Source organism: Gobius niger, assembly GCF_951799975.1.
Source record: "Gobius niger genome assembly, chromosome: 6".
NCBI classification, from domain to species: Eukaryota; Metazoa; Chordata; class Actinopteri; order Gobiiformes; family Gobiidae; genus Gobius; species Gobius niger.
The window spans coordinates 22913459-23057637 of record NC_136857.1 but is presented as its reverse complement, the minus strand read 5'-3'; the positions used below and the strand labels follow the sequence as shown (position 1 = coordinate 23057637).

The 144179-nt window shown below is 41.6% G+C and overlaps 6 protein-coding genes across 11 annotated transcripts; 1 reads left to right on the top strand and 5 right to left on the bottom strand.

Annotated features, from left to right (window-relative positions):
- Positions 1-50127: 50127 nt before the first annotated feature.
- On the bottom strand, positions 50128-61022 carry LOC306964010 (acylamino-acid-releasing enzyme). 2 transcript variants are annotated; one of them, XM_079557835.1, is made up of 21 exons: positions 60656-61022; positions 59219-59348; positions 58753-58828; positions 58612-58687; positions 58420-58520; positions 58106-58240; positions 57391-57482; positions 56910-56947; positions 56625-56746; positions 56430-56490; positions 56076-56170; positions 55908-55959; positions 54653-54756; positions 54349-54481; positions 54199-54279; positions 53456-53536; positions 51916-52004; positions 51558-51751; positions 51390-51492; positions 50538-50644; positions 50128-50434 (listed from the first exon to the last, which is right to left on the bottom strand). In XM_079557835.1, the coding sequence occupies exons 1-21, from the start codon at positions 60771-60773 to the stop codon at positions 50335-50337; spliced, it is 2088 nt and encodes a 695-aa protein (XP_079413961.1). In that variant the 5' UTR covers positions 60774-61022; the 3' UTR covers positions 50128-50334. The 2 variants fall into 2 exon arrangements, with proteins under 2 accessions (XP_079413961.1, XP_079413962.1); XM_079557836.1 differs by having other exon boundaries at positions 54199-54276.
- Positions 61023-61934: 912 nt separating this feature from the next.
- ifrd2 (interferon-related developmental regulator 2) lies at positions 61935-76148 on the bottom strand. Of its 2 annotated transcripts, XM_079557845.1 has the most exons (13): positions 75662-76148; positions 73234-73275; positions 69404-69520; positions 68361-68445; positions 68161-68285; positions 67815-67972; positions 67242-67295; positions 66979-67157; positions 65494-65602; positions 65270-65404; positions 65068-65196; positions 63238-63330; positions 61935-63149 (listed from the first exon to the last, which is right to left on the bottom strand). In XM_079557845.1, the coding sequence occupies exons 1-13, from the start codon at positions 75702-75704 to the stop codon at positions 63069-63071; spliced, it is 1350 nt and encodes a 449-aa protein (XP_079413971.1). In that variant the 5' UTR covers positions 75705-76148; the 3' UTR covers positions 61935-63068. The 2 variants fall into 2 exon arrangements, with proteins under 2 accessions (XP_079413971.1, XP_079413972.1); XM_079557846.1 differs by lacking the exon at positions 73234-73275.
- A 1879-nt stretch (positions 76149-78027) lies between these two features.
- amt (aminomethyltransferase) lies at positions 78028-82620 on the bottom strand. Its single transcript, XM_079557847.1, has 9 exons — positions 82425-82620; positions 80507-80668; positions 80325-80405; positions 80100-80231; positions 79691-79769; positions 79431-79573; positions 79159-79339; positions 78442-78597; positions 78028-78355 (listed from the first exon to the last, which is right to left on the bottom strand). Exons 1-9 carry the CDS (start codon positions 82521-82523, stop codon positions 78180-78182), a joined length of 1209 nt encoding a protein of 402 aa, XP_079413973.1. The 5' UTR covers positions 82524-82620; the 3' UTR covers positions 78028-78179.
- A 7154-nt stretch (positions 82621-89774) lies between these two features.
- LOC306964837 (uncharacterized protein) lies at positions 89775-92863 on the top strand (the record flags this gene model as incomplete). Its single annotated transcript, XM_079558997.1, has 3 exons — positions 89775-89910; positions 90436-90648; positions 92631-92863. 3 exons carry the CDS (start codon positions 89775-89777, stop codon positions 92765-92767), a joined length of 486 nt encoding a protein of 161 aa, XP_079415123.1. The 3' UTR covers positions 92768-92863.
- Positions 92864-94734: 1871 nt separating this feature from the next.
- Positions 94735-97533, bottom strand: naa80 (N-alpha-acetyltransferase 80, NatH catalytic subunit). 3 transcript variants are annotated; one of them, XM_079557858.1, is made up of 2 exons: positions 97377-97533; positions 94735-95727 (listed from the first exon to the last, which is right to left on the bottom strand). In XM_079557858.1, coding segments are annotated over exons 1-2 (837 nt in total). In that variant the 5' UTR covers positions 97379-97533; the 3' UTR covers positions 94735-94892. The 3 variants fall into 3 exon arrangements, with proteins under 3 accessions (XP_079413984.1, XP_079413982.1, XP_079413983.1); XM_079557856.1 differs by having other exon boundaries at positions 94735-95722; XM_079557857.1 differs by lacking the exon at positions 97377-97533 and adding an exon at positions 96945-97031 and having other exon boundaries at positions 94735-95722.
- Positions 97534-100496: 2963 nt separating this feature from the next.
- On the bottom strand, positions 100497-142935 carry prkar2aa (protein kinase, cAMP-dependent, regulatory, type II, alpha A). Of its 2 annotated transcripts, none has more exons than XM_079557848.1 (11): positions 142276-142935; positions 133532-133806; positions 112636-112671; positions 107579-107715; positions 106598-106704; positions 104429-104570; positions 103912-104013; positions 103762-103836; positions 103621-103686; positions 103178-103316; positions 100497-101281 (listed from the first exon to the last, which is right to left on the bottom strand). In XM_079557848.1, the coding sequence occupies exons 2-11, from the start codon at positions 133767-133769 to the stop codon at positions 101157-101159; spliced, it is 1167 nt and encodes a 388-aa protein (XP_079413974.1). In that variant the 5' UTR covers positions 133770-133806; positions 142276-142935; the 3' UTR covers positions 100497-101156. The 2 variants fall into 2 exon arrangements, with proteins under 2 accessions (XP_079413974.1, XP_079413975.1); XM_079557849.1 differs by having other exon boundaries at positions 133532-133802.
- Positions 142936-144179: the final 1244 nt, after the last annotated feature.

Below are 144179 nucleotides of genomic sequence, written 5' to 3'. Positions count from 1 at the left end.
AAGCTTTGTCAAATTTGCTGAGCTGGCTGGTGTAGGCTTATGTGAGCCATTCAAAAATGACTGCGGCTGGACCTTTTCATGCTTGATACTACATTTTCCAGATAGCAGAACAGCATGCACTGCCCGATTCATTGTAAAAGGTTCAGGGAACATAAGACATCTTTTTCTCACATGGATCGGCCACCACAGAGTCCAAATCTGAAGCTCTTTGAGAATCTTTGGGATGTGCTGGGAAAGGTTTTTGCGCAGTGGTCACATTCTGAAGCCTAGGGGTAAATTCCAACCTGGAAGAAAAATATCAGCGTCACCTCCAGCCATTGATCGAACCTGTGAGAGTCACACCTCCACCTCAGCCTATCAGCGCAGAGCCACACTTTCGTCACTACAATCATCACACTCTGTCCTGCGTTTCAGCCTCCAGCGTTCCAGCTTGTCCGTGTCCCCTGCTGCGACCCACCTCCACCCCTTCTCTGCCACTTCCATCCACGGTTTTACTCTTTACTCTGCTTCATCGGTCTCCTGCACCACCACCAGTGTCCAGGCTCCAGGCGAAGACATCCCTAACACTACCAATCCATACTAACTAAATTATAATCCATATATCGATGTCTACTGCCAGAGTCTGAACTCCAAAAATATATATATGTCAATAAATCCTTCTAATCACTGCTTTTGTCTCTGATTGAGTCTATCCAGGTTGATTGAATGCAACACTAGATCTTTTGACATATTGAAACAATGCAATTGTCATTGTAAACTCAAGACTATATAGGCCCTAACAATCTGAACAACAGTGAAACAGAGCGAGTGTGTTGGAATATAAAGCACTAAAACTTCCGAGCTCAGCATCAAGGCGCTGTCCCATCCCTCTCTTGCAACACGTGTCGGAGCCCGCCTTAAGTGTGTGTGACTAAACCTTGGCCGAGCAATCAGGAATGTAAAGGTCCTGTGCTTTTGTCAGGCTTTTACAACTCCTATGACTGAAAATGATGGATGCGTCACAAAAATACCCTTCAGTTTTAAGACGTGAGAAAATGCAGTTAAGCAACACCCCAGCAAACGGTGCTCTTATTCTTTTTGCGGGGTCCCATAACTACACAATCGGAAAACATTATAATAAATCAAGAGAATTTGACCACGGACAAGATCAGTATAAGTTACATGCGTCACATGGAACTCACTACGTATATCGGAGTTCTATTGGAGGCAACCTTTATAAAGTAAGCAAGTAAGCGGTTTATTTGTCATTGTTTGGAATTGTATCCAGGTGTTAGTCCTGAGCCGCTGGACTGAGCTGCGCTGCCACTGTGGGCCGACGTGACCCGCAGGTTTTTGGAGGTCGGGGAAACCGTAGCACCCAGAAGAAACCTGGCTGGCTGCCTTCAGTCTCCTCTGATCCTCTGAAACGGTGCAGCCTCTCCTGGGTTTGTCCCTGTTTCAGAGCATGGTGTCCTGCACTTCATTCTTCGACTTCCTCCTGCGCAGCTCCCTCCGCTCCACAACAGTCTTTCAACCTCTTCTCCTCATTTGTCCCTTTTTCGTTTCCTGTAGCGCCTCTTGTGTCGCCTCCACTGTGCTGCAGGTGTGGGTACCTCTTCAGTGTTTCAGAAGAAGAAATGTGTTGGTCTCCAATGTCTTTAAGGCGAGACACTGCAGGTGAATAGGGAAAAAATGTATATTTACAGATATCAATTTGAAACTTTTGCTGTAGATCACTGGCATAAATGTAAGAAAAAAATACATTGCAAGTTTTCTGTCATTTTATCTTTTCATATAAGAACAAGGTGTTTTATGCCTAAAAATGCCCCAAATTTCCCATCTTTTCGGCAACGAAATCTGAATAATGGATAGAGCTACATTCAAATTTATTGTTTCATTTTATTGATAAATGAGTTACCAAGACGTTCTCAGAGGGGATTTTGGATATCTGTTTAGTTTTAAAATAAGCTGTTTTTTAGTGTAAAAATGTAATTTTCCCCTTATTTTTTGACATTCAAAACTCAATAAATGGGGCTAGGGATTAAATAATAAAAAATCCTTCTGAAAAAATCTTCCAAATAATGTTCAGTCCAAGGCTGGAAAATTTGAAGTCTTTAGGTCCGACTGACGCGCCACAATGACAGAAAAATGTGTTTTGAGAAAAAGGCCCTTGAAATTGTGTTCTGAAATTGTCTATGGGGGACCATTGAATCAGCGCAATATTTAAACATGTTATTGTGAAGATTAGGCATATTTTCTGTTTCCAGGTGAAAGCTTATTTGTTCAGTGACCAATTTGGCCTAAACCCCAAAACTGAAAATATTGAGTTTTGCCTGTAGTGTCTCCCCTTAATTCATAAGTTGTTTGTTTACCTGCTTTCTTCAGGACCATTATGGACTCTTTGCAGTAAAAAAACATCCAACCCCATAAAAACGGGGCAAAGACGCACAAAAGCATCCAGTTAAACCATGTGGAACAACCGAAACCACAAATGCAGTTCACAGAAAGGGAAATGCAGCTGTACCAAGCTATAATAACAATGGTCATTATCAACAGTGGCACCAGATAAGTCCTTTAAAATCTTTCTCATTCAAATTGTGTACTTTTCAATCAAAACTACATTTTTGCTAACTCTTTACGCGGAGCCGAGCAGATACCTGGTGTCCATTTGTGAGAGCGAATGAAGCACAAAGAAGCTTCAGAGCCCGCAGAGACTGACAGGGATCCGACCGCTGCACAAACAAATCGATATCTGATAAATAAGTAATCAGCGCCAAATTTCAGACGGCACTGCTCGCATAAGCAAGAGTGCGGAGCGGAGCGTATGGGGGGGTTCAATGTCAAACACTGAAAACACCAAGGTAGAGGTTTGGAATTCACAGTCTAAAAAAGGGCAGCTACACAAGGGACAAAAGAACTAACCAGTACGGTGCAGTTTGAACATCTTAACATCTTAACCCCACCTGAAACAAGCAAATTTACTCCAGTTTACCCAAATCTAAAAGCTTCTTGAAAAAAGTGTCCAAAAAGCAAAGTTGTTGATTACCAAGCTGGAGATTTGCTCTATTGCAAATGGAAGTGAGACAATAGAGGCCCTGCCTACAGTATGTACACAGGGAGTTCTCTGTGACTTTAGTGTGTACCCTCTCAGGGCAAACCGCTATGCTCCTGTCTGTTGTCCTTTTAGTCCAAATTCTCCCCTTCTCTCCCCTCTGTAAGCCTTAAAAAAGCTGCAAGCCACTTTGTTCCATCGTCTTTCTTTGGATTTTGGACCCGCCTTTTGCAAACAGACCAGTTCAAGAGTCTCTTTCAACTCTTCAAAAACACTCCCAGCCGCGACAGTGGGTTTCCATCAACTGCACTGAAGGAAAACTGATTTAATGGCGTCTTTGTGGATGAAATGTGTTTTCAGTGAGTGACTTTGTTTCGCAAATGTCAGTGAAATATTACTGACCTTGGAAAAATCTGAAATATTTTCCCCAATAAATATTAATGTCCTGGGTCTGTTTCTTTTCCCAGGTCCTGCTGCCTAGAGATATTGAAGGATTAATTTGTTTTGGCCAATTGAATTCTGTGATTGAAGACAGCCTCGCGTTACAAAATGTGAAAATACTTTCTCATAAATCTCTTTCGATGTTCATAAAATTCTCGTAAGGCCTTCTTTACCGCCTATAGTGTATATGCTTCCAAATATCGATTATTTTCATCTCTTCTTCTGATCTGCCCCCCCCCTTACACTGTAATTATTAATATTTCAAACCTACTCTTTAAAAGACTGTACTTTACACTTCAAAGACTCGGCCGTTCACTTTTACTCCTCTGAGACTGCACTCGAATGCATCACAAGAGCTCAGAAACACAAAATAGCAGAACGCCGCAAAAAACGTATCCACACGATCAATTACTGCATCGTTTTTGATCATTACTAAGATTATTTCACTCATATATTTGATTGTTTATTGATTGTGCCATCGTGAAAATGCCCAGACCAGTGTAACGTCGCATTTGAAAGACCGACAACACTGATCGTGAGTTTTTTGTTATGTTGTCACCGCCTTTTTGTCACATTTTTAAACACTTCTGTAATGTTTTTGTTAGTTTTTGACATTTTTTGTTGCTTTTTTATCGCTTTTTGGATGAATTCTTGGCGTATTTTTGTCTCTTTTTCATGTCTTTGTTCGTCTCTTTGTTCGTCTGTTTTGTCTCTTTTTTGTCTCTTTGTTCGTCTCTGTTTTGACTCTTTTTTATCTTTGTTCATCTCTTTGTTCATCTCTTTGTTCGTCTCTATTTTGTCTCTTTTGTCTCTTTCTCGTCTGTTTTTTGTCTATGTTTTGTTGCTTTTTTTGTCTCTATTTCATCTCTTTTTTGACATCTTTTGTTGCTTTTTTATTGTGTTATTGTCGCTTTTCCAGCACGTTTTTGTTTCCGTATTGACACTTTTTTTCAAGAAGCTTAAAGATTTGGGTAATGTCAAACTAGAGAAAATGTGCTAAACTGATGTACTATACTTGCTCTTTAACCCGACCTTACAGGATTTGCAAGAGAACATGGGGAGATACAAACCTTGGATGTAAAACAGCAAGATGGCATCTGCAATTCACATTTTCTTCTGCTGGATGGACTTCAGAGGACGATGGCTTAGCACAATGGATGTCCTGTCATTTCTTCTTTACTCTTTTAATTTAAGGTGAGGCAATATCCATATATCCAAGTTTTCCATCTCCAGCCAAAAACAAAAGTACACGGTGACCTAAAAATGTGCTCAAGTTATTTTTTTTGCTATGAAGCTTAAGTAATTCTGATCTAAGTAAGCTTATGTAATTCAACCTGGAAGACCTTACCTACAGCACCCCATTCATCGCCTCATCTCCGGCTACACTTCATCATTCATCCAATCATCGCTTCATCTCAAGCCGCACCTCGGTGACAGCCGATCACCGCACCAGCACATTCCTGCCTCAACCTCAATTTCCCAGCGTGCTGCGACCCTCCTCCGCCCCTCCTCCACCTGGCCTCACATCTACTCAGCTCATCGAGGCTCGTCATCCACTGGCCGTCTCGGACCTCATCCTCTGCCCCCACCAGTGATCAGACTCCGGGAGGAAGACTCCCCTGCATTCAATAATCATGTTCATACCGTTAATTCACTGTCTGAGCACTGAACACGATTTACATATATCCAGGAAAACTATTCTAATTTGTTGTTTGTTTCTGTGAGTCTTTTCAGGTTGGTCTTTTTCATTGCTTTTATGTCATTTGTAACTTTTTCATCCTTGTTTTACGCTTGTTTTCGCCACTACTTTGACACTCCTCCACTACTCCTTTTTTCCATAAGCATTAATTTTTGGGTAATGCTGAACTGGAGAAAATGTGCTTGGTTAAGGCGGAGGTTAAAAGAAATGTACTTTGTTATGCATGTAAAATTGTAGCAGTTATCAAGCCTTACAGCCTTATATTGTGGGACGACTAATGTGTCTTGTCTCTATATTGCTGCTTGTGCTAATCCAAATCGTATGGGGGTAATACTTAAAAAGAGAAATAGAATGAATAAATACTAAATACTCCCCCCAACACAATACTTAAGTGATATGATAGAGGGAGTTTAGATTTAGTTTTGGAAATACACTCCCGGGACAAAAAAAATGTCATTACTTGGGATTTGTGTGATCTTTAAGTCGCTGCAGTTTTCTGGCTCAGCAACAAAAGTGGCTGAATTGTCAGGGTAATGGAGGGGAGAGGAGGTTATATTAACTTGTGAGGCAAAGGTGTAGCCGGCTGTTATTTCTACTCAGTTACATTTACGTAATAAAACAGCTTAGTTTTTCATTTTGTACAGAAGCAGCGTGAGAGGGGAGGACAGATTTGGCGCCACAGAAACAAGACACCGATCGCTTTTCTCCGGACTGGACTCCCGCTCAGCTCCGGTTTGGATCCTTCCTGTAATTGAGAAACGTCCTCCTGAAGATAATGACTGTGACTGTGCTACTGTGGGAAGTTGGCAAAAAGAGACAGGTGACAGGGAACTTTGAAGTACTGTCGCTGGAGCTGACACTAAATACTGTTGCTGGGGAAAATAGTAGCAAATCACAGTGTACTCACAATTGTAAAAAAAAAAAAATACTGATTTTGGTCTTGCTTGTTTTGTATTTTTTTAAACGTTGTGTGTGACCTATTTTAATAACTGATTTCCTCAAGGACGATCTCTTTTGAGTGGAGTTTGTCCCCGGACAAAGCCGACCACAGATGACTGCATTTGTTCGCGCGACAAAACTACAAAGACAGTTAGCGTCCGGATGTTAGCTTAGCACAGTGGAGTCTTCCTGTGCTAATCCCCGCTGACCTGAGCTCGCTGACTGGATGTGCAAACTTACTCAAACACAAAAACAGACCACAGCTCCCAGCCCAAATACACCGAGACAACGTGGGAACAAGGGGAGAGAGACGAAGGCCGCTGATAGAGCAGGACAAAGCTGTTTATGGTCAGCAAAAATATCTCCACCAATGAGGTCATTCACTGTCAAGTAATTCACTGTCATGGTTCAAGAAGAGATTTGTGATTTACATTTTATATCGAACATATCTGTCTTGAAAAGACAAAAAACAAGAAATCATTCACATGAAATGTCAACATAAATAGCACAACCCTTCATTAGTTATTGCTTACTATAACACAACTTCCTATGTGGTCTCTACAACAAAACAATTGAATTTGCCACAGAACCAAAATAGTAATATGCTTTTCAAAGAAATCTATTTGAGCACATCCTATATATCAGTAACTCCTTCTTCAGCTTTGTATTTATTCAACACTTTCTTTCTGTAAAGCATTTTAAAGTGATGAATATCTGTACATTCCCTGAGGTCTCCTTTCAAGTTATTCCATAGTTCAACTCCAAACACCGAAACACAAAAGCTTTTTGGTTTCATGAATCTGGGGTTGTTTAAAAATTGCGATTGTAGCCTCCTTCTCTATTACGGAACATTTTTTTGAAGATTAAATGGTAGCAAAAGTGTATGTGCTTCATACATAATGCAGGCAGTTTAAGGATTTACAAGGTCATTAAAATGTAAGTATATTAGATAGCAGGAGTAACACATTTGCAGTTTTGCAACTGTGTCAATACAACACAATAAATATGGAAGAACTAACGGATAATACAATATGTGGAGTGCTGGTTGATCCAATACCTGTTTGTTTATGACAGCAATGCTTCTTGATAATTTATTTTGAACATGATTAATCAAGGTACCTGGATAGACTCAAACAGACAAAAGCAGCGATTAGGAAGATTTATTGACATGTATATTAGTTTTGGCGATCAGACCCCCACGGTAGACATCGATGTATGAAAGTCAGTTTGGATAAACATCTTGTAGTTTGGGATGTCTTCCCCGGAGCCTGGACGCCGGGGGTGGTATGGAAGACCCGTGAAGATGCAGCAGGTAGAAGCTGTGGACGGAAGAGGCGGAGATGGGGCGGAGGTGGGTCGCACCGCAGCTGGGAAGCGAACAAATTATTGCTGGGGCTTAAAAGCGGGACCGAGGGCGATGATTGGCTGCTATGGAGGTGCGGCTCTTACGCTGATGGCTGAGGTGGAGGTGTGGCCCTCACGGAAGTGAGCATTGGCTGGAGTGATGCTGAAATTAGTCTCCCAGGTTGAATTAACGCCTAGGCTTCATTTATTATGCAGCAGGTGTCCACACATGTTACAGTAAAACAAAAACAAAAAGCACAGTAAGACAACAGGACAAAGATCATACAGTCACAGCCATCATCAGTCAGGCTTTGAAGCTGAGAGTCCATCAGCATAAGATCGGACAAAGCCTAAGGTGCTGCAGCTTCACTGAGCAACATAAGATCATTTATCTTAGCAACAGCCTCTGGAATAAAAGAGGCCCTGACCCGACGGGTTCCAGGACAGGGCATTCTTAGCCTGCATCCAGAGGGGAGTAAGTTAAACTCCTTAAAAAGTGGATGGTCCGGAAACTGTAAAGGTCATGCAGCTGAGTCTGCTGTTCACCAATGATTTTACCTACTACTCTGACCAACTTCATCAGACAATTTTTGTTGGTCACAGAAAGAGCCCCAAACCAAGATACACAACAAAATGTTAAAACTGACTCAATAAAAGACTGGTAAAAGATAGTCATGAGGACATTACAAACTCTAAATGAATTCATTTTTCTTTGCTGCACCTTTTTGCAGATGGCGTCAGTGTTGGACTCAAAGCACAAGTCCTTGTCAATAATAGTCCCGAGGTACATGTATTCGGAGACTACTTCAACCAGTTTTCCCTGGATAACAGTGTTGGTGCCACTAGGAGGCGCCTTGTGGAAATCTATCAACATGTCCTTGGTCTTTGACACATTGATAGACAAATGAAACTGTTCACATGAATCAATAAAATCATCAGCAACAGGTCCATGAGTGCTCTTGCTGTTTGTTTAAAGACTCACAATGATTGTGTCATCTGCAAATTTCAGAAGATGCCTACTGACATTCTTGTTCGGGGCCCCTTGGTACCCTCGCTACGCCACTGCTCAGAGACCAGGGGCCATGTTGCGGAGTCAGCTGACTAATCAGCTCTGTCACAAAGTTTCTTCCACCAGTATCCAGGGAGGGAAGTTACGCGTCTTCAAATGTTCTGAGTGCTAAAGCCCAAAAAATAATAAATTTTAGAAAGAAAAAAAAAATTACTCTATGTTTACTCTATGTTGTAACCAAATAAAGAAATATGTGAGTACTTCTGTCTGGATATACGAATTATTGATGTGCTACGCTTTACTTTTTTTTTCTTCCACCAGTGTCCTGCTCCTCCAAGCTCCAATGTACACGCCTCGTTTCTGCTCCAAGCCCCATGGACTTTCCCAAAGATTTTTGTAATAAACTAATTAAACTTTTCCAATTGTCCTGGTCTCCTTGTTCCCTGGTGAGCAGAACATAAAAAAATCCCATAGACATTTTAAATAGTAAATGTAAGAGTTTAAAAGAAAGGTAGATCATCAGCTGTGGTTACTATACTTAATATTTGTGCTATGAAGTGAGCGCATAGCTGAGCACCCTCTGTCGTGGCTTTAAACTTTTGAAATGTGAATATTTGAAACTGTAAAGGAAGCTTACCTCCAGTGGGATTGATGGGTGGGTCTACAGAATGCCTTGTTGTGTGTAGTACTTCGGAGTATTCAGGATTTTATCGGAAGTAGGCACTAAACAAAGGTCGATAAAGTAGCCTAAATATTTACACAAGAAAGACTTATGTTTCTTTAAAATAATTTTACTCAAGACATAAAAAGTAGTGACCCAAATAATGACTCAAGTAAGAGTAAAAATGCTACTTGAGTACCCAGAGAGAAAATCGGCTACAGACCGAGTAACAGTTTGAGTCTAATACTGTAGATGTTTCAGTCGTAACACATTATGAGAGACAAGACATGAAATAATGTGAAACCTATTGCCTATTTATAAAACTCCACACAAACATTAATCAAAGAAGCAAAATACATAAAACACAAACATACTTTATATGGAACATGAAGCTTTTGCCACTTAATTTACTCACAGTGGAACAAATGACTAAAGTACAGCAATAAGCTACAATCCGGAGTTCATTCATGTGCACTGTCCTCAGCAAAGAAACAAATAAATAATAAATAAATCGTTAAATATATAGTTATGAGTACAGTTTTACTACGCCGTACAAAATTTTGAAGGTACCAAATATTTCAGTCACTTTGATACATTGAAGATTGAAATGGACAAATTATAATCTTTATATAATATTATTTTCAGTTGAATCTCATCAATGCAAAAACAAAAATCTGACTTTAATTGGTTCAAACGTATTAGTACATCCAGCAAATATGTTTTCCCTTTTACATTAAGTTATTTGGTGAATCATAATAATAATACTTTTTGCATCTATACTAAAATTGTAATGATGCTACAACTTTAGTACAACTTTCCCCAGCTCTTGGTTCAATCAAATTCTAGTAGAATGTGATCACAACCCAAAGCCAGAAGCCAAATGCGTTGATTCTGAAAGTCTATTACTTCACAATAAAATGATCAAAGTAAATTATCTTTATTTCCTGAATCAGGAAATTTGAGAGGTGATCATGAACAGCAAATGGTTCCCAGCCAAAGACAACACAATTATTATTCGTGCCACCAACCTTGTTACAAAGAAAAACCTTAATACCTTTAGTCTTGTTTCTTACGTGACTCAGGAAAGTGGTATATTGATCGACATGATGGTGGGCAGTTCACTCTCAAACAGTGCATATCATCCTTTTGCAAGAACTTTAACCTGCCTTATTGTCCATATATGAGTGTGTGAAAAAGGCTATGAAGTTCATCAGCGCAGAATTGAAGCCAGTTGTCAGTCAGCCCCAGGGCAATAGCCAGTGTGAGGGGGTGAAGGAATCATGCAATGTTTTGGAAGACTTTTAGCATAAAGTGTTTATATTTCTACTGTAACTAAACACCACTCTTTTCGACACTGACCTCCACGCTATTACTCCCTTTACAAATCCAACTGTTTTTCTTCCTTGTGAGTGGTTACGGCCCTCCTCTGCCTCTGAGTCCTTGGTTACTTAGTTATGTGTCTATCTTCATCTGGTTGCTTCAAGCTGCTGTCTCTTGACACTGTCACTGCTCGCACAAGGACATGATTTAAAAAAAAAAAAAAAAAGAGTAAGCGCCCATTCCAGTGAGAGAAAGTGAGAGCCCATGCCCAGGTTAACTAATAATACTACAACAGAGTGGTATTAGTTAGCCTGGGAGTTGCAGCAACTGTAGTAATTGAAGTAAAGCATTTGAGGAACCAGAAAGAGGAAGTGACCGGTTGCTAGTGAACACTAGTCACAATGAACCACAGAAAAGGTTTATGCGTGTCAGAAGAAGCAGTAATACATGAATAATATTAATATAATGGCAATCACTTGACTATGAAAATGTGGAGCTGGGGTGTGGTGTTTCATGTACATGTCTTAAGGTTAGTCAAAGTAATGGTAAATCCTATGTTAATCTCCACCCCCTCACTCTGCGGCTCTTGCTTGTTCAAGTTTGTCCTTGGTTGTCAAATTATTAAAAAGATAAAATGATTGGATTTCCAAGCAAGTTCATTGCGGCAAAAAGCTGTTAAAATTGAATAAACTAATCTGTAAACTTTGATCTGCTGCTACATTGGTTTGTAGTTGGTTTGTATATTTGCCCCTGCTCCATTTAAGATTTCGCCTGAATACAGTGTGAACGCGACATAAGCATGAACCTTAAGTTTATTCAAAGCATTTTTATTGACTTATTTGCATGCAGTATCAGATCTTAAACACAAACAAAACGAAAAAAAAAAAGCATAAACAATTAACGCTTTTTTAACGTCTGAAACCAAAGACAACAGGAGACAAGGAATCTCAAGTCCCAAATGCTGTTCTGAATTAGAAGAGAAACCTTTTTTTGTAAATGAGTTGTGGTTAATGAAAAACATAAAGATCACTGCTTGATACGGTTATTTCTTTTCTTTTCTTTTCTTTTCTTTTCTTTTCTTTTCTTTTCTTTTCTTTTCTTTTCTTTTCTTTTCTTTTCTTTTCTTTTCTTTTCTTTTCTTTTCTTTTCTTTTCTTTTCTTTTCCTTTTTGACAGAAGTAATCAACAGAGGAGCATAGTTCTGGCCATCGTTGTTGAATTGTGGACCAAAGCATTCAGTGAAGAGCAGATCTGCATTGTTTACATCATCGAAGGAAACCACACTCTTACTGTAATCTACAAAAACACCTACAATCTCAGGGTGAGACTTCAGGGATAGAAGAATAGGAGTGCCTGCACAAGCCTTGATCTGATTATTTTCTAATATCATGTATTTGGTTCCAAAGTGACTGTTCCCTTTCTCTTTACTGACTCTCTGGCCGTTCCTTTCACACGGACTTGGAAGTTGGACCTCCCCGAAGAGAGCTTTTCTTTCCCTAAAACTTAGACGGAGTGGGACAATCTCTGTGGAAGATTTGGATGATTCTTGCTCACATTTCTATTCTGAACCTGTCTGTTGCCACCTGACAAGACATGGTTTGGATGAGCAGAGGCAAGGTCTAGGGTCACATTGACTTCAAACTGCCGAACTCTCCTCAGTTCTGCCACAGAAACCTTCTTACTCTCTTCAAGAAGTGTCTTCTCCAGCTCCAAAACAGCTTCAGACACCAGACCATTGTACGACTGAGAAACACGTATGACCAGTCTGCCAGCAATAGTGCTTGTCTCACTGAGAAGTTTAGTATGATGCTGAAATGGTCCTCAGAGAGCAGCTCCATCAGAACCCCTCTCTGCTGCAGAACACAGATCTTCTGGTGTAATTTCTTGATCAGCTCAGCTGCTCTGTCCTCCACCACCTTCTGATCTCCAGTGATTTTCTCTTTGAACTGATCTAGATTTGTCTGAACTCCCTCCATTAAAGCTGTGAAGACTTTAACACCTTCAGCTATCTCTTAATCTGCGTTCCTGTGATTGACCTTCACTGAGTCCTGGATCTTCTGTCTCCTTTGTTCGATCAGTATCTTCAGCTCCTTCCGGTATCTCTCACTCTCTTCTCTCAGAGGAACGGCAGCATGTCCTTTGTGTTTTGAGTATGTGCACTGGAGGCAGGTGATTGTCTTCTCTCTTTGACAGAGCAGCTCTCGAGGCCTGTCATGTTCATGGCAGGTGCGCTCCTCCAGATTCTTCACGGGGAAGATGAGCTGGTGCCGTTGGAGGCGAGAGGTGCTCACTGCTCAGGAGGGGCTTCAGGTGAGTGGGACTGTAGGAGGCCAGACAGACCAGGCAGGACTTCAAAGCCCTGAGCCTGGGTTGACACACGTCACAGGGAACATGTCCTGGTTCAGCTGGATCAGCACAATCCTCAGGGTCTGAACTGGGAGACCATCTCAGAGAGACAAGTGTTGGTCTTTAACATGAAGCATCATCCCATAGAGTTGTATTGGAACCTGCTGGAACCTGCCCTCCAACTAACGTAAACGCAACTATTCACTGAGTTAGTTTTAGGGCGCACTAATTGCCCATCCGAACCACGGCCAAGTGCTGAAAGCCCCTTTAGTGCAGTGCGTTTGTGTAGTGTGAGCGCAATGAAATCGTGCCCAAGTCCGACTCTGTTCTGGAGTTTGGCCCGCCTGGAGGATGTGGGCCAGTGGTCGGCTCGGTTGCTGGAGTGTGCACATATGCACAGATACAACCAGCTGTCATGTGAATGCATTTGTGGTTGCATTTGTCACGGTAAAACAGTGACAAAAGGCTGTATTTACAACGTGTGTCAGCGCCACTGTGCGACGGTTTACCTCCTGATGAACGAACAGAGCAGCAGCCGCCTCACACTTGTCTCTCCGGCCGTCTACCGCTCATCTCGTCCGTCGGGGCTGACTTCACGGGGAGCGGCCTGTGCTTCTTCCGTGCTGTGTCCGAGTCTCATTTCTCTGCTACTGTACCCTGGCTTGGTAACAGGCTGTTGTTTGACAGATAAGCTAAAAGCTGCGGGTGCATTTAGATCGCTTGTGATTTGGTGCACGTTCTTGTTAAGTCCTTTCCTTTAATGTAGATTTTCAGGAGTTACAAAGCTGTTGACCCAGCGGCCGAAGCAGCGATGAATGACATAGACCGAGTGTCATATGTTCAGTTCTCTTAGCCTTTTTCACTGCTGTATTTTATCCATGAGTTAGCCATCCGTAAACTCCGGTCAATTATAATTTCCCTGTACATCTGCGCTTGATCTCAGTGGCCGCGTTACATCGGTTGACTTTCTACCATTCAGCGAGCAGGGGAGGCGGGTGTTGTAGGTGACGTCAAGCATTTGCACCGATTTGCGGGATACGAAAGTAATGGAAGCTCTTCAATCCGTTCTTCCTCGGCTTCCAAATATCCAAAAAATAAAATTGAAGCCTTGGAATATGCAAGGAATGCTCCCAAGAGTTATGATGGCTGCTTCACTCACTCGGGCGCATTATGTACTATACGTCACGACCTGGAAAAAGTGTCCTCAATTAAGTCGGGGATTAAGGAGTTAAAGTAACAAAAGCACTCTACATACTCTTTACAATACTCAACACTCACCTCTACTGCCTCTCCAAATGCAACCATCTTTCCTCTTTATGCCAAATGGTTATCCCCTCCCTGTCTGTGTATCCTTGGTTCAGTGTAAGTTGTTGTTTGTCTAAATCTCCTCCCTCCCCACCTCTTCACCTGACGCTGTCTGTTCGCCCAAGGACAAGGGATAAGTGGCGAACAAAACAAACAATCAGCTCTGAAAACCTTTTGCGAACACATAAGAAACAGTTGTAGTGTGCCGGGAGCTGTAGCAGTATAGACTATGACTAGCGGTATCGAATTATGGTTGATGCTGTAGATGATTAGGGGTTTGCGTATAGCATTAGTAGAAGTACAAATAATAAAATACTATCAAATCCTACAGTTTCCATCAGGTTCATAAAGACATCTTCCCTGCTCATACGTTCCCCTCTCTTCCACCTCCCGGCTCTCTCCGTTCTGTCTGCTCTCAGTTTGTCCTTGGTGGTTTCCGCTCCCCATTCGTTTCTTCTCCATCACTTTTATCCGGTGTCCCGTCCTTGGCTCCCGCTCTGTCTCAGACTATTATCCTGCAATTTTATCTCTGTCCACACACCCACGGGCGCACGCTCACACACCTACATGACTGGAGAGAGGGAGGGGAGGCGTGCCTGCACTTCACAATCATGGGAAGATGTTCATTGAGATGATTTCTGTGGCTGAAAAGAAGAATTGTAGTAGTATTTTTCACTAATAACAAAAAGGAGGTGATGATAGATTGGAAAAAAGTAGAAAGGATGTTAAAGTGGCAGGATGAAATCTTGCCAAACGTGCAGACATCACAATGTTTACTCTATACAAGGCCCGATGAGAGATTTGGAACAGATAAAGCTTAGATTTATCCAGGAATAAAACAAAGATAAATCAGAGAAAGCCACTTCTATCATCATGGGATATTATGATCATTCTAGTCATATCGTCATTTTATTTTCCTTACTTGTATCTATTATTTCACCCATTTTGAACAGATGATCATAAAAAACATCAGCAATGTTTGAACCCGTATTTAGCAAACATCAAAACAAAAGTATTCCTCCAAATCCAGTTAATTTTAGCGCATAATCTTGATTGTTCCCGTCTAGCACTAGTATGTACAGTACTGTATATGTGGGGGTAGATGAAGCGCCGTCTTTTGTCACAAAGTGAAGCCGAGCCAGAAGACAGGAGGCCTGGAGGAAGATCAGGATTATCCCACTGAGATGGAAGACAGGAGGGACCAATCATGGCGGGACAAAGAAAACACACGCTCACAGCAAACCATGAAACAAAGGCAATAACGGTGTGATGTCTATCTTTCTAAAGCTTCACAGACAAATACTAGATAATGAAAATGAGCAAAACTTTGGACTTCTTAGGATTGTGATCTGCATGGATAAGGGGCGTAGTCCTAAAGGTTCTGTCTTAGCAACGTTTTTAGACCTGATTTACAGTCTAGACCTAGTTTAGTTTGAGTTTAACCCTGGTTTAGTTCTATTTCAGTCCTATTTACTATATTGTGACTCAATTTGTCCCCTATTTCTGTTGTAGTTTTCTGGTTCCTGGTCTTATTTCAGCGATGTCTTAATTCTGAACTGGTCTGTAACTAGTTTCATCTCTAATCCACTCCCTCTTTAGGCTTGTTTTAGTGCTGTCTGTATTTCCCTCTCTGAGAGCATAGTCTTATGTAACTCTGTGCAGAGTCAAAGACACTTAGTTCTGTTTGAGTTCACACAGACGGCTCAGGGACCACTCTGCAGTTTAGAGCAGCATCCTCAGCAGACTGACGTGCCAAGGACAAATCTATTATCATTTATGCATCAATTAAATCATCAGTGTATTTATTTAGTATTTGGGGTGTGTACAGTAAAAAATGTTTTGTTTTGCAAAGGTGGAGTTCAACCCTCAATGTGTTCTTGCACTGAAGGAAGTTTTGAGTTTTGAGTCACTGACCTCGCCTGGGCAGAGCTTTGCTCACAATAACCAATCCATACGATGTGAGTCACCAAAGACATCTCGTTACTATGTAAACTTCAGTTTTTGTATGTATGAAAATTACTGTTTGACATCTTGTGGAAAATCTGTTATTTATAATTTGGCCGCAAGCAGATTGAAATAAGCGAAAGACATTTGATGAAATCCCCCAGTGTTGAGCGCCTCACAGAGACAATTGCATGTGTGTTGCAGACTATCCCTTATGCACATACGTGTAGGTTTGGCATAACACACTCCTGAGTGCTTTTCCAAACAGGACATGTGCTGACAGTTCCCATATAGGATTTGAACGGCAGACTTATGCAACTCCATCCCTGTAATCTTCCCACCTCCTCATGATGACACAGGGATAAAGAGGGTTCTTTTGTTGCTCTGAGCTCATCTCTCTGAACAGTCTGAAGTCATGAGTCCAGCCCGGCTCGGACAAAGACCTCAGTCACACACTGTGGATACTGTACTGAACACAAGGACATGCCGAACCTGTCATTATCTGGAGACACGGTTTCTCTGCTGAAAAATTCTCACTCACATGTTGAGATAAATTTAACAGTAGTTTTATCAAAACATTTTGACTTCTAATTTTCATATTGCACAACATATGGCAGCAACAAAGCCTCTCCATCACCTTCACTTCTGATTTTACTCCCAACTAATTGGTTCAAGCTGTCATGGCCCCCAATAAATGTCATTTCAATTACCAGTATGCAGTTTGGTCCCATTTTAGTGACAAAGTACAGTATTTCTTCACATATCTTTGTTGAACCAAACATTGATTTTAAGTCTGAAGATCAACAACTAATAGTGACCTACGGTTCACAAACCAATTTTGGGTCCCATTCCAACAAAAGAGAAACAATGGCGTACAATATGCCACATAAGTTTTAAAAAATGCTATTGTATTTGCATAGCAACATTTGAGATAATGAGACAAAAAAGATGAAGGCACTTTGTCTTCATCACTCATTTACATCCCAAATGTGGTCCTGCCCCTGTTTTTCTTGGTAAGCCGTGATTTCTGCTCAAGCACTCACAGCTTGAGTATCTTTTAATTTCAAAGCACAGTATGTTTCCCTGATTAACCCTGATTATTACAAAAACTCATTTTCTTCTTCTACTTCTATTTGGGAAATATTTCCAGGCAAAATACAAATGTTTACAAAGGATTTTTTTTATTGTTTACGTTTCAGCTTCCTTTTATATTACTTGAATGAGTACGATGGATACTCCCCGGTCTGCACTACAGTACAGTGTTATACTACAATGACTAAGTCTCCTGCTATTAGACCGTGCCGCCCACTCCACTCTGTGATCCCCTGGGCCTGTTCATGTTTGGTGTTTCGTTCAGGGAACAATGACTCATTCTCACTCTGCTGTTTCCGTTATAGCACGTGCTCATGTTTTCTAACCTCCATAAAACCTTAATTATATCGCACCGTTCAAACGCGTATGAGAACATTTCCAGATGAAAAGTGGCGCTTTGCTCTCCGAGTGACCCAGACACCTTCAGATCGGTTAACTGAGCTGACAGATGTGAAAGAAATTGTTTAACATTTGGAAGCAGTTGGGGTGGGTAATGGGTATGTGTCAAGAAAATGTGCAAAATTGACACATAATCCATTTCAAAGTGTAGCAAAAAAAACGTCCCTTTGTATCACAGGTTAAGGTGTCCGCGGACCCAACGGCATGCTGGTGAATCCATGGCATTTTTGTTTTTGACAATCAAGCAATGTCAAGCTTAAAACAAGTGGATTTTGCACGAGACGTCCCCCTTTTTTGGGGCTTTGTGATGAAAGGGAGGGTTTGTGAGGCCATCATTTGGACCGCTCATGTAAGATGTGGCAGTCAGACGTGTCCAGATTTAGATGGTTTGGACATGAATGTGGACGGTGAGGGTAGATGTGCCTTATTGTACAAATGAAATGTTACTGAAGTGTACGCTTCTCTGCCTTTTGAGCAATCACCAACAATGCAATCTTTTGTTTTGTTCTCAACAAGTGACTGAACATGGGCCAATGGTATATCACTTGTATGGGCTTTGTTCTTTCAGACATAGACTTCCTGTATCCGTGGCCCTCCGTCACATTGTTACCAGGTGAAGAAGTGTGAGCAGAAACCAGACGCATTTGAAATACAGGTTTCCTCTATTAGCTGTAGCTGTGGATTTTGATTTCCAAGCCCACTTTATATTCTTTGTTGTTAATCTTTCCCTTACTGTTCTGGTCTCTAATCCACTCCAGGTGAGGTCCAGAGAGGCTTAGAAGCAAAGACTGGGTTCACAAAATTGTACTTAACATATTATATGAATACTGTTCTGAATGATATTAGCAACAACATTTAACGCAATTCACGCTTTACCTTTAGAGGTCCTACTGTAGCGGAGAGTGTTTTGCTCAAGAACACAACAACAATATGCAATAGAGGGGTTATCAAACCACTGACATTCAGAGAACGGGATAATGCAGCCCCCCCCCACTGAAGGAAAAATGTTGTGTGACGTCCAACAACTTGGAAACTTGGTGTTTTGCAAGTCTGCCCGTTGTCAGTTCTGTCTTCAAACTACATTACCCAGAATCCCCTGGGCCTGTGGTGCGCGGTGAAAATCTCCAGTCAGCAGCCTCCCACTGTCTCCTCTCATTTCAGTCCCGTGTCTGAGGTTTTCCCGTGGTGCTTTGCTGGAAGATCTGCAGAGTCAGCGCTGGGTTCACCGTGTATTCACCTCCGCTCGAACTCAAAACTACTCAGGCGTCAAAGTCACTGCTACTGTTTTAGTAACATTGGGAGGACATGAAATCAGGAGTCTAACACACAACCTGAGACTTACCACTCTGCCACCATAACAAAAGTGCACGGCCCAAAGAGCAACTTTCTTTCCCAATTTGCGTCAATCATGCTAGCTAGTCTGTTAGCGTGACGATTGGCTCTTTTCATGGTATTACTAGAAATACAATACTCTATCAGTTGAAGCGTTATTAATTTCTCTAAGGTTAGTAAAGTTGGCAAAGCATGTTTCAACAAGTATGTAAATGTTTAGAGCGAAGCAAGTCAAAGATTGTCTAAGATCGTTGGCTATATTTAGCCATACATAACAGAAAGAACGACATCAAGAGCTTCTTTTTCCAGTCAACATTACACTTAGATCATGATTATTTCCCATACTGTGGACATAAACAAGTTAAATTCAACACAATGTTAGATGGACTAGAGGAGAGCACATTACCATCAGCCAGTAAAGTCTTTAGCTAGCGTCTTCAAAAGGATTTTAGCAAATAAAAAAAAGAGTTGTGACTGACTCGAAATGTGTCCGAGTTAGGATCAAAAGGTATTGGATGGATAGTTTTAATATGTAATTAAGAATGGCCATAGCGTTCAAAGTGGGCTGAAGCTCGTACGTGCTAGCAATTTGATTGTGTTTTTGGAGCCAGTTCCATTATTTAGAATTGGGTGAAAATAAAATAAATAAATAAAAGAATCAAATGAGGGCGATAATGTTGTTTATGTGAAGACAAACACATGGAGGTCAGAATGACAAACCTGTGGTCAAGAATGATCTGAAGAAGGCAATGCCGAATCTGATTAATAAATATGTCTTTGGACTTTGGTTACTTGAGTGTGCAATGCTGTTTTTTGGGGTTTTTTTTTTTTTAGATGTTCATCTGTGATTCAACTTTTGGTGTGTGTTACTCCTTTTCTCACTACAGGGAAAAGTAGACCACAGTAAGTTCATTCTTATGTTGCGTTTCAGGCAACTGGTAACTGGTAAATTTCCACCTCCCACTTGGAAAAATACCTTAGAACACCACTCGAACAAACTCGGAAACCTCAAGACTGCTACGAGTTCGGATATAAGATGAAGACAGTAATGGCGGCCCCCAGTGGAGGTGCGCTACTAATGTTAATCAATCAATCAATCAAAGTTTATTTATATAGCACCTTACAACGACAAAAGGAAGACCAAAGTGCTTCACAGAAAGATAAAACAACTTTAAAAAATCATTACATACTAGACATAAATCAGTGCGATCTAAGTCTTAACCTCTTAACTCCCGCCTGAACCTAGAGGATCTTTTTCCTCACGTCATCAGATTTTTTTTTTCCATTGTTTTTTTTGTTGGGTATTCAACTCCTTTTTGTAGCTTTTTTGTCATTTTTTGTCACATTTTTGTCATTTTCCCGTCAATTTTTTATCACATTTTTGTAATTTTTTTGTCATTTTTTGTCAATTTTTTTTTATTTTTTTTGCCACATTTTTATCACATTTTTCTAATTTTTTTGTCACATTTTGTCACATTTTGTGTCATTTTTTTGTCATTTTTTTAATCAAATTTTTGTCATTTTTTTGTCAAATTTTTATCACATTTTTGTCATTTGTTGTCATTTTTTCGTCACATTTTTGTCATTTTTTCATCATTTTTTTGTCAATTTCTCGTGACATTTCTGTGACATATTTGCCACTTTTTCATCAATTTTACTTCACTTTTTTGTCAATGTTTTCTCACATTTCCATCATTGTTTTCGTCTCAGTTTTGTTGCTATTTTCACAATTATTTTTTCCAGAAGCTTTTGGACTGGGGTAAAGCCAAACTGGAGAAAATGTGCTCGGTTCAGGTGGGAGTTAAGGGGTGAAAAAGTGCTTTCACAGCTTTCAACAAAACGTATGTTTTTATTATATCTGGTTAGGGAAATCTCATAGAACGTTAGCATCGTACGAGCTAACTGTTGTAGCATTAGCCGGTTTGCTACATACGAGTTTAATCACCTGGAGCGCTCTGAGGCTGTACTAGTTGCCTGGAAAACACCATTAATTTTACAGTTCATGGTTTGGCCCTGTATGTGTTGCCATAGTAACGCCACATAGCAAGCACGAAGGCATCTGTGCATGCACTTCGGTAATGCACTTTGGTAATGGCCCAAATTGGGAAGTGACAGTCCCTCCCCACTTTGTATGCAAACAAATTGAACAAAAAAAAATGACGTAAAAATAGTTTCATCAATGGTAACACTTTGAAGGCCAACTATCTTTTCCAAATGCCAAAGTTCTCAAGTGTGAAATTGAACCTCTATAGAAACACCTCACGTTCTAACCTGGACATCCACAGAGAGAGCAGTGAGAAGCTGAACCGACCGACAGACCTTTCAGCATTACAGTCCAGTGAGGATGGGGAGTAGCCTGTTTAGGGTTAACGTTAGGGTCGCTCCTCCTCAGAGACACAGAGTATGGGACAGTGGACATTACTCACTGTCCAAACCGCGCTGGAGCAGATCTGATCCAGGCCGACGCTCCTGCTGTGTTCTGCTGACTCTGTGACAACTGTGGGCGACGAAACTCAGGAGCTAATGGAGAAAAAAACTATGAATCTCATCCTCTACTGTACGCGAGAGGGCAAGGTGAAGCATCATGGCTTCTTTTTTTGATCGGGTTTGCGAATTGATGCAGAGAGTTTTAATGATCTGCCGTGATTAATTTGAGCATTGAATCGACAATTTAATAAATAGTAGAGTAGCTTCAGAACACACTTCTTACCGTCTGATAACATCCTTTCATATTGCCAAGGTTAAAAATGCATCTATTAATTTTACATGTCATTTCAGATTAAACCAGTCAAACATGTCTGCTCTAGAAACTAATGCAAAGTTGGTGTTAATAATTCATGACCCTGTGCACAGAAGAGAGTCTTCATAAATACAGGAAGTAAAAGTGATTCAGAGGAGGCCAAAGGTCCCGCCACCATCAGAGAATGGCTTCCTACGCGCCTTTATCTGGGGTCGGGGGTCAAATGAAGAGGCTCGGAGGGAAAATGTCCGCCGCTGAAAAGAGCTTTGTGTTTGAACAGAGAGGATTAGAGAAATGATGAATGTTCGGAAAGATATGCTAGAGGTTAAATGAAAGTAGGGATGGGCCAGGACTAGACCTGGACTAGACCAGCGCTGAGTCAGGGCTCGACTGGAGCTGAATCGGGAACAAATAATGACACGTTCATTTTCACAATAAAGGCAGTAAGTGTTAGTAGACTGCTTGTAAATTGACTTAACGTAGCGCTTTTAGGAAATATAAATCTTATAAAGCAATAAACAAGGCCTGCACAAATGAGAAACTAGTTGATAGCCAGTTGATAGTCATTATTTCACTATTTTACTAAAAGGCCTATCTCAGCCGCCTGGTTGGAGACTCGAGGTGCCGCTGGTCACAGAGATGTCTCCGAGACGTCCCTTGGAGATAAGGCTCCAGGTAGTCTCGGTGAAAACAAACATGTTTGATTTCAGCAGAGACTACAGGCTCCATGTGGGCGCGATTTTAAGCAGTTGTGTCGCAAATACCATTTGTTGCCCTCAACCTGTGAGACGTTTCTGTGACGTCCCTGCAATGTCCCCCAGACCGATTAGATGCCACGGAGAACTCAAAGAGGCGTATGGAGCTGCTTGAGACCGCGGAGATCTCTCTTAGCCCTTTTCCACCAAGCTGGTGCCGGTGCTGGTTCTGGGCCAGTTCCAGTTTCAGAACCGGTTCTTTCGTTTTCCACTGAAAAAACGCTGGCTCTTGGTTCTAAAATCTGGTGCCGGTTGGGAACCAGTTAAAAGCTGGACCAAGAAATGAGCACCAGTGATGTCAGCGGCTGGAGGTGTGGCTCTCTCCTCCAACAAACAATCAATATTAGTTAGTTTGTCCTGGAGAAGCCAAAACAGTCTCTGTGGAGGAAACTGTTGTTTTGCTTTATGCTCTTTAGCTAAAACCAGAGTTAGAAAGAAGAAATCAAAATGTTAACGGCTGCTGTGACTGAAACATAAACTTATTTTTCTGTATTTTATAACCAGAAGTGGCTGTAGTAAGATGTTACTATCCATTTTTGATGTTGACTTCCCAAAGCGTTGCCATGACAATGGGCACAGCTCTCATTTTGGTGGAAAACCAAGTCAGTATGGAACCAACCCGGCACCAGAACCAGCTCTGAACCAGCCCAGAACCAACACCTTGGTGGAAAAGCCCTATGTGAGACCATGCTGAGACTCCACTGAAATCGTGTTTTCAGCAAGACTACCTGACTCGCCTTATCTCCAGGGGACGTCTCAGAGACATCTCTGTGACCAGCGGCACCTCGAGTCTCCAATGAGTCTCCAGGTCGGTGAGATAGATCTTTGTATACGCGCAATCAATTCGAGTTGACAGACACATCAACAGCACATTATACGCTCTATGATTCATAAGCAAGTTCCTTTTTTTGTTAGTCTAAATCAGGACCAAAATGAGGCTAAAATGGAAGTAAACTAGACAAAAACCGTCTCTGCATATTTTTATGACAAATTACAATGTGAACAGAAAATGGACAAATATCACTTAGATGTATTCCAGTTCAAAGTTTAGTCTTGGTATCGACCCAGTTCAGTCCTGATCTTGTTCATTGACCTGTTCAAAGGTTGTCAGCTAAATCCATGCGTCAATATGAATTAATAAGTCTATATAAAAAATTCAGTGTTTCATATGTGTTTATCGGTGCACTCAGCTAAAAATAACACGCAAACGCAAGAGTGGGTCTGTGGGGCGGGGGGGTTCTGTCCCATTTTCTGCCGTTTGGGCACAAGATGCTTATTTTAATGTGTCGATCTTGAGTGGGAGGGATCCGTGTGACTTTTGTGCTCTTGTGGAACGTGAACCAAGATTTTTTAAAAAGAACAAAAGCAGCCTACAAATCTTTCTTCGTGCCTCCAACTGATCTAAAGGAAGAGTGAATGAACCACAATGGAGAGCGGAGGATGAGATTCCCGAGTCGGAGTTTGCCCTTTAGCCTTTTGTCTGGGGCGTGGGTGATCGTGATTCAGTCCAAACCCACAAAGTCCAGGAACACAAACGTCACTCCGCACTTTACTGGACTCACCGTGACGCAGCAGATATTTGACATTTAGGGTCTGTCTGCGTGACTACGGTGATCAGAAAAGGACAAAGAGCGTTAGAGGTGTGTCTGTTCATTTGTACAAAGTTTGATGTTGAAATAATGTGCATCATACATATAAATAAATTCAATTGAGGTTAAAGTTGAGGCAATTTGAGTGCTGAAATGAAATCATCAGGTCAAGGTATATGGGTATTGAAACATGTAAAAGCATTTTCTGGAGGAAGAGCGCACCACCTTGTGACATCAGCTGGTGGAAGAGAGTGTTTATAGCTCTTCAGAAGAGACTGATGATGGGAGAAAGGCCTTTCTATAACTGGCGAACATCACATACATGTTTTTTAATGTTGCAACTACTTTTGGACGCTTTTCAGAGGAAACAGAAAATAACCTTAGTTTGTATGTGCTAACGTACAAACTGAGACAGTTTTTGTTTCAGTTTTGTGGATTCTACCAGTAATGACAGAAACTGCCCAAAACTAAGACAAAAAAAAGTCTGCAGTTACCATATACTAACCATCTTTTCCCTGATCATATCCACAAATCACATCTTATGGCTGAATCTGACCAACATGAAGCACATTTTCAATATCGCTCAAATTTGAACCAAGTCCAAAGTTTAACATTACCATAGTTACCACAATAGAATTCTTAGCTACATCCATAGAACCCACAGAAATGCCTTTAGCCGCCTGAGCCTGTTCCTACAAATGTTCTTCTATATTGGTCAACAGCTTCTTGGACCTGTTTAAAATGATCGCTCTATCCCCATACAAATGAATGGAGACGCCTATGTAAAAGTATGGTGAGCTATGGTTTGTCCATTTCAAGGCATTGGCATCATTTCTGTGTTTTCTCTATCATTAACATACACTTTCATATGCTAATGTGTAGCCTCTCTAAAGTAAAATCTTAAAAGATCTGTACATTCATTAATGATCTTTAACAAGGCTTTGATATCACCCAAATGTGGTCGATGGGTCGACAACAGCTGAAAACAGCTGGAGCTTTAGCTAAAGGTTAACAGATAGGCTATAAATACATTGAGCGGGCTAACGGACACTGAAAAGTTTCCCGGACAAGCCGACTTTCTCTGCGTTCGTTATAGGATCAAACGCTGCTTCGCCTTTTTTATTCATATGGCTGCACCAAATCAATTTCAAATTGCGTATCATATCGGCTGTTTTGAAATGTGGCAATGTCATGTGAACCAACCTATAACCCAAAATAAATGTAATTCAATGTGTTTTTCTCTGAGTTCTGTATCCAAGCATCGATCTTTGAACTGTCCATTAAAACAACAAAAAGTTTCAGCAGTTGTTTTTGGATAAGATGCTGACTGGAAATGGTCCTGTCTTCCACTTGAGGATCACAACCCACCACTTGAGAGCCACTGGCATAAAGGCCATTTTAATGAAAAAGCTCCATTTGAACTCAAGGATTTAGAGAAAAAAAAGTCGCCAACAAACACCAAATGAAAAGTTAACGATCCAACTAGAAGCCTCGCCGGTCTCTGCAACAACCAAACCTCTTGAACGACCCCCATTCATCCTCCCTCTCCTCTGTGTGGCCCTGTTATGTTGCAGTATATTGGAGTATTTAGACTGTTTCTTTAGTGACGTTTTGACCCAGAACTCACCTCAATGTTCCTCTTTTCAGCTCGTCACTCCATTCTCTGCTCCCGTTCTGCTCCACGTCACCTCTGAGCCAAACTTTCTCTCCCCTCTTTCAGACCGAGCTGAAAGAGCCGCAAGTTTGTATGAGCCGCGGACAATGGGGTAAATCACAGCAGCTGCACTGTTGGTCTTTATGGACCTATGAAAGGTTAATAAATGGGTTTAGATACAAAAACAAGATAAAACGTCACTTTCACCTGATGTCGCTTCTTTTGAAAGCGGTACCAGAGAGTTTCAGAGAGACATTACACATGTTCCTTTGGGCAGATGATATTACTGACTCTAAGTAAAATGGAACTTCTTAAAGGTGTATTGAAGTTTTGATATAAAAATCAACACAATTTGTTGGTTTAGGCCCCAGACACACTGCACGCATTGGCCGTACCCAAAGTTTAGGTCTGGTATTGTGATCATGTAAATTTCAAAGGTATACCTCTGAGTCACGCTAGTTTCATCTTGCTTCATCTTTGCCCCAGTCTTTTGTACTACAAACACCAGCCCACGCTCCGAAACTCATCATACGGACGCTCCTAATGTTTGCTGCTGTGTTCTTGGGCAACACATTCAACTCCTCTTGCTTTTGTCCTAACTACCATTTTTTGTGCACATATCAACCATCAATACAATATTGGTTCCTAATTCTGGCTATCCCTCTAAAACAGGGGTCCTCAAACTATGGCCCGCGGGCCAAATCCGGCCCGCGAGATGATTTAATCCGCAACTTGTAGAGCACAAATCCCAGAGTATGTCAAAAAAAAAAGTAAGTCTCTAGCCCATTCCTGTGCGGAGTTAGGATATTTTAACTAAATAACCAGTTTACTCATTCCAGCCACTAGTGGGCGATTTGAATAAATAAAAAATAATTCCACAGGTATCCAGCAGAGGGCACCTAAATAAGAGATCAGAATATAAACACATTATAGCCACGTGGTAAATGAAGCTTACCACCACAGAGTGTGGAGAGAATGAATAATGACTACAGTACTTTGAGAAACTTGTGACACAGGCTTGTAAAGCACAATACAAGTGTAAGAAGTTATTACTTTGGTCACATTACATAATGATGTTATATTTGAAAATACAAATAAATGGAAACTAAAACAAAGTGCGAAGACTTGATTACTATTTTTGCAAACCACTACAGTGAACCAAATATGTGCCTGAATCAAGTGTTGACCTTGTGGATATAGTCATGGAGACGACTGTGCCAGGCGAGTCATCTCTACTTCACAATGAGGCATTTTGGTCTGAGTCATACAATTCTATATTATAGCCAACCGGTCCGGCCCCCCATCACAGTCAGGAACAATAATGTGGCCCCCAGAGAAAAAAGTCTGAGGACCCCTGCTCTAAAAGATCTCGTTGTAATACAGTCCTGCCTCCTGTACAGAGGACATTCCTGATGTGCCCGAGCCTGTCTCTGACCTCCACTTCTGACTCATCTCTTCTCCTCCTGTAAACCTTTCATCAACATCACCGACATAAATCTCTCTGCCACAAGTGCCAAACTGGACCTGATTTATTGTTTACCCGTGGCCTTTTAAACAAATCGACTTCAGGAGGAGAAAGGTGTGATCAGGAACGTAGAGGTACAGGGCACGGTTGCATAAAGGCTGTTACGTGTTCACATCCACAGCACAGGTAAAACCATCATTTATGACATACAGTGTATTATCATCATAAAAATACACAACCACAAACCAAAGCATACACTGAAACTGTAAGTAGCAACTCTGTCTTGTATATTAAATAAAGAAGTAAAATCAAGGTCGGTCTCATGATGGCTACTTAATGACTTGATAGACCACTTAACGCTTAATAAAAGTCTGTGATGAATGGTTTATTCATTGGGCTCCCGCACTCTGGAAGACCAGCTGACGCCATTGTCACTTCACTTTAACCCTCAATCATCCACTCCATAAACCCACAAAATAGAGTGCAAGATTCCGTGACAATGGAGTAATGCAGTCGTTAATGTTATTCAGGACTGTTGACTCACATTTCTGTTGTTTTCTCTGGGAAATAAGGGGCATTACCTCGTGATGTTCCAGCCATGTCCTAATGTGTAGAATGAGCCCAGAACTGTTCACCACAACTGCCTCTAAAATCCTGCACTGTCACTCAAAATGTTTTGCTTCGGGTCGAAAGTGCCGTCGTGCACAAGCTTAATATAGAAGGTGCAGTTACATGTATGACCTAAGGTGGCAGAAGTGAGTATAAAATGGCCAACTTGTATCTAGCCCCTTTAAAGCTCGGGTCACACCGTGAGAAATAGGGACATTAGCCTATATAATTCTTAAAAACCAAAGAAAAAAATAAAATGGCTAAAATAAAATGAATCAAATTAAAGGGACTATACAGAGTTTAAAAATGTCAAAATTATGCATGTATTTTCCTCCCCCTACATGTTGCAACAATGTCCTGATGTGTAGAATGAGCTCAGACCTGTTCACCACAACTGCCTCTAAAATCCTGCACTGTCACTCAAAAAGTTGTTACTTTGGGTCTGAATTGCCGTCATGCACAAGCTTAATATAGAAGGTGCAGTTACACGTATGACCTAAGGTGGCAGTAGTGAGTATAACATGGCTAACTTGCATCTAGCCCCTTTAAGAACAAATAATGGCTCTCTGGACACATGCTACAGAGAAATATTATATTGTATGCTAATAAAAAATATATATTTTTCCCCCCCAGGTTGAGAACCACTGAACTAGATACTTTGTGACGGAAAGTTGGAAATGAGAGGGTTGAAAATGAAGAAAACAAAAACTCATGTATTTTTTGTATTTACCATAAAACCTTCCTTGAGTTAAAGCTTTCCTTTTCTTAACTTGTGAGCACATTCTTGTGTCGAAGGACTCACAAAGGAGTTTTTTCCAAAGACTGTTTGCAATGGGATGAAAATCAAAATGACATAAAATTGGTTTAGATCACCAAAAAATACACCCCCTAAAAATTTCACTCAAATTGAATGACAAATGGAGGAGTTATACATAAACTTACTTAATGATGTTTGTATAACTCCGACTTTTTTGTGCCTTTGAAAATCACAAGAAGGTGCTTGGTTGTGATAAAGAGTTCAAATCTTGCCAAAGAGATACAAAATAAAATGTTGGTTTTTGGCCATACTGCCCAGCCCCAAACCGTAACATGAGAAAACATTTCTACCTTCAAGTGCAAGAAATTCATTTGTCTTCATCAACAAACCAAATGCACAAATGACACTCTTAACAATAGGCACTTCAAGTCTAAACCTGACCCTTTAGTTATTTTTAGCCCCGAAGCTGAATCCTTAAGTAAACAGAAGAGCATATACGCAATATCTATGTGATTTATGATCCTCTGGCTGCTGCGGTTTGTTCATATACAGATCAGGTGTCCTTGTAATTGGGCCAAATGTCAATCACCTCTCACATTCTCACTGCGGAGCTTGTGGATTCATAAAGTCGCGGCCGCAGGGAGGAACCTGAGAGGAGAGGGAGATCAGAGAGAGTTAACACAACGGGTAATTTTACACCAAAACCAGGACAAAATGCCAATCAGTGAGAAGGGGTCCAGGGGGAAATGGTTTTACTGAGACACGTGAGAATAAAAGGACAGTAGATGTTTGATTTAAATTATGTCTAATCCTTGGAGTTATGAAGTGAAGATGTTAAACAATTGCCATGTAGTGAGCAATGCATCAGATCAAAATGTATAGGCCATTATGTGCCTTCAAGCCAGTTCACCCTATGGATGTGTCTTTGGGCCAGTTGTCTTTAGCATCATGCAAGGCTTAAATAGGAAGACACATTGTCATGAATGGATCTTACTCCAACGTACTTGGGGCTAGAAAGTAAAAGGTAGAAATCTGGACCTCTCGACCAAAGCAAAGACGTGCAGGTCAACAGGTAGAGGCAGGTGTGGGCACGTCTCTGAGTGGAGGAGAGGTCACACCTGAGCTCAGAGCCTCGGGACAAACGCAACGTGACGCCAACAACACGCTTCTGTATGCACGTATACAGGCGTGAAAGAAGTAGAGAAGCTTTTTTAAAGAGGACAGTGGGCAGAAAATACAGGAGAAGACGAGAAGAGGTACTCAGCAAATGATCAGAGCTGGAAATTACTGGTATAGAGTCAAGTACATAAGCTCAGTCACTGAAGCCATCTTGCAAACTGAAAACCTAAAAGCCCAGGCTTGGATACATTGAGCTGCATCAGGGAGGTATGACGAACAACAGCAGCGCCAACAAAGAGCAGTCTATGTAATGACTGGATATTTGAAGTTCACCAAATTTGTCACATTTTGACAGTTGTCTCTGCTCTTTATGCAATTATGGTCAAATATGTTTGAAACTGTCTTCAGCTCTGTTGTGAAATGCCTTCACCTTCTTTTGTTTGGGTACAGAAGGTCAAATATCAGGGTTGGATGGAGAGGAGGGGCGGAGTAACATGTGCAGAGGTTTCAGCGTAGCTCCAGGCCAAAACATCAGTTTCACATAGTTCAACTTCATACGAAAGAGAGAAGTAGAACGTAATTTTGTGACCAGACATTTTTTCAAAGGCTGGCTTTTAAAAAATGTATTTCCAGATAAACGTTGCATCCGTTCAGACTTTGATGAAAACGAGTCCTAACTGAGCAGTAAAAGCAGAGCTGTGATGTTGGTGAAAACCTAAAGCAGACCCTAACTGATTCATCAATAAGTACAAAGGTGTCAGTGTAATGACTGAACAGTGGCTCAACCAAAGGGAAGCCCTGTCATTAAAATCATTAGGACCCATTTAGTGCTGGAGTAGTGACTGTTTCCCTCAAGGCTAAAGTCAGATCAGGTCAGAGGGAGTGATCGTCTAAAGAAGTCACAGACGAGGGAATGAAGAAACCAAGCTTCATTTTTGAAGTATTTCTGATGATTACGGCAGACCCTCAAAGATTGATGGCTTATCCCAGTGGAGTGTGCATGCTCCCTGTGTCACTGTGGCGGAGTTAGCTGGACAAGTTAGCCAGCGGCATTGATCCAGGGATAGACTTTACGGTTGTATCTTGGCTTGACTATCAGGCCAACTGTTGATCATTCAATTATAGCCGACTCTATTGAAGTAACATCTTGAAGCGCCTCCCTTTGTGTCATCATTCCCCCCTCATATCTTATGTAACACAATCCACGGATAGTTATCTTCCTGTCCCTGGTTTAAAAGCTCTAGTTCCCAAAACAAACAAAGCGTGCATCACCCGCTCCCTCATGAACTTGACACAAGTCGACACATGTCGTACACGCGCTGGTTACTTCCCCAACATGGCTTTATCTACTACATCCCTGTTTGCTTTAGCCTGATCTGGAGAAGAGCCAAAGGAACACATGGGGACGCTGCCAAAAAAGGTTTTACCTCAAGTTCAATTACAAACACGGACAAGACGGCTGTCAATGAGGTGTTTTATAGGTTATCCAAGTTCAGACAAGAGCGGCCGTGTTAATAAGAGGATAATAATACTTCCACTGCTATGAAAACGTTAGAACTATTATTAAATACTTGGCACCTCATACATAATATTTTTTGTACCCATAGGTTTTGCAGTGGTGTAAAATTAGGGCAGTTGCCATAGCAATCAAGAATTCAAAACAAAATCTTAAATCTTTTAAATGGTGTCACTTGTAGAAATAAAAAAGAGAAGATGCGTTTGATTAGCAAGTAAGCTAGTCCAGGAGACTTTTCAGCCTGCTCTATGCATTTTTCCTATAGCCGTTAGCATTAGCCACCTAAACATCTCAAATTATGCCTGACAGATGTTTTCAGCCGTTGTCAACCCATTTAGGTGAGGTTAAAGCCTAGTTAGAAATCACCAATGAATTAAAAGTGTCCTCTGAGCTAAATGCTGAATCAAATTCAAATTTAAGCTTTTTTTGGAGTCGGATGAGTAAAGGGGGGAAACCATTTGAGAAAAATCTAAACTTTCTCTAATTATTCAAAAAGTACTTTAACAAACGCTGAATTATGAATAGAGTTTTCTAAATAGGCTACATAAATAACGGAGAATGCTAACATGATGCTTCAAGTTAGCATCGTGCTAATGCTAACGCTAGCTGCTACTGCCGTTTTTTCACTTCTACAGAACAATCTCCTGTGAATAAACATCCATATGGACCCGATTTAGACTTTACTTTATTTGTATGTGATAAATAAGTTTAAATTTTGCCAGAAAATGGCTAAAAAGAGTGGAAATCTTTTAAAGGAGTGAAAATCCCTTCTATGACACAATGCCATTTGTATAAGAAACCACAGAAATTAGGCTACCGTAAATTCTCTAATACTGGCCTGTATTCCATTAGCGGCCGGGTCTCTAACAGTGGCCGGGTTCGTGGCTGGCGGAGGCAAATTAAAGCCGGTCTCTAAAACAGGCCGGGGCTATTATTAGAAACTAGCCATGTTAGGAATTTGTCTCATACTCGTGTAAATGATAACTCACATGCAGGAAGTAAAAAAATGGGAACCCGGGCCGAGGGGGGACGCTGCGGAGGAGCTGATCAGAGCGTAACTTTGTCACAGATTTAGCCACTTTTCAAACCTCCTGTGACTATGTTTGTTAACAGGGCAAGCAACAAATGTTGTGTGACCCCGGCGTTTTTATAAAGTCACCATTGCGTCTTCAAAGCGCGTCCAGCTGCTCTGTGTGCAGGTCAGTCCCACGCCTCAAAATAACTCCTCCGATCAGCACGAGCGTCTCGTCTTCTCTCGGGTCAGTCTCATGATCGATCACAAACACAAACGCTCCGTCTAAACTCGCCTTTTACACAAGATAGCAACAAATAATCCGGTCAATGTTCCAGCCGCTGGGAGAGGGTTTGAAATGTTAATTAATAAATTAACCTAATATTTTAGGTGCAAATGGACACAAATCTCGTTTTTCTTCATTTTCCTGGTCGTCCGTTTTGCTCAAATAGAAATAAAGGCCTGTCTCTAATTGTGGCCTGGTTCCAATAAAGGCCTGGTCCTAGATGCTCTTGAGTAAATAAAGGCCTGGGCCTATATTAGAGCATTTACGGTATATAAATACCATGAAACGGACAGAACATACCTCCATATACATCATTTGTATGGGGATAGAGCGTTCAATTTAAATCTTGTCTGGGCTAATGTGTGCATTTGTATTTCTGTGATTTCTATGGTGTCACTGACGATGATGGTAGCAGTAACAGACAGGCAGATTTTGCAGATGGTGTGGTAGAGGGTATGGACTTACTTCATACTTATTCTAAACATAATCAAAACAATGTCATGCTATGCTGTGACATAATCTGCATATCTTGCCTATTTGAAATGCCAATTGTTTGTACGGTTTAGCCACTGTGTTGTTGCTCCTCCATCTGCTCTTACAAACTTAACATGTACATTGTTTAAGTCAAAATGATCAGGCCGCACATCACTTTACAAACCTCCACATGTAACCCCTCTGCTTCCTGCCTACACCATGGTCTCTTTTCCCACCAATCCTCCATCCTGCTGCACTTACAAGGGCACTTAGGGCTCATAATGGGGCAAACAGAGGACTATTATGGGATGGAGAGTGAAAAAACCCAAACTCCTAATCCGTTTAATTCAAGCCTGTTATAATAATCAGACAGCCCCTAAGCTGTCCTGAAGTGGATTAATCCCAGCTAAGAACAGTTTTTTGGGAAGATTTCCGGAGCCTGAGTTTGTTCACCCCAAATGCTGGATTCTGGTTGGATCACACCACATTTTGGAGGATGCCGACCTTCATTGCCATTGGCTGATATTTGGACATGCGACCAGATATGAGCGTGTTAACAAACTTACTAGAGATTTACTGACTTTGCAAAAGTTTGCTCAGATAAGCAGTTCATTCTAATCAAATAGAAAGGAAGAAGGGCACGCGTCAGAAAAGATTTGAAATATTTCTTGAGTAGTGGCAAGGTGTGGCAGTCACGCTTTCCTCACTGCAGGACTTTTGTGTGTGAACTGTGTGCTGTTGGAATGTTCTCCATTTGTTCATATCAATCTAAGTAAGCATAGTTAGCAAATTATGTGAAATAGATATAAAATCATACTTTTTTTTTCATTTGATCAGCTTGCCATGCTGTTTTCTTTGGGACAATCTCTTGAATAACACGTGTCATGGTTCTGGATAAATGAGAAAAAATAAAGTTATCGTCGTGGTGCCCTGTGGGGGGTGCTCCGGGAGTATGGGGTCCGGGGCCCTCTGCTAAGGGCTGTCCGTTCCCTGTATGACCGCAGCAGGAGCTTGGTTCGCATTGCCGGTAGTAAGTCAGACCTGTTCCCGGCGCGTGTTGGTCTCCGCCAGGGCTGCCCTTTGTCACCGGTTCTGTTCATTACTTTTATGGACAGAATTTCTAGGCGCAGCCAGGGGCCGGAGGGTGTCCGGTTTGGGAGCCTCAGGATCTCATCTCTGCTGTTTGCGGATGATGTTGTTCTGATGGCTCCAACGAACCAGGACCTTCAGCACGCTCTGGGGCGATTTGCAGCCGAGTGTGTAGCGGCCGGGATGAGGATCAGCACCTCCAAATCCGAGGCCATGGTTCTCCACCGGAAAAAGGTGGCTTCCCCTCTTCAGGTCGGTGGGGAGTCCTTACCTCAAGTGGAGGAGTTCAAGTATCTCGGGGTCTTGTTCACGAGTGAGGGACGGATGGAGCGTGAGATCGACAGACGGATCGGTGCAGCGTCAGCAGTGATGCGGTCGCTGTATCATCTGTCGTGGTGAAGAGGGAGCTGAGTCGGGGGCAAAGCTCTCGATTTACCGATCGATCTACGTTCCCACCCTCACCTATTGTCATGAGATTTGGGTCATGACCGAAAGGACAAGATCGCGAATACAAGCGGCCGAAATGAGTTTCCTTCGCAGGGTGGCTGGGCGCACCCTCCGAGATCGGGTGAGGAGCTCAGTTACCCGGGAGGAGCTCGGAGTAGAGTCGCTGCTCCTTCACGTCGAAAGGAGCCAGCTGAGGTGGCTCGGGCATCTGTTCCGGATGCCTCCTGGTCTCCTCCCGCGGGAGGTGTTCCAGGCATGTCCTAGTGGGACAAGGCCTCGTGGAAGACCCAGGACACGCTGGTGGGACTATGTCTCCGAGCTGGCCTGGTGTCGCCTCGGGGTCCCCCCAGAACAGCTGGAGGAGGTGTGCGTGGATCGGGAAGTCTGGGCATCTCTGCTGGGACTGCTGCCCCCGCGACCCGGCCCCGGATAAAGCGGAAGAAAATGGATGGATGGATGGAAGAAAAAGTCAATTTCTGTTTCCTTTGTGTAAACCAATTAGTAATTATTGAATGACCATCCCGCACATGCTCAGTAGACCCCTGTCCTGTATTTGAATATGAATGTTGATGGTTAAATGATGGATCACAGTCAGAGGAATGTGCAGAAGAAGAAGAAACAGCTGTTTCACTTGTCATCTGCGAAGACACCAGTCCAAAGCGACTGGATGTTCACATGTGACAGATATGAAAATGTGCTGTCTGGAGTTCACATGTGCATCAGGGAGGGATAAACTGATAAAGCAGCACAGGTTCACTGAAATTACTCATAAAGCAAGTGACATTTTGGCGCTTTTTCAAATGTTAATCAGCAGGTTGCACTGATCTAGAACATATACATAAACTGCATTGCTCTCAAAGGCAAACTGCATAACCTTTTGGACGATACAGTAACATGCTCGTAATGACCAGGTTGATACAGAACATGCTATTTTTGCAGAGGGTAATCACAGAATGGACTTGGATGAGGACCTTAAAGGAATAGGCCATCGTTCTTCCATACTGAGATATGTTCTTACCTGAGCTTAGACGCGTTGATATGTACCTGTCTGGTCTTTGTGCGTGCCCGTGGAAGAGTGTAGTCGCTTCTAACTTCACCCCGTTTTGGAGCCTTGGGAATGCATTGGGAGAGGCTAAATCCTAACTACATCTTTGGTCGTTTTGCGTGACTGAGGGCACATACAAAGACCAGACAGGTACGCATCAACTCGTCTAAGCTCAGGTAAGAACATATGTCAGTATGTAAAAACGGTGGCCTATTCCTTTACCCTATTTAAATCACATATTTGGCTGCCTTTAGTCGACATCTCCATGGAGACGAGCTGGAGATGTCCCACTCCCAGTTGAGGAAAGCATGGTTGTTTTTTGTTCATTTAGAAAAATAACTTTATTTATATAGCCCCTTTCACAGACATTCACTCCATACTCTGTGTTCAGTTTCCCCTGGAGGAGACTGAACACGTCTGCGCCAACGGTCCATCTGACCACCACCATGCATTCACGCAGATACATCATTCATCCGGGCCTATTGTACATGTTTTTAGTGGTAGGGAAAACCAGAGGACCCTGAGGAAACCTACGCAGACACGGGGAGAACATGCAAACTCCACATAGAAAGGCCCCATCCAGGTGGAACCCGAACCTTCGAGCTGTGAAGCACGAGTACCGTGCCGCCTGCATATGGAAAGACAGGAATTTAGAAGGTATTTTTCAAGAATATTAATATCTGTAATAAAATAAATGCTGGCATTTTATGCTATACAGTGAAGTGTTACAAGGTGTAGCTTTAACTTGAAGTATCGGGTAGTTTCCATAATGCCTGTTGAGGATTCTTATGTGGGGCAGAACTGTTTTGTAGAAAAAGATATTTTCAGAGATCGGTCTACATTTGAAGAATAAAAAATAATGCAAATGTATTTTTAAAAATCCACTTCTTTGCTGGACTGTATCCATGGGCTAATATCCATCAATTGTGCTACATTCACACTCACAAAAACACTCATCCTGTCGCCGGGGGACTTTATTGCACATGATTTCAGTCAGGGGATCACAGAACTTCACAGGTCGCAAGAAAACACTGTTCAGTTTGTCCATTCCATGAACAGAATGAAGTGCATTGGTTCACCTTTTTGTATACAGCACAACAAGATCCAAAAATGTGTTTCGAGCGACATTTGAACGGATAAACTAGATGCAATAACATTATCATCATTCTTGTGTATTTGTAAGTGCACTGAAAAATAACCGGTCCCATAGCTTTAACCTTGAGCGGGACGCCTCCGCGCAGAAGTATACATTTATATCACTCACATGTCGCTCCCACATCTAACTATGACAAACATATCAGTACTCCGGCTCAGCCCAGACCCCTGCGGGAGGACAGATGTGGGGACATTGTGGTGATGGATGAACAGTGCGAGGGGTTGTTAGGAATAGATTGTAGCTGACGGAGCATCCGCAGTTTGTCCTTGGAATTTCACATTAGGGCGGGAAAAAAAACTGGGATGGATTTCTGTGTCTGCCAGTAATGTGAGAGGAATACCAAGGAAAAACTGTAGTCGGCACACACATTTCATTACAGACAGAAATCATAAGAAACTGGGCTGGTGGAGATATGATCCTCTGCAGTGGGAATGGCACATATGATAAAACAGGAAATACAAGCTTTCACTTTTAACCTCTTAACCCCCACCTGAACGGACCACATTTTCCAACTTGTGGCATAAAAGCGACAAAAATTAGATGAAAACATGGGGGAGAAAAAACAAAGAATAACAGTAAAGTGTCAAAAATGTGACATTTGATGAAAAAAGTGACAAAAATGCTCCAAAAGAGTAACAAAAAAGTGGCAACAAAGTGAAAAAAATGAAAAGAAATGTCAAAAAAGGAACAACGCAACAAAAATGCAAGGGAAAACTTTAAATCAGTTTGGTAGGTCTTAGCTTTCAAATGAGGCGTTACACTGGCCTATAGACCCTTTAATTGTTTGTAAACATTCGGGGCTTAGCTGGAGACAGGAAGTTAGATTCCTATCTATTTCCATTGGAGCTGTTGTCATGGTAACGATAAACAAATGTTTAACTGTTTTTGGAAATATCAGATAAACCTTATTTTATCATCTCAAATGTCATTCTTCTTGGTCTTGCACCTTAAGCCACAACAAGTCCACATTTTTTAGTTGTAGTTTTACACTTATAGTCGCTAGTTTTAGTTTAATCTTATTTCTCTTGATCACTTCCTGCCTCCAGATGATGTCACTCATGATGTCGGCAGTTAAAGGGTCGGGAATGTGACGTCATATCGCTAAGCATTATGGGATTAGCAGCAATTGTAAATTCATGGAGATTTTAAAAGTTAAAATACTGGAGTTATTGTTCACATTAAAACACTTGGAGACCACAGTGTGTTAGATGTATTTACCAGCAGTAACTCTGCAGCTAACGGAGTTGTTCCACGGCTTTTTTCTCCACTTTTTATACTGTTTTTAGCTAATGTTAGTCTATGGAAATGTATGCTAACAGCTGCAAAGATGGCGGATCTCCATGGTAACTGTGGACTTTCCCGAACTCTAAGTTTTCATTTGGGTAAAGCAGGAAATGCACTTGGTTAAGAGGTTAATTCATGGCATGCTGGCAAATCCACAGTGCCGTGAAGAACTCACTTTCATACCCTTATTCATTGATCTTTCTCAACTTTACCCAAAAAAGCTGTATTGAGGAAAGGACTGCTCAGAGCAGGTCCAGAGAGGAATTTCTGGACCGGAACATTTGGGGGACAGATTTGTGTTTCTATCTATTGTGTAACAAAGTCCACGGAATACACAGATTGGAGCGCTTCAGCTGCAGAGGAAAGACCATGGTGTGTTGTGTTGTGTTGGGACTCTTTCTTTGCATCGACTCCAGTGTTGTGAAGAGCTTCCAGCACTTTATCAGAACAAATAAGATTTAAATTAAGCCTAAACCTGAAATTAACCAAGGCTAACACGAGAAGTAAACCAGCACTAAACCCCTTTGGTATTTAACTTCTTTCTGTCCGTGCGTTTTCTCGCCGCTCGCTCTCGTCTCCTGTCGTCTAAACGTCTTTGAGGGAAGGTCTCCGACGGCGTTTTGGAGACAGACAGAGGATTATAAAGCTCTCCAGTTTGCCTTAATCCTGGTTTGAGCGTGTCTCTAATCTGTGTGAGGACTGACAGAGCAGATCCTTCAGAACCAGAGCTGAAATTCTCTCCCTAATGCAAACTGTATGGATTCAGGACTCAAGAGAATGTGGCGCAGGCAAGTTCTCCCCACACCAGTGATGATGGTGGCATTTGACTCAGAATTTCAGATAGAACTATGACTGCTTTATACAGAATGAACCACGTTTTGATGCTCTTTCAAATACTACCATCAGATTTGATCTAAGTCTACAATTCTATAATATCTAAATGCTTTGCTTAATGACTGCAGTACAACAAAAAAGTACACAAAGAATTTCTCTATAACAACAATTTTTACTTGAACCGTTTTGCATTTTGACGGTGGTCCAGGGGCCACACCTGCGGAGTAGACGGCCGTGTTCTGCCGTGGTGGAGGAATATAAAGGAACAGAGGAAAACTCCAGCGGCTGATGGAGAGAGGACAAAGAGCATCTGTCATGAACATCATTATAACGACTCCAACGCAGAAGAGAGTGGAGACAGACACCGAACAGGTCCATGCAAAAATCATTTTAAGTGACCCACTGGGAGAAAAAGTACTGCTACTGAGGGATGTGTTTTGGAATTTAAAGAACTGCATCTACAGGAGCTGATAAAAAAGTTGCACAAAAGCAAGACATTTCCATTTTGAAGGCAATACTTAACCCCTTAACTTCTTAACCGAGCGCATTTTCTCCAGTTCAGCTTTACCCAAATCTAAAAGCTTCTTGACTGGAGTTTACAGCCTATTAGGCCAGTGTAACGCCTCATTTGAAGTCTAAGACCTGCAAACCTGTTTGTGACTTTATTGTTGCATTGTCACATTTGTCACATTTTTTGCGTTTTAGATAACATGGCTAACGCCATGCAGCTGTGTGCGCTCGAATCATTTCGAACTGCACAGCAGCCTGGGGACCATGGCCCAAATTTTCACATGGATTTGGGAACCAATCACAGAGCGAGGAGGGACGAAGACGATGACGAGCTATTCGATATACAGAAGCTTGTAGTTTATTTACGGATTAAAAAAAAGTTTATTTACGGATCAAACATGACAGCAACAGACGCAACACTATTTTTTGATCAAGCTTTAGACCTTGTTCTAAATAGTTTAGCTCGAAAGTTTACAGCGGGTACGTCATACGTAATCGGATACGATGATACGATTGGCTGTGGCTACGTGCAGACACATATGATGGACATTCATAGCGCCCCGTAAACCATACCTCTCCTACGAGAAAATGAATATGTGATCCCCAGACTAAATATCACTTGTGATTCTAGTCCGGCGTTAGCCAGGCTACGTTTTAGACGCTTTTTTGTCAATCTTTTGTCGCTTCTCTGTCACTTTTTTGTGACTCTTTTTTGTGCTTTAAAGGGACTATACGGCGTTTAAAAACGTTACAATTATGTATTTTCCTCCCCCTACATGTTCCAGCAGTGTCCTATGGTGTAGAATGAGCTCAGACCTGTTCACCACAACAGCCTCTAAAATCCTGCACTGTCACTCAAAAAGGTGTTTCTCCAGGTTCAAAGTGCCGTCATGCACGAGTTTAATGTAGAAGCTGCAGTTACACGTATGACCTGAGGTGGCAGTAGTGAGTATAAAATGGCCCACTTGCATATAGCCCCTTTAAAGATGAAGGATCCACACTACTATTAGCTCCGAGCTTTTTAATATAGATCACCAAGTAGTGACGAGCACCAAGCCCTTCTTCAGACAAGGTTTGTCTGAATTGCATTGTATATATATTGTATTGTGCACAATATTAGTGGACGTGCGTTCCTTTACCCACAAACTCTTTTTTTTGCTTTGCCATCAGTTTTTAATCTTGTTTTTGCCACTTGTTTATTGTGTTTCGGTCGCTCTTTTGTTGCTTTTTCCCTTTATTTGTTGTATTTTCATCCTCATTTCAGTTGCTGTTTTGGCACTTTGTTAAAGAGGCTTTTAGATTTGGGTAAAGCTGGAAACTGGAGAAAATGTGCTCAGTTCAGGCGAGGGTTAAGAGGTTTTGTTGCTTTTTTGACACTTTTTTTTTTCCAAGAAGATTTTACATTTGGGTAAAGTCAAACTGGAGAAAATGTGCTTGTTTAAGTCGTGGGTTAAAGGGTTAAACAAACCTACTAGTAACACATGCCAAATCATAATACTGTGCTGTTAACGGTGTAATTATGATCCGTCATGTCAGTGTTTTGGCACGGGGAGGTTGTATAAATATTGTCTGACACAGTGAACAGGTTTCTCTGGCTCACGTTCAGTTTCCGAGCTTTGAAGGTTGGAGCCAAACTCCCGTCAAACTGCCGGGACCTCACTCAGTCCTGATTCATGCCCAAACCACACGTGTTTAGATTTTAAAATACAATTAAAGAATGTGGATCATAAAAGACTCGGGAACGGTCAAATTCCTGTCAATGGGCTTTGTCTGTTCTGCCTTGGGATTAACACGCTCCCGCGGGCCATCATTTTTTCATTTTTCCACCCATCACCTGTTCGTTCCCACCGCGCTCTTATCTCTTATCTGTGTTTGGTGTTGTTCAAAAACCACAGATGCTGCTGCTGCTTCCTGTCAGCAATTGCCCTTGACGTAAAGAGTTTCCGATCGCCGTTCTCACAGTGTTGGCCTCAGATAGCATCAAGGTGAGAGGGAAGTGGCTCCGCCCGCATCCATCCACTATCAGGTGCATACAGCTAAATACACATATCTAGAGTCAGGCACAGAAACCACAGAAATGACTTCATGACAATGTGTTTTGAGGAAAGAAAACAGCTTTGCACTCAAGTAAATCCCTGGATTTTCTTCCCCCCTTTTTTTCATTTTAGAGACAGTCGGGTGTGGAAAGCGGAAGCATTACAGATGATAATGTCTGAGTGGTGGAAAGTAGAACCATGAGGGCGGAAAACAAGCCGTGAACAGTTACACGAAGAGGCTGTGGGTGGCTGCAGGATCAGAAACAGAGTGAGGCAGAAGCTAAGATTCTCAGGGCCAGGTTTGATTCCAGCACCATGAAGTGTGTTCTTCTCTGATTGTACATAATACCTGCTAGTTCCCAGTTTTAGCAGTTCAAGGCTAACCCTGACAGGCCCATGCAGTTTTTCCTGGACAACTTTTACAAACAATTTTCCTTTTCCCAACTGTGGACAATATTCACTAAATGGCTCTAATCGTGCAACATTGACTTGTGTTAAACCTTTACTTGGAGTGTTGTTTTCATTTAGGTATACGTGTACAATTAACCTGCACATTTACTCCATCCTACTCTTACACACTTTAAACATCAGCCCACTGAAGCACACAAGGAAAATAAAAAAAAAGGTGTGCCACCAGGGTTAAGTGACTATAGAGTAGATTTACTCTGTGCCATCTCATTTGTCCACAGTGGATTAATGGTCCTCCTTCAGGACCGGCATCTGACCCACGGCCCTTTATCAACACCATGGAAATGGAAAATGTTAATCCCACTGTTCCCTTTGACCTGGACGAATTGCATTTCTCTGAGTAGAGTATTGCCAAGAGGGTTACAGATACAGAAGGCATCATGTCATACAAGGGGGCGTGGCCTCACCGAGGGGGAAGGAAGTATGTTTTGGGAAGACAATTTTTTTACTCTTTTTAGCCGTTTTATGGTGGACTATTCCGGAGGTTTGCGAGTTGTGCCCGCCCCTTCACTCGTATTAGTTTATATAGGTCTGGAGACGTCACAATAAAGTCAGTTACTACATGAAAACAGATCTGTTTTTAGGCCGCGCAGAGAAATGGTGCAGTGTTGACTTGTTGGTGCAAATTGACATTGGGCATTTTACACAAATCAATCTACTAAACATGAACATGAAAATGAACCAAATCTACTGGAAGTGTCAATACGATCTGTGACAAAAAGAGGCACAAATGGGCGCGGCAGAATAAGGTGAATAAACGTATTTATCACATACAAATAAAGTCAAGTCAAAATTGGGTCCATATGGATGTTTTTCAAAGCAGATTGTCCAGTGGAAGCGAATAACGTTAGCATGTAGCATGATGCTAACATGGAGCATTGTGTTAGCATTGTCCATTTTTAAAGTGCAACTCAACGGGCATGGCAGAGCCTTTCCCCACCCACAAACTAAAGTCAAAAATTGCTGAGAAAGGGGTGGTCTCGGAGGCTTTGGGGGAGACGAGGGGGGTGAGTGTGTGGGCGGGGTCTGCTCTGTTGACAGTCTCAGACCAAGCCCCTAGATCTGACAGGACTGACAGACTGCCGGTGTCACGACTGTGCGCAAGGTTGATTTTTTCGTAGGAGAGTTGGTACATTCTCATGGCTTGTGATTGCTTGATGTAGCAACTAGTGATGCGCGGGTCAGGGTTTTTTTCAACCCGCGGGTCCCACATTTGGAGCAGGTTCTAACCCGACCCAGCCCGCCCCGCAACGTTGTTCTATTTTTACAACCCGCCCCGCCCCGCACCCGCAACCATTAAATATTACTCGTTACAAAAATGATCCGTATGAACAGCACCGGCGTGTCATCGCGCGCTCTCGCTTTCTCTCTCCCTCCGAAGAGCGCTGGGCAAGAGGGAGAGAGGAAGAGAGCAGAGACAGGCCTAACACGAAGTCACACAGTCACACATACGGTGGAAAACAGGAGACATGAGCTCCACAAAAGCGTTCTCTGGATCACAAGCTGCAAAACGCTGCTTGTTTTATGAAAATCCGACGTATATTTACGCCAAAAACCTGCTGTAAAGACGACGGTGGAACCCGAAACCCGCGCATCACTAGTAGCAACTATCCTACGAAAAAAAAAAAAAGATCGCCGCTGGTAGACTCCTCGCTGTCAGTGACTGCGAACAGAGAGAGAGCATCGCACAGTAGCTTTTCTAAGGGATTTATTCCTCTACACCACCTCAGCCGAAGTGTGAGCATCGCAGGGGCGCCATCTACTGGTTTGACTGCGCGACGCGTGTCCTGGTTGCTACGTGACGGAGGCGGAGGCGTGTGTGGGCGGGGCCACAGAGGCACAAAGGCAGAACCAGGGCAGAACTGATGACGTTTTGTGGACGCCGTGGACACACTCTCCTCCAACCGCAAAATATCAAATGTAGTTGCTGCGTGAAACCAGTAGGGGGCGCGAACCATGCGGTTTTAGACACTAAAGTGAGATTTTGAACAAGTTTGCCCCAAATGTCAACATATTGACTGGGACATGTAGCTAACTCTATTCAACAACCATGTAGACCGTTTATCAGCAAAAAAAAGTGGATTTGGTGTTTAGTTACTCTTTAAGTATTAACGGGCTGTGGAGCCGCCATGGGACCTCTTTGTGCCTTTTAGTAGAAAACTACGTATATCCACAATTCAGCATTAGTTAGATGTAGTTTGAGTAATTTAGACTTTTCCTCTTCTTTGCTTCCCCCCTGACTGCATCAAACATAATTCCACAGATGCCGGCAGTATTGCTAATGTTGCCTCATTGTATTTTGTCTATAATATGTCTAGCTTCAAAAATATGGTCCTACAGTGTAATGTCATGATGTGGTATTATAACACTTGTGTGCATGTTTTTAAGCCCATACACCTTAACCAGACTCTTTCAACTTATTTCTGTGATTGAATTGCCTACACCAAACATCAGTGTTTTTAGCAGTAGAGACATAATGTTACAAAGCAACAAGACGCTAACTTCCTCATTTGTAACAACTAGTTCCTGTCTGTGTTTTATTCCTATGAAGAGTTTTGTCAGGTTGAAATAAATATATCTTTAAACAGTAAGTGGCAGAAAACATACAGCGTTTGGATAATTATGGAGGAGACTTTAGTGTTTATAACTGTAGATGGTTAAGCCTTGAAGCTAAAGGCTAGTGTTAATTAATGCTAACAAAGGTTAAAATAGTATCACTATCAAAAATTTTTTTTTATGAAACATGTACTCCCGGCTTGACATTTATTTAAGTTTTTTCTGTAGCCTTATTTTATTTGCAATTTGTGTTAAAATGACGACAGGAAGTGATCTTCAGCCTACACTGGCCAACAGGAAGAACAGGGTAGGGTGACGTCATCACTTATCAAACTATTTCAGTCCTCGGTCAGCCGCAGGACAGAGTTTAGACTTGGTATGCTTCTGATATAGATCTTTAGGTCCTTATTTATTTACGAGAGCAACAAAAATTCCACATTTAAATTGCGGCCACTGCATTTTCTTGTAGGTATCCAGTCCACATAACGTCTCTGTCGCACATCCATCTCCACAGAGGCACATTTACGACCATAAACATCTCAGATTTCACTTAAGAATTCACCTGTAGCTCGGTTTTTCACTGCCTCTCGCCAGATTGGTCAAAATGAATGACTTTGAGCCTCGGGCAGGATACATCTGTCAAATGTCGAACTCATTTGTCTATCATCTGTGTTAAAGAATTGTTGGAAACCACAGCTGGAGCTAGTAAATGTGTCTGAAAATAGAATAAATCATAAAAATATATATGGCTAAATATGACAGGAGGAAGACAGATTGGATTTGTTACAAGACAATTCAGTCCTGAGTCAAATTCCTAACGTGACATGCAACTTACATTCCTCATCTGCAAAGAAAATGATCAGATAGAATGAAGAACGGCAAAGTTTACATATATACAGTAAGAAGCCTGAGTGCTGCATTTGGTCCTCGGGCCATACTTAGGACACCCCTGACCTACAGTGAGCTGGGGGAATCAGGACATGGGACAACTATAAGTCGTACACTACACAAATCTGGCCTTCATGGACAAGTGGAAGAAGAAAGCCATTATTGAAAGGAGGCCATAAGAAATCCTGTTTGAAGTTTGCTAGAAGTCATATGGAGGACACAGCTCCATGTGGACGAAGGAGCTTTGGTCAGATGAAAAATGTAACTTTTGGCCCAAATGCAAAACGTTGTGTATGGAGCAAACCTGACACTGCTCATCGTCCTGAGTGCACCATCCCCAGTGTCAAATATACGGGGGGTAACATCATGATGTGGGGCTGCTTTTCCTCAGCGGGGACTGGGGAGATTGTAAGAATCGTTGGGAACATGGATGGAGCCAAATACAGGGACATTTTGGAGGAAAACCTGCTGGAGTCACAAGAGAACTGAGGCTGGGGCGGAGATTCACCTTCAGCAGGACAATGACCCAAAGCACAAAGCTAAATCTACAATGGAATGGTTTAGAAAAAATAAATAATAATAATAATATATATTATATATAATATAATTATAATTATTATATATATATTCTAACACATATATAATATATATTATATATGTGTTAGAATGGCCCCTCAAAATCCTGACCTAAGTCCTATTGAAAATCTGTGGAAAGATCTGAAAACTGCTGTTCACAAACGCTCTCCTTCTAATGTGACAGAGCTTGAGTTGTTTTTTAAAGAGGAATTGGCTAAAATGTCAGTCTCTACATGTGCAAATCTTGTACAGTCATACCCCCGAAGACTTGCTGCTGTTATTACAGTAAAAGGGGGTCCCACAAAGTATTCATGCATGCTGTATGAATACTTATTCACGCCCCACTTTTCGGTTTTCTATTTTTTTTAAAAAATAGCAGAATCATGTATCATTTTGGTTTCACTTCACAGCTGTCTGTTACTTGTGTGTGAACGTTCAGTAAAAAAATCAAAATAAAATCTTTATGTTTAGGGTTGTAAACATGACAAAATGTGCAAAAGTTGTATGAATACTTTCGAGAGGCACTGTATTTAATGAATTGAAATCAACCTGCATGTTGAATACTGAATACTGTAAAGCTATTATTCAACACAGATGGCTCTGACAGAGAGAGGACTGTGACTTATATGAATGTGGATCTTTCAGTCAGAAATCACAGCAATCGCAAAACTTTAAACTGTCTACCCTCTGTTGACAGGTGAACACTCGACATTCTGTGCCACTTCTTTCCTTGAAGCAAAGGCCTTGTAATATTGGAACGAAGACCACCAAATTGGAAGGTGTTTCAAAAAAGGCGCCAGGTGGTTGAATGGCTTATGACTTGCGAATTGCAGTGTCAGCCTTGATGCTTCTCTCCGGTCAGTATCAATGGTGTGCTGCCTAAGGCCCTTATAGTTCCAGGGCTGGCAGATAAAACAAGTCTTGCTGAAGTTTGTACAAGCCTCACGGTGTTGACAGTAAAACAAAGTACAGCCATCACATGAGAAGACGACATGTTTAGGGTCCTGGGGATATTTGGGCCTGGAATTCCTTCCAAATAAGCTCAAAACAGAAGACACTAGAAATATGTGTATAACATTGACAAATTCAGAAATTACTGTGCCATATTCTGAACCATAATAACCAACCAATGTCCAATCTAATTAATTCTATTTAATTCATAGCACATAGACCACCTTCTCAGTTTGGAAAATCCAAAAACAAAACAAGAAATGCAGATGAGGCTAAAGTGAGGCCTAGTGCAATGGGCACGACTTTGCACTCTTGCTTACAGATGAGTGCAAAGAGAATGGAAACATATTTGAGAGTACAGCTGGAGTGTTTTTGACGGTGCTTTTGTTGGGGAGCACTGGCCCATGTCTGGAGCCTGCAGCTGTAAAGGGTGCTCTTCTCAGAGTGCGATGCTTCATGTTTTGTCTTTAATGTGGCAGCAGAGTATGAGAGATTTCATAAGATAGCACTATAAATAAAATTGAAAGACAAAGCCAGGGCAAGAGGAGATAATAGCCCCTCCAGATATGCCCATACTGGGGAAGCAGATATCTGAGCGAAAGGATGACTCCCAGGCGCAGTGTTTTTTCTTCAATTCGTTTTATTAAGATAAAATGCAATATAAAAGAGGACGAGATGTCACATATGAAACAGACGAGGGAATATTGTGGAGATCACTAGAAGTGCTTGACTCCATTGTGGTCAAACTGAGGCAAACAGGTGTTTAAACTCTGATTCGATGCACCAAGGACACACAGGTGATTGAGCAGAACGCCACAGTACAGTTAATGAGGTAGAAGCTATTACAACAGCTGCTGGCGACAAGACGAGATTGGATTCATGCGAAACAATCAGGGACCGAGCGAGGCAGAAAATATAGCCGTGCACCAGACAGTTACTTACACAGCTATAAATCTCCCCCAACACCTTTTATATGTGCGGTTTCCTTTGCAGGTTTCTCTTGTGTTTGTGCTGTCTACTGGCCCATCTTTACAGGAGTATGAGGTGCAACAAACATTTTCCCCCATTTTCAAGATTAGTGGTAATATAAATAGTATTACATACAAATAGTTGTTGATATGCTTTGGCTTTGAACGCTAATATTTCAGAAAAGTTACATGTTCCATCTCCGAGGCGCAGTCTTTGGCCTGAACTTTGTCCACTCAGCATCAGAGCTCTGTTTTCATCATTGGTCCGGGACGGCCTCCCGCTGAGGAGCGGAGCAGCACGACTCGGAGATGAGGGTAAAAGTTTGTGATGGTCCTTGTTTTGTCCTGACGCAGCGCTTTTACAGTGAGCCCGATCAAAGAGCGGAGAGAGTGATGAGGGCGGAATAAACATGAGCTGAGGCCGTGGATATAATGCACAAACACTCTGCACTGAGAGAGTACAGGATGAATTAAAAAGATGGCCGTTGACAGACATAAAATGGAATTATCCAAAAATGATTCGCACATTTCTCAATTTAGATTTTGCGTTTCGGAAACAAGTAAAAGTCCACATACAAAACCTCACAAATAACTAAAACCTGTTTGTGTATGGTAAGATGAGAGCATGTTTGTCACTATCCCTCTCAAGGACGTACTTACATGCCATCCTACTTTCCACCTTGTCCTTCCGTCTCCCAGTTTGGACGCTCACGTCTAAGGAAATACAGGAACCTGTGTTTCTACAACAGAGCAAACAGAGCACTGCTCTATCACAGTCTGGTGACTTTACAGAACTATGCCCTGAGCCATGGACTTTTTACGAAGACTGTGGTGAAACATCTGGCCAACGACGATCGTTGTGACCACTAGTGATGAGCACTGTAGCCTCACACCAGTGTGTTCCTCCTCTTGTCTGTGACCGTATGCTTTGTGTAGAGTGTTGAGCTGATGTCGATGCTGTGTTTGTTTTTCTGCAGGAACCTGCTGATCAGTTTGTACTGATGTACTGATTTTGTTTTGAATATTTCCTGCTTAATAATTAAAATAAAAAATGAAAGGCCAAGATTCACAACACTTCCCACAATGTACTCGAGATCAAGTGTCAGTGTCCAGTGTTCTGATGTACTTCGAAAGTGGTTTGTTTTGATTGGAGGTAAATCCCTGACCTCACGTGACTGCTCCTCTTCCTGCGCTCTCCCGCTCACTCCTATTGTATGTGTTGTTTCCCTGTACATGTTTAGAAAGACTAATTCACCAGGAAGAGCCCTGATCCTGAGGGTTTAACGGCGTGGACCAGTCGGCGACTCTCGCACAATGACCTATGACTCTGTTCCCAGCTTCAACACTGTCATTTGTGTCCATGCGACTTTTATAGAGTTTACCTGCATTATTCAGTATATTTGCAGGAGTTTATTACCACAGTGCAGAAATAAAACCAGCAAAGTGTGACTTTTGAATGGACATAAACAAACCTGTCAATCACAGTGTGGGTAAATATAAAAATAAACCCAGAAGGAATGTCCACAAATCTTACATTTTAACCCTTTAGATAAGTTTCCTTCATTGTGCGACGTCTCAAGCACAAAACTGGAAGCTAACCAATGTTTAGCCTGCACCGTCTCAGTAAAACACCATTTATGGATTTCAGTTTAGAGTCACCATGCAAGACTTTTAAGTTACCATTTAACGTAAAGAATACTTTTTTTGGGCAAGTTATAAATGTCATGTCCTTATTTCTCCATCACTAAACACCAAAAGACAGGATGTGTTTTCTTCTTCAAAAGAACATCAAACAATAATAGGCAAACTTCAAAGTTTTGGGAAATAATAGTAGCTCCCACTGTTTCCAGATTAATGTAACTGTGTGTGTAAGTAAAATAAGGAATACCTCATACTGTGAAACCTGGCAAAAACCTTCACCGTATTCATTCACCTCTTTAGCGCCCTGACCTTCTACATTTGCGACAAACAGCCAGAGAAGCGCACTCGCTCTTCCTCTCTGTTCCAGATTCTGATCCGTGGGCCGAGGGAAACCCCGCTCTGATCTGAAGCCGCTTTGTGTCTCACTTTGCTCCATTGTCCTCCTCCTACGACCTGCAGTCCACAGTCTGCACTGTCGGCGCTGTCCTGGGTTTAGACTTCATCTGGACTTCCCACACCGGAGACTGGATTTACACTTCCAACACCCATACGTCTCACAGCTTACTCACAACTCTCTCTTGTGAACTGAAGTGAAAATATTAAGATTTTGGAGCTTCCCTGTGCCAGAGAAAATCTACATTGGAATGACCACAATTGGATAAATGAATAAATCAAATAAGTAATAAAATAGGAGTAAAATGTATGTCTGTCACCATGAAAAAAGTGGGAAGTGGATGAAGAGTGCCATCTGCTGGACATTTTGCACAATGCTTAAAGGAGGAAAACCACAGATTACATGTCTATAAACAGATTTGATTTATTATTTTTACAAGTATAACTTTTGTACAAACACAACTCTTTCACGTTCTCTCTAATCAATTTCATGTGTTCAAGTGATCAAGACACATTAAAGTGTGAAAGACTGAGGTGATTCTGCAGAAATTAAGAAACATATTGTGATGGACAAAGTGAACAAAGTGTGCGTGCTGGTGACACAGGCTTACATTGGGAGTAAGGTTACAGTCCAGGTTATGTCCAGTTGACTTGGTCAGAGATGTTCTTGTAGCCAGAGGACGGTGTTGAGGAAACAGTCTGTCTGAGTGTCCACACGAGACAGAGAGTGCCCGTCTTCAGGAAACCACAGCAGCCTGCGCACAGGTACATCTCAGTTTCTGTTTCTATGATGACCATTTCACTGGGAAATCCATAACCTAGACACATTTTGAAGTAGTGTGTTTAAAAGGCAGATACCTGACGTCCCGCCCTCTGCTCTTCAGAGCTCGGTACAGCTCCAGTCCCTGATGAGGAGACACTCTGCGGTCCCGACCTCCCAGCATCAGAAGCAAGGCACACTTAATCTACAAACAAGCGCACACACACACACGTTATGGACACATTCAAATCACTCTGCGTCACAAGAGGCGCAACAGGAAACAAGGAAGGAACAAACCAGGAGGTATCCGGGCAAGACTCTCAGCCTTACCACCTTCTTTCCCTACTACTGTTCTGGCTAATGGACGTTCTCAGGAGAATAAAACAGATTAATTGCAAAGCTCTTGTCAGATGATGGTGAAAGACTTGCGGGGCGAGGGAGCTACGCAGGAGGAAGAGGAAGGAGGAGGTGGAGCTGACCCGTGCAGGACACCACGCTCTGAAACAGGGACAAACCCAGAAGCCGGTGCACCATTTCAGAGGATCAGGGGAGACTGAAGGCAGTACTCTGGTTTCCCCACGTGCTCAGTCACAGCAGCTCAGGTTTAATCACGGCGGAGGAAAGATATGTATGTACAGTAGCCATGGCTGCCCTTTGGGGCTGAGCGACCATCACCATTCATGCACACAGGCCTGAACTTAGCAGTAAAGATAGGGAGTATTTCTAAGACAACATGACTACCTAATATACAATACAGATATGAGAATGTTCATGGCGGATTCTTTGTTTTCCAACTCCGACATTTTGGGATAAATATACAGAATGGGGCCAGTTTGATTCATTTCAAACCAAACAATATGAAATGAAACAGTTTGATATGAATTGACATGAAATAAATGTCAAAACAGTCAATTGTTAATCTACTTGGCCAATATATCAGGAAACCTTACCTTTGGCGCATGTGTGATGGGGGACCGCTCCAACATGGCCGCCAGAGCCTCAGCCGTTGGAATGCGCTCATAGGAGAACTCTAGACCGACGCTGCTGTATCTCCTGGACAGAGGACAATGGTTGCCTCCAGCCAAAAAGAACTGATTAATCCCTTGAGTAAATGTTACCAGTCGATGATGTCGCTGGTCCCCAGGAGCGTGGCCGCGTTCACCACCGGGTTCCTCACCGCAGATGCTCTGTAGACGTCTGGGTACTGGCCAATCAGGTGGCACGACAGAAACCCGCCGTGTGAGCCCCCGAAAACGGCCAACCGCTCGGGGTCAAGGGTGGAGTCGGTCTGGAGGGCAAACTGCACAGCTCTCTGGCGAAAAAACAAACAAAACTAAATAATAAAATACCCACTGATATTATATTACTCAAGAGCAACTACGTGTATTCAGAAATCTAGTGATCTTTATGTCCCACAAAAGTCACTTCAGAATAATTTTTCTACAATACAAGAATTAGCATGACTGCGATCATTACCTGCACATCTTTGACGTCTTGCTGACCGATTTGTCCGATCAGAGACAGGATGCTGTCCTGACCAAAGCCCGTGGAGCCTCTGTAGTTCACTGCAACAATACAAAGATCTTATCTCGCATTCTGATACAAAACCTGAGAACCATGAGCTTAAATACTGTTCAAAACAACATACTCCAAAACATAAAGAAACGACTGATCTTTGAAACCAATGCAAACCTCAAAAATCCTGCCGTCAACTGTTCAAATACCTAAATGTTTCCAGCCACACGCAGCTCTCCTCCTCTCTCATTTACATCTTTGTGTTGTATTTCCCTATGTTCTATGTATATCCCCATATCCTCTTCACTTTTGTAAATATGCACTTATATGTTCTGGGCACTGTAAAAAAAATAAAAAAATTCTATACAAAAAACGTATCTAATGAATTCTATACAAAAATATTTGTCATTTAGAACCATAAAACAGAACAATAATGTTACTATATTCCATAAAAGACTTTTGCTTTTACGTTTGTATCATTTTTTTTTAACTCCAAGTCACATACAATACAACCAAGTCACTTTCTTTAGCGCTGTCCCTGGACCCAACCAGTGTTAGTTTCGACGACTAAAATATTTAGTCTTAATTTTAGTCAAAGTGATATTTTTGACGACAAAAATTGGACTAAAACTAAATTAAAAGTTTCTCATGAGACTAAAACTATGACTAAAATGTCCTGATATTTTAGTCGACTAAAATAAGACTAAATAAAAATGAAAGGGAGAGACTAAAATATCCAAACTCTGAAAGAGCCTCAGATCATTTAAATTCACTGCCAAAGGATCAGCTCTGAGCTTTGTTCATGTGGAGCAGCTCCATGAAGCAGAGGAACCAGATTAAACATGATTATAATGACTATTATCAATGCAAAGTCGACTAAATTCGTCTTAAATTTAGTCGACTAAATTTACTTGCAATTTTAGTCGACTAAAACTAGACTAAAATTGAAGATATTTTTTTGACTAAAACTAGACTAAAATCGAATTACATTTTCGTTAAAAGACTAAAACTAAATTAAAATATGTTGTCTAAATTAACACTGGATCCAACAGGCATTAAACTTATTTTTTTCACTATCTGTTTGATACCTGTAGTACCTTAAGTTTTTCTTCCCTAATAGCGATACCACACTAGTATTGCTGAAAAGTACCCAGTCCTAGTTGTAAACACTGTAAACACAAAATAAACCAGTAGCATTATCCCAGACATAATCTGGAATGGTTTCTGTTTAACCCATTCACAAAGAGGACAAACAAAGAAAAGGCTTAAACCACAGTATAAAGCCTCACAATTGTAAAATATCAAACTATTTCTTCATAGCCATCCTTATGTATTTTGTACACGTGTAATAGCCTGACTGTTAACTTGTAGCGATATTTAGCTTGCTACAAAAGTGTTGCAGTGGGACAAATTGTGGGATCTGCAGAAGATGGACTTTGGATTCTATTTGATGGATAAAAGCAAAATCTAATGTATGTGGTACAAAGTTAATGTGTCTCACCCATCAGGACGGCGAGTCCCAGTTGGACCAGACCAGCTGCTGTGATGTTCCACTCAGAGGGAAACTGTGAGTGAGGGCCTCCTGCACAAAAACCAGGTTCAAAATATTATAAGTGTCAGTTGAGAAATATACAATACAATCATTTAAGTAGGGCGGGGTACCCTTCCATTTTTTTGGATACCAGTACTTTAACGATACTTTGTTTGCGATGCCGATATCTGAATGATACTTTATCCAATACCTATATTAAAATATTTGTTAACTAGATCCAGAAAATAGAACAATAATGTGTGGGAGATCTGCAAATGTACAATATCGGGTTAATCTCCAATGTCAAGCAATGTGTGAAAAATGTGGAATAATTTGGGCAAAAATTGGGAGAAATTGTGGCAAAAATAAGGAAAATTGTGTAAAAAAATTGACTAAAAATGGGGAAAATACAGGGAAAACTGGGGAATAAATCAGGAAAATGGAGAAAACATTAGTAATTAACAAGAAAAGATTGGGGCAAAAATAAGAAAAAGTTGTGTAAATAATTGGGGGAAAAGGGGCAATCACTGGGCAAAAAACTTTAAAAATGAAAAAAAAAAAAAAAGGGGGGGAAACAACCAAGTCACTTCCTTTAATGCCGTCACTGCACCAACACTTGGATCGACAGATATATTTTCGATACAAGTAGTACCGTTTGTTTACGGTACCCAGCCCTACATTCAAGCAATGCACTAAAACAACAATATACTTACCATGTATGAAGACAACAAGAGGTAGTTTGGTTTCGCTTTGAGGAGACGGTTTCAACAAAATGGCACCAAAATCGAGACCTGCTGCACAGACAAACCGTACAGATGATGCTCAAACCGGCAGAACCGAAGAGTGGTCAGTTTATTCAACACTTAAAGACATACTATCCTCCTCGGCTGTGGGTCTGATGTCCATGGCGGTCCAGGAGAAGTCAAAAGTGCTCAGAGGAGCCTGCAGAGTTTGCCATGTTACACTCTGTCTGTCTGAGGGCAGGAATCCCACTCTCTGGAAAAAGACCGGACACAGTAATGGAAAATGAATCTGTTAGTTCAGTTATTACATCTATAGGCCAAATTCAACTTTGTGGGAGTAAATACCTAAAACTGAATAAGACAAACAGTATTCCCCAGCTTTAAGTGTATGGGTAACTTCAATAGTATATGTTAAGTGTAATACCAGAGTGGGGGGCGTGTTGGGGCTGGAGCAGCACGCCACCATCAGGTCTCTGCGAACGGTCAGGAGCTTCCAGGAGCCGAACTCCCTCAGCCCGTCTGACACATCTGGGAATAACAGAAAGTTAAAAAGGATGAGGGTGAGGACCTGACCCACTTAAATCTCATACTTGGCTGCCTTTAGTCACCATCTCCATGGAGACGAGCTAGAGACGTCAGGTCTTAGGAACAGACACGCATCTGTTTGGTCTTTTTTTGTTTTGGTGTTTGATATTGAGAGGAAAACTGGATACGAGCAACTTTTGATGAAAATGTGTACAATTTCGTCCAGAACTGCAGTTGAATGTGTTTTAAACTACTGCTATCATCATTTTCAAGATGGCAGTTGGAATCCAATTTAAAGTGACAGTCTTTAAGCTTAAATGTTATACAAATGTAATAGACTGCGTATAATAGGGTCTGAAATTTTAGGTCAAATAAGTCAATTTAAATAATAATAGTTTTCCAATTTTCTGATTTCAGCAACTCATCAGAAACCACGGGATACCACTTGGACCAGTTAGACGAGCTTTTCCTGTGAAACTGCCTGCCAAACCCAATCAGGAGGGAGGGGGAGGAGCTTGATCGTTTCCATTTGAAAATTCTGTTCCTGAAAATTCTGTTCCTGCTCTCCTCACTTTGCAAACTTATAGACTATCACTTTAATGCTTTGTAATGAAATTCAAGCCCTTAATTTTTAGACCAGTTTTGACTCTCTCTCTGCAACCCTGTTCTAGGCATTAGGCTTTTTAGGCTGATTTGTCAATAGAGCTCAGTGTCTTATAATATCAATGAGCGAGGAAAGCACTTCCCTTCAGTCTTCATGGCGGACACGCTTTAAACACAACTTAACCTGGTAACAAAGACTTTAATTGTTTCTACAAATACAGTTGATTCGCATGACGGCTATGGACTCTCTCTCAAATGGAGTAAATAATGTAACTGGGGAGGAGCGTCAGGGTACAGAACCAGGGTTGTACCTTTACTCAGCACTGGGCCGTGTTCGTGATGAAGATGAGGATGAGGAGGAAGCGGAGGTTCGAGGAAAACAGGACATGACGTCACAGTTATCGGGGGAGAGAGCGGACAGGGAGGGAGAGGGGACGGAGGGGAAGGGAAGAAGGAGTTCGGGGGGAAGGGAAGAGACCCAGGAGACGGCGGAGGAGGGAAGGCCGTGAAGCTGAGGGACGAGGACAGAGGGGCTAAGGGAGGAGGCTTACTATGGGACACACAGGAGACGCTCTGGGTTCGTACGTCCACCGCAAATATGTCCTGGGGGGAAAGAAGACAAAACCTTTGATGGGGCCTTGCAAATTAACAACATGTACACACGTAAGTATAATGATGCGCAATTTGGTTCCAAAATGTGTCCTTAATCTCGCTTGTACCTTCCAGTTCTTGTGGGCGCTGCTGAAGACGACTCTCTGACTGTCCTCAGACCAGCAACAAGAGGGGAGCGGCTCGTACACGCCGGCAAACCCACCTACAAAGCACATATTTATAAGATTCATTAGAGGTTCAACCCCTGTTCATTATTCATCAGCGTTTCCCTCAAATAGTGCATAAGATATAACATAATATAACATAAGATAAGATAAATTGATTATAATATGGTCAAAAATAACTGCTTAAAGATAAATAATGGTAATGGTAATAATGGTAATAATTGAATTTTTTAACCCACAAAAGTAGGATGAAATGATAAATAAATTAAAGTACATGGGACAGAACAGCGTTTTTACCGCTCTGCGCTCTGTGGACGACGTCAACGAGCGTGAAGATTTTGTTGCTCTTCAAGTCCAGCTGTAAATCGAAAGTAATTCAACCATTTACTTAGATCTTCTGCCGATTATTATCTTTTATTAGAAATACATAAATACATATATATATATATATATATATATATATATATATATATATATATACAGGGCAGTAACCATTTGCATCTTGAGGCACTGGGCATGAGGCCCGAAGACTTTTCCCTGAAGAAAAACTAAAGCTGATCCATCTGGACTCAGGCGAGGACTCAGCACAGACACATTCTCTTCTGACACACGCACTGAGGAGGAGACGAAAACAAAGATAAAATTGCAATCAGTTAACGTTTTCTGCAGTTTTTGTTGATCTTTGCTTTTCAGGGTCAGCTCATGACTGCTGTCAATTGGATTTGACCCGTCTTAGCTGGCACAAGTAAGTAAGTTAGTAAGATTAGACGTTCTCACCACAATGTCCTTCCAAATCAAGCTGGAACAACGCAGACCTGGAGATTTAGAAAGAAAAAAAATGTGTATGACTAACAATGATCAGCAGTAAACAGTACGGCATCTTTGGGAACGCCCACAAATGGCCTCAATCCGTTTAGGGGGAAAACCTGCTGCTCCACTGCACTCCACATAAAAGATACATAGACATGGAGGGTCTGGTCACCCTATTTGTCCAAGCAAAGAAAGCTTCTAGTCCACAAAAAAAGCATCTATAATAAGTGAATAAATATGATTCCCAAGTTTCTTCCCCCTCGACTGGGCCACCCCCCAATACGATCCGTTGTCGTCTGTATCTAAAATACTATAATATGATCACAAACAGGTTTATAATTGCTCTACATGCCTAATATAAAGAAGTTTACACGCCGAGTGTGGTAAGAATGTATAGTCCGGTATTGTGGAGGTCAGAGAATGAAAACAAATCCGTGGTGTTGTTTACCTGCGGTTCGTGCAGAACTTGAGGCCCAGTCTGTAGGGCTCGTGATACCAGCCGACGAAGAACACGCTCTCACCGCTCAGAGACCACACAGCCTAGAGGAAATTAATACTAATGATGACTTTCTTTACTTTTGCAACCCATTATAAAAAGTGTTTGCTCGATGCTACTGTCTTTATGCACCTTCGAGAAGGCCTGGGAACCGAGGGTGCTAAGGTACAGCAGCACACCCTGGTGGATGGCTAGCACGTTGCAGGCAATATTCATAAATAGGAAATAAGCACAGAAATAATATTTTTGGGGCAATCTTGTCCCTCAGCACCTGCTAACCAAAACTTGTTCCCACGGCTCTGACCTTGAAGAAACACCTTTATTCTGTAGATGTTAAAAAGCACTAAAGTGTGAAAAAGAAATACCGAGGGACTTTAATATTACATCACAAAGTTAGTGCCTTTTCTGTGTATTTCGTACCGAAGCGCAGGAGACACAACCACTCTAAATTAGCTAAATCCTACAAGGAATGGTATTCACTTGAAGCATCCAAAGTGTGTTTTTCATACAATTGCATTAGCGCTGTTTCAAAGTCTGACTGGGCTAAAACAACGTGTCTCCGTGTTGCTACATCTTTGCGTTGTTTCTGAAGCCTACACAAACTTAACTTGGTTGTTAAGAGTTGAATCCAGATAAGCCTCGATTGCATGTTTCGTGAGAGACGTACCTGTCCAGGGGAGACGTCAGAAGGTACTCCCTGTAGCACAGAGAGGCTGCCGCTCTTCAGGTCCACACAGCACAGAACTGGGACGCTCTTATGGGACAAAGCCTCGCCCCAGTCCTCCCGGTACACACTGCGGTCCTGCAAACATGAAGAAAAAACGTGACATCCTCCAGTTTAATTGCTCATCAACTTAGAAGTTTAATATTACAAGTAAAAGGCAAAAGTGAAGAGATGTTTGTTTTTTTTATTCTCTATTGTGTAATGAAAATATAGATATTGTAAGAACAAAACAAAACACCTAATGCACTGACACTTACCTGGAACTTTGCAGATGACGCTTTTGGCGATTCCGTTTTTCTCTCGGCCACATACAGCAGCTTATTTTCACATTGGGACCAGGACAGACAGCCAAAATGAACTACGAAATATCAAGCAGGTAAACAGATATCTTTCTGTCTGTTCAAGGTATCTGCTTAATCCCAGTATGAATCAATAATACAGTACTTTACCATCATCATAAACACGTCCATGTTTGCCGAGTGCTGTGAGGTTCAGACACTTCCTCAGCCCACGGTCGTCCCAAACCTAAAAAAAATAAGCTTTTTCATTATAAAATCATGTTTCACTGCATACAGTTTGTTGCGTCCAACCTCAAGGAGCTGTGTTCCACTTATTTCCTTGATAACCGCTCTGAAGCCTTGGACCGGTGAGAATGAACTCTGACACCTGAACATAAGAGCATTATTAGGAACACAAGGGGCACGGAGTTTATGGAATGATCCAAAAACATTGTTGTAGAGGTTATCGGATATCGTGAACTGGACTGAGTTGATTGAGTTAAGGACTGGGTAAAACATACAAGCTAGAAGCCAATAAAACCCTCACTCCGCCCTAGGAATTAAGGCATTTCTGAGGCCTTGGTCTGTGATCGGAGAAGCTCACTGTATAGCATTGTATAACCTGTTCAGGGAAGTCCTATGTTCTCCTCTTTTACAGCTCTAAATTCTTATATGGTGATTAGAATTAGCTGGTGAGGTCTGAATGCTTTGTGACTGTGACTTCGAGAGCACCACACCTGCTCTCCCTCCGTGAACCCAAGTACGATGTGAAACTCACTCTGCGTTGAGGGGAAGAGCGGGTCCAGGAGGGAGCACAGACTGGATTCTGTGGGGCTCTTCTGTGAATAAAGTCCATCTCTGGCCAAAACTGACCCTGGAGCCCCGGACCAGGTCAGTCTGAGTCCACTCTGGAGAGGAACACAGGAAAGCTTCACAATGGGACAAACAAGACAAAATACATGTTGTTCTCAGACAGAAAATCAGCTTCCCAGGACGAGCCTTCCATCATTTCAAATGGATATAAATATCTTGGAATTTGAATTGATGATTGTTTATCTTTTAAGCCCCATATTTAAACAAAACTGATTCACAGTTTAAAGCTAAAGCTTGGGTTTTGCTTTCGAATGACTACTTATCATTTGAAGCCCGAAAGAAACTTGTGCTACTTTTATGCCTGTTGTGATGTTATATGAAGGCCTCCACTGATTCTTTGCGGGCTTTGGACACTGTGTATCATGAAGCTTTATTACAAACATGAGGTTGTTGACTCATCACTGCCCACCCGCTTCGTAGATTGAAACATTGACATCTTTTGATTTATAAATGTACTGCTGGACTTATCCCTCCTTATCTGCAGCAGCTTCCGCTTGCTCTCTCAGGACCTTCTCCAGGCCTTTAGGTTTGCTGCACTGCACTCTTGAAAGGAACTACATAGGGCTACAACTAACGATTATTTTGTAATCGATTAATCTATCGATTATTTTTACGATTAATCGATTAATCGCTTCGCTGTGAATGGTGTCGTAAAATTTTATTTTTTCTATTTTTTTTTTATCACATTATAGCTTAAGTCACTGTTTAAGGAAGTGGTGATGGAGTTAACTAAAGGGAAATGTTTTTTGAAGGCTCTATTCATGAAATTTACATCGTACAAACCACTACAGACCCTAAATATGAAATCAAAGTAGGTTTGCATCAAAAATACTACATTTTCTTTTGTCATTTTTGCTCCATTTTAGTCTGTGTGAACCAGAAAACGATTAATCGATTACTAATAGTTGTCGACTATTTCAATAATCGATTAGTCGTCGATTAATCGATTAGTCGTTTCAGCCCTAGAACTACAGGAGTTCCAGTAAAAAAAAAAAACTTGTGTCACCTCATACTTTCAAATCAAACAAAAGTGTGTAGTTGTTCCCCTGCATCTTGGCCAGGACAAATAATCTCAATGAGTTTCATCCTGGATGGTCGAATTAAAAAACTAAAGAGCAATATACCTTCGTGCTTATTTTCAACGTATTTGCTCTAGAATAAAACAATTAGTAAAATAAATAAAGTGCTTCATATCAAACAAACACATGAGGAACTGTGTCTTGCCCATGGGCACAACGACAACTGAGCTACGTATGTCCATAAACTTTTAACCTACGGCAGAGACGGGTACAGGGTTGTATGTTCAAGTCCCGTTAGTTCCAATCAAGGACGTGACTCTCACCGGTGTTGACGTCGTACAGCGTCTGGCCGTTCAGCTTCTGCTCCCTCACGTGCGCTCGAACCGGGACCGCGAGCGCGCAGAGATCCGAGTACAGCCCCGTGATTCTCCCGGGGTCCATGACGCGCTCGGACCTCCAAACACACCGTTATGTTACCAGCAAAGTGCAGCTCGGATTACGACTCCAGCAAGAAACACAGCGGACCGGCCAAATATCCCGCGGTGTTCGCATGGACCTCGTGCTCAGGAACTGTCAGGACTCGGAAATGCAAAGCCTCCATTCACACAAGTCACACGTGGACTTGCAAAGAGGCTTTAAAGTCTTGAAAGTTAGCGAAAGTGTCTCAAGAGTGGCTCACGTCGTCCATGTTGGATGGACTGTACCACTGCAGAAGGGAAACGTGTGTTCTTATCAGAGGCCGCCAGATGGAGCTGTTCTACAAAGAGACTAAGGAAACATCATTGCAACTTTCAAGAGATTTGTAAAGTGGGGTTTTACCAGTGCCAACTTTATTTCCTTTAAAAAAACCCTCTTCACCCCCTTTTTCTCCAAATCTAAAAGCTTCTTGAAAGGTAGCGACGAAAACAAGGGTGAAAATGCAACAAAAATGTGATAAAGGAGCGACAAAAACATGCCAGAAGAGCAACAATGACAAAGTTTAAAAAATGACAAAAAACACAACAAAGAAGTCACAAAAAGACAACAAAAAAGCAATGAAATAAGAGGCGATAAAGACACAACAAAGCCACAAAAGAGTGACAAAAAGTTACAAAAACACAACAAAAAAGTGATGAAAAAAGCAACAAAGAAACACCAAAAGAGGGTCAAAAACGTGCCAGGAAAACAACACATAAAAAAGTGATAAGTGACAAAAACACAACGAAAAAAAAATGTAAAAAAAAAAGTGTCATAAAAGGAAAAGAAAATGTGACAAAAACAAGGACGACGCAACAAAAAAAAAGTTACAATTGTTGGCCTTAGCTTTCAAATGAGACATTACACTGCTGAGAAACGGTTAGATTTTTCATAATTTCTCCTCTGCACATTGTTGTTCTTGCAGTTACAATCTATAGTTAAAAAATGCTCTTTTTTTCTAATTTTTTCTTTTTCCAGACATTAAACTAAAACAGAGCACTTGTAATGAGGGGACTCTTGTAACCATCGTTTTACCCATTTTAGGACGGGGTCGCGTGTTCCTCCAGGGCATAAAGTTGCTCCCAGGTCAACATGTAACAAAACTGAACAAAATCAAGACCATAGAAAGAGTTGTAATTCTTTTGTTTTTAATGATTCAAGTCGCACACGTTTCCACAGAGGCCTGTCCATCTGACACCCAGACAGACGTGAACAGCACCACTGCACCTTCCCATATTTTAATAAATTAGGAGTAAAACACACTTCTCTCCAAAACAACGCTTAAAACGGGATCTCTTCTCATGAATTCATTCAGTACAAAGATACGCCTTCTTAAACCCATTGGGAGTCTCCTATAGATACGATTTATTTTAAAAAGTTAAATAAACTGTCACACCACACTTTGGCAGCTCGGGACATGGCTCTGGTCTGAGAATAGCGGACTGGAAAACAAAGTATAGATTTAAAACACGGACAACCAGAAAGATGCAGAAGCAATGGTTCCCGAAGTACATCTTATGAGAATGAGAACATATTCATCATCACACTCGAGTACATCTCGAGCTGTGAGGGTTTAGAAGCAAATCACTTTGGTTCCTTTAAAAGCAGTGTCACAAAAACCTGGGTACTTTCAGGCCACGTCAAATGCGAACAGATTTGCAGAAGTGAAGTATAGTAGCAACATGAAAAGGCAATGATTATATATAGCAGAAAAACGGGTTGGAAAATGCTAGAAATGGGCGTCCACAATAGACATTTCCAATATAAAAAGCAGGTTACATGATTCAAAACCAAATTTACTCACTCCAGCCACAAGAGGTCAGCAAAGGAACAAACTCATTTCTTTACAGTTACCATAAAATGCTTTATGGCTCAGTTAATAGCTTTTTACCTCTTCATTGCTTTCCTTCTTTATTGCCATAACCACGATCCCTTTTTAATTCATAAACTCTCTGTCAAATGATCGGCTTTGACGGGTTTTATCATTGAAAGTGAAAATGCATAGGAGTGGACATTCTCGAGGAAAATCAAAGATACGAAAAGTTGGGACTGTAAACCTGAGTTGTTGAAAGCGCTTAATAAATATCTTTGAAACCTTGGTCCGTTATTCAGTGGCTGATTTTTTGAAGGCAGTGTGTGAAGACTGATAAAGTTTAAGGCATGATATATAATGGCGTATTGTGTAAACTGTCGACGGCGGTGTAGCATTTAAACAAAGAGCAGTCAAGAGTTTTAAGGCTCGAGTGCCTTCTTCTTCTTCGTTCGTTTTACGTTCTCGGATCACATGACGTCGGCGCGCTTGTCCCGCACTTTGTTCCTCAGTTTCGTCCGGGCTTTGAAGGCAGCAGCGTTGAACAGATGCTGGAAAAGAAAGACAGTATATAGTATAACGAGTCGTCAGTCAGTCGGGTAATCAAAGAGGTTGACCACGCTCTTCCCGAGTATTTACCTTCTCAAAACGTGAAATCTTGTTGCTTTTGACAGCAGCGTCCAAAATGAGGGGAGCTCCAAGGCCAAAGATGTCTCTCAGCAGAGGGTTGAACTGAAAATGAGGTTAATATGATGATAACAGTGTAAAGTTTTATCTCACAACTCAGCACATTTGATCAGACTATCTTCATTTTGTTTCTATTATAAATGCCAAAGTCGGGGTATTCTGTTTTTTGCAAAATATCCAGTAGTTTCTCTTCCTAGTTTTCAAGCAGTCCCACAGTAAGCCCCTCCTACCTCCCTCCTCTTAGTCCCCTTCACTGTGCAGCTGTTTCAATAAAGATAGAAAAAAAAAAAAGAGCCTGGATGGCTGTAGTAAAGCTATGGCGGGTGTTTTTACTCCACAATGAAGGAGGATTAAGCTGGAGCAGGAGATGGAGAGGTGAGGAAAGCATTTCCTGGGCAGCTGAAAAAAGCCACCGGGGAAGATGCAGAGACTTCCCAAAGATGTGCGAGTGGGTGGAAACAGAGCTCCAGGCATGTTTTTGATGTCTAAAAAAAACCCTCAAAAGCAATTTAGCATAAAACCACCCCTTTAACCGCTTAACCCCCACTTTAACCAAGCACATTTTCTTCAGTATGGCTTTACCCAAATCTAATGCTCCGTCCACACCAAACTCGTTTTGACGCCTCCAAAGCGTCAGGTTTACATTTAAAATACATGGAGGACGCGCCTCCGGGGGGCGTCAAGATGTCCCGCAGCACGTCACGCGCCTCCTGTGCGGTGCATTTTGAGGTTTTTCGCGCTTGGTGAGCTTTTGACGCGCCTCCAGGGCGTCGAGCGCGGCCGACGCTCGAGTTGGGAAATGTTGAACTTTTTGGCGAAATTCGCGAGCGTCGACCAATCAGGAGCTTTCCCCCCATAGTGACGTACGTTGTAGCTGAGCCACCTGGGCAGATCCTACGCCGGCCCCACAGATGTAAACAAGTCACAAGTCACGGACGTTTAGCTTCTTTGTGAACCGGAGCTACAGCCGCTCTGGGACTTTTTTTTTTTTAGAAAGACACATCAGTGCTTCTTTATCTAAACACCAGGATTAAAAGCGGCGGAAGTACCGTTGAAAGCAACTCTCGTCCGAGCGCAGCTCCTGGAGCAAATGGTGAAACTCGCCAAACTGAGAACGCCTTCGGACGATCTCATGAATCCAGACACGGCGCCAACAAGCCCGTAGACGACGTTGTCTGGCTTTATGAAGCAATAAAAGCCAAGCCACTCTCTCTATGTCATCCATGTTGATAACTGATAACTGACAACGGCTCCCAACGCGCTCCACGACGACGCTCTTGACGCGCGTCGAGAGCGTCTTGACGCTTGGTTACGAGCGTCTGACTTGAATGAGCACAGGCGTCCAACAACGGGCGTGACACGCGTTTTTGACGCCCAAATCGAGTTTGGTGTGGACGGGGCATAACAGCTTCTTGAAAAAAGTGTCAAAGAAGCGACAAAAATAAAACAAAAATGAGGATGAAAAAGTCACAAAAAAGCAACAGAAAAGTGACAAACAGGTGGAAAAAAGTGACGAAAATGTAACAAAAAAGCCACACAGAAATTGGCAAAAAAGCAAAAAAAAAGTGATTAAAATAAAAGTTTAAAAAAAGTGACGACAATGCCGCAACAACGTATGGAAAAACATACTTCTAGATCCGTTATGTAGGTTCAAGCTTTCAAATGAGGCGTTACTCTGGCCTGTCGGCTGTAACATTTTAGATTTGGGTAAAGCTGAACTGGAGAAAATGTGTTTGGTTAAGGCAGGTTAATATTCATACATATGTTTCACTTTTAACTGACCTGTAGGTGGTGCCGGACTCCAGACTCCAGCACTTCCTTAAACGCGTCATAGATTCTCCGCCTCATCCAGCTGTCGATGTAAACACTCTCCACTCCGAAGCGGATCCTCTCGTCCGTGAAGTCTTCATTCTGCGGAAACGAGACCAGCTTTTTGTCAGCGTTCAGTTTCGACATCGCCGGCCTGAACGTGCGCTGGACTTGCCTCTAAATAGTGCAGCACTTCTCTGAATATGGACCGCTGTTTCCGCCGGTCGTTTTTGGCTCGGTGCTTGTTGCCGTCTGTGGCCAAACTCTTGAGAGACTGGCACAAACTTTCGCCGTCCTCGAGCTCAAAGTCCTGCAGAAAAACAAGAAAAACAGAGGAGATTGCAACGGTTTTCATGTCCGGGTAAACTGACATGATGTTAATTGTTAATTTCCGCATACCTCGTCAATATCTCGTCCGAGCTCGACTAGAAGAGCGATGGTTTCTCCCACTGCGATTCTGTAGTTTACATCGAGACTCTGAAGGCAGCACTGCAGTTTGGGCATGTGGCTTTGGACGCAGAGGAAGAACAATGTTATAACAGATACACCAAACAATCCAATGTCCCAAGGTAATAAAAAATGTTAATTATGTGCACTAAAATCTACAGTAGGAGGGAAAGGTGTATGAACCAAGATTCATCCTGATCGGAGGTCAATGAGCTGTTGAATCCAAGGGTTCACTCACTTATTCCTCCCTGTCCTGTGAATGTTTACACGTTATGGTCAATGAAAATATGAAAGCATTTAATTGTTTGGTGGTATTAGCTTAAGGCGAGACACTGCAGGTGAAGAGGGACAAAAAATTAATGTAGAGATATCAATTTGAAACTTTTGCTGAACATGACAGATATAAATATGAGAAAAAAATGTATTGCACTTTTTCTGTCATTTTATGTTTTCACATAATAAGGCATTTTGAGCATTAAAATGGCCAAAATTGCCTATATTTTGGGCAACGAAATCAAAATAATGAATTGAGCCAGACTAAAATTGCTGGTTTTATTTTATTGACATATTAGTAACTATATAGGATTTGGGATATTTTGTTTAGTTTTTCAATAAACTAATCATCAGTGAAAAAATCTGTAAAAACTCAAATTCCGCCTGTTTTTTTTGGTTTCAAAGCTGAATAAATCAGGCCAGGAATTATATATTAAAAATCCCTCTGAAAAAACCTTCAAAACATTGTTGTGTCTCAGACTGGAAAGTTTGGAGTCTGTGGGAGCTTCTATAAGGGCTCAGGCGCTGCCCGAGTGCGGCTTCTCTCATTCAGAGAAAACCAGCCCTGAAGTTTTGTAGCGACTGCGCATGCGCGGCCCGTTCTCCGACTTTTCCGCACCAGCCTTTCGTAGGAAGAAAAATACCATATTTGAGTGATAGTGTCATCACGAGGAGGATCCGTAGCAGGACACGTGGATGTAAAATCTGTCAATATTTATGAATGAAAACCCGCTTGAAAGACGGACTTTCTACGCGGCGCAGCAGCTACTTCCGGGTTGCCCCGACTCGCAGGCGACAAAACATCATAAAATAAACATCATGCGGGTGAGTTTTGTCATTTTTATATCTGACATGAAAACTAAGATGTAAAGGGAGGAAAATAGATAAAAATCTCCACTTCGACCACTGCGTGAAAAATCAATACTTTCACCTGCCGTGTCTCGCCTTAAACACTCATTTTAGTGATTCTAATAAACATCAGACCACATTTTATGACCAATTTAGGCAGAAATGCAAGAGATTCCAAAGGGTTCATATAATTTTCCTCCCACTGTATTAACAATGTACTCAACTACAATCCTGCAAACATTTTAAGTGATCTTTGAACAAACAGACGTGACACATTTATCTCCATGTCGTGATATTTGACAGAACGACACTCACTGGTCCAGTAGGGAGTTGATTTTGGAGGCGGGACACAGCGTGAGGAGCAGAGCCCAGGCCTGCAGAGCAGCCGTGTGCAGAGCAGGAGTCCCGGGTTTGACTGTAGGCAGGACGCCCTCTCTGTTCGGGTACGAGGCCATGAAGACCCCCTCCAGCAGGGACAGGGACTGGATTAGGTCCTGGGGAGAGCACGGTTACACTACAGCTGCTCTCATGCCATAACGCCAGAGTAAAACATTTAGTCGTGTAAAGTGGCCGTTTACCTCTCCGTCTTCAGCGGTAGAAACGTAGCAGCACAGTCCCAAAGCTCTGGCACACTATGAGAATACAGGGTACAAGGTTACATGACAAAAGGCACAGCGGATGGGAACTTTCTCAATAAAGTTCAAATCAAAGTTGGCGTTCAAACATAAAAGAGTGGGTGCTGTTTTTTATGTTTTTAATTTGACCATAATTTAACCAGGAAAGTCCCACAGATTTCAGAATCTCTTTTTCAGGTCAGTGGAAACATATACACGGCTCATTTGTATTGTTTTGGTTTTATTGTTTTTGTGGTTGCGTGTGCAGCACTTTGGAAACGTTTTGTTGTTTAAATGTGCTATATAAATAAAGTGGATTGGATTTAGGTACAAGTACCACATGTGAGCTTCTTACAGGAGTACAAAGGTGGGGAGATAAAGAGCTTATATAGTTCAAGTTATCTGACGACGAGATTAAGTCACTTTTCGCATTAAGAAGGTGATCTAGATCTTGAAGAGACAAAATAGGTCAGACTGACGCTGCAACATCCTTTACATGCAGACATTGCAACACCGCATGTTAATGGTTGCACTCACACTCTGCCTGGCGGTGAGGCTGGCTCCTGTGTCGATGAGTATATTGGTGAGGACAGGCCTGAGCATTTTGAAGCCCTCCTCCGCCTCGTCTCCTCCTCCGAGCTGGATGCACAGCAGAGAGAACAGACTGGCTGCTGCCGCCTGCTCCTCGCCCCCTCCTGGAAGAAACACACGGGGCATCACAAACTGACAACGGCTTTGGCCAAAGAAGTCTCCATAACTGAGCTGCAACATCATTTGCTACATATTTGTGATTATAATTCTAATCAGAAGTCTGAAAATCACATTGTCTATTACAGACTTTTCAACGAGCTTTCAATCTCTGCCGAGAAATACAGCTTCAGACCTTTCTTGAGGCTCCTCTCGAGGCAGTCGCTCACAGTGAGCCTCCGCTCCGTTAAAAACTCGTAGAGTAATCTGGAAGAGAAGACCTGCCTCAGGGACTCCAGAGCAGCGAGGCGGGTCTTAGCACTGCACAAAGACAGGGACAATACATAAAAACAGTGTTTCAATGGGAAATGGTCCACATAAAGTCTTATTGCAAACCTCTTGTCCATTAAGTTGTCTATGCACTGCTTGAGTTTGTCTTCAGTTTCCTCTTGAGCCGTTTGTTCATCTACATTTTCGTTTCCTGTTCACAAAATTACATAAAAGATCAAATCAGTCAATATTTTTACAGAATAAATGTGGCACATAGTAAATGAGAACAAAAAAAGAAGAGAGAAAGTCCGCACAGTTTACTTTATTACTTTAGAATTTATTGCTTACACATGGTGACGTTTCGGGCGTCTTGGCTCTTCTTTACACAGTAAATGAGTGTAATGGAAATATTTTAAGTTAAAAGGGCATTTTCTAGATGATTAGATCTACTTGATTAAGTAACAGTTTACCCAGACGAGCTGGAGACAACAGTGACTCACAGCGGTTCCTCACACTTCTGCCTTTTATTCATTAAACACTCATGGCCCTGAAATGTTTTGTGTATTGAAGACTCTGCCACAGACATCCTGTGAATTGGCACACGAGTAACAGAAAGTATCATTCCACTTAGATCCTCCTCTTGTATTCCATATTTATAAAGCTCTCTGTTTTGAGGACATGGACAGTCTTTTTTGTAGGAGGCAGTCAAACTGAGAGGTCATCTCTCTGAGCCTCCCCAGAGGCCTCAAACCTTTTCCTTGTACTTTCAATAAACCAGACCTTTATTTCATAAAACTCAGAGCTTCTGTCGATCAATTACATTCCCACTACATGAGGTATAATTTTAAAGGGTTTGTATTTAGTGTGTTTCACGCAGGTTTGAGTAATCCTGTGTCACGCTCACAAACAGGTGCTTTATTATTATTTCATATACAACCTGGAACAAGTCCGGCATTTTTTACAGATGCGGAAATCTGTACTTGTTTCAAACATCAATTTGTTAGCAAGCCATTAGCCAAATGAAAGCTTGCATTAAATGTCTCATCCAAACACTGACATCATGGTTATTTATTAAACATTGAGTAATAATTTAGAGGCTTCCAAAAGCATGCTGTACGACCCCCCTCATTCAGCTGTTCCATAATGTAGAGTAGAAAGGGCGTGGTCACCTGTGGGCTCGTCTATGACCGAGGCTCCTTCACTGGCGCTGCTGTAGTGACTCTGATTTTCAGACATCAACTCATCGTCGCTCGCACACAAGTCCACCTTCACTCCGTTCTTCAGACCTGGAAAATACAAAGTTCCAGAGTTTAAGCGTCTCATAAGCAAAAGAGAACTGTTAGAGCTGTGACAGCGTTGACCAGAAACGTGACGATTAGTAATGGATTATTGCAAATGAATAGGACAGTGTTTCCCAACCAGGGGCACGGGGACCCCTGGAGGTGCACAAGTGAACAGCTGGTTATGATTTCAGGTTTTAAACAGTGTTTAAGGGAACGTGCATTTGGAATGGGATGAAAGCTTATTTGTAAAGCACCTTTCACATGACACCCAAAAGCTCCTCACACAATGTACAGGATTTACACTTCATTCACTCCACACACAGCGGTGAACAGTTTCCCCTGGGGTAGAATGACGGTCCCTCTGACCACCACCACACACGTCATTCATCTGGTACATGTTTTTAGTGGTAGGGGAAACCGGAGTACCCGGAGGAAACCTGCGCAGACACGGGGAGAACATGCAAACTCCACACAGAAAGGCCCCGTCCAGGGATTGAACTCGCGACTTTTACTGTGAAGCACGAGCGCTAATCGCTGCACATTTGAAAAGGGCTGCACGATATCAGAGAAGAAAACTGAGATAATCGACAACTGACATTAAGATTTTTATGTGAACTTCAAGAACATAATGACCAAATCAAAACATTTCAGTGACTGCAACATCTAGAACAGGGGTGCCTGATCCGGCCCGCGAGATGATTTAATCCGGCCCCTGCCCTGTAGAGCATAAATTCCAGAGTATGTCAAAAAAAAAAGTAAGTCTCTAACCCATTCCTGTGCATAGTTATGAATTTTTAAAGAATAACCAGAATGCTCATTCTAGCCACTAGGGGGCATTAAATAAAAAATAAAAAAAGGATAGAGTTCCACACGTGTCCAGCAGAGGGCACTGACATAATAAGAGCTCAGGATATGAACAACACATTATATAGCCATGTGGTAAATGGACAGTCTGCCCCAGGGCGGCTGTGGCTTCAATAACTACCACCACCAAGTGACTGAATAATGACGACTGCACTTTCAGGAACTTGTGACACAGGCTTGTAAAGTGCAATACAAGTGTAAGCCGTTGTCATTGATGAAGCTACTGTCAAGTTGGGGCTTTGACCAAATCACAGCTTATTATTATTCATTTATTGGAAACATTTTCTCTATTATATGCGGCCCGCAACCCGCTGTGGGAGCTGAATTTCGGCCCGCGACCTAAAATGAGTTTGACACCCCTGATCTAGAACAAATCCTGCTCTGACTCATGTTTTCCAAAGTGCTATAATTACTCATCACACCATGTGGTTTAATGGTCCATCATCCTCTACTTTATTACAACGCAAAACAAATGGCCGCAGTCACTTCCATTAGCCTCGGTGCTGAGGTAAAAAAAAAAAAAAAAGGTTCTCTTCTCCGCCAGCCACATATTGTTGTGTCCACATTGGGTCTTATCATGAACAAAAGCTAAAACTTAGTGTATGAATTGATTTGATTAGAGTTATTTGAGTTATTTTTTCCGTCTCATGGCATGTTGATGCTCCTGGACGTGTTTGAATGAGAACACTGTGAGCTGAAATTTGATTTTCACACATACTAAGCACATCAAGTGTATTCACAATCCTTGTCAGAATATCCTATTGTTCAGCCTTAACCAAGTAGATAAAAAACAGTGAATAAATCTTGAACATATCACTGTGATTAAAGACTGCATAAAAAGACTACAGGTTCAAACCAAAAGCAAATGCCATCAGTGCAACAATTAGAGTTTAAACCGTCATCTGTGCTGCTGTGACGCCACAGTCTTTGTTCTGCGAGTTCAGAGACGCATCATTCCTCTGTTGAAAAGCTGTTTGTTCTAGACGTCAGTGCGGCAAAAGTCACAGAGGTCGGTTTAGGGTCAAGCGTAGGTCACAATGGACCCAGACCCTCCCAAAACCACTGCACGACCCGCCCTCTGCACCAGGAGCCCCCAAACCCAGCGCAGTCGCCACATCTTACCGAGAACTACACCCTGTGACCACGAGGCTCACTGCAGGAGCATTAATGGCATTAAAACTTTCCAGTGAAAGTTTTAATGCCATTTTAATCTCCACATAGTCACATATATGAAGCAAATCGATGCATTTATCATTATTTAAGTGTGTATGAATGGTATATGATGTTGTGCTATGAATTTCATGGTATTGTTATTTAATAAAAACTACATTTGGCCATAATTTTGAAACAATTCATTGATGAAAACCCTGTATGTCCTGCCAAAAGTCCGAGGTATTGGGTGTGGTATCGTGTGTCAGTTTTGTTTTGGAATCAGTGAATTTAAAAAAAAGGGTTTCAAAAATCATTCCTCATCACATGTGTAGAAATCTTCCACAAATGCATTCAATGTCGTGTAAGACAAAGACCCAGACTGGTGCCTGACGCGCTCCTTTGGCGGGCGGTGAAAGGCATCAGTGGAATGTCAGTGTTTAGTGTTGGAAGAGAATCCGAGATTCAGTGGAGACCAGTCTGCTGCTGCTCAAACACTTCCCACTCACAACAGCAGCAGCAGCAGCAGCACAACCCACTCACATACGACACAATGTACAGGCCGGGAGACACAAGTCGGCTTCCACTGTTCCCCGAGACCACAGGTGTAGAGGAATTACTCACTCACTCTGGGCTTAGGTACGACTGGTATAGAAAAAAATAAAAGTGTCAAAAGCTGGTACCAAAAAGAAACATAAAATCTTTGTATTCAAGTTCTGATGCTGTTGGTCATCGAAATGTAAAATTAAAAAGTGAAACACAGAAAAAAGTGGGGAAATTGAGAAAAAAAGTGGGGGAAAAATGGGAATATTTGGGGCAAAATTGAGAAAGAAATGGGGAAAAAAACATTGAAAATTTGGGGGGAAAACTGTTGGAAAAAAATGGGAAAATTTGAGAAAAAAAATTAAATTGGGGGGAAAAAAACACGCAATTGTTTTGGGGAAATTTAGTAGGAAGAAAAAAAAAATGAGAAAAAATAAAAAAAACGTGGAAAGTGTTTTTTCTGCCCTTTTGTAGTTAATGGAAGTTTCTTTGTTGTTTCCTCTCAAACAAATGATGCAAAAGTAAAAGACATTATTAAGCTTTTATGGTTCTATATGACAAATAATTTAGTATAGGAATCGGAAAAAGTATCGTTCAGGTATTGAAAACCAAGTATCGCTTGTAGCAGAGATTCACGACATGACAATGACAATAGGGGCGGCAAAACAAGCTAGTTTTACATTGCATAGCTTTGGACTTTAGACCTGATCTAAACAACTGTACAGCCTGGCTCTTTTTTTACTTTCTACATATAGACATTGCTCCTGTGATAACGCTGGGTTAGGCACAATTAAAAGGGACCAGGCTGGTTCTCGTAAGAAAATGTTAGAAATCTTGTATCCTAATGAGGGCCTGATTGTTGGCATCGGAACTGCTATGACCGAACTGCACGTCACGGAAGGGCCGAGTCGATAGTGAAGATCCCGCCCTTACGCCCTTTTAAGGAACAAGCTTCGTCAGAGCTGGGGAGGAGGAGTCTGTAAATCCGCCATGATTTCACCCTTGAACGTGGTCATAGTAGTAAACGGGGAGGAGTGAGTAACGACGGTCTATTAATAATATGTCTATGCCGTACAATCACACAGTCAGGCTCCAGCCAATGGTTAAGCTTTGCATGAGTGAGGGGTAAAATAAGGAACTGCTGATCCATTCACTTTTACCTTTACAGAGCTGCAGCTGGAGCACCTCCTGACGAAGACAGCCTGAAAATGTGGATGAATGGACCAAAGAAAGGAGGAAGAGAAGAGACAGTTTGGAGGTGATAACCCAAAGAGATGGACAGGCAGAATAGAGTGAGGTGGTGGCGATGAGGAGAGAGAGTTCACCATTACATGTGGAAAATATCACACATTCAACACTGCACGACTACTTCAGAAATAAAACACTTGAAGACGGTCTCAATCACATTACATAATCCTCAATTTTTAGGTAACAGAAAAACTGGAACACATTTGATAAGCGTTGGACACCCCAGAGAGTAGTATTGCGAACAATGTAACCATAGTAACACCTATTGTCGGCCAATGATTTTTGCTACAGGCCTGACGGTTTTTGCAGTAATTCCACTTCCACTGAGCGCTCCAAATAGAGAAATAAATAGAAATAAACATAATGCAAGTCACGTGAGAAACATTGTTATGTCCCAAACTACGCTTGATGGTTAACCTCTTAACCCCCACCTGAGCCGAGCACATTTGTTTGGCTCTAAAAGCTTGAAAAAAAGCGTCAAAGTAGCAACAACTAGGGATGCACGATAATATCGGCATTTAGGCGCCATCCCCGATAAAGCCGATAAAAAAAATTCGGCCGTTTATTATAAGCTCAAATTACATTGAATCTGCGGCTCCAGCTCGCTGCCTTTCTCTCTCCAGTATTGTAAATAAGAATTCATTAGTATGATGTCAACAATAAGAAAAATACTAGGAAGGAAGTAGCCGTAGTATTATTCTTTTTTTTTTTAATAAGATGTGACAACAGAGACAGGCCTGCTCAGATGATGGAACTGTAAAAAACCAGAGCTTTAGAAAAAGGTGGAGACCCAAACCCAAAGTAAAACTCATTATTTGGTTTATATTTATACACTTATATATTGCTTGGTAGAGTTAATACATTTTGGGCAGAACTGTTACATTGAGTTCTTGTCACAAAATAAAGGGCAAATATATATGTACATAATTATCGGTGTCATTATCGGTTATCGGTTCAAATTGACATTATCGTGCATCACTAGCAACAACACATGCCGGAAAAGCCACAATAACACGACAAAAAGCAACAAAATGCACGACTAAAGAGTAATGAAAAAAGAGTGATGAAAACACAACAGTGTAAAAAAAAAAGCACAGCAATGAAAAAATGCAAAACAAGAGCCACAAAAAGACAATGAGAAAGCAACAAAATACGACATAAAAAGAGACGAAAACTACAAAAACACGACCCAAATGTTTTGCAAATGACAAAAAAGTTGCGATTTGTAGGCCTTAGCTTTCAAATGAAGCGTTACACTGGCCTATCAGCTGGAAGCTACAGTCGAGAAGATTTTAGATTTTGGTAAAGCTGAACTGGAGAAAATGCGCTCAATTAAGGCAGAAGAGTTAAAATAAACAAATAAAATCACATCTAAACAAAACCAAAGTAAAGTGTTACTTTTGTCCAGTGGAAAGGTTTAATTAACTATGGGTGTTGCTTCACCCCCCCTGGGCTGTCTGTGAACTGTATGAGACACAGTATCCGCTCTAAACCAATATGAGAATCTTCTTACTGAGCTACTGCATGAAGGAAACACCTGATCAATGCATTTTTGTCGCCACTTCTTTGACATTCCATTTCATTGCTTTTCTATGCCACTTGTGTGTTTATCTTTTTTTTTTGGTCACTTTTTACAACTTTGTCACATTTTTGTTGCAGAAGAAGAAGAAGAATCAGAAGAAGAATCAGAAGAAGAAGAATCAGAAGAAGAAGAGAGTCTAATGTTTGACTCCACGCCATTCCCTTTGGAGCCAGTGCAGCGCTACACAAACAGTAAAGCTTTGCGCAAATCCACGACCCTCTGCATCCACGTGTGCGCCCCGAGCCCTCCCCCACCGCAAAACGTGACCGACACACGGCCCGGGATTAAGCCATGTGGCCGACTGTCAAAACCACCAGCAAACTTTCACAATAGCGCAATAAAACCTGCTAAATGTGTGCACGAGACCGAGTCCAAACTATTACAGCAATGAATGAGGTCACGCGGGGTTAAGGACGGGCTCACCGGTGTGACCTCTTTGCTAAAAATAACCTCATTTCCTTTTTTAACCTAAAGAAAAACCCTCGACTCCAAAACCAGGGGTAATTCCAATGTTTACAATGCTACAAACTCCCCGTAAATATTTAAAGACAGGTAAACTTTAACCAAACAGCGCGGAGCCTGTCATGACAGAATACGCACGTTAATGAATGGAAGTGAACTTTGAGGAGCAACAAGCTGCTACAATCTGACTTTAATATGTTAATGTGTGTCCCGTACACGCGTGATTCCGAAATCTCTGAAAAGAAATGACGCCTAAAATATCTGTCAGGGTTATTTTTAGTGTACAGTATGCTTACCAGGCTTTCCCGAGCCACGTTTGCCCTTTTTACTCCTCGGCATCTCGTCAGGTGTCAGTTGTGTAGGTTAGCTAGCCAAAAAATAATATCCACTTTTAGCCGTCGGTTCTAGTCCTTTTAAGGGTGACAGCCGCTGTGAAAGGGACAGCAGCGGGGTTCACTTTGGCCTCCGTGGTTTCGACGCCAAACTGTCACAGAAAAGCACAGAAATCTGCGCAAATCCACGCGTGTCCTCACTTTAGCGCGCACGGTGGCTAGCAACGCGGCTAACTCCCAAAACTCCACTTTCAACACTCCTCGCGGTTTATCCTCAAAGTGTCAGGTTACCCGTTGAGATCGGGTGGGTTTTACTCCGCAGGTGACACGCTGTATTATCTGTGATTATCTCCGGGAAGTCTGTATCGGATTCCAGGTTGAGATAAAGAGGTTTTTTCGGAGTGTTTTGGACGGAGTTTGGAACACGCCGCGGTCTCCGAGTCCACCATCTTCTTCGGTAACAGTTCTTCTTCGTTTGTTTTTAAACGGGCTCCAGGAGGCGCGCATCTTTGGAACGGGCTTTGTACGCCATCTAGTGTTGGGTTTGAAAACATCATCTACCTAATGTAATTCACTTGTTTTAGCAGCTCTAGTGCTGATAGTAGGAACATTTGCAATTTAAACAAGGCTCATCATGAAAATATGTTCAAAACAATGTAGATTATATTCAAGTTGTATGAAAAAACACTTGCAGTTCAAATAGACATATTAAATCATGGACACTATTTGACGATCATAAAACACACAACTATATGTATGCATTTATTTATGTGGCCCATGAGCAGAGGCGGGTGGAGAAGCCAAAATATTTACTCAAGTAAGAGTAACATTACCAGGAAATAGTTTTAATCAAGTAAAGGTAAAATGAGTATTATAGTGAGTAACTGTTTGAGCATTTATTTATAATGATGCCTGAAATTGTGTGAAACAAAACACAAAATGATGAAAATTCCAAGGAAATGGCAGAAAATACAGAAAAAACTAAATGAACCAGATGATCTACATCTGTTTATAGATCAAAATGAAGTATTTGCCGCTTAAATGTTTACTCACAGTGGAAAAAGTAACAATTATCTTTACTCAAGTAAGAGTACAGATATTTCATTATAATTTTACTCAAGGAGAAGTAAAAACTAACGTATGATAAAAAAACATTCTAAGAAGTACAATTTCATCAAAAAAGTACATGTAACCCATGACTTTATTCAACAGGACAGCACAGGGTGAAAGGAGACTTTCAGCCAGTAGAGACTCAAACCCATGACACCGGAACAGTGCTCAACAAAGCAGGCTACCAGGGTAACACACAATTTTAACAAGAAAATGTTTACAAAACTTTATAAACCAAACAGCTTCAAAAGCATTTTGATGTCTTTTCAGGTGTTTGGTATTTTTCTTTTATTTAAATATATATATATATATATATATATGTTTTAAGTCTAATGGGAGAAAATAATGTGTTATGCAGAAACAGAGTGGATTTTGAGGTGAGTGATAAAACGTGTCAATAATAATAAAATTCCCACTTCATCCCCACTGCTGTCAGACTGTACAATAAGACTGTAAAGTAACATGTGCAATAATCTCTGCATCAGCTGCACTTTATTAACTCTGAGTGATCTTCTTGAACGCCGACTGTAACAAGTGAATTTCTCCTTTGTGAGATCAATAAAGGATTATCTTATCTTATCTTAAAACGGAATGGTATAAATTTGCCTATGGACTATGAAATAGACCCACAAAATCCACTCTTCGTCTTAAAAAAAAATAACAATGCAGAAAGTAAAATTGCAAATGTGTGTTTCTTTTTTATTAAAATCATACACATAAAAATTACAAAGTCCTCTTCAACTTTTGGGAATTGGGCTTATTAATATAAAAAAAAGCAATTAAGTACTTTAGCAAATAGTATATTTTATCAAAACTACAGCAATTTTCCCATGCTACAAACACTTCATTTTAGTCCACGATTAGTAAGACACTTTCTGGTAAAGCTTGTTAGTGCATGTAAACATTAGGTTTTCAAATACAGCATATGGAATTCACAGCAGTGTTAAGACATTTGAGTTTGTTCTGATGCTTGTGGTCCTGAACCATTTGGAATCACGGTGTTTTGGTCTGAGTAGTTCACACACCTGAGTAGTTAAGCCTGCGATGTAGTGTGGATTTTAAAATCTAGCTATAAAACAAATGCTGATATTCTGCCACTGTAATGAGAATGTTTGTTAGAATGAAAAATCATATCTAAAATCATGACTTGCTCTCAAATTCAGTGGTTCTCCTTTAGATTATTGCACTGTACCGTCACTGTACCATCATCATTTTCCCAAACCTTCGTTCCGGTCATTGTGACCCACTTTTGAGTCCTGAACCACCAGTCAGAATAAGACTGTGAGAATATAGCCCAATATAAACATCTAAAGGTACAAAATCATGTGTTTGTAAAGATTGTTCACTGCAGTGGCACTGTTTCCCCTCAGTTTTAACCGGTGTAGTAGTTAGTGGGCACAAAGGGCATTTTGCTGACAGTGGCTGGTACTGCTTTCTTCCGGACTTCCACTTGGATTTGTGTCCCGTTTTTGGAGAAAGCAGAGTCCACGTAACCCATGGCAACATTCTTCTTCAGACAGGGAGAGGGGCAGCCGCTCGTCACCTCACCTGAAGGAGAAATTAGATAATCTTGTTTATACCACACATGGTTACATGTGTATAAACAAGTATAAACAGTGTAGTACATATTTTACCTATGACTTTGCCGTCAGTGCTGAGTATAGGCGTGTGCGGTCTGACCGGAGGACCAGTGGACACCAAGCCCACTCTCTTCTTCTGAGTTTTGTTTTTTATCTGAGGAACAATGATGTCGGCTCCAGGGAAGTCTCTGGTCTGACGTCGACGTTTACCTGCAGAGTGCAATAAGAGAAAGAGATCAAAGCCCTGGGTTCAGGAAGTGGTTCATATCTGTTATCATGAAGAATCACCATGTCTAAACTAGACTGGAATAAAATAGAATTTAAAAGTGACGTCTAAAGCCTAAGGTTAAAGGCTGTTGTGCATATTTTATGGGAGGAACACGAGCCCCCAGACAAAACACACTCCGGCACAGGGATAATCTGCAAACACCTAGACCAGAGATATCACCAATAGGCCTGGGGACCAAATCAGGCCCTTCACAGGTCTTTAGACAGTGCCAAGCAGGTCTCAGGTTCCACCGAGAAGGAGTTTGTTCCTGCATTTGGATATAAATGATAACAGTTTTATGTCCATAAATGGTTTTATTTATCACAAAGAAACTTAAGATTTAACTAAAAAGAGACCGTAATTCCACAAGAGCCTCTGACAGCCGTGGCTTTTTTTTTTAAGCTTTAAAATGAAATTAGTGTCCACTGCCCTATAGGCCATCTTTCTTGCAGCACATGTAGCAGTGCAAGTGCTGCGTCCATCTCTGTGCCTCTAATTATTACCTATAGTCCAGACGAGCGTGCCCTCGACTGGAGTAGTTGTCTCATCGATGTCGTTGCCGTAGAGACAGAGTCCTGCCTCCAGTCGCAGACTGTCTCTGGCCCCGAGTCCAGCCAGCTTTACCTCGGGGTTAGACAGCAGCCTCTCCGTGAGCTCCACCACACGAGAACTGGGCACTGAGATCTGACAAGGACATACTTTATTAAGTTCTTTCAGACTTCTTAAGTCATTCTGTCATAATGTTACAAATGAATCAATATTACGAGAGGCTTACTTCCACTCCGTCCTCCCCGGTGTACCCACAGCGAGTGACTCGACAGGGGACTCCAAAGGCCGTGGTCACGGCTGAGAACATGAACGTGAGCTTCGTTAGATCGTCTTTCATTCCCTCCTGCAGCACACGGCTCATCGTCGGACCTGGATTCAGATCAGACTGGTTACATAATCGCAGAGAGCAATGAATGAGTTTGAAGTGTTTGTTTGGGTTGTTTTTTGTGTTTGTTTATTTATTTCTTTATATATATTTTTACAAACCTTGGAGAGCAATAAGTGCATCATCTAAAAACTCTAGATCAACGTCGTGTCCGGCCGACTTGAATTCTGCCAGTTTGGCCTGAAAGAGAAATGATTAATAAGTAAACCAGACTAGTCAAGTGACATTAGTAGTAGTGGTAGCTGTAATAAAAGAACTTCCCTATTCAAGTTATTCAATAATGCAGTAGTGGCCGTACTAGTGGTGTTACATAGTAGATAAAGTATTAGTAGAGCATCATCTCCACTCATCTCCATAATGCCAAATTATTGTTATAGTAATAAAATCCATATCCCAAGAAGCCACAATAGTACATCACAAAATTACAGAGGTCGTCCATCTGTCAGGTATTTACACAAGCTCATTAAAAATGAACGAGTAGCAACATAGTAGTAACATGATGGTCATTACCTTCATGTGAGCAGAGTCCTTGTCGGCACATCCTGCATTGGACACCACATACAGGAACGTCTGGTCTGTTTTAGTCACGATCAGGTCGTCCATGATCCCTCCTCTGTCGTTGGTGAAGAGAGATAACGTTCCCTGAAAGAAACGTGTTTAAATTGAGCTCCACTGTGAAAAGCGCCCCTCAGACAGCAGCATAAACCGTGTCCTCTCTTTGTGACTGGGCCGGACCTGGTTGTCTTTGAGTTCAGCGATGTCTGCGACAACCAGAGACTCCATGAACTTCACTCTGTCTTTGCCGTGGACTTTTGTCTGAAAAAAGACGAGCAGTTATTTTGGTAAGAAACAAACCTGTATTAACTTTTTTGTGACATCCTACAGTCATGTACATACAAAAGACAGTAGTTGTGTACCTGCAGCATGTGGCTGACGTCGAAGAGCGAGCAGTGCTGCCTGGTGTGCATGTGAGAGCTGATGTGGCTGTCCGTGTACTGCACTGGCATGCTCCACCCGGCAAACTCCACCATCTTTCCCCCGCTCGCCCGGTGGAACTCAAACAGAGGCGTCTTCTTCAGCTTCACAGGGAGAAGAACAATGATGGGTTGGGAGCAGCACAGAGATGCAGGGGAAAACCCAACAAGACTGACGTTTAAATACTCTTTTTTTGTTGTTGTTCTGACTGCATTTTGAAATTCTACTGCTGTCGTTTGGTTTGGCGGGGTCGGATGGGTAACTGGAGCCCTCACAAACAGGGTCGTAGCACAAATGCAAAAGCCTGCATTAGAAAGGCAGCAGTGGTAGTAATAACAACAAGAACACCTGAACTAGCGCTCCAGATGCCATAGTTTCATAGTCCAATAAGGTTCCTTTTGGTCTGCTAATGCTAATAGTTTTAAGATTCTTTTTTTTTTATCAGACTAGTTTTCATAACAGACCGTTGTGACTTCTCATTTCCTGCTGTCTTTAATAAATACGTATGAACACACTGGTCTGATTGATGAATAGAATCTTGGTGGGCGGTACTCGCAGTAGTAAAAGTAGCTAGTGTAGTAAAGCAGTTGCAGCCATGTATCTATAGTTGAATAGAAGTGCAAAATATACTTCAAATCTCAGCAACAAGCAAAGTGAAATATAGCACTTATCACTTACTTAATACCTCTCTGCCTGTAAAACCCTTGTTTGCATCTTTAATAGTTATACAGCCACTTGTACAAGGTTTGATAACAATTAAACTACTGCACTGCTACTGTCATATCAGTGACGGCAGTAAATGTGTCAAACTATCTGATCGCGGTCCTGTTCTTTCGGCTAAACTTTGACCTTTGAACCTGAGAGAGAGGGGCTTATCACAGGGATAAAGGGCTGAGCTGCAATGCATCATGGGATACACCGACACCACAAGTCCAAAGTCAGCGTTTAGTGGGAGACCACAGCACAGGCCTGAAACTTACATCATCCACATTAGACTTTAAGTAGGAAAACATACAGAAAACCATGACCATGACTATATAATGGAGTCTGATGAGTAAATGTTCAGAATGACTACTGACATGGAAGAATGCCAGATGCTTCACATGTGCAGCTCCCTCCCTGTGCTTCCACCCCTCACTCCCCACCCCCTGCTCCATAAAACGGACGACATCTAAATTCATTGTCAAATGAATTGACAAATAAAAATCATTGAACTCACCACGTATCAGTTATTATATGAATATAGCAGCGGGGATGCATGCAAATTGTTGATCTACACACACACACACTCTGTTGGTGGTGAGATAACAATGTTTCTGATTGACAGGAGCATAACGAACCATATGTACTTGCCCAAGGTTGGGGAAGTGTCTTGCCAAAGGGCATGGCTCCATGTAATTCTGGCTTCATGTGTGTGTAACGCTGCAGAAACCATAAGCCCATACAGGAGTTTGTTCTTTCAAACTAATATGAATCTTATGAATGGGCGTGCTCAGACAAGTTGGGAGCAGCTTTTTCTCAGATCTGGTTCTTCTAAAATTGAGAGGAATATGTCACAGTTTGGAAAGCTGCTATTGGCTGTATTTGCACAAAAGCTGACACAAAAGTAGCCCGATTGCAAGAATAGAGAAGTTCTGACCTGCCACACACCAGTGGGTCGGCCTGTAACTCAATCATGTCTTCACTGGTGATTCTGATTTGGGATGTTTCTGGACACTGCACAATTACTTATCAGAAAAAGTCTCAAATAATATACTTTGCAGATTAACTTTTTATTATTCTCCCACAGATTTTGCACCAGGCTAGAATCGCTTGAACAGTTCCCCTCCTGCTCCGTTACCCGGGACAGAGCGCGCATACCTCGGCCGCAGATGACGCGTCTCTCCGGAGATGCTTCTGCACAGACCCCCGCAGCACGAGCCCCAGGCTCCGTGTCCCGCGTGCACTCCGAGCCCACATGTTGTCGTTGTGTGTGTCTCGTAAACCGCTGTAATCTGACCGCCGACCGCTCTGCTGCTGAAGCTTCTACTACTACTGCTTCTCTCCTCAAAACACATGAAAGGCCGGGGATTCTGGGAAATGGAGTGTGAACAGAGGCCAGGACTTATTTAAAGACACAGGCACACATTACCTTTGGATCATGGACAGTGAATTAAGAATGGCCTCATTCTTCCTGAAGCTGTGAGGAAGTGGGGTTTCCTAGCGAGTTCTTTGCTCTAATGGATTTCAATCACCTTTTGCTCCTCTTTAAGCCATTATTTAACACAGACTTGTCATACTGACGTCCACGGGTTTGTCTTAGCACTTGCAATATTCCCTGTGGTCATTTATATTTTTGCCCCATCTAAAATAATGAAGCTGGCTCCAATACCCAGCCAAATTGCTAGCATGGACGAGCTTTAGTTAGCCTGCACTGTGGATGAAGCCACTTAGTCCATTCTTACGGTCAAACATTTGAATTTTGCTTCACTAAACTTAAACTAAAGGACTTATCGCTAAAGATAAAGAGCTCATAGCCAGTTTTAGCATTTTTTTTTTCTTGTCAAAAATATAAATAAATTGAACTTACCCTTTTTTTTGTCATACTTTCTTTTAAGTCGGTCAAATGAAACCACGTGATTAATGAAAGTCACCCTTGTGGTTTCCAGTCATGTGATGCCGATCTTACTTTATGAATCCACACGTTTGACAAAGCGTGGTGTGTCCTTTGTGTCCCTTACCTCACGTCTCCAGTTTAATCTGAGAAGAGACTGAATGAATAATAACAGATGCAACAATGAAATAAACAGATTAGTTAATTGCTCCTGTGTGTTTTGTTCTGGCTGTCACACCCACGGTGGCGCAAGTTGTCACAAAAAGTCTGTAGACTTTGGTAAATTGTAGTCTATGTTTGTAAAATCAATTACTGGTAAACCTTGAGACGTTCCACACACTCTCCAGCCAACTTTCAGTTCAGCTCATCATAGCCTCCATCTTGGTGTTTGACAGATAGATATGAAAGGTCTAAAGCTAATTGTTATTTCTTGTGGAAAATAGATCCAACGTCTCTTGAGTACTGCTCCTGTGAGAGCAGGGGCGGACTGGCCATATGTCCATTCTGGAAGAGCACAGAAGGGCCACTGGCTCCAGGGCCACCAGTCCCGCCTCAACTGAGCTTTACCCAAATCTAAAAGCTAAAAAGAAAAGCATCAAAATTGCGAGAAAAAGAGGATGAAAACAAAACAAAAATGTGCTGGAAAAGCAACAAAAAAGTGACAAAAAATGTGATGAAAAGTCCACAAAAACATGAGAAAAACACAGGACAAACAAAACACAAAAACGTGAGAAAAAACACAACAAAAAATGATAGAAGCAATAATGAAAAAAACAACAAAAATATGACAAAAATGACGTGACAAAAAGTTTCCGTCACTTTTGTAGGTCTTAGCTTTCAAATGAGGCGTTACATTGTTGATTTGGGTAAAGCCCAGTATTAAAAAAACATGAAACTAAAAGGAATTCCGTGGAGTATGGTGTACCACAAGGTTCAATTTTGGGACCATTATTTTTTATTATTTATATTAATGATTTTGCTTCTGTTTCTACGACCACCTTTCCCGTTCTTTTTGCTGATGATAAAAAAAATAAAAAAGTCGACCTGGGGAAAATACACTTGGTTAAGGCGGGTGGTTAGAGGTTAAAATATGTATTTGTGGAAGTGCACAATTACGCTAATTTGGGCCAGGCTGATCAGAGTCCAGGGCTGTTTTTCAGTCCCAGTCCAACCCTGTGAGAGAGGAAGGAAAAAAGTGGGACAACATGCCCCAGTCTCCCACTACTTTGCTCTGTGGCCGTACCCATTTAAGAACTTCTCAATGATTTCACCCCAATGTCATTCTCACGGAGGTAAAGCCAGGTCACTCCTCCTGTAGTCTCCAGCCGTACCCCCCTGTTCTCACTGACTCATGCTGTGGTCCTGTCTCTAATAATATCCCCGTGTCCCAAATCTATTTCAGTCCCGTCCCCTGCGCAGGGTCCCGGGACAACAGTTGCTCTCAGACCACCAGCAAAACAACACGCTTTACTGCTTTCCAACGACTTTACCTCAATTTTAGTGAACTACATTTATGCTTTTTTCAGATTTTTGTGGGATTTTTACACATTTTTACTCTTTGCTTTTGGAGAAGTGAAGAAGCCTAAAGAACACCTTCTGTTTACAGTAAGTCAGGGGCGATCATGTGCCCATTCATTCTGTGGTCTGTGATGTTCTCGCTCCGGGTCATTCCTTTCACGTGTACTGAGATGATGGAGCGGATTATAATGATAGAATTGACAAGGAGACAGACATGTTTGTTCAGTCGTCAGTAGATGCCACTCTTGTACAATGAAACTTTACAATAGATTTTCATAACTCCACTTCAAACTTGAAAGCAAAATCGTTTGAAATGAAGCTCAAGTAGTTTTGCCAGGGAAAGTGTTTTGTCAATTGGCTCCTCTTCCATGGGGCAAATAAAGTTCAAAATGAAAACATAATTAATACTATCAATTGTGTTTTAAGCCAGAATGTGCATTTATTCATTCTTTTGCTTTTATAGTGTTTATAGTTCGCTCAATCAAAACCTCTGATGTGATTACTGTAACTTGTTGTATTATAAATGTGGCTTGGAGTTGGAAGAACGCTGTGTTTCTCTGTGTCGAGTCTGCATGTGCTCATCATGTGATACTGTATGTGTCTCTTCAGGCCTCGCTCCAACCCAACCTCCAAATATACTGTAATACATGAACGCTGGTGATCGTTGTCCTCTGCACATACAGTATGTCCTCAAGAATCATGAGAACCTGACTTTATCTCCAAAACCATCTGTCATGTTCAGCTCTGCTCCTCAAACACTTACATTTTTCCTGCTCGTAATGTATTTGTAAGATTCTCAATTATTATAAGGGAAAGTATAGATGATGGACTGTGTTTGAATATGACATTTAAAGTGTTAATAGGTCAAACAACTGCTCCAGGTGAGGCTTGAACTCACAACCTCGGCATCGCTCTGCAGGTCACTGTCTTATAAGTACCGCGCGCTGACCGATTGCGCCACTGGAGCTTGCGTTGATATGGTCAAGGTTGGTGCCCATCAGTCTAATCCGTCCAAATACTTGCAGCACATTTAGCTGAAGTAAGGACGTAAGTGAGTTTTCACTGTATAATTGTACGACAAAATTGCGTTCAGGTGTTGGGTAAGCCGCTGTAATTAAGTGCACCGCCATTGTGGGCCGACCTGACCATGTTTTTGAAGAACTGCCTTGAATGATCCCCTGATATGGTGCTCCGCCTCCTGGTTTGTCCCTGTTTCAGAGCGTGGTGTCAGCAGCTCCACCCTCTCCTTCCTCTTCCCCCTGTGCAGCTCCCTCCGATCCACAACAGTCTTTCATCATCTTCTCATTTGTCCCTCTTTGCTTCCTGTAGTGCCTCCACTGTGTAGGTGTGGGGGGCTCTTGGTGCCTCTTCAGTGTTTCAGAAGGTCTCAGTTGTCTTTAGCTCATAAGCTAGCTGTTTGTTTTCTTGTACCGCTAGTACGGAAAAAAACTGCTGAACCTCACAAAAAGTGCATATGAGGAACTGATAGTTGATGTTCATTTGCAATAGCTTGTATTATGAAATTTTTCAGCCCAAGTAAGACCTTTTGAACAAGCATTATTCAGTGACAGTGGACAGTCTTAAGAGAATGAAACATTGGTTTCCAGTTAAAGTCTTGCTCCAGGTGAGGCTCGAACTCACAACCTCGGCATCGCTCTGCAGGTCACTGTCTTATAAGTACCGCGCGCTGACCGATTGCGCCACTGGGGCTTATATTCATGATAGGCAAAGCTGGTGGCCATCAATTTCAGCCATATGTACATTACATTGAATAGAGGTAAATAAGTGCATATAAGGAGTAGAAAGCACAGATTCATTTGTAGACGTTTGTATTACTTTCTTTCCAACTACATCTGCAATTTCATGTTTCATTTTATGTTAATGCATTTAAAGCATCAGTCAGTGAATCTACAGAGAATTAATCCTTATTTCCTTAACATTTGTATAAGCTTCCAGTTAAAGTCTTGCCTCCAGGTGAGGCTCGAACTCACAACCTCGGCATCGCTCTGCAGATCACTGTCTTGTAAGTACCGCGCGCGCGCTGACCGATTGCGCCACTGGAGCTTTGTACGACAAAATTGCGTTCAGGTGTTGGGTAAGCTGCTGTAATTGAGTGCACCGCCATTGTGGGCCGACCTGACTGTGTTTTTGAAGAACTGCCTTGAATGATCCCCTGATATGGTGCTCCGCCTCCTGGTTTGTCCCTGTTTCAGAGCGTGGTGTCCTGCACTTGTCAGCACCTCCACCCTCTCCTTCCTCTTCCTCCTGTGCAGCTCCCTCCGATCCACAACAGTCTTTCACCATCTTCTCATTTGTCCCTCTTTGCTTCCTGTAGTGCCTCCACTGTGTAGGTCTTCAGTGTTTCAGAAGGTCTCAGTTGCTTTAGCTCATAAGCTAGCTGTTTGTTTTCTTGTACAAAAAAAAAAAAAAAGCAGGGTCCCTCATCGCTAGTACGGAAAAAAAACTGCTGAAACTCACAAAAAGTGCATATGAGCACCTGATTGTTGATGTTCATTTGCAATAGCTTGTATTACGAAATTTGTACATCAGATTTAATTAATGTACATCTGTGGACAGCCCAAGCAAGACCTTTTGAACAGGCATTATTCAGTGACAGTGGACAGTCTTAAGAGAATGAAACATTGGTTTCCAGTTAAAGTCTTGCTCCAGGTGAGGCTCGAACTCACAACCTCGGCATCGCTCTGCAGGTCACTGTCTTATAAGTACCGCGCGCTGACCGATTGCGCCACTGGGGCTTATATCCATGAAAGGCAAAGCTGGTGCCCATCATTTTCAGCCATATGTACATTACATTGAATAGAGGTAAATAAGTGCATATAAGGACTTGAAAGCACAGATTCATTTGTAGACGTTTGTATTACTTTCTTTCCAACTACACCTGCAATCTCAGTTTTATGTTACTGCATTTAAAGCATCAGTCAGTGAATCTACAGAGAATTAATCCTTATTTCCTTAAAATTTGTATAAGCTTCCAATTAAAGTCTTGCTCCAGGTGAGGCTCGAACTCACAACCTCAGCATCACTCTGCAGGTCACTGTCGTATAAGTACTGCGCGCTGACCGATTGCGCTACTGGAGCTTGCTTTGATATAATCAGTACTTGCAGCACATTTAGCTGAAGTAAGGACGTAAGTGAGTTTTCACTGTGTAATTGTACGACAAAATTGCGTTCAGGTGTTGGGTAAGCCGCTGTAATTGAGTGCACTGCCATTGTGGGCCGACCTGACCAAGGCTCAATCAGAAACCATCAAATTATAGCCTCTAAGCACTAACACTAGCAACTAACTCCTTAACCTTTCATGGGGTCGACTGTTAGACCTCTATGCAGTTAGGGAACTAGACCTTCAGCAGCATTTGAACAATCCGTCCGTCCTTAAACAGAGGAAAGGGAAGTGACATCACCAACAGCTGTTTTTCTTCTTCTTTAAAGTTATTGGTGGAGTGCAGGCCAAACAAAAGTGCATGTCGCCCCCTAGTGTACAGTGTCCAACAACAACATAGTGTCCAAACAAAGACATTTAAGGAGAAAAATAAATCCAAATGATCCAAACATTTCCCTTTAGTGTTATTTTATTTCAACAGTTGTTTCATAAAGCTACATTATGCAAATGATCCAAGTGGCTTAAGTTTCTACTAAATGAAAACAAAAGCAATTAATCCGTTTAGTGAGTTTACTCTTTAACACTGACATGTGACTGAGCTGTGGAGACGACAACATGGATTTTATCACTTTTATAAAGTTTGGCTTGTGCAGAATCTTAATTTTCAATTATTTTTATTATTAAATGTGCTCCTGTCAATCAACAGTGGTTGCGCATGAATCACTCCAGGGTGGGGGGGTTTGGCGCAGTGGCTTGTGGGATGGCACATAGCTCCTAATCACCGGTTAGTTAGCATCAGAGGTCCCTATGCTAAAGTGGCCATGATAGTTAGCATCAAGGCTCCTTTTCCTAACTGACTTACCAATTCGGAGGCAACTTGCCATGGCGGACGCTGACGCACATCCGGTTTGGCGTAAGAGCTCTTAGCAATCTGACCATTTCGGAAGCAGCCCATGTTTTTGAAGAACTGCCTTGAATGATCCCCTGAAATGGTGCTCCGCCTCCTGGTTTGTGCCTGTTTAAGAGCGTGGTGTCCTGCACTTCCACCCTCTCCTTCCTCTTCCCCCTGTGCAGCTCCCTCCGATCCACAACAGTCTTTCACCGTCTTCTCATTTGTCCCTCTTTGCTTCCTGTAGTGCCTCCACTGTGTAGGCGTGGGGGGCTCTTGGTGCCTCTTCAGTGTTTCAGAAGGTCTCTGATGTCTTTAGCTCATAAGCTAGCTGTTTGTTTTCTTGTCAGCACCTCCACCCTCTCCTTCCTCTTCTGTGCAGCTCCCTCCGATCCACAATAGTGTTTCATCATCTTCTCATTTGTACATTAGTTTCCAGTTAAAGTCTTGCTCCAGGTGAGGCTCGAACTCACAACCTCGGCATCGCTCTGCAGGTCACTGTCTTATAAGTACCGCGCGCTGACCGATTGCGCCACTGGAGCTTTGCATTTCCCTTTAGGCCTATTGAACACAGCCCCGCCTATGTAGTATTAGGGCTGGGACAATATATATATAATACTTCTTTGTTGCGATATGCGCATCGTGTCACAAACAACCAACTCAGTTCTACAAAAGTGCTTGAATGTTTTTCACTGAAAGATAGTTTTGTTAATGCAGCAGCTTTAGTGCTGATTGGTGAATATTCTGACCTGAAATGCCTCGGCTCTTTACACTTTTCAAAATGTTTTACTTAATCACTGATTTATATCTCATTTATAACTTTTGGAAAAGCAACTTGTATTGTCTTATCCATGATCCAGGGTAAAGAATTGCCGTTTGTGATAATGTCATAATACTTACTGCATTAGAACATGACACATCGGTCCCTCTATATCATGATACATATAATATCGTAACCATATTGTGTTTCCCCAGCCTTAGTTAATGGTGCAATTCCGTAACCTAGTCAAATAAACAAATACTGTACCTGATGAGATCACAGGAGAGGATTTACCGTATCTGTCTTTTTTTAGTGTTAGTCCGGCGGAGATGTCTCGGCCTCCTTCTTCCCAGACGACTCCTCAGTTCTACAGAGTGAGTGAGAGAGACCTGACGGAGATAGAGCTGCATTCTGTGGACTCCATCAACGACCTGCACCGCACCCACCCTGATCACAGCCACAAAGGTAACTACATCTCAAACCACTCTTAAATGACCTGATTAGCTTCAACTTTAATCAGCTATTGTGATCATGAGGATGTCATAATGTAAATGTCCACAAGGCGTGCAGGTGAAAGTGTGTTTAGTGTTTCCCGAGCTGTTAGTCGAGTGCTTAAAGCTGCTTCCTGGGACATGGAGCTCTGTACCTCCTTCAGAGATGAGGGCTCAAGACCCACCGCTGACAAATTGCTAAACGTCTCTTCACCCGGAGTCTGATAGAAAAGACCAGGTGTTCTGTTGAATCCTACAAAAGGATTCTGGTCAACGAGGGAATGTTTAAAGCAACACTGCAGAGCATTCCAGGTTTTACCCATGACATCAACCCATGCAGTCCAGAGTTAGCAGGAGAGTGATCCTCCCCTCTATACTTCTATCACATGGATCACAGTCTAATGTAATTAAAGTTGGGATGCCTGATTTTCCTATCTTCAAACAGATAATAAGTCAGGTGTAGTTCTAGGATGCTTTGATGATTCCTTCTCTTTCACAGTACGACCTCCTCGCCCCTCCTACACCCCATCGCCAAACGGAAATGTCCTCTTATTCGACGCAGCAGACACCAGTCCGCCGTCGCGGCCAATCAGCTCGTGGCAGAGGCGGCTCCAGGACATGTTCACGCCCTCCTCGTCCCGGGCCTACGCTCTGGGCTGTGCCATCGTCACGCTGCTGCTGCTCACCGTTCTCCTCATTTTCTACTTCTTAGGTCAGTAGGAGTCAGATTGTTTTTTTTACGCTTGAACTCACAACCCCTTCAGGCCCGTCTCCAACCCCACCTCCAAATGTATACTGTAATACATGAGCGATAGTTTTATTCACATGACTTCTAAAGTGTTAATAGGTCAAACAACTGCTCCAGGTGAGGCTCGAACTCACAACCTCGGCATCGCTCTACAGGTCACTGTCTTATAAGTACCGCGCGCTGACCGATTGCGCCACTGGAGCTTACACAGGAGGAATTTGGTGGCCATTAATCTAATCCTAAATAAATGTCCCACTTTTCCTATGTATATTTAGCTGAATAGAAGTAAATCCGTGCATATGAGCACCTGAAAGCCAACTTACCTACTTTCCAACTAGGACATCTGTGATTTCAGTTTCATCAGATGGACATTTAATATATTAATTTAATCTAACATATACAGCTCTAAGTTACACCTTTTGAACAAGCGTCAGTCAGTGACAGTGAACAGTCTCCAGAGAATGAATCCTTTTTCAAGCTTTACATCATGTTATTATGTCACTCCCTCATTAAAAACATGCCTGAAGTGTTGCCTTGGCACATTCACATATTTTTGAGTAATCTGGAAAAACTCTGATGGCAGCCATTTTAGGGATAGGTTTGCCTGAGTCCTCCTAGGAACGCCCCCACCTCCTGGAGACGCCTCCGACCATCCAAGTAACCAACCACTGCTCCTCAGCAGAACCCCCTCCCCACTGATGCCACAGACAGCGTGTGGAGGGGGCGTGTCGTAAAGGGTGAGGGAAAGAGACAGAGGCCTATTTCAAGCCATTTGCTACAGCCATTTTGAAAGAGCAATTTTATACAAGGCAGTTATTCTAATTTACTGCATTTACAGACCAACAGAAGGTTTCGTCATCATTGTAGTGTGATATAGACTGGTGCTATGTGATTGAAAAAAGCATAATACCCCCTCTTTAACAACTAGTTTCCAGTTAAAGTCTTGCTCCAGGTGAGGCTCGAACTCACAACCTCGGCATCGCTCTGCAGGTCACTGTCTTATAAGTACCGCGCGCTGACCGATTGCGCCACTGGAGCGGTTCACAAATATTTGTATGTAGTCATTAAGATTTATAAGCCACAATCCAGGAGCAAACCACAAAAGCTCATTTGGAGCAGGGGCCAAAAATGTAAACATCGCGTTGGTCGGTCTATTATGATAGAGTAAATATTGATTTAACTACTTTTTATTATTTGATATAATGTGCTTTCAGATAGACTGGACCTAACCAGGGTTTGACAAGACTAGTATTCTTAGTTATCATTTAAACTCAACTTGTGTTTTTGTATGTATGATAATTAATGACACAGCGACCTGATCAGACTGTAATTCTAATGTAGTTCTAATATGTTTGATACAATTTATCAGTGGGCCTGATATAATATACTGGTGCAAACCCAATCTCTGACCTCCTCTACCTCTGTCTGTGGTGTTTACTGCACACTGGAGCGGGTGAAGCCGGACGGTCTCTCGCGCTGCAACGTGGCTTCGGGACCCAAAAAAAATTGCTTCATTCTCTCACCAATGAAACATTATTAAGCCAAGCATGTACACAAGTGCGGCCTATATATATATGTACTTAAGATAAGATAAGGTAAGGTAAGATAAGATAATCCTTTATTGATCTCACAAAGGAGAAATTCACTTGTTACTTCTTTTCTTTATAAATGATGTTTGTGAGGCTTACATTCAGGTGCGTTCAGAATTTATGGTAAGTTAGTAATCATGCCGGGGGCCAACAAAAATCCTCTCATGGGCTGGATTTGGCCCGCGGTCCTTGAGTTTGACATGTTTGCACTAAAGCAAGTACAGCAAGGTGAAGGGAAATCTATTTTGTGTGTAGTTTAGCAAAATCTCAAGCTTTTCAACATTTGCCAACAAAAAAGAAGCAAGTCTTTGTACAATGTGAAAAAGCTTCATCGTGCATGTTTTGTTGTTCCCACAGTCCAGCAGGGCGGGGCGATCCGGAGGCTGACGGAGGCCGTGAGAGAGAAGAAGACAGCGGCCGCAGAGCTGACCAAACTGATCCAGGAGCTGCAGAATCTGAAACACAACCTCACAGCCCTCAGCAGAGCGTCGTGAGAAGATACAGCGGGTTCAGGAAGTCTTCATGCCCCTCTGTTTATCCCTGTTATTATGTTGAAGTCTGATACTGAAAATGGTTGTGTTATTTTGTTTTTATTATTACAAAACCTACAGGAAAAACCTTAATGTGCTATTACAGGTTACGTTCGTATCAGACAGCTACATAATAAGATAGTGATTAAAAGAACTCTGAAGATTTGGAGACATTAACATATGGACTTTTGTGCTGTTGTATAGACTCAGGCACGTTTTCCTTCGGTTTGGACTGAAACAATGAAACAACGGTCACAGTATACGCTGTAATCCACAGTGTTCACCAAATATAACAGAAATTATTTAAAAGTGTGGGTCTCTTTGAAATACTGGTGAGTGTTTTTGTAAATAAAGCTTCTCCTTGGGATTTCTGCCTGGTTTCCTTCTATGTATTTCTGGTTACTATGACACCATTATCCTGAGAATTCACAAAATAGTGCAACATTCAGGTGTAGAAAATGTAAAAAAAGAAATAAAAAAAGACAGTTTTGACTTTAAGATAGTGACAACAAATGTTCTTCAAGACTATGTTTTTTATTGCACAAACAATTTGAATAAGGCCTTTTCAGTTCACAGTGTTGTGGGTTTCAAGTCATGTTCAGTCAAAAATAGTCATTGATTACAATGTGTCTCAATCAATACCTTTACACGTTCTACATTTTATTTTTCCAACATCACAATTGTGTTAAAAAGTTTACATTTTTGTAGAGCTTATGCGTGTGATGTCATAAGAAACTTGAGCCTCTGCAATGTCATTCTTGTTTCCTTCCATTTTATGTTATTGATTGATTTGTTCATTCATTTGAGGCTCCATTTCTATTGAGATTTAAATATAGAAAGAATCTGCATAACCTCAATAAATGTTTCCTGAATATAAATGGATTCTTGTCACTATAAGAGTAAAATATAATATATAGGGGAAAATTTGTCCTCACCCCAAATTATATACAATAATTTCTGTGCATATACACCGCGTTCCAAATTATTATGCAAATTGTATAAGTGTCAAAAAGGTAAAAAAAAAAAAAAAGAAAGTCAATGAAACTGATGGATGGTATTGTTTCTCAGGACTCTTTGACACATCACTGACGTTAATCTCAGAGACCTTGGATGATTAGTTTTCAGGTTAAGCCCAGTTAAGGGAAAAACTACTGAAAAAGGACGTTCCACATTATTAAGCAGATCATCATTTTCAAGCAATATGGGAAAGAAAAAGGGACTTTCTGCTGTTGAAAAGCGTGAAATAGTTGAATGCCTTGGTCTAGGTGTGGAAACCTTTGATATTTTATGAAAGATTAAGCATAATCATCATACAGATAAGAGATTTGTGGATGATTCAGAGCACACTCCGTTTTGTGCCGATAAAGGCACAATATGGACGGTTTCTGCCAGACAAACACATCAGATTAAGAGAACAGATGCTACAAAGCAGCCGATAGGCATTTGAAGCTGCTGGTGCCTCTGGAGTCTCCCGAACATCAAGGTGTCGGACCCTCCAGAGGCTGCAGTTGTGCATAAACCTTCTATCCGGCCTCCCCTAAACTGTTCATTGATGCTGACGAGCAGAAACGGCTGCAGTGGCTCAGAAATACATGAGGACTCATTTTCAAACAGTCTTGTTCACTGATGAGGCCGTGTAACCCTGGATGGTCAGATCAATGGAGTAGTGGATTCAACGAATGACCATTTTCAGTTAATTACAAGCTTTAAAATGTATTGAAACGAATAATACTAACAGTAGATTTTGAGTTTTTTACTATATTTATTTTTTAAAGAAAATTATCATTGGGAGATTTTTTCAACCACATTTAAATGATCCTCGACCAGTTAAAGACTTGAAAATGATGCTGACTCTCATTTGAGGTTGACAGTTTAGAAAATCAGAGAAAAATGTCATTTGCATAATAATTTGGAACGCGGTGTACAGCCCAGTGACTGTCAAACCTGCCATATCAATACAATCGTAGAAAACCTTTGGCTTTTCAAGATCCACCGAATCAGAGCCGGTTAAAAGTGACTAAATCAGTGCTTGCTCAGATAAATAGGCACAAGTGTAAACATCTCCACAGCATATTCATAAAGACTGCTTTCATACGTCTTTGTGCATCCAGAAAATGGGCATCCCTTTGGCGTCTCTGTAAGGCGTTTCGGTCAGAGTTTGTGCAACTGTTTTGGGAGAAGGTGAGGATAATGGAGGAGGCGGAGGTGGTGCGGGACAAGCTGGCGGCTTTGGTGAAGAAGCAGGAAGTGGTGGTGGGGGCGGGACGTTTGTAAAGGGAAGTGGAGGCGGAGGAGGGGCAGGACAAGGTGGCGGAGGGGGTAACTTCTGGCAAACAGTTGAATCTGCTGACTTCATGCTCGACAATGTCTCGGCCGTGTTTTGTGGTTGGCTTGGCATTCGGGAAAATTTCAACAGACTCTCCATCGGAATCAGCACCGCCAAAGCCCCTGCGTTCTGAACTGGAGTGGACAGCACGTATCCAACATGGCTGTAAAAATGCTGCTTGTCGTGCGTGGTCAAGTACAGCCGTTTGAACCCTCTGGTTTTCGCGTAGAGCTCAGTCTCCTCCATTAAAGCCCTGCCGTAGCCTTTCCCTCTCTCAGATTTGGAAACGACGACCGATTCGACAAAGAGGCTGCTGCTTTTGCCGACGACGCGCGACAACCGGGCGTGACCGATGACTTTCTCGGATTCAGTTTTTGGGTCCTGGAGGAGAACGAGGCAGACGGGGAATTCAGAGCTGGACTTTTGCAGGCTGTGGACGCGGGCGGCTCGACTGCGCTTCCATTCGGAGTTGACCAAGTCGGCGCAGGCTCCGAGCAGGTCGGGGCGCTGGTGGACGGGAACGGCGCGGAGCTCGGGTGGAAGTCGGATTGGATCAGAAGAACAGGAATTGGAGGAGTTCATGGTAGTGTGATCTGTCCTGGTGAAAATATAGAGTGAATATTAGTCTTACAAACTTCAACTTTTGGTTAATCAATGAATGAACAATCGGCGAACAATAAAGCAAACTCAGCATCAGGACACTGCACATCAAGCACTTTCCAATGGTAGAGAATAAACAGTGAAAAGCAGCTTCTCTTGAATCTGAATAGTCTCACAGTAGACTCTGAATCTAAGGCACTGGTTCTCAAGCTTTTCACTGCAAGTATCCGCTCATAAAATATTGACAAGATGAAATCTGGACTAAACTGGGTCCAAATTGGTCTAAGACAGTTCTAAACTGAGTGCACAAAAAAACGTCTAAAAAGAAAACAATCTAAATACATTACAAAAGCATCAATGAAGGTATCTCTAAATAGGTAGCGTTCACGTGACATCACAACATTCTAAAGAGCCTATAGTTTAACATTGAGGTGGAGGTCAACTGACGGTAACTATGGTAACGGTGGTAACTGACAAAATGCATATTTTTATGTCTTTGTTTTTTGGCTCATATCTCAGTCATGACTGGAGGAATCCACATGAAACAAAAACTGTCACAAAGTTCATCGTCTCCTCTGTCGGCACATATGAACTAATGTCCAATTATTATCTCTGAAAAATGTCAAAAAGTGGTGACAATATGCGAAAACATGACCATGATGTTGTCCAAAAGAAAGGACTTTCAGACATAAAAATAATTTCACAGGTTTGTGAATCTGATCACGATCAGACACTGATGAGGAAAAACATTTGTCAATTTTCGTTTTGGAGATTTCTTCCAAAAACTGCATTTCTCCCATAGAGTTGCATTGGCCCTGCCCTCCATCTGACATTATGACATCATCACATTCAAAATCGTGAACGCTACCTATAGATAAAGTCTGAAATTGCAGGTGTTCCTTAGTAGGGGAGAGTGGGAGGGTTGGGTCACACCACACATTTCTTACCTTTACTGCAAGGATTGACGGTTGACACACTAACAGCTACCCATGATAAGATGTTTTGCCCTAGAGGAAACACAACAGATTGAGCAGACCTGTCAGCACCTCCTATAGATAAAGGGGGAACTAACATGAGAACAACAGTCGCTGGTTTACCGGTAACAAGTTCTTTAGGGTCTTCCTTGCCTGGGTTTACAAACGAAACCTTTCTTCTTCCCAAAGAAATTGCACAAAAATAGACCTCACTCCTCAGAGTTGGGTGTGTCACCAAAACATGTTAACATGTCAAGGATGAAAGGCGTGGGACATCAATGACTTCTGTGTGACCCAACCCTCCCCACAAAACTTGACCCAACGCTCCACAGTTTTCGATTTATTTCCATCTCCTGCCAAAAACACTTAGTCAATGATAAAGAAATCTATTTAGTCTTTAGATTAGGACCATTCACTCTGGAAATGAATAGACTTGAAAGCCAAGACAACCAAAAGATTGCAAAAGTTGGCATGTTTTAGGTTTTTGTTGTTGCTCTGCTCAACTTTCAGCTGCCATCTAGCTCATCATCTAGGTCCAAAACACATGAGCTGGCTGTCTCTCTAAGCTTATATAGGAAATGATAATGGGGGCTTATAAGCAGGCAGTTTAGACCATTCCTCCAAAGTAAACAAAGCTAAACTCTTGCACTTCTTGTGTTTTCCTCCCACTTACATTGTTTGACATAAATCCTGTCGTCAGTCCTCGTTTCACGGTGTTGGCGGATGGTGTTTTTACGTCTGCTGATCCCATAGAAGTGAATAAAAACCATAAGAACTCACACAGGCATGTGTGCTCTGTATAAAGAGTGACAGCAGCATGTGTGCGCCTGTGCCTCTCCAAACAGCGGAAGCGGGAAGGAAACAGGGCGCGTGGTGTTGAGGGGGACATCTGCTGGACCGGAGTGGCACTGCATTTACCCCGAAATAATCTTTTAACTGTATTTGAAGAGTCCCGTACCAAAAACAGCACCAACAATCTCTGCATATGATTGTCAAATTACTAAGGCTACGCACGACGTTCTTGTTTAATATGTTTAGGCCTATATTAATTTGGTGTTAAATGTATAAAACGTCCAACTTCTTTTCAACATGTTTCTCAAAAATGTTTTTAAATTCCCCTTTCACCCAGTTTTATTTTAAAGACGGGGTATTATGCTTTTTTCAATCACATAGCACCAGTCTATATCACACTACAATGATGCCGAAGCCTTCTGTTGGTCTGTCAATGCAGTAAATTAGAATAACTGCCTTGTATGAAATTGCTCTCTCAAAATGGCTGTGGCGAATGTCTTGAAATAGGCCTCTGTCTCTTTAAGAACCTCTGAGCCTTTCAGACACGCCCCCTCCACACGCTGTCTATGGCATCAGTGGGGAGGGGGCTCTGCTGAGGAGCAGTGGTTGGTTACTCGGCTGGTGACGAAAGCTCGGAGGCGTCTCCAGGAGGTGGGGGCGTTCCTAGGAGGACTCAGGCAAACCTATCCCTAAAATGGCTGCCATCAGAGTTTACAGATTACTCAAAAATACGTGAATGTGCCAAGGCAACACTTCAGGCATGTTTTTAATGAGGGAATGACATAATAACATGATGTAAAGCTTGAAAAAGTCGATTGTGCATAATACCCCCCCTTTAAAGAAAACAGCAAGATGTAATGCTGAAATCTTGTCATAATAAAATGACCAAAAACACAAGTCTTTTTTATAAGAAAATGTCAGCTTTATTTTTATTATTTCTTTCATTTTAAATCCAGGACAAACTCATTTGAGGAGAATCAAGAAGAAAGTAGCACTAAGTTCATTAGATCATACACTTTTTCAGATGGATGGCGACGTCTCTCTCAACAAAGAAAAACAAAACAAAATGAAAGTAAACAAAAAAATAAACAAATGAATAAAATATCTGAACAATACATTAATAGTAATTTGAATACAGTGAAGTGCGGCACGAGATTCACCGGCACTAACTCAATCAACGACAGGAGAGGAATAAACGGAGCCTCAAGGAAACACTTTATTTAAATATTTTATCAAAGCTTTTTTTGTGTTTTATTTGTCATTTTTAATCTTCATAAAACGTTTCTAAAACATCTCTTAGATTTTTTTTTTGTGTGATTTTATTTTTTTTGACTCTTTGTTTGCTCCATTTTGAACAGCGTTGCAGTGAAGACTGATGTACATTTTTCAGACACGAGATCAAGACCAAGATCTATAATTAATATTCTTTTGAATTGAAAAAAAACCTATCCAAGCAACTTTGGGTCTTTGGCGGGGCACACACAAAGGACAGGGGAAAGAAGAGTCCAACTTACAACTTTCTTATGGCGAGAAAAGGAAAACAACACAAAGAGGACATGCACACCCCATTCAGAGAGAGTCAAACTTACAGTCCTCACAACAGAGGCAAGAGACGGGCTGAGCACTCGGCCACAGGAACACAGAGGGGACATGCGACAAGTCCAAGTTACTAAAAAATGTATGAAAATTAGCAAATATTAATGTTAAATGCTCTCAAGCCGTCGTCTAAACTGTTTTAGTGTGGAGGCTGTTTCGCACAGATCTATATACTGGTGTCTTAGGGAGGGGTTTACACATAACCCATAACCAGAAATCTTCCACCCATTATCTGGATGAAAACAATAACAAGGTAAACCTAAAAATCTGCAAAGGGATCATTTGCTGCTGACAAAGGCGTGAGAGGCCGAACATCCTCAACACTAAAACAACCCAGAACAGATGATGGCTTGATAACCTTTTTCTATGATGGAAAACGTCTGTTCGACTGATGGCTTAAACAAACAAACATGGTTTAATCTTTTAAAGTAGCTCCAAATTAAATCGACTTTTCAAAAAAATAGTTGTGGCTAGTCTTGGTCTAAATCTCGACCCTAAAGTCAGTGTAAACTCAGTCTTTAACACAACAGGACTTCTCTGGGTCCGTTTTTGCAGGTGGCCAGTGTACATGTTGTGTATAATGTATGTGTGTGTCCTTGGCGGAACTGTTTTGAGTGCTTTTCTGGAGTGAAGTTTGACAATACTGGCATTCAAAAAGGCTGTTTGTCCCGTATACAGATATAGTTCAAACCCATGTTCTCCCTTCCTTTTTACATTTAAATGAATGGTGTCTGACTGTCATAGCACTTGGGTGTAGGCTTTTACCACGAGCTCTACTCGGCACGGTTTGCTCACAACCCAGCTCCGCTCTGAGTGGCTCTAGTTTCTTTCCTCTTTGCACAATGACCACGACATCGATGGAGGCTGTTTAAATGCTCTGGAGTTAAAACACTGTGGATGGACATCGCTTTTTGATGAAGTTTATGAAGTTATTCAGAAGTGCCAAGAATCCCTGTTTACAACACTGCTGTTGTCATGTCTCTCCTCTGGCAAATCAGCGGCCAACAGTCGTTTATGTCATGTTTAGTACCCGCTCGTCTCTTTGCCCAAGGGGAGAAGCACCAAGTCGAAATGCTCGAAAGCTGGGTAGATGCGCACCAAGTAGAGCCAAGCCGTGGTAAGGGAGGGTGACAATGGGAAAGACCTACTGGAGGAGCAGACAGCAGCGACACCACAGAGGCTAAACCATTTACCTTCTATGTTTATTGTAAGTTCACAAAAATACCTGTATACATGTAGACTTCGCCTTTGTCATGTGCTGCATTTAAAAACAGACGTCATCTTTAAAGTCCACACAACTCTCCTGGTTTCTGGTCAATCCCCAAGTTGGAATGATCCAACCCCCGTGCAGTTGATAACTTTGAAAAGCTCCACTATAATAAAAGTTCCCTGCTGTTATCAATGTTAACTTCCGGCCACATTTCAGTACAAACGAAAGCCAGATTGGAGTAAACACATCCACGGTGCGTTTGAGATTTTCAACTGAACAGCCTGAAAGTAGCATTTCGTTATGGTAATTGATCAGAGCCCAGGTAAATTGTAGACATTCAGCGGGAACTGCAACAGCTTTTCACACATTTGCCCCGTGTCTCCGTCCATTTTTAAATACATAAATGTTGTGGAGCGTCAGTGAGTCGTGTCGTCTAAAGCAGTGGTTCTCAAACTGTGGTATGTGGTCCACACGCGGCCCACAGGTAGTAAGACAAAGTTCACATCATGATATTGGTTCAACCAGAGCCAGTTCAATTCTTGTTTCAGGCCCTTTCCTGTTTAGAACGATCAAAACTGCTCAGTCAGGACCAGGGCTGTGCACCATTATTTCATTCATCTTTCAGGGGCAAAACCCTGACTTGTTTAGACATTGTTTTAGTCCTGATTTACTCTTGTTCTTAAATTCGTAGAGGCATAAAACAACCCCCATTTTGAACATTGAATTCAGAGTTTGAGAACCATTGATTTAAAGCTTTCTGCTGTCTTGAAGGGTTGCATGTGTGTATGTGTGTGCGTGCGTGTTTCAGTGTCTCTTGTATTAATGTAACTGTGTTGTGGAAGGCACATGGGCAGCTCAGTCCCTCAGGTCCATACTGGAGCCGAACAGCGCCACCAGCTGTTCCTCATAGTGCGCGATGTTCCTCTTCATGATCTCTTTACACGAGCCCAGCAGACGCTCAAACGCCTGCACGTCTATTACTGCACACACAGAAAACAATGGACAATATTAACTCTTTGTTGTTTGTTCACATTCTACTACCAAATGTTATCTGATAGTGGTGTGAACAGTTAAAGAGCATTTATAGAGAAATCAAGCAAAACAGCTGAATAAAAAGAACCAAAATCTGTTTATCAGTGATCACTGTAAAAGAAGCACATTATGGGCTGGGACGCAGAGAGAATAAGTGGAACAGAAGAATATAAACATTGTAGATGGATAAACGAGACAACAGAAGTAAGAAAACGTTTGTATAAACAAAGTTTAAATATTTCCTTTAAGTGAACACTAAGTGGTTCCCAACCTGGGGGGTGCCTAGGATTGCAGGGGGGACACAGAGCTTTACCAGGTCAGAGGGTCAGGCCACAAATGATATTATTGAGCAAAATAAATGGTCTAAAATCAATTCAGTTTAATTGTTTGAAATAAATACTTATTATTAGTAATTATTTTCATGTTTTGATACATTTGTGGGGGCCACAGTTTTGGACTGGGGGGGCGTGGCCTGACTACAGCATACGCAGGGGGGGCACAAGGAAAAAGGTTGGGAACCCCTGCTCTAAGCGACCCCGTTTTGCCGGACTGGCATCGTTGCATTCCCACATTGCATCGCTATATGCGAGGCAAACTTTGCAGCGCAGAAGGAGAGCGGCGAAGCACCTCCCTCACCTCGCAGCACCCCCCCACCACAACCCTCACTCTCACCTGCCCTGCACCGTGTAAACACTAACACGTGCAGAGACTGTTAAGATCTCAGAGCAGGGTTTTACTACTGACACCTACTGACAAAAAAATTCAGCTTAGTGCAGCTTTAAGTAAATTAAAACAAATAATCTGCAAACCAACCACATGGTTGGCAACTATTAACTAAATATGCCTTTAAGCACCTTTAACCAGTCTATGGTGAGTAAATCAGAGGCATCCAATCCACAATATGACAAAGGAAAATCGTGTGACAGTTCGATCTTGGCGCATCTCTGTGTGTTAGCGCTGTCATCCAACTCTTCCAGATGGAAGACAGCTCCAGAATCTGTTTAATCATCTCACAAGACGCAACACAATATTAAGTGTCTCGTCTCAGAAAACAGGAGAAATGAGCCGTCGACACAGTCCAGGTACACAACAGCATGTGGACTGATTAAAAAAAGGCCTTTCACTCACAAGAAAACAACTTCAATCATTCTGCATTTTAAATTGAACTGGAACAATCGGTGCTTCTGAGTTGAACACTTTTTGTTACTCTTTAATCTGACTTATCTTCCAAGTCCGAGGTGAAAATAATAAATAAATAAAGGATTCACAATTCCTTCCTCTGAGTAGTTTGCTACATTATGGACTAAAAATGTACATGTTGAATCAAAAGAGATGTCAGATAAAAAGAAACAACATAAATGTCTAAATAAGCTGTAATTATTTCCGGGAACAGTAGTAACCGCTTCGTGCCCGTGTCTGTTGAATAAAGGTAATTTGAATAAAATGTGCTTCAGAGCCTGACATTCAGCGGAGAGCGGCGCGGAAATATAAAGGACACTTCATCATAATTACAGAAACGGCCTTCACAGAAACACATGACAGTCACTGTGACCCGTTTAGAGCTTTTGTGTTGAGAAAAAAAAGGAAAAATACAAGGATTTATTTAATGACAAGAGAAGTGTGCCACAGATGTGCATAAACGGTGACTGAATGGAAAAATAAAGACCACGAAGGACGTCATTCGTTCATGTAAATGGCCTTTGTGCAGCATTACATCCAATTTTGTATGGTTTTCATGTTTACAATGTCTCGAAGAGGAAAGACATCGGACAGTTTGATTTCTGTCTTTTGGCTCAAATGGATTCGTGCAGTAGTAGCCGTAGTAAACATTAGTAATATCTCACCCAGACACTTGACGGCCCCCTCTGCGTAGGCCGAAGCCGCTCTGGGTTTGTTGGTGACCAGAGCCAGCTCTCCAAAATACTGCCCCCTGCTGCACCGGGCGATCTCCACCTCTGCGTTGTCTGCATGATCTGCTTTTGTCTGAGAGAGAGAGACAAGGGTCAATGTTTAGTCCATTTGCCAAGGAGTGTGTGTAACATTATGATTTGAATTTTTCTTCATTAGATCTTTATATACTTTTAACATTATTCATGCCCTTGATGAATCTTGCAATCAAGATCCGTTTTTGGCTTTAAAAAGGACTTATTTGTTTATTATTGCATAAATAATACTGAGTCACAGCAATCAAGTTGAATTGGAGAACTGATCTTAGACAAAGGCCAGTTTGTATCTGCTTTGCTGTCGGTATTATCTGTAGTTAAGTGATGCGTGATATTTTTCTTACTTTACTCTTCATCATGATCCTGACTTCTCCAGATTCTACGACGTAGAAACAGTCGGCTTTGTCTCCCTAAAGAACAAAAGACACACTAGTAAAACTACATTTGTGGATTCATTAAATGCATTAGGTGAGGCCAAGTGTTACTTGTGTAATGATTCTCTCTCCCTCAGAAAACTGCTTGGCTCCTAATACATCCACGATCTTCATCCTCTCTGTCGCCTACAGAACCGCAGATAAAGCAGAGGAATTAGCATTATAATATCGTAAGAAAGCAAAACTCTATCTAACACAAACCTCGAGTGATTTGAGCAGCGGCACTGATTCTATAAACGTCTCGTACATTCTCCTTTTCTTGGCGTTGTTTTTGACGATGAGTCGCCGGAACGTGGCCCGATCCTAGAAGGACATGTTTAACAACTTTCAATACAGGACATTTTTCTGAACTCATAAGACTGTAGGGAATCCGATATAAACCACGTGGGAATAATGAATGTAGTTGCAGAGTGCATCCACCAGGGGGCGCACAGAGACAGGGCTCAGTGCCGTGGTTCATTGAGAGAAAAACACTTCATTCTTAACACAGGTGTGGGCTCTCAGCTATGAAATGATCAAATGTTGGATCCCGTTTATTCATAGGTTTTGGTCACCATTTTGTGGACCATACAAAAGAACAGCAAACTGTTTATTCCAATGGCAACAGTACCAAGTATACATGCCTTGAAACACAGTGATACTATGAGAAAAACCTTTGGTAAATAACATCCGAAAGTAAAACTCAAAAGCAGTCATTGATAATGGTGGTAACGCTCACCAGTCCCCACAGCGACCCCTCCTCGGTGGCGATGATAGTTGCGGCTCTCGGCGTGTTGTACATTAGCGCCAGTTCTCCAAAGCTGCCCTTGTTGTCGTACTGTCCCACAACCTTCCCTGAAACCTCGATATCGTACACTCCCCTGAAGACAAACACAAATAACTACAGATGCTAAAACATACAAATGGAAACAGTCAACAGAGTGTAAATATAAATGCATATTTCTAAGTAGGATTCAGAGTAAAAGAATAACGCGAGTAATGACAGAGCCACCCGTGAAAATGTTGAAACACAAAAACTAATTCACATGCACCAGAGTACTCCAGAATCAAACATTTCGCTTTTCCCCTAAAGTGATCATCCTAAATGGAATTTGCTTTAAATAGATAAATCACTGATTAAAAAAAAAGTATTTTGCTCACAAAACAAAGTGTTAAAACATTTTCTCGTGGTTGTACTATGCACATATTTAGCCTCTAATGGGATTCATAGATTCAATTCAATAGACCAATACTCTTTAAAATAATCAAGGACTTCCTAATTCTTTTTGTGAGAAAACCCTTTTGGTGGTACAAAAATATGCAAACTGGGGCATGTCTTGCGCCTACCCTGGAATCTTATTGCCCCCCGCCACCCCAAGCTGAATCCCTATCGAGGGGGTTTGAAATCAATTTCACCCATAATCCCAATACAATGAGAAATGAAGAAATTCCCATGACTTTATGAATGCAAGAGTACCAGAATGCCGAAACGTGCTTTTAATTCTCAATTTAGCGTAAACAATCGAGGAGCGGGGACAGCCCTGGTGGAACCATGATAAAGTCCACCCTTGCGCCACTCTAACGAATAAAGTCTGGGCACACTCTGGATGAAATACTCTTTAATCAAAATTATTCAAAATCTACTTGTTCTCAGTTGGAATATTCTTGAAGTGGATATAAATTTGATAAACATAATAATCACTGAATTGCTTAGTACTCAAACAGGGCTGTTATTAACCATGCACTTATATAATGTTTTAGATCATTTGCTGCTGGCTTAACGGGCTCGTACATACACATTCCCCCTGCACCTGCTCTATAGTGCTCATCTCTGTGCCGCAGGTAGTAAATGTCAGTGGGGATTAGAGACGAGGTTAATTTGCTGTGTTGTCGCTGGTCAGGATTAAAGCCGAAACAGAAGCAGCTCGGACTGGCTCCGGCTCAAACTCAACCAATGGATTATAACCGAGAGGGACTGTTCCGTTCACTGCCCGGGTAAACCAACCATCCTCTCTGCGTCCTCTGCTCTCAATCCAACATGTGTCCTCTTTGGTCGTCCCTCTAGGCCTCCTGTTTCCTGGCATCTCTAACCGCAGCATCTTTCTATCTATATTTACTCTGGCTGTACATGTTCAAACCAGCTCAGTCCTTTTAGACACATCTGATGAACTCAATTAAGCCCCAACAAAAGAAAAGGCCATGGTGGGGCGCTGATATTGTGAGACTGCCCTCTAGTGGCTAGATGCGACTCCAGAAAGAGCATGACAGAATGGAATGGGGACGTAATGCGTCAAAATAACTCTTTAGTCCAAAATCAACTATTTGGGGCTATTTACCAATGTTACAATATTGCTACCTCATCAAAAACATACCTGGAGTTGAGATTTCAGCCATTTGCGCTTTTAGGAATAGGCTCTCGTTTGTCAAGGAATTTTCCATTAGAATAAAGATTGTCAAAAATTGGCAAGTTGACCGATTCGGTTGAGATGAGAAACAGTCGCTTCCATTTCCAGGGGATTCTGTTTGTTTAAGTAATTACATTGTGACAGGGAGCTAGGGGGGCGGGGGCGGGGCTTAGGGACATTGGTAGCGCAATGTCTCAGTTCCTGCCTGCTCCTCCTGGTCTGCACAATTTTAATATAATGTGTGTACAAACCATAAACATCCATTGAAATTTACTGTGCGATAAGGACTGAGATGTTCATTTAGACCACAGCCCGGTGTGACTTTATGTACACAATTTGTCATATATGGGATGCACAGTTTGTTCAAACAAGGCTGAGCCCATAAAGATAACACTAAAGATCGGAGCGAGTTTTGAGATAGAGATGTAGCTGGTCTTCTTCCTGACAGGAAGGCGACGGGCTAACCACTTGGCCACAGTTGCATGGCAGTGTATTCCGCTCACCGCTCTATGACGTAGAAGTTGTCTCCGTCGTCTCCCTGGTCGATCACATGATCCCGAGGCTGCACGACTGACTCAAACATGGCGTCCAGCACTTGGGAAAACTGCTCCTGGACAAGAAAAAAATAAGCAATATTAGTGGGGCAAAGACGCAACCCATAATCTGTGGTGATTTATCGAAGAAGAAGCTGAGATGCAGATGATAATAGATTTTAGAAAAAAGTAAGGACAACCGATCTTGGAAAATGATCTGAATTTGTTTATTGGGCCTCAAAACAGTTTAGTTAGTTGCATTGAATATTATACAATTTATTAGAATAAACCATGACATATTGTGTACATTCTCAGTGCGGGAGGTGTGTGGGCATCTGATAAGCTTTGGACAATGGGGATAGCAGCTGCACACAGTGGACATTTTAAACATATCTAGGTGCATCATATTTTACTTAGAACTTATTTACAGGTCTAAGCGAGAAAGTGACAATTACAACATACGGCCCCACAGAGACAGCAAATTATTGTTTGCAGAGGACATTACGCTACGACAGCTTTTGCCAATTGCAACTATGAAATTTTATTAACTAATCTTACAGCCGTGGTAAAGAGTAAATGCCCACAGAAGACGGATTGGTCTCATGGGAAAACAAAAGCATTTAGTCTGGAGGCCTTTCCCAGCAGAGCCCTTAGGGAGATATCAATATGTAACAGAAATAATAATCAAGAGATTTAAGATGCTGGTCCAACCTTTTAAGACTCCTCTCATTGGAGGAGGGACGTAAGATTCCGACAATTATCTGATCACTATAAAGTCTGTTGGACTGGATGTCTGGTACAAAGATGCATGATATTAAATAGATTCTATGCAACATCGTATCGTTATTTTGCTTTTTAACACATGCTGCTTCTGAAAGTTCACACATGTCACTGCTGCCGTGAAGCCTTTTGGGGAGGTGGCCAAAGCAGCGTTACTGTATAGATCTTTACCTGGTCTAATGTTTTAAATAGAAGAATGTCTCGGCAGGCCTCCTGGAGTCTGCAGCGCTGCTCATCTGTTTTGGGGTGAACCACTCGGGGCTCGGTGTCCTCATCGTCGTCGTCTGGGTTAAACGCCTCCGCACACACTGCACACGGGAGACAGAAGAGCAAACAAAGGTTAATTCAAGATTCAACACTGACAGAAAGTAAGGTACAGTGACAATGTGGCTTGCTTCACATCGGCATCTAGGTTCAAAGTTGAATTCCCAGACTGTGTTGGGAAAATCACAGAGGTGTTCCAGCTGAACCGTAGAGATTATTTGTCAACCTTAAACAAAATAACATGGCAACATTAATATTTTCAAAAAACGTTCAGTTTTAGTTACTTTCCAAATTCCATATTGGCTTTGTTTTGTTCCTTTGTCTTGTTTTGACACAATTTGTCCTGAAAAAAGGCCATACATTTTCTTCAAATTTAATGGAATATACTGGGATGAAATAGTTTTGTGCAAAAAACCCCCCCAAAAAACGCAATATCATTATAGATACAGATGGCAACGGACATGCGAGGGGGTGTGGCCTCGCCGAGGGGGAAGGATGTTTTGGGAAACACAAGTTTTCACTTGTTTTAGCAGTTTTCTGGCAGAATCTAAACATATTATCACACACAAATAAAGTCAAGTCTAAATCGGGTCCATATGGATGCTTTTTCACTTCAGATTGTTCAGTAGACGGCGGGATAAAATGGCAGTCATAGCTAGCATTAGCATGTAGCATGATGCTAGCATGAAGCATTGTTTTAGCATTCTCTGTTTTTTATGTATTTTTGGACTGTTGAACCTTTGAATCTTAATTCAGCATTTGTTAAAGCAGTTTTGGAGTATTTATAGAAAGTTTAGATTTTTCCCTTCTCTGGTTTCCCCCTGTGCTGCTTCAAACATGACCATATATGGGCGATTTCAGAGATGCCGTCTGTATCGATAACAATATTAAAGACAATTAAAAAAAATTGGTGTCTTTTTTTCTCATATTGTGTAAACCCTAGTCAAGAAATAGTTGACAGTTTTCCCAAACGAACACACAGTCGACTAACCCTCCAGTTAAACTCGCTTTAACCAAGACTCTCGCTCCAGTCTGGAGGTCTGGCCTCATATTTATTACTGCCCAGGAAGTTCCAGGAACCTGTCTCAGATCATCTGGCACACAGCTCAAACACTTCAACAAATGTTTAGTATAATGGGTAAATGAAAAGTTTCTCTCCGGGCAAAAAAAAGTACATTTTTGCCAAATATCACAATTGGAATGTGAGTAACGTGTTTGGATCACACACATCCTGACATATTTAAGTGCTTCATGTCGCATGGCGATCGTTTTCAACAGCGTTTCAAATTGTATTTCTTTTGAACTAAATTCGGGGGTGAAGCTGGTGACACACTTTGAGAAAGTTTCATGGATCATTTCTGCTCAGTGCGACTCCCACGTGATGTTTAAAAGATGTGCCTTCTGTCATGCATCATTTAGTGTTTGGAATCATCGCAGTCCTGTTTTAGTTGCTTGCAGTCAAGATATGATCTAAGCCTGTATCTGATCTTCAGCTGAAGCACAGTCTGTTACTTGTAGCAATGCCTGTGTCATAATAGATGCATAACTCAAGTATTGGTATTTTCTGGGACTCGAACTTCATCCTGAGGACTTGGGACTCAACTCTGACAACTCGAATTGAGGTTCAGATTGTTGAGGTGCAGGCTGGGGACCCTGACTCAAACTTGTGGATCTAGGTCTCAACTCCTTCAACCAATTTTGGCTTCTGATGATGGTTTTCAACTCAAAGGAAGTCCAATGGTCTCAAAATGTATAGAAGGGTCCATGAAGTGGACACTGCTCAATAATATCAAAACTCTTCTTAATGAGCTTGACTTGTAACATGGACATGGACAAACTGAAGATTTTGAAATACATCTGACAATGGAGGACTTTGTGACTTGACTAAAAGTACTAGTAAAAGTAGTCACAACAGTAGTGTTCGATAGTGTTCTTTGGTGCAATGAAAATGCATCTTTAAATGTAACTTAATAGACAGTATTTAGGTTGTTGCACCCCAACGATAATCTAATTTGTTCCATCAAGCCTCTGTAGAAAGCCTTTGGAGAGCTACTTGGAACGAGCTACAGGTTGGATACCCTCGACTCGAGATTTTCCGCTGACTTTTTACACAGAACAAGAACTACTTATGGGATGCATTTTACATTTACATCTCCTTTTCATGTCATAGTAAAACTTCAAGGAGCTCGTACAGAACCACTGTCCCTCATGATCTACTCAGACGAGCCGTAGCATCACCTCTTGAAACCCCACTTTGCTGCACCGCATAATCATCAAACTCCTTGTATTATAATTCTCCTCTCACTCGGCCACTTGTGCTGACGTCTTTGTGGCAAAGTTGGTATGAAGACTATAACAATGAGCAACAGGTCGGTCCAGTTTCGCTCCATCGAGTTCAACCTCTTCACATTTAACTGATGTAGCATTACTAGTTCTGTTTTGACGCAGTTCCTCTGGGGGAACTTTCTTTTCTCTCATGTCACTGTTGTGTAACATGGATGTGGGTTTTAATATGTTTTTTTGTGTGACGTGTATGACAAAAAGGGGTCAATGAACTGGTTTGTTCTGGCAAGGAAAGGCAGGCCAATTATTCGTCTTAGCATCAAAAGGGTCATGAGTTCGCAGGAGACATAAAGGTAACTTTTCAAATCATGGGAGCTTTTAACTACGCTATGATGTATTTACATTTATTCACGCAGGTCCGAGTGACCCTGTTTACTTAATTGTTTCAGTCATTGTAAATTCATGAAAGGTATTGCTTGTTGTTGTTTTTTACCTAGTGTAACTTGGTGAGTTGATCGTGAGAAAGTGAAGAATATGATTGAACAATGAGGACACTTTGTAAATCCACAAGACACATAATGTAAATCTAAATGCCCCGGGAGGATTGAGAATATTGCCTTTGTCTCTCATAGACATCATTTGAGATGTGTGTGATGGTAGTGGTCTTTTATTAATTATTAGATTGCGCTAAACAAACGAGATGCTAAGAAAGTGGTCTTCACTTAGACAGTGTCTTATCATACAGTAATTTTCTGAAGTTGTAAAATGTGAAATATCAATATGGCACCGCAATAAAATAATGAATTATGAATTATAATCCAGCAAAATAATAAGCAGTTAGTATGACATGTTCACTTTAGAACTTGTGTGAACAAAGTTACCCTCCAGTTTTGTGAAAGGAGGGTACATTTGTATAAATTGGTTTGAATATTCTGAACAGCCAGAACATTATGACTACTGAAGGTGAGTTGGCTGTTTCTCAGTTGCCAGGATGCTTGCTCCGCTGTCCACGCTGCTGACGTCCTGGGAGGTGGGCTCCTCCAAACGGAGCGGAGCGTCCTCTCACCGCCGCAGCGTCATGTCACGTGTCAAATCATATGATAATATATTATACTTACAAAACAACTGTTTTATGAATAAAAGCTGTTTATTTACTGGTTTTGGTTGGATGTCTTACTGTTTGAACATTTTGGACTGAATAAAATAAAATGTATGCAAGGAATTAAATTCTAACAGGCTATGTTTAGCAGGTCCAGTTTATCGCTAATCACCTGCATTTGCAGACTTACGATAACAAGCACAGGCCTATTTTATCAATATAGACCTATCTATTAAGATTATGTAAATAAAACACATTTTTACATCATTACTCACAACACTTCTAACAAAAATGTATTTTATGATTTTACTGACAAACATACGTATTATATGTGGGTGGTTTCATTGCTAAATAAAGTTTTGGGCCAAAAAAAAACACACGGTTGCAGTGCATTATGGGTAATATTAAGCTCTCCGAGGCAGTAGAGGATCCACAGGTGCATCCTGGGTAAATGGTGATTGAGAAACAGCCAATATCAGATTCTCCATTCATCATGGCACCCATTAAGTGGGTGGGTATTGATGTTATACTGGTCATGTCAGCGTCACACTGAGGTCAGGACTTAAGCGAGTGAAGATGTCCTTATATTGTGTCAGAAGCTGACAGTTTGACATTTTGATTGGTTGTTTCTCAACAGTTAAGTTCACAAAAATATTTTCAAGAAGCTCTTTACGCAAAAATATTACAAAAAGTGCTTATATATTGTGTAACATTAATAATACCTTATTAGATTATAAAGGTTAACTATCACTCTTGTGCCCTAAGTCTGTAATATGGCCCTAAAGTCGACGTATGTACAGTGTGCGAGCCTGATAACAGCCTTCAGTGCTGCAGATTAACATCAGAGACGCGCCCACAGCCTCGCGGAGTTTATTACAGCAATGTGACGAATGAGAGACACCATTAACCAGACCATGTTTACTCTGGAGCCGACGAGAGCGTGAGAAACAGAGAGGGCAGATACTGAGAGAGAGAGAGAGGGAGGGCAGAGGACACACTAAGCATTACTCACCCCAGTGACCCAGTAATCCTTACAAATTCAGTGAGGTGTGGACACTTGCAGTTAAATAACTGCTTAATTACTTGTGATCTGAAAATAATGTGACGCACTTCGGAGCAGGGTTAACTTTGCACCGAGCCATAACTTGCAGCAGGTCATAAATTACATCAGACAGCCTTTTCTATGGAATTCTCTCCAAAGTCTCTCCCTCATTCCGTAAATTGTAAAATAGACTTACAAAATTATAAGACCTTTCGCTCAATAACTAGCAGCAGGTTGTTAGCATTACTGTGACACTGACCAAGCAGTGAAAAGTTCTTAGAAACTCATCCCTGTGATGAACTGCTATGTTAAACATGTGTTAGGAGAGTTAACAGTTTAAAATATACAACCAATGAAATCGAACAAAGTGAATATCAGATATAGGTCCTTTAAATAAGCTGTGGTTAAGGATAAGACAAGGATTAAACCAGGAGTTAGCTAGGTGTAAAGTTCGAAACCAGTTTTTGGCTTAGAGCCAGTGTGTGTGTGTGTAGTGGACCGCTCTGACGTCAACCTGACTCAGGTGAAAACAGTACTCACCTGACACTCGTCTGTTGAATCTGCTCGGAGGAGGGGCTGTGGAGAGAGAGAGAGAAACATGAATACAAAATCATAAGACAATATGGAGATGACAAAGAAAGTTTTTAGTTTGTTTCATTTCAACAACAATATTCTAGATCTAGCCTATGTAGCCTGTTACTTGTTGGAAAAGTGCATTGGTAACAATTAATGCAAGAGTCACGATTGGCAAAATAAATACAGTAAGTAGTGGCAGGAGCACATTCAATCTTGTAGATCAGAAAAGCTGATCCACACTCAAAAATGTGGAGTTAAGAGTAGAAAGCGTCTCTAACTGCTTATCCAGCCCCACGTGTTTGACCCAGTGACACCCGGCTCGGCTCCTTCCGCCTTCAGCCAAAAGAAACTGTCTCCGGTCCAAGAGCAACACCATCTCTACAGGTGATTAAGACTGGGGTTCCTATAGGGCCCGCTTTGACGTCAACAAACGAGAGAATAAATATTAAACACCCTCGGACCACACCGGACAACCGCAGACTTCCGAGTTTAAGAGGTTTAAGTTGCACGAAACCTTGCTCTGATGTCCACTCACTCCATCAATTATTCAGCATTTTTGTGCAACACTGGCCTGACAATCCAAGCCAATACTGGAAGCAACATTTAGTTCAGAAAACAGGAGCAAGAGGAAGTAAATGGAAGTAGCTTGAGCGCCTATGAATTTTTCTCGTGATGGTTTTTTAAAAGTTTTTTAAAAAACCACTTTGTGCAAAAAGAGAGCTAGAAAGGACTTAAGGTTGTGACTAATGGTTTAATTTCGACTTCCTCCTTCCTGTTTGAGAATGGGAAAAATCCATACATCATCCTGAAGAATGATTGGTTGTCGTCACAAGAAAGAGAAATATGATCAGTCGTGAGGAACCTTCTCAAACGCAGAAAAGCCCAAACAAGTAATGTTGTCTACATGGTTTATGGAGACAAAATTCGGATTAAACCGGCACAATGCTCGCTGGGGTTTAGGGGGGACCAAACCAGAAAATACCATACATTTCAAGGAGCAACCAAACACAATTCTCAACCAATATATTCAGAAATGTTTGGCACTTTTATGCAAGCTGGCATATTAGTTTAGCAGTAATTCTCTCAGAGTCAAACAATTACATAAGATCTGCACAAAATGGCAAAAACTGTCCGAAAAATGTATAACAAATAAGCACCAAAACAAGACGAAACCAAACAAAACGAGACCCGAGAAGGAAACTCGAAATCAAGACCTAAGTACAAAGATGACTTTACAATTTAATCTCCATTTTGCTGCAAAAAACGAATGACTTTATTAAACTTACCATTGTTTTCCATCAAATACTCTACGATAATATCAAATGACTCTCTCTCTTTACTATCAGATGAGGACTATCGCACAGAAATCGTAGCGTTTTTGCAGTTCGGCGTCATCTCTTTGGTTCAGAGAGCGTTGCGAAGTTCTAGCCCTTGTGTCAGAATCCATTAAAATCTATGTGTGAAAAACCGCACACTTGTTATGTGCTCCAGCTCAGTCACCTGTTCACTGCGGCAGGGGTCGCGAAGGGGTCGCACGCCGTCGCCACGGACACCTGGGCGACACTGTTGCCAAGGCGACCAGGTGAGACAGGTCACGCGAGAAATGATTGGATAGGAATTTGTGGTCGATTTTCTAACTTTTGAAAACCAGGGACTAAGATAATGGGTGCAAATTGTGTCCCATCACAATTATACGATCTGTGCATCACTGACGGCGGTGAAAATGGGCCTGTAGATACACGGTGTCATTGTGTCAAACAGATTAATGTGTAGATGCAACACAACTTCCTCCAGTTAAACACAGATAAAACTGAGATCATCGTTTTTGGCTCACAGAAACAAAGACAGATGGTCGCTGCTCATCTTGATGCAGTCTCACTAGAGTCTATAAATCAAGTTAGAAATCTAGGGGTAATCACATTAAGTCTATCAGTGGCTCATTACCGTCTAAAAAACATAGCCAAACTAGAAGTCTAGAAGTCAACCAATATATCGGCCGATAGAGCTCAGGGGAACTGAGAAACATCGCAATGAAAATTAGTTAGCTACAAGTTTGTTAAACTCAAGAGTCACAAACTAAACCTGAGTGAACATGGACCTGCTGTCATGTCATTTTGAAGCACAGAAGCTTGATGATTCAATCACTGAGCTAGTTTTAACCTCCACGATTGTATTTTTGATTGCTGCGCAAAATGCAGCTGTTAGCAAGAGTATGCTAATGCTAACGGCAACTAATCAAAGCTGGGACGGAAAGTGTGATTGAAACAAAATGGGCCACTGCTGGAGTGTCCAAGTAATACATTTTTCTACAGGATTGGAGACCAGACACTGGTCTGACAAAAATAATGGTCAAAATATTGGTGGTGCGTATTGGCATCGGCCAAAAAAAATCCCCAAAAATCGGCATCGACCTTAGAAAAACCCATATCGGTCGACCTCTAGTCTAAACCAAACCTGAAGAGACTAAACCATGCACGATTCGACCAGTGTTTGCCAACCAGAAGTATGAGGACTGCAAGGGGGTACGCGAGCACCAAGCAGGGGGTACTTACTAAACCTTTCAGATCCAATAAGGAGAAACTGAACATTATTTCGATATTATTTTAAAAGAAAAGTTCTTTTCAGTTATTATTTGACACAAAAGGCTGGCTGCACCTCAAACCTAGAAACGAAAGACTAAAGGGGTACGCGAGATTAGAAGCCACTGGGTTAGACTACAGTAACAGCCACCTCAATGGCCTTTCAAAATGGGCTGCAAGACAGCTGCAGAACATCCAACACTGCTGCTGGAGTCCTGAACAGAATCAGGAAATATGACCATATTAGTCCAGTGCTCAGGTCTCTGCACTGGCCTCCTACCGTCGCTCACGGATTAGACTTTAAAATAGCGATGCTTGTTTTTTTATGCATTTGCTTGTTTTGTTTGGTTTATATATCTTAATTGCCTTATTTTAACTGTATTATTGTATTGCATGTTTGTGTGTTCGGTGTTGCTGTGAGGCACATTGAGTTGTCTTTGACATGAAATGTGCTGCACAAATAAACTTGCCTTGCAATGACGTAATTATTTGAAAAATGCAACCAGAAGATTTAGTTTTACTACTTTGTGATAAAACAAGGACCAAGCCAAGAGTAAATCTAACAGCAAACTAGATACTATCCTCAAGATTATGCCGCCTAAACGTGTATTGAAATGTGTGCGTGTGCACAAACATTAGTGCACGTCCCCCGTTTGTGAACAAAGCCATAATGCAAACACAGTCGAAAAAATCGGACAGGATTGTGTCAAAAGTTTTGCGTGTTTGTGTAGGACGTTTCTACTTTTCTTTATAACCTTTTACACAGATTTTAATGCTAATTTAACAATGTCGAATGTTCAACTAAATTCATTCTCAGGCCACATAGCTACACACAGCGTATTTGCCTCAGCACTCATTGGACGCAGTTTCTTCATAACCAAGTCCATATTAGGCCACTGTGCGACTCAAAGATCTGGTCCGGATTTACAGCCTGGACAAAACCTGTAAATAATGTTGATGTACACAGATTGACTAAGGCCATAAACCAATCAGGCAGAATGAAGCAAAAGCATTATAACACTAATAAACTCTTAGAATAACAGCATGTTGAGAGGGCACTTGAGACAGGGAGGGACGTTAAAAGGATTGTAGTCACAATCAATTCTTATGCCCTATTTTACACTTTGGTAATGTGCGTTACACCGATTAAGGAATACATAGAAAAGACATTTGCAAAAACAGTTTTTCAGGCAAGGACTTTTGTCAAGCTACTAGAAATTCATTGCAAATCAGAATAATCCTAGATATTGCACACAAAACAACTTTTATCTTGAAAAATAATCCTTTCAGCAGAGTGAACTTTTAACTAAGCTCTTTATGATGGATCACAATTACTAGGAGAGTCTGACAGCCTGTCCACTGTGTCTTCCTCCACTTTCTTCTTCTGGCTTTTGCAGGAACAAATATGACGAGGTTGGCGTCTTTACATGGTGTCAAGTACATGGCCTCGTATTCACGTCATGCCGAAAAAGAGACATGTGGCACACGGAGATGTCGGACATTTAAGATCATGGACAAACTACTGCTTTATTTGGATTATATGTATGAGGTGATACAATAATCAACTTGGAAGATCTCCCTGCTCCATCCAAAATCATTTCTCTTGTGTGGTAGTAGAGATACAACTCAGCATTTCCAAGTACAAGCTCCTCTGTTTGGCCTAATTGTAAAGTCCTCGTTCAGTAATTGTCTCCAGTGTTGAGACCTATTTTAGTCCTTGCCATGAGTGTGCTCCTTATCGCCCCCTCTGTCTCTCAGTGGAACCGACCTCCTCCAGTGATGAGAACTCATTTCATTCCTCCTCAGCCGCCAATCGATAACAATTTTATTCATTTGGATGGAATTCACACAGCCCATTGAAGAGTCTTCGTGAATGATGTAATGCACTCGATACAATAGTGGCAGCTAATGTCTTCAGTATTTTTGATTTATTGTGGGGAAACAGAATCACAAGATAGGAATTGCAGTCACTCCTACTGATAAGACTGTTCCCCCCCCTGAGTATTACCACTGCTGATGCAACTCCAACTACTAGTGTTACTAAATAAATCATTTGCATGTGTAATTTAGCCTTTTATGTGATATCCATTATTCCTCTCCACAGTGTAATAATGTCAGAGTCGTTTCCTGGTCTCTGACTCCGCTGTGACACCCACTCAGAGCAGAGCAGCACTAACAAATGGAGAGCAACAAAAAGAACTGGAACTCTGCACCGACACAAGCAGAGGGGAGAGAGACGTGGGAATGAATATTTTCTGTTTTTTGGGACGAGTTTAGCAATCATTAATAGAGGTCAACCGATATGGGTTTTTCAAAGGCCGATGGCGATTTTTATACTTACTGGCCGATGCCAATATACATGGCCGGTATTTTTGTCAGATTTTTCCAAATGTCTGGTCTATTAATCCTGTAAAAAAACAAATACTTGGCCACGCCAGCAGTGGCTGATTTTATTTTATTACTTTAGGTGATTGTATCATAATTTCTGTCCCAGCTTTGATTAGTTGCTGTTAGCATTAGCATACTGATGCTAGCAGTGGCATTTTGCGCAGCGATCAAAATACAATTGCGGAGGTTAAAACTAACTCAGCGATTGAGCAAAATGACATGACAGCAGGTCCATACTGACTGAGGTTCAGTTTGTGAAACTTGTTTTAAAACAAACTTGAAGCTAACCAGTTTTCATCATGATGTTTCTGTTTCCCTGAGGCCTAGGAAGTTGTGGGAGGACTCGGAGCCCTCACGTCGCTCCTTCCAATCCAACAAACGGGAAGTCTTTCCCTTTCTATCACTTTCGTTCCCGGAGATTTCTGCTTTTTCGGCACAAGATCGGCCAATAGCTGATATTGTCAAATCCACAGATACCGGCCTGATGTATATCGGTGACTTCTAAGCATTAATATAGGGCAGGGGTCACCAACCTCATTTCAGCTGAGGGCTACTTTAAGAGCATTAAGTTGTTCGAGGGCTACCAGTTAAAAACAAATCCTAAAGACTGCCCGCGGGCACCACGTTGGTGACCCCTGATATAGGGTATGAATGAAACTCAGGATATTGGAAAAATACCTCATGATTTTGCGTGTGGGACTTCTTAAACCATACTTGGTCATGGATTAAAATTTGAAAGGGATTGCACAGCAACAGCACATCTTTAGGCACCAAAGGCTTTCACATTCAAGTTAGTACCTATGAAAATCAGTAGACATTTAGAGACGCTTCAGAATCCATCTTTGGACATGTTACGACATCCAAATTATATCACATTTTACAGTACATAACAATGATGTCCCGAATCGCACATTTCCTTGGTATTGTATGCAAATGCTATCTTGTACCTTTTTAAATGCTAAAAGCTGATAAAGTGACAGAACAAACTGGTGTGAAAGGAAAGGTTGCCGTTTGCTGCTGGTGTTTTATTGATTTTCGGTGAGAGCTTCAGTCGATGCGCCAGATCAGAGCTGCCAGGTCAGACCTCACTCCCGTCTACAATATCCATAGGTCATCAATAAACAGAGGAATATGACACATGCCCTGCATAGAAGTCACAGGATAAGCCCCGACTGCCTCAGCTTTACCCAGAGGGAAAAGTAGCTGCTTCGCAGACTCGTTATTCTTTTTACAAACTAAGAACCAACTCATGACTTTGATTGACCATTCTAAACCTCGAAGCTTGACTCTGAATTTCTCCAACTCAAACAAACAGAGCTTTCTTCTGTCACGACCATCTATAAAGAAAGCCTATTTTACTGGTTCAAGGCTAATCAGAAACATCTTTGCAGGCAATATTAAACCAGTGTGTGCTGCATGGGGTTCTTCGATAACATTTGAAAGGTTTCAAAGTTGTCAACTGGGCTGAGCTGTTAGTTGAAGACGTACACATGCCCTGAAGAAGGCCATGCCAGGTGGAAACGCGTTAGCGTCCCTGATCAATAAAGGACTTTTAACTGTATCAAAGTGCCTCAGACATAAGTTTTTCTTTCGTTCAACATGTTCTGGTGGGTTGTGTCCTCAAAGAGCACCTGACCAGCACTTTAGCGGGATCACTGATGCACTCACCCACACTCTGCTTTTGAACCCTAGCCCAGACTTTGAAAACTCCTGAACAAGAGCTTACACAAACTGACTATTATGAACATTATTGTGATTCTAAACTAAAGCAAAAAAGGGCCTATATTTACTCTTGTCAAGATAATGCAGTGTCTCAAGATTTCTTTTTTTGGGGGGGAGGAACCTCAAAATAACTTAATGTGAACGAGTTTGAAAACTCCAGAGACGTACTACTGTTTACGCTGAAATAAAAAAATGAGCTATTTAATGGTGAGGGTTAGAGGCCAGAATATTGTGATGCCCACTGCATAGGAACAATAGGGTTCATACCAGATAAAATCCCATGCCCTGGGTCACTAATGCATGTCGATTTACATTGGACACCCCGCCTGCATCAAGAGCATTATGAACAGCCAGGGTTTATGTGTGCTGGGTGAGAAGTGTAAATGGTCGTTTTGCCTTGGGTTAAACTGATGGGGGTGTTTGATGAGGGGAATGAAGGCTTATAAAGAATGTTTTTTTTTTGTGGTTAATTTTAGAGGACGTTACATCTATAATAATAGCAGTCTTTGAAATTTTCGACAGCTACAATGGAAACACTGATTTTGATTGCAAATGATTGTGCACCCCACCGTTGATTGATGGCTCACCTTTTCAACATGTCATAAACCTGTCAAACTTAAACGAAACATCCAATGAGCATTTGCAAAGTGTGAACAAGATTTTTGTTCCCCCTAATATTTTATCGCAGCCTCCAAAGTTGCATTTAATCCCAGAGTATCTCCAGCCTCAGCCCTGAGCGGCGCAAAGTGATTTCTGCAATAAATCCCTGTTCCCATGAATCAGCAGGAGTTTCTGAGTGACTACACTCTGGGAATGCGGCGCTCCCGGCTGAACAGTCAGACCTGACACACTTTATCAACAACTCAAGGATTCAGAACTAAAATCTCAAACATCTGCGGCTTCTGGGTAAATAAAAAAAAGATTTCCTGTGAAGAAAACTGACAATATTCAAGTCTGTAACAGCACTAAACTAAAATAGGAGCCCTGCTAGTTACTTTTTTAATACAGATGATTACAATATGACTCAATTAAGTGGATTTCTGAAGGTTCAGGGGGGCACACTTTGCACCGGTCCCATTCCTACCAAATTGCAGAAACTGGCTTGGGTCATCAAACTTCACTCACAGACAGCTATTGTAACATAATTGGGTATTTTACAATATCTGCTATTGGCCAATATCATCCAATAATGGGCCAATATCTCTGGAACCGACAGGGATAGAGACTTCCCGTTTTTTGCGTTGGAAACAGTCAAAGCCTCACACAACTTCTTAGGCCACAGGGGGGCGGAGAAACATTGCGATGAAAATCAGTCACAAGTTTGTGCACCTATTTTAGAAATTCTATGTTGTACATTTTTGCTTAAACTTTCAGTACCATAAGAGATAGAGACTTCACCTCTTTTGTTTTGGAATCTACCGATTTTTGTCTTCCATACAAGCTCCCTCTAAAGTACCTACTAAACATGAATGTCCTGAATAAATCAGCCCCATACCTCTCATACAGCGATGTCACAGTTCAACACTGACACGTTTAGAAGCATCATACACAGGATTATAGATGAGACGTTTTTAACATTTGGAAATATCAGCGAAAATATCAGAAATATCAGCGGTGCATATCGGCATCGGCCTTGGAAAACAATTATTCAAAATATTGGCAATTGGTCGTGCCAACCCCCATTCATATCGGTATCGGACTCCAAAACAAAAATCCATATCGGTTTGGCCCTATCCAACCATCACGATACAGACATCCATGCTGACAATATTAGTTGGTAAAACTGGTTAGTTCAGGAGGATAGACACAACTCCGCTGTTTACAGACCGCAAAATCTAAAAGGCCACTGTGAATGACAGACTATTGATTCTTTTTCATTCATTGCAACATAAACAATCTTAACTGCACACACGGTAACCTAAACTAGGTGTAGTTAATGTGTATTAGCTTCCAAAAAGAAAGGAAAAATATATAGTGTATAAGAATTTGTTTCCTTCCATAACTTTGCTGGGAGCGGGACATCACCAGTTTGTCTCCATGGAAATGTTGCCGCTTTCTTCCAGATGATTTACTTTTTAGGAGAATGGCATGGGCAAGTTCGTTTAGGTTTCAAGTTTTAGGACCGTTAGCTTTAACCTGAAAAGTTTCTGCGTGCGGCTTTAAGTGAGTCAGCAGCTGTATCGCCGGTGACCTCCTGAAAGAGTGGCTCTCAGACAGGCGTATGATGAGCAGGTGTAGTGCAGTGTCCTCGGTACATCACGGTCTGATTATTACCATCAGCACAGTTCAATTACAGGAATTCAGAGCCATCTCCGTCAGAGCTCTCAGTCTTACACCACTAGACGACAGTACAGCGCAATGTTCATGCTTTTCATACATGTTTATAGAAGAGAAAAACACATTATATACAGACGACCTCATGGAAACAAGGGGATTTGTTTGCAGAAAACGTTACTAAATGATTGCTGCTTTTGCGCTCTGATCATTTGCTAATGTTGATTCTGAATTCTGGCCTAGTCACAGTTATCAGTAAAGGCTATGATTATTATGGTAATATCATGTTCTCTCTGTAAACACCGAAGCATCTGTCTCCAAACCTGCAAATCTTTTCATTTAGTGCTGGACAACATGTGATTCTTGTATTAGATTAGCTCTTTTCTTGAGTGTTAATGGACATGTTCAAAGACGGCACTGTGGAAACTTTAACCACATTGTTCAATCTTCAACTCTTCATAACTAGGTGTTCTGTTTCTTCATTTGCCCTCCTGTTGTTTTCCTTTTAGGATTTCTAACTTTAGTCTCTTTGTTCCACTCTCCGTCTCTTTCCCATCGGCAGCAGTCAACCGCTCTCCAGAGTGTCTTTTCCTGCCGCCGCTCAGGCTCAAGAAATAGCTCCATAAAAGGAAACAGAAGAAGTTAACCCTTCACCAACTCAACAGTCCCAGACCACTTTAACTCTTAAGCACCGTGGACCACTGCAGACCTGAGCTGGCCCCACCGCGGACTACAGCCAGTTAAACCGGCATTAGCATGAACGGTAAACACAAGAAGAATTTGAATCAAGTCAAACTTTCAGAGAAATTGCGCTGAACATTATCTGGACAACGTGCAGGAAACATCTGCAGGAAAATGTTTACAGTTTCAGTTAAGACATAAATGAAATCAGGTTGATAAGTGGATTTGTTATAGAAAGCTATTTAGCATGTGACCCACATGCGCTAATGAATAAAGTTGAAGCCCTGAACAATGAAATTATTGTGTTTGACTACTTTGTTAAATAACAGGAGAACAAGAAGAGCAACATGGAAAAAGGTCCAAACCAAAATCAAACAGTGCAGAGGCTCTAGACTTTTTTTTATGTTTTATTAGTTCTAAACATAAAAAGAAGATGTTGGGCATCCCTGTCGTCTGATAAACATAATAATCTTTAGTTACATGAACGTTTGTGAAGGCGCCTGCTGCTGTGATATTGGTTTATAACAGGGGTGCTCAACTTTCTTTACTTACGGATTTCTATTTTAGGTGGACGAGGTGTAGGCCGGGTTCTTATTATAGACCCCCCAAAAAGGAATATGTAAACATGCACTGTGAGATTGATAAACTGATCTTTCATTTGATAAACATTGCTTGCTGATATGATTCGTCAGTAATAGTCCATTTGCGAAATACGGTGAAATACAGGCATCTACCACGGTGGCTGCAGATTTAGAAAAAATTCTAAGTTATTTCTGTTAATTTAAAGGGCATTAAAAAGGTATCTAAAGATCTAAGAGGAAAAAAATATATATAGTTTGGTCTTTTTTGAGTGTTTGGGGTCCTTCACTGGGACGTTTTGGCCCTGAAAGCAGGTTAGGAATCACAGGTCTACAAAATAAAAATAACTCAAGATCACCCACTGTATCACCCATTGACTTAATTATCTCTCCTATGGGTACATTAAAGTACTTTATAGTGTGAAAAAAATATTTAAAAACGATAAAATGTATGCGTTTGATAGTTAGACGTGATAATTGTAAAAGTATATTTTGAGATTAGAGGAAAAAAAAAAAAAGGAAAATACTGCAGTTATCATTTCCTCAACAGAGAAGCAGGACCAGTAATGTGAGCTGGTATTTGACGACTGTAAAATTTTAAATGTTGCCAGGAACCAATCGGGATAAATATAGCGCGGTTGGTGAGGAGCTTTGGGAAGAACATTGTTCCATGTAAAACAAGCAGCAGTGAGAGAGTGATGTTTGGAAAATCCCCCTGATCTTTGACCTGTGACCTCCATGGGCACAGAGCTGGTGATGTCATGAGAAGCTGAGTCGTCCTCCTGATTTGGAACAGACGGCAAATTATCGATAGAATAATCTTAACCATTTTGCATTTAAAATACCTTATATTTGAGCAGCATCTGCTTCGTGTTTGTATAAGCTACGCAGCGGCGGAGTGATCTGATAGATAATAGTCCCTCAAAATGCGATCATTCATGTGATGCAAGGTCAGTTATATTACAATTTTTTTTCCATCGACACAGACATTTATATGGTTAGTCTGGCGTTATAAATGATTTGCCTCAGGTGCTCTGTGGAGCGGGTAAGACTGTTTTTAATGCAGGCTAGCTGATATTGTAGAAATGCGCTAGCCTTGCATTAGCCTAGCGCCACGAAACTCTTCAAACATAAGAACTGCATGAATTACAAAAAAATATCTCCAGAAATCAGCAACACTCTGGATAACTAGGAAATGAGGCCCTATGTTAAAAATCCTGAAATATCCCTTTAAGGTGAGAGACTGCAGGAGAATAGGGAGAAAAAAGGAAATGTAGATACCATATATCAATTTGAAACTTTTGCTGTAGAATATTCACATGAACATGAGAATAAAATGTTTATTGTTATTTTGTGTCTTCATGCAAAAATAAGTTTTTATGTATAAAAATTGCCAAAATTGCATAACACAGCAACAAAATCTAAATACTGGATCAAGCCAGGTTTAAAATCATGGTTTTATTTTGTTGATATACGAGTTACCAAGATTTTTTCTGAGGGGATTTTGGAACTTGCATAGCTCTTGAATAAGTTATTCAAAAGCGAAAAGAAAATCTGGAAAGATTGTCATTTCGCCTTGTTTTTTTGTGGTTCACTTTGGCTAGGAATTAGATATTGAAAAATCTTGATGACGAAAAAAAAAATTATGTATTGTACAAGAATGTAAAATTTGGAGTCTGCAAGAGCTACTGAAGTGGAATTTATGTTTGGCCACGACCACAATAAAAGATGCACCGTCGAGGTAGCATTAAAGCCTTCTTGATGGCATAATCGAAAGTCTATAGCATATAAGAACGTTTTGACCCACAGAAGCGGTTAGCGTTGTTCCCAGGCTAACTGTGGTCCACACAGAGTGAATGAGGCGTTAAGATGCAGCTGGTGGTTCATTCAAACAGGCTTCAGGGCAAAACAGCACATTTATTTATAAGGACGCACCGAGATGGAACCGTTACAACATTTCGAGGCAGCTCACTGACAAAACTGGCATTTTCTCAGGGTCTACACGGCAATGCATTAGCCAAGAATAATGGGACAGAAAATGTGTGTTTGACTATGTGAACCAAAAAGTCAAACAAATCAACCGCTAATACAAATGTGTGGCTTTTTTATGCTACTTGAAAATTTAGGATGGCAAAGTCACTACAACAGTCCAAGTTATCATGAATGACAATCTGTCTTTTGAATGGTCATAAAACTCCTCAAAAAAAAAGTGTCTTCTCGATGAAACTCACCACAAATTTTCTCTCGCTCCCCCCGAACTCTGCCCCTGGTAAACTGTATCCTTACTGTAGCACACGGGCAGCCTGATAAAGCGTACAGTCATATCAAGGCTGTGCAAATCCTCCACAGAGAAAACCAGGCCATGAACTCTCTCCAAACTGACTCTTATCTCACGCTTTTCGCACCACACACTCTCACTATGAGCGGCAGTGCCATTGGCCCGGAGTCCCATTCAAGGACAAGGTCTGGGGGGCACTACAGTAAACAACAAACCATCCGGAAACGGACGGTAATAAAGCGGACAAGTACTTCAGTGGTTATGCGAACCAACAGGGGGATATGAGGAACACAGCAAGTAGTAGAAGTGAAATGTATTGTAATGTATGTATTTATGGGCTATTGAACCACTTTGCTCCTCCCCATGTCTTTGTATCTTTATTTAGTAGAAAACTATATTCACAATTCAGCATTTGTTAAAGTAGTTTTTGAATAATTAGAGAAAGTTTAGATTTTTTCAAAATTGTTTTCCCCCTTAACTGTTTTCAAACATGACCATATATGGGCGATTACAGAGATGCTGTCTGTATCTATGCTTTATAAACTCTTAATGCTTGTATGTTTGGGAAAAAGTCAATGGGAAAAGTAAAGAACTTGTGTGACAATATATCGAATTTGCTATATATCGTGATATTTTGTGGGACGATATGATACTTTATATTCCCATATCGATACTTTTGATCATGTTATGCATATTAATGAGGTAGCTATCCCAGGCTATTTTTGTGCAATATGTCGATTATCGCAGTATCGGCGTATCGTATGGTCATCATGAGCCATGTATCGCGTAACGTATCAAATCGTGAGGTACTCAGAGGTTCCCACCCCTACCTTTGAGCTCTACCATCAGTGGTCAAATGTGAGAACACAATAAACAAAAACAACACCTAGTCCAAGTCATAAATTAAGATCCTAAAAATTGTGGCCGATTTTTACGCCACACGTGTTTTCTGTTGCAAACAACCACATAGTGTCAGCCGAGGAGTACCTGGTTGTTTACACATTCCCCGGCTCGGCTCTCCATTAGCGTGGAGTTGCTAGGAGGCAGGCTTATTTAATTGGCCTTTCCCAGCTCTGTTTAGGGGAAGGTTCAAATGCAAACTACTCACTTAACCCCCCACTTTATCCACATGCTATTAATGCACAGAAAAACGAAGCACCGGGGGCGGCACATGGTTATGTTGTGTGCCGTTATATGCCGTCTATGCACAGTTAATCTCCAGCTGACTTTCCAACACAAACCTATCTACGTTTTCTTTTTTTCTAATTGACGTGAACTCGCCAGAACGATAACATTGTGCAAGAGTGGGCCATTACTTGTCTCCTGTTCTACTTAGTTTAACAATCACTCACAAAGCTGTCGTTCGGTGACATAACCCATTGTTGCAAGCAGAAAGACTCCGCTGTAACCTGTGGCTTTGGTGCGAGTTGGAGGGATGGCGAGGTTCGGAGAGAGCAGGCCTGGTTGGTTCTGAGCCAAATTGGCTGTTAGCACCGACAGCTGATGAGACAAAGAGCAGCAGCGTGTGGTCTCAAACTGAACAAGACATTTCACACCAAAGCCCTGTCCACGCGATGTAGTTCACTTTAATGTGAAAAACAAAAAGGGCCAAAGCAACAATATACAATCTATTATATTACTGTGGCAACTGGAGACACAGGACACGTTGCTTAAGTGTAACTCCACATGTCATCCACTTTTAACCAAAGCTGTGAACAAACGGCATTTCATTTGCACCATATACTGTTTCCAGTCCAGTTTTCGCTATTTTACAGTGGGAAATTTGCAGTTTTGTGAGGCAAAAGTATGTTCTTCTAGTAATAATTAAAAATGGAGTCAGTGCTTTTTCATTTTTCAAAGAGGCGTCATCATCATCTGAGCTGTTCCTAAACGCACCACCCTGTATTTCGGGTGGAGGTGGCAGACAAAAAAGCAAAAACCTCATCCATCAGGGCAAATTCTGAATATTCCATCGATACCTGTAAAGATATCAGGAATGTCACAATGTGTTCATCGCACCATGAGAAGGAAGCCAATACCGCACTCTTCCATAACATTAAAGATGGTCTGTGTGGCACCGTTTTCTTCTGCTCTTTCGTCTGTTTTAAATATAAAATACATAATCCCCAAAACCGGAGCAAGAAACAGTGTTAGAAGCGTTCCTCGTGAAAAAGGACGATTTTGAAAAGGCTTCCTGAAGCTTGTTCCTGCATCATATCCAGCGTTTCTCTAATTGGTTGATCCCATCTGTCACGCCCACCGGGAAATCGTTGAGATCACGCTCGGTCCCAGACGACATATCTTTGAAAAGGCATCTTTAAAAAAGCACGTAGTCTGGCAGACCAGGCAACATTTCCACGATTTTGTTGTGTCATGAATAAAAATGTGGACGTCACTTTCAGGTTCAAAACTAACTAACTATGGCATCATCGATGGTGGCCTGAATTTTCGTTTTTTTAATGGGTAAATCTCCTCTGTGCCAGCGGATGGTACTCCTTACACAAAAAACAAACACGATTCAAGGAGAGCAGTCTGTACACATCAAGACTCTTTTCCTGTAAGTTAAGCATGGTTCCTTCCAAAATAATCGATGCTAACATTAGTCAGGCCGCCCTACTGTTGAGCCGCTGGGTAATTATGGCTAATGGGTCTCTGAGGAACACGACCCTCAAAGACTAACTCAGTCTCGGGTTTCTCAACGACATTACAATGGGATTCTCTGACCAATCGCTGTGTGGTCAGAAAAAGAGAAGCTCATTACTGGACAGGCAATATTGTTCCATCAATTGGCTCAACAGACGTGAGATTAAAATATATTCAATCTTAGGACATGAGGACCTTAAGTTAAGTTCAATTGCAGAAATGATGAACATAAAGAAATACATTGCACTGTTAACCCACAGCGACACCTCGTTTACCTAAACCTAAGAGTCAATATCCCCCAAACGCATTGAGTCCAGACCTGAACTCAATGCAGAGTCCCCCAACACTGGGGACAGTCTTCCCCATTGACCGTGATAAATTAAATTAGTATCTAGTCCAGGTAATACGGATTACATAACTCCCAGAGCCAGCGTGTTAACCGTTCAGCCGCCAAAGAAGACAGCATAGTGAGTGAGGTTTGCCAAGTTTTCTGTGGGAGCCGCCAGGAGTCTAGTTGGATCTGAACCGATTTTGGCAGCAGCACAGTAGTTTTTGTTCATTGACTGAGTGCAGGTTTAGCTCCAGGTCTGTCCTCGTCTCTTAGAAGGATGTTGTTGGATGAGTTGGAGACAGGAGGACAGATAAACCTCCTAAAGCCTAATGAGATTGGAGCAGGATTTTAAGACGGAGCCAGGGAGGCCTGATAAACCTGGAGAAGAGAACTAGATAGTCAATCAGAATGTCATGGAAGAACGGATTAACAAGGTGTCAAGAAGATTATAGCCCTATCTTCATCGTTCCATTTCATTTCTAATTTGATTCATTCACATGAAATGAAGTAATTAAGTTACAGTTTTGGTCCAGACGTGTAAGGAAGCATTGATCGATACTAGTGTTGGATATCGGAGCCGACAAAAAATACTGGATCGGGTATCGATCCCAAATATCCAATACTGAACGGAACACCATTTAACAAACACAACTTTCACCAACTTAATCTAGGTGAATATGGGCAGACTATATCTAATTTTGAAGCTCTGTACAGTTAGTTTTGCACTCCGCGACCATACTTTAGATCACGGGTAAATGCCACAGCTAGCTGCAGCATGCTAATGCATAAACTTGCAGCTGTTTATCTTAATGGAACCTAATGGCCTGTGTCCTTTAGCTGAGGATATTTAGCGTAGTAAAGGCCAGTGATCCTGTTTTTCCAGTTTATTAATCAAATAAATGTTACGTACGATGCTACATCTGCTCGTTTGCAAGATAATGTAATGTACTTCACTTCACTCACGATGGACAAATTCACTTTTAAGAAAGTCTCGTGGTATTGGGTGCTTGATATGTTGCTTCTTGTCTCATTGCAAGACCTGCAACCAGGGTTGTTGAGCTACAACAAAGATTTTCCCCACAACAATCACAATATTGTGATCTTTTGTTTCAGGCAGCCTAACTCGTACTATACGCCTTGTTATAGAGCATACTCAAAAGGAACATGGCCCCTCTGTACAGTATGGTTGCATTTCTACCACTTCCTGGGTTACATTCTTTGCTAAATCTACATATTCTGGTTTACTGTTCTGGGGGGGGGGTCCAATCAGTCATGCACTTTAAAATTATTTACAGTAATGTTGTTATGAATAGCTATTGCCATGTAATGCTAATGTGCCTCAGCTGACCTGACAGCCCTGAGACTAGAACGAACTTCAGGATCACAGGCCTACAGAGACGTCCTGACAGTAAACAAGGGAGAGCTAATGGCATGTCTAATTCTTCCCTTAGAAATATTGCAGTTTTCAGACCAGGGGAACATCAGAATTAACAAAGCTTCTTGTGGCAAAACATCTTTAACTCAAAAGAGGCAAAGAACAAATGAGAGCCAGCTTTAGTTTTTATTTGTTTCTGTTATATTTTCATGTGTAGCCCTTGTTGACCCCTGGGTCAATCGCTCATTTTTTTCTTCACCTTGTCCCAACCACCAAATCCAAATCCTTCATCACTCTCTGGCAACTAAACAAACTTTCTACTGTTTTTCTCCATACTAAAATAGCATCTTGTATCTAGTTTCTACACACCGTCCTCTGAGATAAGAGGAGTAAACTCGTTCAGTGTGTTTGGCCAGTGAGTAGGAGAGGAATGCACTGTTTCTTATCTCACATTTGCTTGTATTGGGAAACTTTCTCAAAAAGCAGCAGCCGGTCATAATATTTCAAGGCAGCAATGAAACAAGACAAGGGCTAATATAGAGATATCAGGGGCTTTGTGAAATTTGAACCAGATTCAACAAGCCTGTAACCTTTGACTTGCCATGTAGGAGACTTGGAAGGCCATTCAGGACACACACCAGATTGGTTGCACAGCACATTTACTGGGATGGAAAAGTGACTGTACTCAGTTATGGAGAAATAGTTATTAAACCCCAGTTTTATCTCAAATCTATCATTTTAATGACATTACACACACGTCCGGCACGCGTAAACAGTCCATCCGTCCTCATAACCCCACAGACACATGGTGCACTACTTTAAACTCTGTGGATTTATGTTTTTTTTCCATGTCATCGCCCGAATCCTGGAGGTATTTGGCCTTTGAAAGTGGAACTGAGATGGAGGTACAACAGTTTGTATTGAAAACACACTGCTCTATGATAAGCAGCTTAGTGAGAGAGTGCAACTTAAACTTACGAAGGCAGAGCCACCAGCTGTTCCTTCAGTAAGTTTGCAACAAGGATTGTGGGTCCAAAAAGTTAAAATGACGCACACAAAGATCAGGAGCAGCACAAGGAGAGGATTATATTTATCTTAAAGGGGACACATCATGCAGATAGACTTTTAAGAGCCATTAGCCAAGTCTCCTTCATGAAGTAGTATCCCCCTCCTCAGGGAAGGTCTCCAAAGCATTTGAAGTACACCTCCAAATTATTTCAGTGCTCAAATTACCAACACTACAAAGAAAGTTATTATTCAAAAGTCGTCCAAAGCTACTGTATATATATGTGAAAAAAGATGTCTAGTGGTCCAGGTTGCAGTGCTTTTGCCAGCGCAATTGAGTGTGGGGCCCAGACGCTGTGAATTTCTCCCCCGACACTGCGATTTCGGTCCCCTATCCTGCGATTTCAACCAACGTCGGGGAGATTTTCTGTTGTTTTCTTTTCCTTTTTGAATCCATACCGGATGACTAGTAAAGTAGCGTGAAAAAATAATTACCCCGTGCAAAACACTATCCATTGAGTCTCTCCTGCGCGGAAGTACAGCCCCGTTGTCACGACAGATCAACATGGAGACATTCAGGGAAAGTGTGGATGCGTTTGGTGCAAAGTTTAGCCGGAGGAGATCATTTTAGAGCGAACAGATTAAAAGGAGAAAAGTCACTGCCGTTTTATGAAAACAGCAAAATCCTACAGACCTGAGCTGATGTCGTTCACCATGTCGTGCACCATGTGGTAAGAAATAGCCTTTCTCACAGAAGCAAAGCTCACCTAAACAAATCTGTTAAGTTCGCGCTCACATCACGAATGAATAAAAGGCTTGTTGCCACCATTCAGTGAACCCTGAGATTGGGTCATCATTCCTTTGCTATGATGCACTAAAATTACGTGTGAGAAAGAGCTGTGGAGTCGTCAGAGGAAAAGTGAAATGATTGGAAACCGAGTGTATCAGACGTTATGTAATCAATGGAGAAAGTCGTTTATCACTGAGGCCGTTCAGTCACTGGTTTTGTATGCTGCACTTTAAAGAATCACAAACCAAATGAGACTTCTGAACATCAGAGGAAAAGACTACAAAAAGGTGGGATCAGTGATTTCTGAACAGAATGACGGAACATACATTTTGCAACAAAAATGTGTTAAAAGTTGTGCGAGCACTATCTGCTCGTCAATATAAAAGGCTCATATTTCACTATTAGATATCCAAAGTGGAGCTTATTATTTGCATTTCCTCAATTTTAAGTTATTGTTTAAGAAATCCAGTGGGCGAACAGGGCAATATTCAGCAGTTCTCATGGTGCGTCTTTGAAGCCTGTGCTACATGCGCCTCTTACGTCTGTACACCACGCCTCCTTCTCTCTCTCCCGTCTCTGCCCTCCTCGTCTTTATCCAAGTCACTGTTCTCTCAGCTCCGATGTGAGCCTGCATCATGTTGGAACCATCGCGGCAATAAAAGGCTGTTTAGTTACTGTGTGAAATGCAAAGCGAAACCACGCAGAGTTCCACAGTAATATAGCTGCACTTTAGGGAGCGCACAGAAGGGGACATCATTTACAAGGCAGTTAAGCAAAATGTACAATAATGTACTTGCAAGTACATAGTAAGCATTCCAACATTCAAATGTAAAATTATAAATCTTGAAGGTTGTTTTTCCCTCAGCCTCCAAAGATTACTGCACTCTGGAATACTTTGATAAAGACGACACTAACAGCACACTCAAAATAGCAATTAGCAATGTGCCCATCCAAGTTTTCACACTTTTAACTGTTAATGGTCACTGAACAGCATTCTCTTTAGCAGCACTAAAGAAACTAAGTGCACAGCGTGGCAGCTGAATTTACAATAAATAATTATAAAACAAAATTCCAAAACCAAACTTGCCTTGCTTGTGCTTAGATTATTTTAGATAAACGACAGCCATAAGCAACTAAAAACTAACATATTTTCTCTAACATAAAGAACAGTTTCTGTACATTTTCATTCAGGGCTAACTGGAGAAGTCACTAAAGATGACCAGCCCAGAGAATACATAAAGCAGTGTTCATTATGAAAATACTGAGATCACTTTTGTCACCTGTTTTAGCCGGAAGTGTCTGGAGTCATTTCATGTGTAGCAGATAGGAATCGGATTCTGATAGATATTATATTCAGGCAGTGTAGCGCTGAGGGCCCGAACACATGACTCTGACAGAGGAGCTCTGTGTGGCTGTGAAGCCGCCCCGGGACGCCGCAGTCATGTGCACTATCAGCAGCTGAGAGGAACAGGAGACAGGCCAGACGAGTGATAGGGCAAAGTAAAATCATCAGGCTGTGATGTGATCATTTTAAATGGTGTGAAACCCAGCCGCGTCATATGCTGGCTTGTCAACCGCTAACTGGGAAGTGATGCTATTGGCAACGTGATCTAAAGGAAGGAATGACAGTTAAATCTAAGGAGGAACTATGTATATTTACACTGTTGTAACTTAACACCAAAGAGAGCACATGAATAGCCTTCAGAGTCGTCTGGCCAAGTCTGGTAATGAGTGTCAACAGATAGATTGGAAGATATTAAGCAAACAAGTTTCAGTGTCACCAAGAGAACAGAAAAAAACAGACTAAAGCAAATGAAAACACATTCTGTATGTTGTGTACTAGCTCAGCCCTCAGAGAAACCCTACACATAAACTAAACTGTCTGGCCTGAACTTGAAAGTTGGAAAAAAACAAGCTAAACGCACCAGTCAATGCCATATTTACTACACACATTCTGCTATATCACAACTACACCAAATACTTAAACTTGATATTGACTCTGGACCAGAACAACTTTATCAAATCTTGTAAAAAATCAAAAGACGTCACTCAACTTTATAAAACAGAATATGACAACGCAGTGGTTCACAAATAGGTCTTAAGTCTGTTTGTTGAGGTAGCACTTTGACACCCAACCAGCAAATCTCTCTATTCAACATCATCTCACATATCCAACAAAACCATCCTCCCCACACCATCGGCGGAGGAATACTTACGTTCAAAGTCTGAGTCGTCATCTTCGTCTTCCCCGTTGGACTCTGTCTGCATGGGCTCTCCATCGAACACCACACCCTTCTTGGCCCCCGTGCCGCCCCCGTCCTGGCTGCGGGTGTCCCTGAGACGGGTGAAGTACTGCACGGCGAACTCCACCAGGTCCGTGGGCCTCTGCCGCAGCACCTCCACCGTGTAGCCCTGCAGCAGCTCCGTCAGCCCCACCGGGATCTCAATACTCATGGCTCCCTCGTCCAAGCCTCCACGGCCCGCTCACTGTCTGCGGGACATACACACAACTTTTAGTAAAAGGAAAAGGCTATGATAAATGAGGCATGATGTTTCAGTTTAGGCAGGAACAGTCAAACTTGCCCAAAATGAGCAGACACACAGCAGTCATTTCCATTGCATTTTACAAATTATATTGTGCCCCTCCTCCGTTCCACTGATGATCCACACAGGCCCCCTTCTCTCACACAGAAAGCAGCGCTGACGACCTTACATTTAAGGATTCGTCATTCAGAACAGTCCTTCGTTAATTAAGAATTAGGCTATTCTTAACATATTTAACACAGAAAATAACTCTGCTAAAAGCAAACAGTTTTTTTTTTCTGTAACCCTGAATGGGAGCAACACAGACTGTTAAAATTAAATACCCCAATTGCAATGCCACAGAAAAAAATAAATCATGAAAGTATTACCTTGTTTACAAAGAATATAACTATATAAAAATTCACAGAAGTCAAGGTGAGACAATATATCGCAAAAGCAAACATTTGTGGTGAAAAATAGACCACTGTATAGCATTTTTAGGACGTTTTCACACATGTTTGAGTGCCTTGTGGGTGGACCCGAGATCGCCCTAGTTTCAACTGTATTTACTTCAACGTTACTTCAGCTGCATTCACATGTGAACTGATTCCCATGACAACGGGCATCAACCTGTCAATGCGCTGATGCGCACCTCTGTGTGCACTTCCTGATGCTCTCTTTCTCATGGAGAAATGCACTTAATCAGCGCATGGAGAGGAAAACCTTACTGTGCAGCAGGAGGGAAAGAGGGGCAGAAGACAGACATAGCTACTTTGATGATGTAAAGTTGATCCATTTTGCCTCATCAGAGCAGTAATTCAAACATCCTGTCATGCAGCGCGTGTTCATTAAAGATAAGTCTTCACGCAAAAAAAAGGAATGAAAGTGAGAGTAGTTCAGCTCGAGAGCGGCTGCCACCCACTCCGCCCCAAGAGTACAAGTGAAGCGGCTCCAAGACCAGGTGTTTACACCGGCGCAAAGTGCTGCAGTTGGATTCACAGACACAAATATGCCGCTCTCGGGTCGAGAGCCCCTTTAGGTCAACCTAAGCAGAGCCTGTGTGAAAACTACCTTAAAGGTACTATATGGAGTTTAGAAATGTTCAAACTAAGTATTTTCCTCCCCCTACATGTTCCAGCCATGTCCAAAGGTGTAGAATGGGTCCAGACCTGTTCACCACAACTGCCTCTAAAATCCTGCACTGTCACTCAAAAAGTTGTTACTTCGGGTCCGAAGTGCCGTCATGCACGAGCTTAATATAGAAGCTGCAGCTACGCGTAAGACCTGAGATGGCAGTAGTGAGCATAAAAGGACTAACTTGTATCTAGTCTCTTTAAAGACTATGCACATGGCACAGACACACTACAAACAACAAAATGTCTCTGTAGGCTCTCAGTTGCACAGGAGTTGTCCTTCAGAGAGAGAGACATACCGTCAACAAAATAACTTTAATATTCCAACTTGAGAAAGGTGTGAAAAAACACAGGAGCTTTAACTATTAAGTGAACACAGGGTTATGGCTAAAAAAATAATTGTCATTCCATTTTACAAGAGAATATGCTTTTAGGTGCCTAGTCAAAACTGTGGCCTTTGATCTTTGATCATTTCTGCATGATAAGTATGAAATTCTTATAAAAACATTGTTCTCAATTTGTAACAAATTTTACAAACCTGGTGATTATCCGACTTTAAGGAAAGGCAGAAATCTTCGAGACTATTCATATGAAGTGTGAGGGTGAGTCCTGGTACTGTTTTTCCCATCTCCTATTGTTCAGTGTTTTGATGAGTGAGTGCACAGTGTGCCCTCACGTCCTGTGCTGAGCGGACACCTAAGCCATCTCCTTCGTGGCAACAATAAGAAGTCTCTTCACCACATAACTACAGCTTCACAGGAAATTTGCTCTTTTTGAGGAAAAAGATGATTGTAATTGAAACTGACAAAACTATTTCCCTCAAATACTTCTCCCGTTGATGCCTTTATTCAAACGCATTTGTATTTTCATTACAGATAGAATGGTCCAAGCAGGACTGAACAGGACTTAAGGCAACTGGTAACTGGGATTTTTCCCACTTGAAGATTACAAGATCCGACAGAGCTTTCCAGCTAAATAAACAACAAAACAGCTAATACTACTACAGTTAGCTAATAAGATGCTAGCGTTATATGTCAGAGATGAAGGTTCTTCAGTCGTCATCTGTACTCTGTAGTTGAACTGTGCTTTCGTACTCTAATCCAAGAAGCTTCATCAACGTGCAACACATGCCAAATACATCTCAAGTTTCAACACACTTGATATAGTTCAAAACATACTTTATTGTCGCCTTAGGGAAATATCATTTGGCTGGAGGATTCACCTGTAGTACATGCTAAATAATGTATAGCAAAGACAGGCAAGTTTCACTAAACTTTTCCACCTTGTTGTATTCTGCTGTGTCTGAACTCGGACACTCTGATATTATCCCTGAGTTTACAAGTTGTTTACCAGCTCGAGGGGTGTTCCAAGGCACTTTGAAAGTCGGAGGTGGGAAATTTACTAGTTTCCTGGAACGCAGCACTAGTTAGGTCTTAACCTTGTCTAAACAACTTGAATAGGAGAAAACAGTGGCACAGGTGTTATAACTAGTACTTCATCAATTCCGCTGGGAATTGGGGCAACCTGACAGGAGCAGTGGCCGACCACAGCACAGCGTCTCTGGATCTTGGTTTGGTACCTACCTAGCTTGAGCATTGGCCGAGTGTGGACGGTTACTTAAAAATAAATCGTGAATGTTCTGGGACCAAAAAAAATACTAACTCAGGACTTGACAAAACAATATTCTATCTAACTAAATTCTATTTTTTCATCCAAAATTTTCATCATTTGTCATCTTTTAAAAGAAACTAATAAAAAATGCATAGTTCTTCAATTATATAACAACAGTGCTGGCTATGCCCGGCATTCCACACAATGCTACGAAAATAGTAACACATACTATGAATAGGTGCTTATCGCTTATACAGCACAAATCCTAGAGTCTACACATTCATCAACACCATTCATTTTAAATAGGGCAGAAGCAGACACTACGGAAAACAGCTCACGGGAGCAGAGTAAAACATACATCCTCAGGGCCCAAATAAACAAATCATCCATCACTTCTAACTATGTGGAATCAGGAAGAAATGAAGCGGGAGAAACAAAGTCCCTGTGCATACAAGAAAAACAATCTACTTTTCTAATAACTATAAGCCTTCATTTTTCCCCCACAAACACCTATGGTGCTGCTTCAGAGTGATTGACTGTATTATACTGTACAGTATACATCTTAAAGCCAATTTTAAACTATCAAGTAATTTGCAATAAAATCAATATCTTGGTTTAAGTTTTAAGAGAGTGTTCTGACCTTTCACCCGTCACTACTAAATTCAGTGTCAGGGAAAAAAGTTGTGCAGTGGTTATGCAGTACTGTGGTCTCAAAGAAGGAAGGTCCTGAAAGGTCACAAGTCTGTTCTCATGATTTCAATAAAGGTCAAAGGAAAGCACACGCCCTCAGGTCTTAAATATTACGGACCTTATGTGAGAAACGCAGATGAGGGAGGGAGACGTTGAAAGCACCAGAAGAATGATGTGCGGCGATATTTACAACAAAGGCTTTGTCTACGTTAGCTCCATGTTTACATTAAGGCCAGCTTTGACACTAGACTTTCACATGTCTAATCAACAAATGCATAGATACAGACGGCAACGTATCATACAAGGGGTGTATGACACATGTTCTAGCCGAGGGTGAAGAAAACCTCTCATGGAAATCACAATTTTTCACTCTTTTTAGCCGCTTTCTGGCGGATTATTGACAAATTTATCACACACCAACGAAAGCATGCCGAAGCGGAAAAACGGCACTCGTGAGGATCGCTTCACTAACATTAGCATAGGTAGCATGAAGCTAGCATAGCATCCTGATTAGCAATGGTTAGTGCTAGATCGTATGCTCCGGAGGGACAGTCTGCTGTGATAAGCAGACCGTCCCTCCGGAGCATACGATCTAGCACTAACATTAGCTATTTCTGGTTATTTTTTAAGTATTTATGGGCAGTTGAACCATTTTGCAACCAATATATCGGCCGGCCTATATATTGGGCCGATATTCGGGTATTTTTGATACCTGCCTTTTATCGGCCGATATCTCCGGAACTTCCCTCTGAAGTACCTACTAAACAATAACATACAGCGCAGTGCAGTCACACTTCAGCACTGACGCGTTTCATACACAGGATTATAGACCAGACATTCTTAAAAATATCAGTGGTGTATATTGGCATCGGAATCCTCCAAAAAACTGCATCGGCCACAGAAAAACCCACATCGATCGACCTCTATTAAATATATTGCTTTGATTTGAACCTTTAATATAATAATAAATGTTTAACTATAGACTATTCCAAAGATAAAAAAAACAAACAAACATAAAATATTGTCCAATATATCGGCTGTCGGCCATGCCATTCCCCTTCATCTCGGTATTGGTCCCCAAAAATCCATATAGGCCGGGCTCTGGAGTACGACCCTCAGAAGTTTGGAACTGGATGGAGCCTTTTATAGTTTGTAAAATAATTAGACTTAAATGTGCTATCCAAAATCACGGCTTTTACAAAATGCTTAAGTTTGACAAGCTCTTACTTAAGAAATTTACGAAATGTTCAGGATTTCTACACATGGTCCGTCTCTGTCTTTGTAAACAGGCTGTATGTGGCGGTGTGTGGTCTCAGCATACTAATAAACCAAGGCACAGGGCAGTGTGGATATTTGTGAAGGCTCTGACAGCTCAACAGCCCTCAGCGCTGGTAGTTATAGAGATTGCCGGAACCTGGAGAATGACATTGTCCTGGGAGGGCACGCTATCAGAGGCAGGAACACTCTGTCCCCTCCGCCGGTGCTGTTGCAGTTGTGCCTGACAGCATAGCAGGCGCTAAGGGGAGGCTGATAACGGTGGGGCTCACTGTGCACAAGGCCATAGAGCACACATGAGGAGCTAACATGCTAACTAGCACTAGCATGGATGTACAGGAAAGTAGATGTAACAACAAGGTTCAGGAGCTAACAGGCAAATCGGCTCTGATTTCACCACTGGTATAGTTCAAGATGTGGACAACTCACAATGTCAAGTTATCTTCATTAGTGTTACCAAAACGTTACAGACTTTTGCATCTAGAATGTTCAAATGAATAGGGCACAAGACACCCAGGACAGGTCAAAAGAAAGGACACACTAAAAAAATGTCATAGGAATGATCGCTCTGAAAATACAGATAATCTACACAAAATCTTACAACACAGGTCATGTGTGGAGCCTGATCTCAGCAGCAATCGATTCATATTCAATGTTAGCACTTTTGCTTGATCAACACTGCAGCATAGTAAATATAATATTGGATGGTATCAGGTATCAGCCGACACTCACACTGGCACTGGCAAGGCAATGCAACTTTATTTATACTGTGCATTTCGTACACATGGCAACTCAATGCGCATTAACTCACTGCAAGGCAACTCACTTCATTTTAGGTTCAAAGGAAAGCATAAAGGACATGTTTCAACAGGGCTGGGGAATGAATCAAAGTTAAATCTGAATCGCAATCTCTACTTGGGGCAGTCGTCATGGGACTTTATAGTCGACAGGTTTACAGACATGTCTTTGGCAGAAACAGCGCCTAGTTTTGGAGTTGGTTATTGTTAAAGCTGAGGTTTGTATAAAAGCTATGTCTAAGTTCATGATTCATAACTCAGCTACATGTATTTGTATATTTTTTTTCCATTTTTAGTATGAAAAAAATAAATAAAAAATCATGATTTTTGTTTTGCAATATCAACCAGCCCTGTTTCAAACTTACTTTGACATACTTGAGTCAATAAAAGTGCAGCAATGACCACCAATTTTAATATTTGCAATTAACAAATCGCAAAATCTAAAGCAGCACAATATCCTTTGAAATGGACAAATTAGTATGTCTGCGCGCTTATTATGCATAAAACCTAAGCCTGTAATTTAGGCCTCAGTAAACATGCTCTGAAATTCATGTGATTCTTAGTTTAGTTTAGCGGTTCATATTTCAGTTATCTCTCAAATATGTGCACAGGGAACTGACGCTTATAGCAGACTCGACATGGAAAGGCTCTTGCCAGGTTGGGATTGATCCCTTTATTACCATAACACAAGAAACATTCCCACACTGCGATGCACCACATTATGATATGATTTGGCTTTTTTTCAGCTACTGAATTGAAAACGGCTATTGTTTTTGTATATTGGGTGTCATAAAACAAAAAGAGTGACTTTGACCAAAGACCTACTTTACCTGATATACCCATACAGCAACAAGCCGCAGCCAAAAAGAATCCTTCAGTGCAACACTAACTATTTTATATAAACATGCAAATCGGGAACAACTTTACATCTCAAAAGGCATAGCAACTAGAGAAAATTGCCATGGCTGAACGTGACCTATAAAATCACCTCCTTCAGTATATTGATTTAGCTTTAAAATTAAGTTTATTTTAGTATTAAAACCAAACACTGAGTTGTCTCTATGGACGACTGACATGTTAAGCTCTAATGAGCCGGCCCGTAATAATGTGAAAATGTCGAATTTCTTCGCTCCATAACAATTACCAAGAATAAGACAAAAAACATATATATTTAAACACTAATGAAAACAATATTGATGCAAGCTTTGAAGTTACCTTGTTGGAGGTAGGTAGATCTCGAAAAAAAACATGAAAAGATGACTGATAAATTACAAAATATGTAAGATTAAAACATTACAACATTCAATATTACCGAACTCTAATGTCAGCTGTGCAGATTGTGTAGAATAGGGCAGAGCTCGGCTTTCCCTTTCCTTTACTGCCACCACAGTGACAGACGGCTCTCTAGTTGCTCCTCACCACAGCGGCTAATCAGCTCTGGCACAGCCCTGGTTTGGTGAACTACAGTGACACAAGATAATTATAATGGGCCCTGCTGCAAACTACGCAGTGCACAAGCCTAAATTACACAAATAAAGCCTTTATTACGCAGATTCATACGCAAGCACCTGTTCCCATCGCTCAGCCAGCTTTCATCCAGGGTAAAATTATTTATACACAGGAGAAAAGTATCTGCTGTTGCACAAAGTGCATCGAGTAAAAGACCAACTGGGGCAAGCAGACACAATTCTGAATAACATAATAGGGTATAAAAGAGTGTCAAGTTTCTAGTTTCTAGTTCAATAAGTCAGTAAGTTTTGCAGACAAATTGCAAACTGCTGCAGCAAGGGGCCTTGATAACATATCTAGATCGATCAAATAGATAGACCCACCACATAGAGCACCATATAGCTTTGGGAGAGTGCACTATACTGTTCTTATCGATCAGGGGAGAGATGTCTGACTCATAGCGGGAGCTGAGTGAACCGTGACCGGCTTGTCATTACTTCCTAGGATCACTTTCCTTGTACCGTGTGATAGCCGCTTCACCAGGCATCCGAGCGGCTAATCAGCTCTGGCACTGGCCTGGTTTAGTGAGACTGTGCGTGGATCAACAGATGGCAGCAGGAGCTGGTAAAGAGGCGGAATGAACCGTGACCAGACGGTCCCTTCATGTCCACTTTCCCCTTAGTGACCAAAAGGCAGCTAATGTGTTCATTACCTCTGGTTTAACCCGTCAACCACACGGATACACCATTTGGGAGAGGAATCTAACGCAAAACGAGGTCGTTACTAACGTCAAGGCTCGTCCTAGTGTTTTGTTGCACGATAGCTCTGCTCTCTCAGTAGCGGATGTAAGGGAAGCCTTTGGCGTTAGCTTTGATTAGCAACAAGCTAAAGTGACCGGTGGTTCACCGTTGCTATGTGCGCCTAGCAACGGCAAAGACAAGGGGTGCAATCTATTTTTTAATGTCCATTATTCCTATTTCATAGAGTATATTTGGGTACTGCCGTTTTGGAAAAGGTAGTTAAAACTTAACTGACAGCGTTAGAGAGGATGGGCCGAACCTGGAAACAAACCCGTTTCCTTCAGAGATTCTATGGGTGCACATCGTAAATCCCTCCTCAGCTGAATGGACGGCTTTGGCTACTGAATGGACCTCTGGCAACTGTCCAAATGTGGGACACATTTATCGTTTGACTGCTGCACACAATCTAGCTTTTACACTCATTTCAAATATGCTAAAAGTGTCTTGATTTGACAAGAAATAAAGTCTACCGTGTTCTGAATGGCCATATGCTTTTGCACAAATGTGTGGAGACGCCTCAACCTGTCAACCTCAAACTCAACCTAAACTACGCCGAAGTATCCTCCACAACTACTCGCTACTTATGCTTTGATAACTTGAGTTGACATTGCACACCTTCAAAGAGCAAATGCATTTAGTTCGTTTTCAAGACCCAGGCCCGAAAGAAAAGCCGCTGACTTACGTGCGCTGATCTGCCCCGGCTAAACAGCCAGTTCCCTCCTTCTCCGCGTCTTCCTCCTTCGCTCTGATCCGCCTCCTCGTATTCCCTTTAGCAGTTCACCCAGCGAAGAAGACACCTGTCAGGGTTTATAAATCCAGCGATCCGCGCGTCAAGGGACCGGGCTAGGCTATCGTGGTTCTTCGTCTCTTCCTCCAGCGGTCCTGTCAGTCGGCAATGCTGGCTGATAAGTGAAACGAGGGCGGAGGGAGGCGGGGGGGGGAAGCACTTGACCGCCGCCGCAGCCTCTTGCAACCGACCGACGTCCACGCAGCTGTGACGGGGGGGTGGGACTTGCTGAAGCAGGCAGGAGGCGCAGCTAACCGGGCTAGCACCGAGGCTAACGGGCTAGCTCGCTAAAGTACTTGTTAGCAACGGCTGATTTCTTCTTGTCACTTGTTCACCCTGCTGCTACAAGATGCCCGCCCCGGGAACAAACAGCAAAACCCCCCGAATGGAGCGCGACTACAACTCCGAATAGTGACAAAAGCGCGGTCAAAACTATATTCCTGCAGGTTTGCGGCTGAGGAGAGTGTCAAAAGCCCGTAAAAATGAATGAAAACAGGCTTCCTCCCTGCGTGCCCTACTGTCAAGCAGTTTAGTGGAACACGCACGGCTGAACCACAGGCTGGGGGGGGGGGGGGGCGGGGTTAGCCTGAGTGACGAGGGCTAGAGCCAATCAGAGCGTGAGGACGGGGAACTCTCAGGCAATGGGAGCAGTCAATGCAGGAGAAGGGGGATTACGCGCAAAGCCATATTAGTTCAGTTAAATTACCACACCCACAGGCTATGGGATTTATCAACTGGAATATATATGCAGATTATGAATTATGTAATCCATATATACACAGGCATGAGGATAGGAATACAAAACTGCATGTGGAGAAATGAATGGAAGTTTACCTTAAGCCACAGGCAAAAGGTCAACAGGTTATTTATAATGGTTAACCAAATGCCAATGCCCCTGCCATGAACATAACAGAAATAATTTATGATGTTTATGTTCACTATAATCTAAAAATATGGCGCGTTACTGTTTGGTAATTATTAGATTGTGATAATAATGCAAATACATCGCTCTAATTAAGTCAATTTCTATAATAATAATTCACCCACATTGAAACCACGGGTGAATTGACTCATGTATTAACCGTTCAAGAAGTTGTCTATGGAAAACAAAATCCTTTCACATGATGTGTGTTTATTTTACAAAAAAAATGTCAAAAGAAGTGGTCTAATTTGTATTCATACGCAAAGGCTGTATGAGGAGATAAAGGAATAAAAACAACAAAAAAACAAAAAAAAATTATAACGTTCGTGTGTGTATCAGTCAACCCAACAATAATAGGCCTGTTTTCTTCTTGTAAGCTTCTGTCTTCGCGGACGCCCAGCCCATCCCTCTGCTGTTTATTTATGTGCAAAGACGCGTCAGAGAGCGTGTTTTATGGAGCTCCCGTGTCTTCCAGCGCCTTTCATAACAGGCACATCCCTGGTTTTGGTTCTTTCCTCTCGGAGACAGAGGAAAGCCGTCGCCATGGTCACAGAGAGCCCACGTTTAAGGCCTCAAACTGTGATCTGATTGGCCCCGAGCTGAGAGAACAACATGCGCCGGAGCCCCACCTGTAGGACACAAAGGGTAACGCATCTGACTTAGGGATAGGCTACTGTTCCTGCAACTTCTCATTTTATGAATACGAGGCGAGCATAGAGGTAGTTATATTTGGTGTATTTTACTGTTACTATAGCTGTTGCTTGCTCTCTTTAAACTGTCTGAAGGCTATTTGTCTTCTGTAAATATGCGTTGATGATAACACACTCTACTTGACCCGGTGCTGACATAAGGAGGAACCAGACATGAGATGAACTTT

Bases quoted from the DNA above. Each gene is read 5' to 3' on its own strand.
- LOC306964010 (XM_079557835.1), bottom strand. From the start codon at position 60,773: ATGGACCCCGGGAGAATCACGGGGCTGTACTCGGATCTCTGCGCGCTC. The intron at 58,688-58,752 runs GTTGGACGCAAC...TATTTTTTTTAG, and splicing joins GTGGAACACAGCTCCTTGAG to GTTTGGGACGACCGTGGGCT. The intron at 58,521-58,611 runs GTAAAGTACTGT...GATATTTCGTAG, and splicing joins TGGACGTGTTTATGATGATG to TTCATTTTGGCTGTCTGTCC.
- ifrd2 (XM_079557845.1), bottom strand. From the start codon at position 75,704: ATGCCGAGGAGTAAAAAGGGCAAACGTGGCTCGGGAAAGCCTG. The intron at 65,603-66,978 runs GTGAGTGTCGTT...CTGCGTCCAAAG, and splicing joins ATCAACTCCCTACTGGACCA to CCACATGCCCAAACTGCAGT. The intron at 65,405-65,493 runs GTATGCGGAAAT...GTTTTTCTGCAG, and splicing joins TCGGACGAGATATTGACGAG to GACTTTGAGCTCGAGGACGG.
- amt (XM_079557847.1), bottom strand. From the start codon at position 82,523: ATGTGGGCTCGGAGTGCACGCGGGACACGGAGCCTGGGGCTCGTGCTG. The intron at 79,770-80,099 runs GTAATGACCATC...TTTCTCTTTCAG, and splicing joins AGGACTCTGCTCACATGAAG to GCCAAACTGGCAGAATTCAA. The intron at 78,356-78,441 runs GTAAAATATGTA...TTTCTCCTTCAG, and splicing joins CACTGACGGCAAAGTCATAG to GTGAGGTGACGAGCGGCTGC.
- naa80 (XM_079557856.1), bottom strand. From the start codon at position 97,473: ATGGTTTTTATTCACTTCTATGGGATCAGCAGACGTAAAAACACCATC. The intron at 95,723-97,376 runs GTAAGTGGGAGG...TCACCAGGACAG, and splicing joins CAGGATTTATGTCAAACAAT to ATCACACTACCATGAACTCC.
- prkar2aa (XM_079557848.1), bottom strand. From the start codon at position 133,769: ATGAGTATTGAGATCCCGGTGGGGCTGACGGAGCTGCTGCAGGGCTAC. The intron at 112,672-133,531 runs GTAAGTATTCCT...CTCTCTCCACAG, and splicing joins TGACGACTCAGACTTTGAAC to CCCCTCCTCCGAGCAGATTC. The intron at 103,837-103,911 runs GTTTGTGTTAGA...GCGGTTCTGTAG, and splicing joins CGCTGCTCAAATCACTCGAG to GCGACAGAGAGGATGAAGAT.